Source organism: Myzus persicae, unplaced genomic scaffold (assembly GCF_001856785.1).
Source record: "Myzus persicae strain clone G006 unplaced genomic scaffold, MPER_G0061.0, whole genome shotgun sequence".
Lineage (NCBI taxonomy): Eukaryota > Metazoa > Arthropoda > Insecta > Hemiptera > Aphididae > Myzus > Myzus persicae.
The window spans coordinates 1-127,991 of record NW_019104152.1 but is presented as its reverse complement, the minus strand read 5'-3'; the positions used below and the strand labels follow the sequence as shown (position 1 = coordinate 127,991).

The window sequence follows — 127,991 nt, the reverse complement described above, 5'->3', positions numbered from 1 at the left end:
TGGGTGGGTGCCGATACTGCGCGGACGCGGGGCGGATGTCTCGCCCGTTATATTACCGTCGGCGGCGGCGGCGGCGACGGGTGGGTGGGTGGTACGTGCCCGCAACAATAAAACACGAAAATACTCGCCGCGTTCGGGTAAGTGTGTTATTCTTCGCCGTCCGTGTGGCATTGCGCGACTACGTATACATATTATTATTACATACCTCTTGGGCTAACCACCGCCATTATGATATGCCGGCGTACCGTGCCGTATCGTCTCGCCGTATCGCCCGCGCTCATTGTTCGCGCCGCCTCGCCGCCGTCCGATTGCTATCGCCGTCTTCATATTATTATTATTATTATTAATATTCTGCCTCGTCGAACGCGCCGCGGATGAGACCGAACGCTCGCCGTGTGCACACTCGGCGTGTCACCCCAATCCGTCGACGACGACGACGACGACGACGACGACGACATATTATATTATTATTGCCCGCACGGTTGTGTTGTACACCTACCCCTGAATCGTGAGAATTCCCAGGCGTACCGACCTGCGAGGTCGAAGTGGAAAAATCGGCCAGAGACCATTCCGTTTTCGGTTTTCCGGCACGCCGTGATGCGCGGTACGGCCTACGGATTGCGTTAAAACGTTTCCCGTTTCGACAGCACGTCGCGAAAGAGCCTTTTTTTTTTAAAAGAGTTTTTTAGCCTTTTAAAATGTCTAATACACACTGATCTCAGAATAGTAAGTTGAAAGTATCAAATGTTGCGAGCTTAGTGTTTTCAAATATAAACGGGCCACCTCTGAATCGATGGGATCCAAAAGCATATGTCAAGTCACGTCCAATTAGCCAACATAATGCTGTTGATGGTATTAGAACAAAGATTTTCAACACTGATGACCCCACTATTTAATACAAAACATTTTTGTGGAAAATACTATAGATTGTATAATATTAATATTATTATTTAACATAATATTCTTTTATTTTATATTTATCGTTATTTTTTTTTACATTCAAGTTGAATATTTTGTTGTATTTTGTATTGTTATATTATTAAAAAATGAATAAAACAATGCTAATCACTATATGTACTAATCTAATTGTATTGACCGAAATATTTATGGCATAAGTCATATGCAACATTTTTTTGAAATAAAATTCCTACTGAACCTATAAAATGATAATGTGATGAACCCATATAATTATACAATTAATTATAGTATTGAAGGTAGAATGATTGGTATGCAGTATGCTATTACTATGTGTGCAAATAATGTTATGTTCACTTTAACCTTTTATCAAATACTTTTTATAATATAGGTAAGTTTAATCAGAAAAAAATGTTCCAATGTTTTGCCTACTACAATTATTCAGTAAATAAGAAATAATTATAATGTTTTTCATTGAGAATTCGATGATAAGAAAATTTAAAATCCTAAGCTAGATTTTTCGGGCGTAGCGATAAAACAATTTTTTGCGGTTCATATATATTTTATTAGTACTTATACTCATAAATATATTTACCAATATACCAATGACTATAGGTAGGTATTATATTATTATTGTATAGGTACGCAACCCGCCATAACACACGGATCTCGTAGGTCGAGGTATGATAATATGTGTATAATAATGTATAGTCGACCGAGACCCAAAAGCAATGCCCCTGATTCAGGTTTTAACAAGATGGGGGGGGGGGATCACCCTGTATATTAATAGTTTTAGGCATAACTTTTTGCAGTGCCCACAAAAGACAGGAAACAATAATTAAATGGTTATCTTTTACGGCTCGCTTGCAGAAAAAAGTCAAACCCTGGTCGTCGTCTTGGCGCTTTCCAGAGAGAAAATATTATATTTTACTTCTTGTAGATTAAGTCTTATTTAAAAATAATTTTCATATCCTAGTTGATGATACATAATTCTTAAGAATAAAATATAAATACATAGAGATAGATAGCGAACCCATGTGTACATGCCTCGAATGTGCTTACCCAGCGAGATTTGCAACCTGCGGGTTATTAAGTCTTGAGTGGACAAGACACCTGAAATTATTATGAATGGTATATCCAGTAAGAAGCGCATAAAGAGGCATAAAGAGCCCCCAGGTTATGTTAAGTTAGGTTAGGTTAGGGGCGCCGTTTCAGTTTTTTTTCTGGGTGTGCAAACTTTTAGACAGGCCAATTTTGACATTTCACCAGGCCATCAAAAAAATATGTATAAATGTAGGTAACCTAAGCAAACCTATGTAAATATTCTTTCCTTCCCTTTTATAATTCCAATTGAAACTCATAACGACTGATGCAACTTTTAAATAGCCATCGATTCAACGAATTAAAAGCTTATAAGCAATTAAAGCTACCAGTTGAAACCATTTCACTTTTATTTGAAAAAAAGGCAAATAAGGTATAATCAATATACCTGATAAGCCAAAAATGTACAAAAACTTGAAAAAAAAAATATTTTATTTATATTAATTATATATGAAATCATAATGTATAAGTTAATTATGCCGGTATCATATTTTGTTACTTAATACGTTGTCAAGTTTTTGACTTAGAAACACATTTTATCAACATACTCAAATCGAAAAACTACTAAAAATGTCCATAAATACCTGTGGTTCATTATCTTTATTTGAAAAATATTGGGAATTTTTAATTTTGAACTGCCAATTCGTATCCACTAGATCAAATTTCCTACCGAACACCGCATTCAAATTTGAACATAAAGCATTTTTTTTTTTTTGCAAAACGTAATGATAAACAAAAATCATATCTTTGTAAAACCATTTTCGTATTAAATTTAATATTGTTGATTATCAATTATCATATTTTGATATTGTTTTTTTTTCAATTATAACAATCTATATGTAATTGTGTTACAATAAAATGTGTGTTTATAGATCATAATTATAATTATATAATATAATATTATATGATAATATGACTATTATTCCTACCTACATAATATATATCTATAGAAAATTTAGAATATTAGTGATGTGTCCCCAAGTCTAATAAAAATTATAGTCAGGAGACTATAGAAGGATTTATGGATTATAAATATATACGTTTTGGACTTTTGGTTTCAAAGGTCTGCAGACTTCTAGAGTCCATGGATGGCAAATTTTGCTGACTTAAAATGTCAAAAATTATCTGATTTTTCGGTTTTTTTCCTGCTTGCCATGAAGCTTTGAAATACACACATGAATAAGAAAAAAATATTGTCAATATAAAATATAACATAGAAAGTATTTTAATTTTTGACGTGCCATGTTGGGCAAGTGCGTGTCACGGACTTGCAACGTCTGGACTCCAGAAACATGATACATATAGATTAATATTTTTCATCAAGTTTTGAAATTCCAAAATTTCCAAAATTTCTTAGTGTGGTACATTTCACATAAGACTTGTCACCTCCCCATACGACGCTCCTAGCCCACCACAGCGATCCCCGTGTCGGTCAACCCATATTTATTATTGCACATTTCCGTGCACTGCGTGTAGTGTAATCTATATTGTTATTTGTATTTTTCCGGCCGTTATAGAACACGACAGTTTTAATGGTTTGAATTATTAAGATGCTACAATTTTGCCAAGTAATTTAAATTTAAATATTAGTGCAGTTATAAAGTTGTTTTGAAAATATATGTTTAGGTACCTCTACCTAAACATATTATATTTTATAACCTACCGCATAGGTATATGTAGTATTTAATCATATTGTGTTATACTTTGTTGTTACTACTTATACTCACGTCATATTCAAGTGTTTGGTTTTTGTGAAAATGTACGCAAATAATTTTTATTATTATTATATTATATAATTATACATTATATTTATAACTATTTTAATTATTCAAATAGTAAATATGTTCATTCTTCGTTTTTTTTTAAATTCACTCTCGTACTGTCTTCGTGGGTTATGTGATTCTATTAATTGGGCTCTACATTTTATTATAAACTAATAATAATATGAATTTAATATAAAGTTAAATTTGCATAACAAATTCATTCACAAGACCACAACCGACTTACTTTTAAATAAGAGATTCATAACAAACATCTATATACTATCCTAAAAATAATTGAAGTGCCTAAACTTAATTATAAAAATATAAAACCAATTGTGCCAGTTATAAACTGTATTCTAAATTTGAATGATTTCAAGTACGACTATATGAAGACGATGGTACATACTCGTACCACACGTGGCGTAGTTCATTCACTACACCACTTCGGACTAACAACGAGAGATTTTCTACAAAACTCGTGCAAGGAATGCCTATCTTATTACTTATCAATTTTCTGCCTCCAATATAAATTATTAATGATCACTTTTTTCAATAAAAACAAAAAACTACTGCCCTCGTGTAACTTATTATTTAGATTTCGATCTTGTTTATTAATATTTGTTTTTATCGCTTATTGATGTACCTACCTACCCATCATATGTATAATTTTGTTTGATAATTATATAGCATAGAGGTTATTTTTTTCAATTACGTATACATACTATAGCCATAAGCAGTTAGGTGAAAGGTACACACTATACACTATACATAATATATGATTATTTACATAGATACACCATATTAAACAATCTATATAATTAATTTATCCGCCACCAATGAATCATTATTACAAATATTACAACCACAAGTCCACAACCACGTATGAGTGTGTACATAAATATTTGATCAGTGAACAGAACGGACGGTTGATGCGCATGGTTTATTTAATATTCAAATAATTGATATAGGTACGAATAGAAATACCTAGGTACCTACTTCTATAAATAATTCGATAATGACAAAACTGCATAGGTGTAATTACATTTGTTATTCTTGTTTTTAATTAAAATTGTGTTAGGAAAAGTACTTAATGCAATAATACTTGAATTATGTTAGGGTGTCTAGAACATTTTGTGCAATAGTGAACTTCGTTATCAGACACAGACGAGTAGAGGACTTTTACTCTGAATAGAGTAGAACACCGTTTATCGTTTTTCTGAATTAATAAAATGATTCCTTCGCATCTACTACTTTAATTTAAATAACCATATCTGTTGAAAAATACAAAATTAGAAATGAAAAGAAAAAATAAATAAATTGATATAAGAATTTAAAACTTGTAAAATACTATAAAGCATTAGGTTTAATATTTTAACTAAAAATTACTCACACCACAGTCTAGTTAGTATTTTTTATATATTTTTAAAATATCACTATGACATTATTGTTGCATTATTGTTGCTTGTATTTTGAAATAATTTATTTTAATATCAAGAAGAAATAAGAAATGCGAATAATAACGATTCATCAGTACCTGCTGTGAACCGCATATTTTTGTAAGCAACAAAAAATAATCAATTTGTATTAAATTAACATTCAGCCGAGCCATCTAGCTCAGGAGTAACAATAATGCTATAATTATATTATTTATTCCATATTATAAGTAAATTTTCCATTATCGATATTTTTTAACTCATTTTTTTATTTTTATTGGAAAGACCTTGTGTCCAACATAAATAATGTACAAAATTGAAAATTAAAAGTTATAAAATAGGGAAACATTCCGATTTAAGAAGAAAAACAATTTCAGTTGTAAAAACGATTAGGTATTACCTGCTTTAAAATCTATAGTGACACAATATATATTATAATATTTGTCTTGTACAAGAGGTTCGTGAGAAAAATGTATTACATACAAGTTACACCTAAGTTATAGGTAACTAATATTTAAAAGTATTATCATCGACATTTATATAACATTATACATTATTTACAAAATGTAATAATTTGTATATTTAGTTATTGGTTAGACATTAGACTTATTAGAGCATATATTAAAATATAAATGAAGTACAAAAACATCAAAAACATCAAATTAAAAACTATAATATATTATTAAATGTATCATAATAGTATTATTATGTTGACATAAAATATGGATAGCACGCACTATACAATATTCACTTGGACAGTACACTATTTTGCTATTATTTACCAATATTACTAATCCTTTAAATTATAAAATAAAATAGTATATTTACCAATAATTATTATAAAACTGATATCTCCGTAAATTTGTAACATTATAGGTACTAATATGAAATGTGAAGAATGAACAATGAAGATAAAGATAAATGAGTAGATATTAGTTCAGTATGACTCATTGACACGTATAATAAAATAGTGATGTCCAAACTTTAGGTAATCAATAACTAATCAATTAAAATCAAAAAAATAGTTTTCATAACTATATTCATTGTAATCAAATATTTAAATATTTAAAAATTATAATAGAAATGTTATTGATATCGTCTTGAAATTATTACCTCTTTAAAAGTATGCACAGTTATATATATTATTTTAAATTACAATACCAATTGTAGCAAGCTACAAGTTACTTGACAATTAAAAGGTATAAATGTGCAATGCAAATTGTGCACTTGGTTACGTATCTTCGATGTATATAATATTGATTACTGGCAATGGAAAATCTTTTCTTCGGTCAGTTTTTAGTATTTTTTTTCAAATCTTAAATTATTTATTAGTCCATAATATTGGAGTGTGAAAAATCAAATGTATAAAAATTGTTTATCGATGTGTTGTTTAAGTTTTTATTTTTCTTACATTTTTTTAAACCAGTAAAAGAAAAAAATATGTTTGAATTTTTATATCACTGTAACTTTTCAATAAAATACTGCTTGGTTTAGTATTTAAATAATAATAATAATAGTGTCTGATCGATAATTAGTATGGTTGATAAATACTTCCTGTCTCCTGATTTAAAACTGATAGTTGAATGCTTGAGTCGAATTATAATAATAGTCTACTCTGAAGTTAAGGAACACAATTGATGTTCATGGCCTCTGGTCTCTAATTTGACAATAATTTTACCTAAGCGCCACGGGGTATACTCGCCGGTGAGAGCATATATTGTATACTCCCAAAAAAATTGAGTTTATACCGACTGATAATAAGATACGATAATAACTAACACGAAACTAATTTTATTTGTCCATAATGTGCTATTAAAGTTTATATATTCACCTCTAACGTATATTGCTAATTTGATTTATTTTTGTTTTATATACTTTAATACCTAATCCATAAACTCTAGTGTCACAATAGAAGATTAATATTCAATTTTTTTTTATCTCTTATACCTACAGTGCAATTAATAAAACTGAGTACCGATATCAAAGCTCAACTTTAAATTAGAAAATGGTTGAACTATGCTCATTATTGCCTGTAGGAATAACCTGGTGTGGCCCTCTATACATGATGCGTCTGGGAATAAAGAAAACTCTGATATATTTCTTGTGGCAGTCAACTTGATAAATAACATGCAAATATAATACTTATTAGGTAATTAAATATACTAAACTTACAAATCGCAATTTTCAGTAAACGTACCGAAATTTTAGGGTACCGTTAATCAGTTTGGATTACTCTGGCTTAGAAAAGATTGTTGTTATTTGAGCTCTTATCTATTTATGGATAGATTATATTTTTATTAATGCAGTGAAGCTCAGAAGTGACAACCTTAATATTTAATGTGCTTCTTAAAATACTGAAAAAGTTCAATTTGAAAATGTCCATTTTACAGTAAATAACGAAATAATCTGAACCGAAAATGTCATCACCAATATTTTTTGTTTCTAAATTAAATTTGACAATTTGTTACAAATTTATATTGCAGAAGGGTCGTGAATGCTTTTTCATTATTCAGGCGTCGGTCAATATCGGCTGAATCACTCGACGTTTATATTATGACCGTTACAACATTTTTACATTCTGCACGCGAATACTTAATCATTTTTTTCTGGTAGAGTTATTATTTTGTTTCACTAAATATAATAGATATACCTATGCTAAAATTGTTGTTATATGCTTAAAGTAAAAACAAAATTATCCGTACACCTACAACAGCTGATGTTTCTATATTAGATGCCTCATGTCTGCGATCTAAGACGGTTTTAACATTATCACTCATCACATGGACGTAGAAACAGTGATTCAGCCGATATCGATTAGTAGGTGTACCTAATTTAAGTTTTACCGAAGCTTAGAACGTTAATAATAAATGCTCGTCTATACTCTATGGTCACTGTCTACTTCAAGGTGAAATCTACGGCGAATACAATGAATTATTACAACTGTACCGTTTTTGTTGTCGTCACATCGATGGGGTAGTAATTAATTTATTTTATATCTAAAAAAAACCATAGACAGGCACAAAATATTATTCACCGATGTGTTAAATAAAAAAAGTATTTTAGATTACTTGTTTGAAACTGAGTTAATTTAACAGTTTTTTGCATGTTAACTTTAAACTTTGTGAGTTAAATATATTATTTGTTATGAATTAACTTCTAACTTGTCAATATTGTGTTCATTTAACTTAGCTTCAGTTTATTATTTGCACTAACTTGCCTAACTTTGACAATAACTCATAATATATAATATTAGTGTTTAAACTGCCTTCAGTAGTTAGTACTTCTAACTAGGTTAGGTTAGGAGGTACTACTCACTATTATGCAATAATAGTAGATAGGTACTTACAAATTGAGTATAGGCATTATTTTCTACAAGTTGCAACTACATACCTGGGAAGAACTGGGTTATTAAGTGTGAGTACAGAGCGGCGTATGTATAGATGGATTAATACGCCATGTTAATATTAAATTAAACGCAAAATATGCATTTACAAATTTTATAAATTTTGCCGCTCCCTACCAAGTACCGCTCGCGGCAATTTCCCTAAGTATGGTGCTGTACATAACATATTTTATATTACCGGTTATATTACTATTACATAGGTACCTACTATTAACAATACATTTTAACATATAATGTACCTAACTAATTTATGCAGGCACAGGCGGTATATCACATATCTAATATTATATTATTAAAATTAAATATTTACATTTTGACGTCTATGATAGAAATAAAACTTAAAAGTATTTAGTTAAAAGTTATAACCTTATAACTTATAGCACAATATATTATATTAATTAATTATATACAAATGTATATCGGTTCCATCATCCCGTAGCATCATTGATATTGCTGCTCGATTTTCTTTGATGTATACCGACAACAACTATATATAGATGAGAATCCGTGGCTTTGGACAGTCACTAAAGTTTTAAAGCTGATCAGCAGAACCAAACACAGCAAAGACACATTAAAGGATAGAATAGGAGTTCATGATATATTATTAACTTTTGTAATATATAGGCAAGGTTGAAGATATCCACTTTGTGTCTGGGTATTGAGATTTTTAATAATTTAAGGTTATAATTTTGTAATGCGCTAATGCACTATAATGAAATGAATAGTACTTTTAATAGAGTATAGACGTGTATAGTATAATATTAAATTATATAACCTCGGTACCTATATTTAAAAATTATCTCCACTAAAATTCTAAAATTCTAGTACAAATCTTGCATTAGTCGATATCTAGAGAAACATCATGTTTCGATATTCTCTGAATAATAATATCAACTTTTGGTTTATCATAATAATATAAAAAAAATCCAGCTCATATGAAAAAAAAAATAAAAAACAATCTAATGGACTAAAGATGTAAAGGACATTGTCATGCATTTATGATTTAGTACCTATGCAACCTATCCGACTATCTAAGACTAGTAGAAATTGAGATCAAGAAGGATTAACGGGAAGATATATTATTTCGATACAAGTGACATGGATAATCTTTCGTTAGCATGCATGTAATTAGATCTATCCATTTAAATTATTAACAGTTGTCATCTACGTATTTCGACTACCGGTTATCTTTTCTTTCTGTACATAATATATTAAAATTGAATACACGATTTTCTACTGCTAACAAAAAAAGTTTCATGGAAATTCAAATTAATTTGTTATGAACGTTGTTTGATGTTCAAATTTTCAAGACTTTGGATAATCACAAGTGAAATAACAACAACTATTCTCATTTACATGGTTCCTCAAAAGTTGTTATCATATCAATTTAAACATTTTACAGACACAATATAGGCACAATTTTTCTTTATAAGACTTTGAACTCAAATGTTGACAAAAATCGTCAAAATCAGGAACATTTTAAAATCATTTTGTTGCTAAAAAAATTAAAAATTGTAGGTAGGTAGTATAGGTAGTATAGGTAGTATATATACATCGATATACATATAAATATATTTATCATATATTACTGTCTAACTTGGGTCATCTAAGTGCTATTAGATATTATACTTTAATTTAGAGTAAATATAAACACTTAAGTACTATTAGATAATGCGAGGAGGGACGAAGCTTAGTTTTGAGATAATGCATAATGCTAATACCATAATGTGTTTTGTTTTCTCGCACAACTTTGTGCGATAATATTTATTTTTACTTTGATAACATTTAAAATGTTTAGATTTAGATAACACTAGATATTTTAATTTTAAATGTTTAGTGTTCATACTTTATAATATTATATTATGTAAGTCACAAAAATCTTTATTCACTCTAAATATATGTTTTTACACGTCTTGAAAGGTTCTAAAAATGAAATAAGCATTAAAGTCAACCTAGGCTTGTACATAATCACAGCCATTTTTTTTTATATATTTAACATGATAATAGGGACCCACGCCTATGGCGCACTAATAACAGTGACCTAGGTAACCTACCTGCTACCTAGGTACCCAACATGCAAAGGATGTCCGCTTTTTATAATTATTTTAATATACCTACTAATTATATTTAAAAAATCTTGTAACCATAAATTTAAATTTTATACGTAATTATATATTTGCGTAATTGCGTACATTTAATGAATATAGTCGGGCGAGCTGGCGAACAAAACAAATTTCTTTATTTCACAAACGTATAGTATTACGTGGAACAAAAAAATGTTTTTTATTTATTTGTTGTAGTGTTAAAGTACCGTTATGGTGTAATGCAAACGATGAATTTTATATGTTTTAATATGAAAAGTTTTTCTGCATCATCACCGCCACGGTATAGGTCATAGTAGGTAATGTAGAATTATACAAAGTACGAATTATTACATAACTGTACGTATAAACACGGCGACGGAACTGTTTGAAAAGCTAAAAAAATGTGCGAACCTTGAATGAAAAAGATTAAATCATAAATGTCCACCAAATTGTTATTGTTGATGTGCTATTAAATTTTTGTTGTTATAATAAGCTTTAAATATGATCAAACACTGAACATTCTAAAATAAAACTTGTAAAATATTATGATATAGAATTATAAAAAAATATGCCAAAACTTCATCTCCTTTATTTTTTGTTTTTCACTATTTTTAAGTTGACCTAACAAAGATAATTTTATTTTGAAAGTTTTCATGATTGCCACATAATTGTATTTATGAACGCTGTTTTTTTTCTTATAGAACAATTGTATTCAAAGACAAATTAAAAAAGGAAACTTTTGTTTAACACTGCACATTATTGTATATTTAAATGTAAATTTATGTAACTCTCATAAACAATTTAATTACCTCTTCAAATAATATCGAATTATAATTAATGATATTATGTCTTGATTAGGATATTAATTTGGTAGGTATTTGCCACATTTTTACAAGTCGAAAAATATATAATATTTTTAATATCTTGTCCTGTATTATATCTTGTACCTACCTACTATTATTGACTTTTATGATTTATTATGTGTAAGGTATAAACTAAAATCTAAATACTAAATAAGTTGTAGGTACCTAAACAGTAAGTTCATATACTTATTATTTAAAATATTTAGGTATTTTTTAATATTTAATAACTTGTAATAAATGCGTGCTCATAGACGATAAAAATTGACTGATAAGTTCTGTTTGCTTAGAAATAATATACCTATTTTAAATCTGCACGTACCCATTTAAAATATACTGTTCTAGCTAATTGTGATGTTTAATCTTTGGATATTTATATATTATTTAAGCTCGGATTTAAATGCCCTTATAACCGTACAAATATGGTCTAAAAAATAGCCATAAATGCCATTGAAAAATCCAATTCATCACAAAAATTAAATTAAAAATGCCATATATTTTTTTTTAAACACTTTGGTATTTTAATTAGGAATTTATGGTTAAGATATAATTATTATTTTGTTAAAAAAAAACTGAAATTTGAAAAATTGACTTAATGCTGCGATGATATTGATACGCAAGTTTTTTGGACTTTTGGGGCAATATTATTCATTCTGAACATACCTAAATATACATCAATATTTATGTAAAATTAAAATTCTAAATAACCCATTTTACTAATTAAATTTTGAGCGTTGCATGGCAATAAATAAATATAAGATTAAAATTGAATCGAAAAATAAAGATTGACTGTGTGTATGGAAAAACCCGATAAACCTATAAAACGAAAACAACTTAAATATCAAGAAAACAATTTATTTTTGGATAATATTTTGAATAGACTAAATATGTATAGTATACTGAAAAACTATGCATTAAAACCAACAAAATGATACAATAATTCTAAAAATGCTCTAAAAATGACAAAAACGTCAAAATATGCAAACAAAATGCAAAAAATTAAATTTTTAGCTTGGAAGCACTGGTTTCATGAAACGAATTATGTACTTGGAAAGCATTGTCTAAGGTCAACCAAAAAAATATGCACTTTGCATTGAAATCCGGGCCTAATATATATTATATTACCCTTTTTGCCTATCTTTTTAAATTTAAGCAACACATCATATCATAATAACCATCTTGGTACCTTCAACAAATATGTAAAAAGGTATTTTTAACATAATGTATTACATCGGTGTAGAGAATATTCGGATTTATTTTACTTTGTTCATTACTAAAGCTTATAACAATACTAAAAATGGCTCATTTGTACAATTTATGCCATATATATTTATTGTGGTTTCTTTAAATCATATACTTTACTACGTATTCATTTAAATGTAGAGAACATTTTCATTGTGTAGGCTTCTTGGCAAATGTGAATAATTCGATAAAAGTATATGTATTAATTTAAAAACCTGAATAAGATCAGCTTCGAAATGACTTAAAGCAGAGCCCATTCACCTTAAATTAATCATAACAATTGTCATTAACTATTTTAATTATCAATTTGTAACTTTGGATTTTGATCAATGGTTTAAATATTTTGTAATATGCATCTCAAAAACCACGAAATCAAACAAATTAATTTTAGTTATTTTAGAATAATCAGTAATTGGTAAAAATATAATGATGAGAAACACTGGTGTACTTCTACAACAAAGTTTTGAAACTCAATAAAATCTTTCATTATTTGACCAAACAAAAATGTACAAAACGTATTGTACAAGGGTTTTACTATTTTTAAAAGTTAAAAATTGTTTTAACTTTTTAAGTAAGATTTGTTTGTAAGTGTCGAAAATTATATTTGTATTTTAACAGCCTAAAAGAAAGAATATTATATGTAAACGAAATGTTTCATGTCTGTTTGTCTGCTTATATTTAAAATTAAAAATGTCTATTGGGAATAAAAGCCCACTATTTTTCAAAATAAACAAACATTATTTGAATTGTATTACAATTTTTCAGTTTTATGATAATATTTAGTATCATATTTCTCTACCATATTTTTTATGACACTGCTATACAACACAAAATTATACCTAATCGAATTGATGGAAAATTAATAAAAGTTAATACATTTTTGTGTGTCAAGTTTGATGCCTATATTATTTTAGGATTTTGAATTTGAAATTTTTCACTTGATATCAATTAAAAATCTCAGTATATTAAATATTTCACTGATATTATGAAAAGTTTAAATATTTTTTTTTATTCCTTTCATGATGTAGATAATTACTGATTATTGTTGATTGATGATTAGTTAAGTCTGGGTTTTGCAGGTTTTTTCATATTTTTACTGCTTAATTGTTACTTATAGTAATTAATGATTACGTTACATAGTAAATACTGATAATTGATGAATATTAATCTTCAATGTTAGTTGTTCAAGAATTACATCGTTATTGGTTATAACTTTATCAGTTATCAGTGATTGTACTTCTAATTGCAGATAGCTAGTAGAAGGTATTCAGTATTTGCATATTTTCTATTCGGTAGTTACTATACAAATTAATTTATTATAATAATTAATAACAAATAAGTAATAACACTGCTACAATATTATGAATTCATATCATATCAACATCAAATATTTTTTATTTTAGTTTAAAATGTGTTGTGGCGTTATCAATTATGCCTTATGCTTATGATTTTGTAACTTATGAGCTCGTACTTTCCTTATGAGCTAGTATTTCCCTTATGAGCTAGTACTTTCCTTAAGAGGTTAGGTTTGAGGTTAGTTATAGTTATGCTTAAGTATCTTTGTAGGTACAATGGTATCAAGCAAATTCTGCACTGTATGTTTAGGGTGTACCTTAGTTTCATACAATAAACATAATGTTATCCAGAAAAGTTGTCTATTAAATAAAAGATACATTTTTTTAAAAACAAATTACATGAAATTTGAATTGTCTGTGGCTGTATAGTTTACACGGGACTCATTCGACCACATAGCTCGTTTTGCTCGGTCGATCATCAATATTGACCAAGTAATGCCTAGTTTACTCGGATTAGTATCTACATGCATTCTATTCACTGTACCGAGTGGCTACCCTCACCTCCCTTCCCATTCCTAGGACCCACTGTACATGGTCGAGTACTCGACAGTTATATCCAATGTTTATTTTCTCAGAATCAATATTGAGCATAATTTGAGCATTCTTGCATTATTGTTATTGACTCGTGACTCGTCGTCAAAATATTTATTCACCTGTAAATACTACAGCATATTGTGTTTTCTGTATTCTAAAAATGCCTATCTATGAACATAAATTTCTCAGAGGTGCAAAATGATCACCAAGATACCAAAAGATACCATACGGTTTAGATGTGCTGAGTATAAAAGGTTATAGGTTAAGTTATATACCTGACCTACATCTTAGTGGGGGTAACCGCTCGGCCATGAGAATAGAAAAAGCTTCTATGCACTCTCTCGCTCATTTCACTAACCTAACCTCCGAGCACTCTGGTTAGCAGCTTTGGTTTAGATTGGTCGAGCCAATAGTTCACTCTATCGGCCGAGTGCTCGTCCTGTGCAAACTAGGCTTAAGTGTAAATTAAAATACATAGATCCAACAATAAAATTGTTGCTTGTGAAAGTGACTTTATTCTATGGTTTAGTAGACAAAGGTTCATAACTTAATTCAGTACAAATAGTTTTAGTCCACAATTCGATTTTTAAGACCGCGGTGACTTGCTATTTTGCTATACTTTTCGTATTGCAGACTGTACCTAAGAAGATCGATGATTGATGAACAGTTTTGTTTAAACAATACATTTTCCTCGGTAGTAAACGTACTTGATTTAAATGACAGCAGGATATTTTTAATTATTGTATCGCGTTCCAAATACAATTATTGAGATACCAATTTGTAAATGTAGGTATTTACCTACATACGATAAACTAACTCGTTAAGTCGAAATTCGGGGGGAACAGAAGAAGTTTAAGATATTGAGTTTCATTGTAATGGTAATTATTTCAAGTTGATTTCAATTGAGCTCGAGCTTACGAACAATTCGAGATATCGACATTCTACACGATAAGAATTTACTTTATACGTATATTATAAATTATATATATCACGCCCTCTTCCGGTTGAGAATTATTGAGAAAGTCAGCTTACTATGTTGTGTGAGCAGCAGAGAAATATATAGGCATGGACTATAACAATTCGTAATAAATTATGATTTTATTATTATTTGTGGGATACTTCTAATAAAAACTCTGATAAATCTTGTTTTACCTCGAACTTATACGTTTCTCCAAACTTCAACTGCTTTACACAAGTTTTGAAGATTTTCAAAATGTATAAAAACTAAAAAGTTATAGGTAGCACGTTATTAATATACCAACTTATAATAATTGTAATACCTCTATTTTTCATAATTTAGGAAAAAACTTTATACCTGCCAACTTGACTACACAGATACCAAAATTATCCTAGATTTTTCAAATAATTTATCAAAACTTGCAAAATTATAAATCAAATGTGTTTTATTCATCATTGTATTTTTTGTATACATTTTTCTACCTTACCAAATAGTATATATATATCGTACTTGACTTTGGCTTGATTTAAGAGTACCTAAGCCATAAGCTTATAACTATTTTAAGTATACAACATTTTTTACTTTTATATCGGATTAATGACTGATATTGGAGTTGGGTGGATGTGATTTGGTCCACTGAAATGGATGTGTTCTATTCGTGTTGTGATATTATCAATTTTAAAGCAAAGATTAATCCTAGTAATTTTGAGCTTAATTAAAACCACTTTTTCTTCAACACCAATCTATAGTTTTCTTTACGCTTAGAAAACGACTAAGAAAATAATCAAAACTAAACTCAATTTACATTGAACTGTTACAAGGATCTTGAAACTTTTTAAGTACTCTTTTTTATCAAAAATATTGTTTACAGAAAATAACAGCGAAAACCTGAAAAATCGTAGTAAAACCAATATACTCGTCTAGCATTATATAGCTCTGTTCAAAATGTAATAAAGAAAGAATAACATTTTAAATTACAATTATGAGCAGGATATTTGAGGTCGTTTAGAATCTAAACGCGTATATTCGAAATGTGTATGCTGTGTGTTGTACCACTAATGTAGAATAATATGGAATTTTATAAAATATGAGGATTTCTCGTGTTTTCTTATTCTTAAACTAGGTGAATGTTTTTTTAAGAGAATAAATAAAATAAAAACGAGAAGGAATTTCACGTGCAAGTGTTCCAAGTAGACATTGAATGTTATGGTAATGAGTGAGTATAATAAAATAGCCTCTGGTTCTTTGCCCCGACACCTAACCCATCAGAAAAAAAACAATATTACTCGGGATCCATTAAATGACGTCGCAGTTCCCGCCACCGCGACCGTCATAACTCATAAAATAACAACACCATACCCCTTATTTTAGTTCATCATCATATTATTAGTTGTATAACAATCTATATTATTATGATTATCGTTATTATACATGTATCCAATATGTATTATATATATATTATAATAAAAAAAATATATGTATCAGCGGGTTTTAATAACATAGTTACTACTAATCATTTTATATATAAGTATACATACACAGGCGTTGAAACGTATCGTAAAAAAAAAATTATATTAATGAATATCCTACGTGGTTAAAGATAAAACGATGTCTATTTATACGGATAATTATAGGGTTACACAACAATTCTTGTTGCACCGCCAATATGTCGTATATCCAGTTATCGTCAACAAAATATGATAATATTCACTAGGTAACGATTATGAAACACAGCACTACAGAAGCGTTTTAGAATTTGTTGGCAATAGCGAAGAACATAATATTATAATCGCAAAATATTGTTTACAGCACATGACAGTAAAAATAAACGACGCAAACGTGGTCAGCTCAACACAAACGGTATAGTGAGGTACTTACAGTCGTGTGATATCAGATATTAAATCTTTATTGTCAGGCAACGCTGCAATTTTTAATCCACAATCATATATTTTTCCCTATAAATGGGTTTGAAAACTATAATGAATTATAAAATAATAAAACGTAGGTATCTAATAATAAAAATTACTGTACCTCCCAGCTAAAAATGTACTTAATCTGCAGATCCTTAAAAAACAATTAAACAACAAAACAAAAATTTACCACAGGTATATAGGTATTCTATTTTATCGAGAAATGAAATGAAAAATTAAATGAATACGCACGTTATTAGTAGTACCTACTCAATTTAAACTTTTACCCCGAAACAAATAATATCGTCCACTAAATAAATCCCCTTCTATTTTTGAGTTTTGAACTTACCACAGAAAATAATATAATATTATATACTAATAGAGTAGGTACCGTTAAATATTAAAAATTGAACTTTTAATCTACTGTAGGAATCAAATTCGTCTGAAAGTTCATATAAAGTTAACTTAACCAATATTTGGTTTTCAACTGACGCTAAAATTATATATTCCATCCAGTCTTTAATTTGCACATCATGATAAATAGGGTTTGTTTGAATTTACTCTCAATCGAAAATAAAAGCACAGGTAGTGTATGAAATACTCAAATATCTATAATAGCACTTTATTCATTTTATAAACACTGCTGTTTAGATGATTTTGCAGCAGTTGGTTTTGTAAAGCGTATTATTTCTAAAGCTAACGTAACTGGTAGACACAAACATATTTTAAAAATATCATGTAGTATAGATCATTAAAATGAAATTATTTATTTGATTGTAACCGTCCTTATAAACATGATGTTTTTTGTTTGGAAAATGGAGATCATTTTATAAAAGAAATACCTAGAATTACAAGCAAAAAAAAAAAAAGTTGAAATAAAAGTGGCTGGGGGAGGGGGCAATTATAGTAAATGCTGACAGTTGCCGATGCCCGTAAACATTCACTAACTAAATTGTTAAATGTTGGAAATTCACATGAATATAATAATAATAACTTTGACTAATATAAACTTCAAGCCTTCAAACAAAATTAAATGTAATTTTACAAGTAAAAAATAAAAAATAAAAATAATGATTCGATGAACCTTTTATTTCATGTTGTGATACAATTTAATATGCTAATATAGTAATATACCTATACATTGTTACCGACTAATATTTGAACACAAAAACCTGTAAATAAAATACCTACAGTTATTAATGTATAAAAAATTAACCGACAAAGGTTCACTTTATAATACTTAAATGTAACCAAAAAAAAAAACTAATTGGTAGTTAATTTCCTACATCCTATATTAGTGTTTCATATTTTAGTAGGCTATTGACTATTTCTGAATCAATTATATGAACATGGCCGATATGTTTCGGGTTCAAGAAATAAATCGATTCTGGTGAACGTTTCATTTTTTGTTGGTATCGACTAAAAAGGTTATAATTGATGGTTATAATAATTATTAGCGAAATCCAATAAAATTTCTGAATTTGGACAAAAATAATAATTTTGATATGATTACCCATAGATGGTATAATATTATAGTATGCTGTATTAAAGTATGTACAGCTTTAATCAACTTATTCATTTTTTTCCCCACAATGATAGCATTTTTGAAATTATATCAACTCAATCGCTGGTATACAATATTTTTACTCAACAGTCGAACCTTTTTCCTAGGAATTAAATTTCTTAGAGTTTAATATCAGACTTACTAAAAGTCTTTAGAAATTTAAATTAATTTTATTCAAAAAGGATTTCTCATAAATATCTCAATTTTTTTTTTCTCTAATTTATCAGTAAATATTATATTATCAGTGGCTCACCGGCTGAAGCAATTAAGCTCACACTCAGCGTCCTCCCTAGCTCTATACAATAAAAGAGAAGTTTAGGAAAGTAAAATACAAATGTATATGAATTCATAATATATCAGCTACTTAATTTTAATATTTAATTACATTCGACATTACTTTTATACCTATAATTTTAAATGTTCTATAGTTTTTTTAGTTTTCGAAAATGGGAAGTCACTGTAATGTCCCAATTTGAACAATATGTGTTACATTGATATTTACCTTACAATTAGCATTGTCAACATTATGATTATATATTAAATTGATAATAATTTTTAGATTTTAGAACGATATTTTTTTTTACATCTGCCACACCCACTATTATTAGGTTCATGAACCACCATTGGGCATTGGACAGTTTATGTCACTCACTACCAAAAACACATTAATTGCACTAATATGCACGGAAGTGCTGAACTTTATAAGATACAATAAAACTTTGTTATAGTGAGTTTCCTGATACAACGTGGATTTAAATCAGTCCCTTGTACCCTATAGGCTACGGAATCTGCCAGCTTTCCGAAAATTTCAGAAATAAGGATTTTGTAGCTTCCTGAATTTAAAACTGCTATAAATTATAATTATAATAAAAGATCTAGAGCTAAGAAATAAAACCACATTTGAATTGATAACTGATAATATTACATTATTTTACATATAACACGTACCTTTATATTATAATATATGCACTCACACTATTACCTATTGTATGTATGGACATTTTCCATAAAGATAACCTATAAAAAGTTAATTATTTTTTCGAATTGATTAAAGTACAAATCACGATAAAAGGTATGATTTTATTTTATTTTATACGGTTAGGAAATATACTTATAGAAATCATGTCTTGCAATATAATTAAAAATATTAAATGTATCAAAATTAATTTAGAAATAAAATAAATATCAACGTATATCGGCAGTGAAATCAATGGAGTATAGGTATGCATTCCGTAACCCCAATTCAAGGTTTCATTGTTTTTTCAGTTTCTAATCAAGTTGAAATTTTAATTTAATGTTCTGAACTCTATCCTTAAAATGTGTACTTATATAAACTATAGGTAGACATTTTAACGATCTTATATAAAATATATATAACGCATCTTGCTATATTTTTACTATTTATTTTTAATACTATCAAGATTCAAGAAATTGTTTAAGTTCTAAAGTGTAATGTACTTACTGCAACCAATTTTTTACCTATAGGTAGGTACGTTGTACATGATGCAGAGGAATCTTATTTTACCATCCACCATTTTGTTGTTGAAAAAAAAGTTTCCCAATAAAAAACACACATTATTATGCCTAGATATAAAACCAATATAATAATATATCACGTAGAGTTCCGGTTATATAATATGCTGTAAAATATTTACAAAATTATATGATTAATAAATACGAAGGTTGGTTCATTTATTGGAATTAATAACGAAAAAAAAATGTATGTTGGTATTTAGTATATAACTGAAGTCTCAAGTCTATAAATTCCAGTCGAAAGGGTATTTTTGGTAGATATACATTTTAGCCAAAAGTAAAAAAAATGTACCTATTTCAATGTAGGTACTTATATCCATTGTTTTTAAACGTAAACGACCAGCAGATGCGATATTTAGAACATTAAAATTTTTATCTGTGGTTAAATAGATATCGATATAGATTCACCATAATATTTAATAGTAAATCAGTTTTTTTTTTTGCAATTTTAAAGCATTTATAGTAACTTAAAAAGATTTGGATAAGCAGGTAAACCTACCCATATCTGCCAACTGCTATTAAGGATACTGATTCATACATTTTTGCATGAAAAACTGTAATATTTCGGTTGAGTGGATTTTAAAACGGATTTGGACTCATTAGTCATTAACATATTTACACCATGTTGTAATCTAAATGATTTTAAATATTTTGTTTTTTCAATTAAAATATTAATGAACAAAAACATTAATTTGTTAATTATACATTTTTTTTTCGTTGAAATATTACATAATACCTTCAGTTAAAACATGGCCGGTTATTCTAGTAAATAAATCCGAGATCCAGGTTCAAAATCCGTTTAACCTGTCCAAAAGTTTTTGATGATATCATCTTTTGTGTCGTTTTGATTGGTTTGAAATCGTGACCATAATATTGATTGATATGTGCCCACGCTTACGGATGTACACCGATTAAAAATAAACCATTTATTCGTATGGGTGATAAAATGTCCAGATTAGACTGACACTGACACGTCACTAAAATATAACCATATAAATTTACCTATACGTTTGACCTTAAAACACTTTCGACTGCAGACGTAAACTAAATGCATTTTTATTTCAATTATTTCTCTGTCGATAATTACTAATTCGATGTCTTTATATTAATAGTTTCATGGACGAATACGTACATAGGTTTTTTTTCAATTGTCTATGACATAAAACTGGCAATTACCACCGCGGTCGCAAATCCTTGCCCGCCAACATTGTATAGGTATTTCTGTTTAATGTTAAGTCGACCAATTAGTTAATCAAATTTGCCAATATATCATTACTGTGCGGATGAAGTTATTTCGAATACCTATTATATTTGTTATTAATTACGTACAATGATTTAATACTATTATTAACTAAAAACTCTTGTTTAATATTTTAAATTTTAATGAATTCCTGGGTATTGCAAAAAGCATAAATGTTCAAAAGTATAACACGTTTATATGCTGATTGCTAACACACTGCGGCCAGAAAAGTCACACAGATAACATAATATTATTTAGAGCAGCCCGGTAATATTATAAAAATAATATGATCACATGTTTTTAAAATATTAAGAATCATTGAAGTTTATATAAACTCAGTTGTATTAATGCGTGTTTCCTTTGAGTATAATATAACACATAACTAGTAATAAGTACCAAAATTAATATTCTTGAAAATTCATGAAAGTGAATACCTACGATATTTATAACATAGTATTATCTGTAACCTGTAAGTAATAATGTGTTACTTTGGAATTTTGGAATTTTAATTTTAAACTTATTAAAATGTCAAGATAATAGTTAATTACCTATTTAATATATATTTTTATATCTTTATATCTTTATTATTCAGAAAAAAAATGCCAATTATTTGTTTTTACGTTTATTTGTATAGTCGTTTAATTTTTGACATACTATGGCACAATGTAGCTGCAATATTTACCATAAAAATATTTATCTTACGAATGACGACGATGTTCAGTGCGATTTAGATTAGAACATGATATAGGTATAATGTTTTATATTTAATGATGTGTATTTTGTCGTGGTTAACTATATTTGTACAAGAAAAAAATTAAAAAAGTATCACGTCACAATATTAGAGATTGTTGTTGTTGATATAAACTACACAGCGCAGTTAGTCTATAATATCGATTTAGCGCATTAGTTTTATTAAAATAAGCGATACGTTCTGTTTGGTTAATACTATCAGAATTTAAATTAGAAAAATGTAGTTTTTAATTTTAATTTTATGTTTATTAAAATTTGGGATTACGATCGATATTAATTTAGACATATTATTATACAGTATTCTTCACAAAGTGTGTACAAATTATCTTATAGGTATAACTTAAAAAATAACGGTGCTAAATGTATAGATAAGCAAACAAGTTATACCTAATACTAATATTACAAGTATAAAATACGAATTGGTCATTAAGTTTTAATTTTTTATTCATTATTCATCGTTAAGACTTAGGTACACCAAATAAATGCCATGAGGTTTATAATATTACAACGCATTATAATGCATTATAAATTATAATATTTTATATTTATATTATTAGGTCTATAACTTAGATGCACTTTATTGAGTGATAAATAATATAAAATATATTAATATATAGGTAGCTAAGCAATGGATACTAACGCAACTACAATGTGTTCGTACTATATTCATATCGAAAGCAAAGAGCTATTTAAATAATTACAACCCGTGGAAAAAACTACTTTAGGTATATTATTATTCATCTAGGTGAAAATTATAAAAACAGTTAATAGGTAACTCACTATTTGTTATTTTCAATTGAATTGTGATTTGTTAAAATCTTTGATTTTCAAGACCACAGTAAAAAGAACTTATTTGGATTTTTTAATTCAAGAGTTTTTAATGCCTCAGTAAAATCCACAAGTTATAATTATTTATCTGCACGAGAAGAAACGGAACACCTGACGTGATAAAACAGAATACAAAAATATAAACTTTTCCCAGCACAGCGTCATGTATTCCATTCAACGTTTACTTCTTTTAAAATAATTTTTAAACCTTGACCCGTGGAAGGAGATGATGTATAATAATAGTCTGAATTCGTGTCTACCCCATATTGCCCTGTGGTTAAAAATTCCTGACAGCGTACCTGTTAAATTACAGAGTAGCGTACTGAGCAATGAGCACGTGTCAGAGCGTACTTTATTGTTTTATAAATACAGGTTTGATTTATATTCATTTGTTTCATAATTCCAACATTTTTATATTTTCCAGTACCCATCGACCAAGTAGCAGTTCCGGTTGGCGGGAAAGCTTATTTGCCCTGTGACACACGAAACCAAGATCTGGGAAAGTCGACAGACTCTTCCGGATTTTTCATGGTTATGTGGTTCAAAGAACAAAAGGAAAATAACCCAGAAGATCAAAACTACGAACAAGCAGCACAGTCATCCTCCTCAATTTTATCCACTTCCGGTGAACCAATATTCACGTAAGTGTTTTTATGTTTATTATGGCGACGAGAGCAAAAAAAGCTATTCAAATGTTTTAAACTATTACTTTATAGTGTTTAAATAAAATTAAGGATGAACAATTTTGGACATTAAAATACTGAAATGTATAGACAAGTCCCATACTAATAGATACATAAATGTGTTCTAAAATATGTATATGGGGAATATAGTGAAAGAGTAGAGTCGGTTAATACTTTAGGTATACCGTTTCATTAAATAACACATGTTGGAGGCGTGTTGTCTATTTAAATTTGAAAGCAATGATTAATGACCGTATTCAAAAACGATTATAAGCAAAGATTATTTGCTGTTGAACATACTACATAACATATTAAAAATATTATAAATATTATAAATATAAATCAAATTGATTCACGATTTTTAGATTTTTGAAAAAACTTTTACAATGTTAAATGTAGCGCCAAGGTTTTAAAATTAAGTTTAAAATTGTTTAGTTTTTGTTTGAATCGTTGTTGAGACTTAATGTACAACAAAGTGAGATACAGATACCGGGCATTAAGTACCATATATATAAATACTTGACGAAGAATATTAAGTCAATTTTAAGAAGTTGAGTACCTATAACAATTTCAGAACTCTTAATATTTTTAATGTATACTACTCATACTTTGATTGTATTCATTTGAAGTATTTAGTTCAGAAAAGTTTTCAGAAAAGTATTTTATAAATTAAATAAGGAATTATTTTGGCTAATAACGTTTGTTGAGATAGAAATACAGAATTATGCAATTATATTAAATTTGAATAACTCTAATATCACATTAAAATAATTAAAGTATAAAAGACGTAAAAAAACATAATTTATGTTATTCATATTCAACATTCACGGTATTTTTTGCAATTCTTTTACGGAATTTTTATTTTAGAAAATTCATACGTCCAAAAACGAATAAGTTAAAATGTATAAAAGATTTACTTATTTTATTTTTAAATTGACATTGAATAGTCTTAAATACAGATGCCAATGAAACAAACGTTGTGTCCTAATATTATCTTTTAACTCATTACCCTTAACAGTAAATCCTATTTTATGTAGGACTTAGTTTTAAATGTGTGTGCTTGCTGATCAAACAAATTGATGAATTTGATGAATTATCATATTTAAATCTTAGGTAAACAGTGAATCGCGATACCTATCACATGGTTTTAAAATATTATGTGTACAGTTGGGTAATTTATTTTGATTATTAACACTTTCCATCTTTCCATTACTATTTAAATTCTTTAGTGGACACCCATTCATTAACAAGAAACTTAAGGAGCGCCATAACACCAATATTTTATATTGGATGTCTACTGGCATGCTCGTTCCACCTCAGAATGTCCTATATAATTTGTACAACATAAACTAATTTATTATAATATTGATTGTTTATACATTTTTTAATTAAGGATGTGTAAAATTATGAAATATTTCGAATATCTTAAAAACTCATTAACTATTATCTATATTAGATCTATAATATTGTAATAGTCCGAAACAGCATGTGGAATTGCTTAGATAATATTTTAAAGGTATTTAAAACTCCAAGTAAGTCAATACGTCCTATAAAAATATAAAATTAAAAATGTTGACGATATTGTCAACTACCTACAGAATTGTGAAGATAAATCGGTGTGACATGCTCATTGATTTTATAATATACTTTTATATATTTTGCATATTATAAAATCAATGCTATAACTGACACTAAATATACAACTAGTATTTATTTTTGTAAACAATACATTTAAATAATTGGGGTTAGAAAAATGTTTAATTGCATTTTGAAATTTGAAAATGAAACCATTAATTTTTACAAATTAGTTTTCTTTCAAACGAAAATTAGTAAGTTTATTACAAAAAAATGAACAATATTTGCATGTTGGAAAGATAATCTTTTGAACTAATTTAAAATGATTGTGTATATACATTTATATTTAGCAATTGTATTTGAATATATTTCTACACCATAACTGGGCAGGCATATTTCGTTAAGTACTCTAAATTAACAACTGTGGTTCTAAAATCAAAATTAACTGAATGCGAGCCATTTCAGATTTAATTATATATATGTATATATATTTTTTGATTTATTCAAGTTAAAATCAATGCATATTAATTTGTTTTTCATATTTTTAGATATTGTTAGTCTAAATATTATCATACTTAAATAGTATGAAGCTACAACAACTATTAATTATTAATGATACTATATTGATTATAATAATAACTCAATCTAGATATTATGTAACTATTGTTACGAACAGGGAACAGCCACGATTAACGTTGACATCTAAAAATATTATGATTAAATTTTAAATAATTTAGTTGATTTGGATTTAAGATCTATAGTTGAGTAATAAATGATTTAAAAAAATAAACTGTCCAACATAAATAAGGTACCAGAAATATGTGTTGCTATTAATAAAAATATAAGTTTTACTGTGCACGTTACTATAATATTACAATTACTATTACTATAGCATATTATGCTGATATAGGTACCAGGAAAATTCAAAAATTTAAAATTCGTTGTAAAGTAAGTACCTAACCCTCTCCAGAATGTCAATCCTTGATTTAATCCAACGTATTCCGTCCGAAAAATGTCCTGTTACCATGTTACCTGAAAAAATTATCTGTACATGACAGAATAGGTACAACTTTTTAACCATATCGTTATAATTTTACCTATACAACAAGTCTTCAACGCCCCGCCACACGTTATATTATAGGTTATGGATACATTGTTTAATAAAGTAACCAAACCACTATAACCACGAAAATGTTCGTATATAATGACCGATTTTAATCCCACAACTTATTGTTGGTTAGGACATAAATATGTTGGCATATTATTATTTTCATTCGAAGAGTTGTTTGCTACTTGCTATTAAATATAAACTTAAAATAAATAAATTATGTCCATAACTTTATTTTCAAATAAACCGAATTGATTTCATAATTCATAGTTCAGAATTTATTTATTTTTATATCAATTTGTTTAATAAACATTTTTGAACGAATATTTTCAAAAGTAAACAGTCGTACTATGGTAGTCACTAATAAATTATTTTTTAACTTCCTTTAAAGAGTGAGGTTGATAGATAGTAGATGTATTTAATATTATAAATATTATATAATGTTTAGCAAAAATGCAGTTGATTAAAATGCACTTTAAACTCTTATAAAATGTATTTAAAATTCATAAAATTCGGTTAGAAAATAAATTAACTAAAATATGCATTTTAACATATTTTTTGAAAATTGTCTAACAGTCAAAATTCTAAAAATATAAAAATGTAAATTTCTATTAAAAATAATTCATATTTAGGTGACAAAAATATAGTTAAATTTATTTAGGCCTCCTATAATAGTTCATCCGAATAACCTCTGAATGCCTTTGGTAAGTAATCAAATCAAAGTGCCACTAATGAGTGGCTTCTTCCATCAATATTCTTTTCCAGGCTATGTCATTTATCAAACATTCTTATAATGCATTTTTTGTATAGATGGTTTATCTCAATATATACGTTTAAAAAAATGTATTGATAGACGCTTATCAATTATAAAGTTATTAAAATTAAATTAAATATTTTTTAAATATTACATTTTGAACTTAGAAACAATTTGTAATCTTTGAACTTCAAATGGTTAAAAATTGAGTTATGACTATGTATATTCGATATTTTTAATTTCTGTAAGAAAAACTTTAGAGGAACGTTCTTCAAGTTATTTGACCTATGAATAAACAAAAATGTTATCATATATAAATTGAAAAACTAAATATAAAAAATTGATCATTTCATGTATACAAAATATCCAAAAAAACCAAAATCTTTTTAAAACTATACCATGTCTAGAAAAAGCTCATTTAAATTGTAGGTAAGAATATCAACTACCTACTTAAGGTTATTTGTTCTAAGATTTCTACAGAATAACAAAATGTAGAGTTTCTTAAATATTCCCATTTTTTATTAACTTTGGTTTGTGTTTTCCTTAATACTGTGCCTTTTTTTACCTCTAATGTCGTATCAAAAATCACAATCAAAGTTGAAGATACAAACATTTTATTGCTCTTAAGGATGAGTCAGAAACAAAAATACAAGAAAAAAAAGGTTAAAAGTGTTAAAAAATATTGTAAGTGCAATCAAATAAAGAAAAATTACCTAAAAATTCAAATAGCGATATTATACATCACCAAAAATGTCGAAATATGCAACAAAAAATTGCCTTCATTTATTTCTGCAAAAATTCCAACTTTTTGTAAAGAAAGTATAAATAGCTATTTCATACAAGCTACAATAACCGTAGACAGTGCAATTTTCTGATAATTCCTAATCCGCATTTTTATGTTCTTAATAATTAGACACTAGAAGAGTACCTACTATCGAAAATACTTAGCATTTTAAAATTATGACTGAATTTATTATGATCGAAATATCTAATGGAATCGGTACACAATTAATTATACCAAATTATATACGTTTATACCTGTGGTTATACATAATCATTGAAATTGTTGTAATTTTTACCATCTACATAACGTATACCACTATAATAAATACCTTCTTTATTTAAACTCAAAGTTTCCATTATTATTATTATTTCTATTGTTCTAAAATTAAATAAATGAATCAGAATACGGTTTGTTTAAATAATTTCATCATGTATGATTTCTGTTTCTGCACATTTTTCACAATGGCTAAGTACAGAAAACTCGCAAATATAAATTAAAATATGCCTACGATCTATATCCAATTTCCAGTAAATAGGTGTCTACCCTAAAGCCAAGGGATCATTGTAACTTTTAACTACCTTATATAAGAACATGAATCATTTTACCTCTGTAAGGGGTAAAACTACACACGGGTACATGGATTATTATACCTCTGTAAACGAGCAGATAAACATATAATACGGTACAAAGTGAACTTTTTGTATTCATAAAAATGATGTTGTTCTAAACTGAAATGTTGTATTTCATTCTTGAATAACATTGATTTTTGGACCAAATACACACGTGCTATTAAAAATTACACAATATTATATAATAAACTAATGAAAATCAATACTTAATGCAGGTACCCATAAAATGTTTGGAAAAATTGTTTTATACGATGTCTTCTTCGTGTGTGCTGCAAAAAAATAATTAGCAAAATGTTATATCTTTCAATTTTTCTTTATTCAGTACTTTATACTTACCCTGTTATTCCGTTACGTATTTTTTTTCTTACATGGACTTACTTAATAATTATCTTTTTTTGTAATTTCCACTAATTGATCGTAAAATATGCTCCCCTCCCCTATATTTACGTTTTTTCTATTCTTATCCGTTATTAAAGTCTCGCAGTTTTCCCTTTGTATACCTACCTGCAAACGTATTCGAATCGAACAATGTATAATTATTAATAATCAAGATAAATATTTACTTTTTTAATTAATTAATTCGAAATTGCATCGTAATGTCTCATATTACTTATATAGTTATATCATTATATAGTTTAGGATATATTATTATGTACCTACTAATTATTTGTGTTTAACATACAGACTGTCCGTCATGTAGGTTTTCTCTGTTGTCATAATACGGAAACGGTTTTTGTTATTTACAATCGACTGTAGTTATTAGTAGTTATTATAATGCAGCACGAATCTTTGTGTGCATAGTAATATTATTATGTACTTTGTTCGACGACACTTGGAATTATGGCGCATTCCACTTTAAAATCATCTTTTGAGCCTCGTGTAATCACTAAATAACGTTATAAACGCGTACACCACACATAATATAATTCTGTGTGAATATATATTGTGTGTGTATTTATGGTTTCGATTAAAATAACCACCAGCGGTACCTACGAGAAAGAGTTGTTTAGCGTGAGATCGCGTGCCGCTGCGGGGTGTTCACACAGCCGTTAAATTTTCCCCGTGGTCGCTACGGCCACGCAATATAATTACTGTCGGCGTGCACACCGAGGAGTATCACAGTTGGTGGCGTAATGCCACTACTGCCTTTGTTGCTATGGCGGTATGATGATAATCGCCGAATAGAGTTTACATGTACTGCCGCCACTGTTTGCCGTTCGACTACTTGGGGTGGTACTGCTATATGCAGGAAGAGGTTAACTTACAAAAAAAAAAAAAACAAAAATAAAAAACCAACAAAAACAAATGGGTTTAAAAAGCTGTGCCGGTGAATTAAAAAAAAATAGTCGCAGTATTGCAGATAGATTACAAAGCTCCGCTGTGGATGATTTCCTTTTTTTCCGAGCAATATAGGTTTTATAATTAAAATGGCCGTTGGCTAATTTGAATTCTTAAGAAAACACCGCAGCTGTGCGTTTTGCGAAACTCACGAGACAATTTAAAAAAAAAAAAATATGACATTATGTCATGCGTTTAAACATTAATTTTTTTCTGAATAACATCTAGGATAAACTAATAAAAATACTAAAAACATTTAATTTACTCATACTCTATTAAAATGTTTGAGCGGTCATGTCTAGGTGTATAATTGAAAATTATTTTGAATGTTATTGAACTGCACATTTCTTATTTCAGTTGATTTCTAGAGTAATGGAATCGTAAACCGCATAGGTGCAATTTGGAGGGGGAGGGGGCGCACGGAGATTTTGGTGGTGGATAAGCTGTGTTAAACAGCCTGTTTTGGAATCAGCACCCTCATAAGTCATAAGTAATGCCATTTACAATTAATCAGTCCTTATTTTACATTAATAAATTAATATGTAAGTATACATTACAAAGCCTTTATTATAACTACATAATTATTGGATGGGTGGTGTGTGGGATGGGGAGGAGCCGAAAATGCTAATTGTATCTATGATCATAAGAATAGACAACTGAAAAAATAGAGCGCTTCAACACCCCCAGATTTTTCATTGAAATTGCTCCCCTGTGTACACTTCTTAAAAAGTTAGTTAACTAGTTTCTTTATTCTAAGTAAAACTTAAAAGTCCAATTACCCAAAAATAATTGTTTTACAAGACCGACCAAAGGTAATTACTAATTACATTATTCGAACTTGATAACATTATTTAATTATACATAATATGTATTAGATTTAATATTATTAAATACAACAAATATTTTTTAAATATAATACCTATTGTTATCGTATTATGCGATAGGTATTGCACAGATACAGCGAGATACCTAAATTGTTTCATTTTAAACATTTATTTAATTTCCCAACTTTTACAATGAATTTTGTTTGATGTTTAAAACACGAGACTTTTACTTTTGTGCACATATTCAACTATATTTCAACTACGATCACATGTTCTGATTAGAATCATAGTAGATCATAACCTATCGTGGTTAGAACGAATACATTTTTTCTTGCTAAATCGAGTGCATGATAATGATAAAAATAAACCGTTGTTGTGGCACGTTTTCAAATCACTTGATTGAATTGGTTATAGATTGTACCGTAACTTAGTTTTAAAAATTGAAAATGTTTCATTATTTTTCGAAAACAGCTACTACATCATTACATCACACATAAAATATTATTATTACGAATTTATTATCTGTACTATACAATGTGTAGTAGGTATATGGTCATATATTTTTACCATATTATTCCAACTAAAATAATTTTACTACATGAAAATTCAATCTTATATTTATATTCTGAACTTTATAAACTTATCTTATAGCATTCAAGAAAAAAAATCAACGGGGGGCATACTCGTTTAATGTATAAAAGTATTTTTTTATGAAATCTAAAAGCTATTAAAATAAATTATCTTTAAATAGTTTTCTAAAGGTCATTCAAATCACTTCATAAAAAATTATTGTACGCCTATATTTAACAGATATTATTATGCATACAATTATAACCTATATACACATAATAGGTACAAGTTATTATGTAAAAATTTTGTACGTATAATATGAGTAAACTTATCGTTATCAATTTATCATATGCATTGTACGCATACTAAATGTATCAAAATTCAAAACACTTTTAGTACAACATTTCCTTATCGAAAGAGAGTATACAATCGCCAACTTATATAGTTTAAGCTAGATGGGTCAGAAGGGAAAAAAAATTTTAAATGTTAAATTTGTAAAGTAATATATCATTAATTGATATGATTCAATATGTGAAGATATATACTCGTATATTTTTTTTTAACGGCTTATTTAGAAATCAGAATACTACTAATAGTCTTATAGACTTAGTGTTTTCAACTCGAATGAATATCCCAGATACGAGATACTTACGCACAATAGTATAGTATACTCAAAGGTGTTAATATTAAATAAAATTACTTGAGTTAGCTAGTTATATTAAGTACATATACATTGCATTTAATTATAAGCTAACAGTTTGCAAATAATCTATTTAACTCTAAAAGTCTTAAGTTAAAATGGAGAGAAATATTAAAAAAACTAAGTTGAAAATAAGTTAACTATTTGTTTATAATTACCACTTGCTCTACACATAGTGAACTTTAAATTTTTTAAATAATAACTTAACTGAATGAACTAATAAATAATGTTACTATTCATTCCCTTTTTTGCTCACTAGATTTTATGGTTTAGAATTTTAGACAGTCACACGTCACGAGTCAACTAAATATTAAATAAAAGAATATTATTATTTGTTTATTTTTGTTTTTAAATTATTGTATACAGTGTAGTTGAACAAAAACAATTATTATTAATTACCTGATAGTTTTATCTCTTGTTATAGATTTGTAAATTTAAAATGAACGCATTATTTTTCAAATTAACTGGAAAAAGCTTAGTCATTACATACTACAATGATTACTAAATGGAGTACACCCCTACACCACCAGTATTAGATATTATCTCCTCAACCGTATTACCACAAGCCAACAACATTTAATAACTTATTATATTTTCTTTAATCCTTATTTCTTAAGTGTGCGATGGTGGTAGTCTGTAGACTTTTGCAGGTAATATTAAATATACTGGTATTTATTTAATAATTTATTAATTTTGTTGACGCTTATCAACACAGTTGTTAAAAATGTTTGTTAATCGATTATGATATTATGATTTCTGAATTACCGATTTGTGATCAATTACTCGCAGAGTTACAGATTTGTTTACAACCGTGGTTACTTATTACATAAATCTACAATCTTCACACATTTTGTAAGGAATTTTGTTTTTTTAAAACAAAAATGTTAATCTTTTAATTTAATAAAATATCTGAAAAATTGGTTTAGCTCCTCAGTTCCTCTGCACCTTCTCTGCCAAAGTGCCAAGCACTGGGATTAACTTAACCTTTAATTCTATATTCGTTTTTTAATTTTAATTTTAACTTATATTTTTGAATTTTTGAGACAGTTATAATAAGAGAGTCATTATATTTTTAAATGTTATTATTAAATTCTGAATGTCCAATATTATAAAGAACATAAAAAAATTTGAAATCAGCAATTTATTATTGATAAGTGACATACAAAATTGAAATAAAGGACAATCCCATAAGTTATTAGAATTTGTATTGGATCGTCACGTCTTTAATATTGCTATAAAAGTCTAATAATATTACACTATATTATTGACTATAATATGAACTGAACAGACCTTTTTAAACCTTTATCAAAAAAAAATTCCAACCTGCCATAAACTGGTATTGGCTTAAATTTTGAATTATTATCTGGTTATCTCATTTAGGTTCTAGAATTGTACTATAGTTTGCAGTGTTAGTACTTAAAATTTGATTGTAGCTAAATAAAAAAAATATTGGCAGTTCAAACAAAATAATTTTCTGATTGCAACAAGAATCTCAAATGTGTATAGGTAGGTACTTACTAGGTAGGTAGTCATTAAAAAAAAATGTTCTATTCGTATCATCAGTTTAAACTTTAAAGAAATATTTATTTATTGTGACTGGTATCTGCTATTGCTTTGCCGAAGGTTCAAACAAATAATTAAATTAAGTAATTCCAATAAAATTTGTCATGATTACGTAACACTCAGTGCCTAGAGTAGTGTTTATGGTATATTCGATGTATTCTGTACGTACGAGTAAATAGGAGTAAATAGAAACACTCAAATCATTTATTTCTATAGATACTTATACGAGAAAAAAGCATCAAGAACGCTCTAAAGTCTACGGTATTCAATAAAAATAAAAGCTGACAAGCCTATAAGGTCCCTCGCCTCAGCCACTACCATGGTTTCCATCAATCGCTTTATATATTTTTATATAATACATCAACTACCCATGTTATTACCCACTCGACGCCTCCCGGGATATATATATACAGGTACTTCTGTTCGGTTATTTGGTGTGTCTGGGGGAATAATGTGATAACATGTATTATTATATCTCATGTTCTATTATTATTATTATTATTATTATGTTTACGATTCGGCTGGATTATGCGATGACAAAAATGAGCCGCAACTAGTGGTGGGTATGTTCATAAAATTACAACCCTTTCGGTGTTTGAATAAAATGCCCCGTTGCGGTTAGACGGCTGAGTTGCCCGTTTCGTAAAAGCAACAGACGAATACCCACGCCGAGCTCAGTAGTTACAATGTTACATATTATTATTATTATTATTTATATAGGTGCTGGCAGGGCCAACACGAGTGAAAGAACTACCTAATACATAGGTATTAGGTACTGCTGCTATGGTTTTGTTATATATATATGCAACTATACGATTATAATAATCGCGTTTCGGGGTTATTATCGTAATAATAATAATAATATCGCCTTCACTGGTTCTGGCGGCACCCGCCGCCGCCGCCACTGTATTACCTACTATTATAAAGTGTTGTTCAAGAATTTAATGAGTGCGTGAAAACACGACACGGGTACAACAACACTATATATACTGCACTGGTATAATATAATAATACCGAAAAACAGAATTAGCAGCTATACCTAGTTAATATAATATAATAGTAATAATAATAATATCCTCCCCCCCCCCCCCGTCGGGGTCGGCGCAGAGATACTATGTACACACGCCTTGTCCGTCGCAACGGTGGTTTTCTCCTTTTTTTCCCCCATTTTTTTTTTACCGTGCGCGCCAACAGAGTTGTATTATATTATATTATTATTATAGCAACCGGGTGACAGCGAGAGTACAAAATAGGGGCACGCACGCACGCAAAACTCGTCACGCCAACACTGCCGCCGGCGGCAATCACCACCTCTCGCCCAGCGGCGATGAAGCCTTTTAATAGTAATTAATGTTACTACGTAAACTATTTTATTGTTTTAAACGTTAACGCTGGTTTTGTTCGGCACGCCGAGACACAATGGGCACTGACTGCGCTGACTTAATTCTTTTTCCGCAATCCAATTAATACGACGGAACGAACCAGTAGGTACATATAACTGCTGCAAGTATAATACCTACCTATACCGTTTTTGGGACGTAGATTGGTAATTTGTTATATTTTTTGTTCGGATGCCATTTGTAATATTCAAGTAAGTCGCAATAATGCATCTGAGGCCACCACAACGTATAGACATTATAAGAGATGAACCGTATTGTTCTCTTTGAAGTTATTACGAAAACAAACCACTCAGTATAGCTCCTAATATTTCCAACTTCGTACACGTGTAAGAATTTAAAACATTAATTTGATGGTCAGAACAGATTTTGATATAGATCGGGTATGTATATAGCACTAGTTTCGATCTGATCACATTATTTAGCACTGTCTAGCAATCTCTGTACGTTTGAAAATTGAAGACAATAAGAAACAATTGCGTTCGATAAATATTTTTTGTACAGCTCTGATTACTACAGGTACCCAACAATATTGTTTATAAGACGTTCTTAAAACTTTAAGTGCTCTTAAAATAATTTGAGAGTAAGTAGTAAGTACCTACCTATAACTGTAATATTAAGATACACACAATGAAACGAATAATATATAAGTAGGTCATCATATTATTTTAATATCTCAATCTTTAAAACTAAAAGGAATAAAAAGTTATCAACCGAAAATACCAAGTATAAAAATATACAGGATCAGATACACAAAGTTCTGGTGTTGGACACTCGTCTGTAGCTATAATTAGGTATCTTCACTCTACACTATTTATACTATTATAGTGGTGTATTACAATGCATTTGAAAGCAATAGTATAGAATTATTAATAGAGTCAATTATTATAATCGAAAACGATTTTGAACTTCTACTTAGAAAACCAACAATTTATCTCTATATTAAGCACCAATATTATGTACTTGACTTCCAGTCTACGAAGAAGTTATCTATACACGAACCTCTCGAGAAAAACACAATTTTAAAAACTATTACACATACATTTACTGAATATATTAGTGATAATAACACCGTAATTAATTCATGAATATGAAACATAAATTGCTTATAAAAATGAACCGTTACGGTTAAAGTGTCTGATTTAATAATAATACAGTTTCAGTGGTACAATAACCATGTCTAATACCTAGGTGGCTAGGTAGGTACTGGAGATCAGGCACTAAAGATAGGTACTAACTACTAGAAAGGCAGCTTCGTAAATTTACTTAAATTTTACCGATATTTTTTTAAGTTCATAAAATTAAATGATCGCTCATTTCAATTGTTTTCATGTACACGGTAATACTGTACTAATAATATTTGGTCCACTAGTTGACGTGAACGCGTAAAATAATATTATCGTAAAGGTAATCTAATAGATAATACTAGAATAATATGTGTGTTAAAATATTTAAATACATCCACTTCCATTTAACTGTTTCCAATTTTACGAAACTATTAACATGTATCAATTATATTAATATCGAGTTTGTAATGAATTAACTACCTAGACAAAAATTGTACACACTATTATTATTTGTTACCTATAAAAAAATGTTAACGAACAGTTTCTGAAAAATGGTTTGCGGTGAAACTATCATCACTGGCGGGTATAACTTACCTTAAAACTTCAATAGCTCAAAATGTGTAAACGAACTAAAATAAACACAGCATTGTTAGACAATAAGCAATACGCATCCTGAAACTTTCTGTAACCATTCGACTTCAATAAAGTTTATACCTACGTAATTAAAATCATGCATATAGCTTAACAGCTGTGAAAAATATAAAAATCCATTGTATAACAATGTATAGGTATTATATTATTATTTTTTCACTTTTCCTCTCTAGTATTTATTATAATTATACGATTTTAACTCCAATGATTTACCTCACATTGTAACATAATCTTTTAATACCCTATGGCTCATGATGTCGTCGAGTGGTATTTTTTTTAAATACGAGTATCAACAGTAATAATAAATTATTACTAATAATAATACGAAAAAAACTTTATTTGCTCACTCATCTGTTCGAAATCAACACAAGATAATCATTTTACTCTTTGATCCCACTCGTATTCATCTTTTGAATGGTAAAAAATAGTTACTTTGGAAATTGAAATATTAATGTATTAATGTACTATAACGTAACGAACCTAAAACGGTTGCAATGACGTACTTACATAATATTATAATGCAGCGTGTGAAAAAAATCAACTTTCCTATCTTTTATTATTTTAAATTACTTGTCGAAAATAATTAAGCTCCTCGCACCATTGAATTGGATTGGATTGGTTAAACGTGTTTGACTATATCCTTGTTATATTAAAGCTAATTAATTAAAAAAAGATTTCTAAAATCCAGGATATTGTTGTTCTCCTTATTCTATCCTTTCTATGTAGTTCATTTTTTTCGTCGGAGTATAAGTTATTACCCACATCCTCAGTCCTCACTAGGTAATCACTATCACATTCAAGACGTATTAGTAACTAGTAACTATAACTATCATATATTTAATTCTACATTTAATTTCAACCTTCAAAAAGTGTATGATAGACGTAAAAATGAAAAAGGGCAGAAGACAGAGACCGAATGTCGGCACACTCGTATCTCTTTGATCACCTTGAAAGAAGACAGTGTTACATTATTATTATAATAATTTGATAGCAATAGAAAATCATCACATTCGAAAACTACTTCTGAGTGAAGCTCAAATTACTTCAGTATTTATGTAGATATTTAAATTATAATAATTTTAGTTGATAGTAAAATTACTGCAGTACCTAGTTTACCTATATTAACTTTGTAATAAAATTTAAAACAACTACAACAACTATAAACTATACTTATTATAGGTAACAAATATCAATGTAAACCGTAAAGGTGAAAAGTTACTGATAAACTCTAAAAACGTTGTTGTAACAATTGTTCAGTTAAAATGGTCAGGATAAGTTTTTGGTTTTCTGAAGTAAAATATTGTAACCAAATACATCTTATTCCAAACAAAGTTGATATCAATTGCAATCTATAAAATGTTGTGCAATAACATGTCTAAATTACTTTCAATATACACTTATAATATTATTGGCCTATAATTTATTGTATAACTATAAATTCATTACAACACTTTTTCTCAATTTAAAATTGTATAGTATAAATACTGTCAAAAATAAGTAGGTGAAACTTAATTATAAAATTGATAAATTCTTACTTGAACCAATAACCATAATATAAATTCAAAAATAATAACAAATAATCTGTTAAATAATTTTACTTGATTTCAATGAGAGCAGTTGTTCACAAAATAAGTATTCTTATAACAAATCAAAATGGTTATAGCCTTATAGGTACATTTTTATTCTTCTGATCTACTAACGAGAAAAAAAACTAGTGCATCGTTGTGTTTAGATATATATTTTCGCCATACAATTTTTACAACAAAGAGGTAGAAAAAAACGAAAAAAATAGACGTCTATGAGATAGGTAAGGTACATTTGAAAGAATGATATATACTTACCGCAACTCATGGGAGTTGGGGATCAACCCGCCATCACCGCCACCACTAGCACCACTCGTTCGCAAAAACCGTCTAATACTTTGTCTACCTCTTCTACCCACCCTGACTCATTCCGGTTCCACCCTAAACTAATATAACAACAAATCTATACATTTAATACAGTGGTACTACACTCGTGTATATTTGTCTACACGTATTTTATGCGGCCTCCGACACCGACAGGCGTACACCAAGTTTGTACATTTAATATTTTCTCTCACCATAGACATATACCTACACGCGAGTCTTTTCCGCTTTATTTATTACCTCGGTTTCTTTTACCCATAACTTTACTCCGACAACCCCTCAGGTTTTCACATATCCTCTTATTCCACCCCCGCAGAACTGTCTTCCGTGCGCACAAAATATAATACAAATGTAAAATGCACGCTTATACCCACACACTGGAGCGATGTTGTTATTACTGTTATCATAATGGCCTGTATGCGATGGTGACGGTTTTCTTCTCCCAAAGCGACATCTGAGTGATAATACAATCCACCTGTAGAAACCTGACATGGCAGTTGGCACGATCGTCGAGCACGATGTCTACTACGCTTTACACGTCTATACCGTTATAGCATAGGTATAATTAGAGTGGCAAAAAGCATTGATACCGACCACTGTCTAGAACAACAAAATAAAAACCACCCTTAAATTGTATAGGGGACAAACGACTCACAAATTAAAAGGATGAACGATTTTATTTTTGTTCTTACTGAATCTTGGATTTTAATGTATTTGCATCTCTCTTTGATTTTCTAACATGATGATTTCCAAGCTAATAATGTATTTCAAATGCCTACTATTTCAATACCAGGCAAAACATGTGTACTATTAACAAAGCATGTTTAAGGTGTTTACGGCATTTTTTCTTTGTTTAGGTCACGTTTGACCTATTTCTAGGAATATGGAAAAAAACACCTTAGATCCAAGTATAAAAATATATATTTTTATACTGTTTGTACTAGACCATTTTGAAATCTGGTTTTAAAACAACAAGAGACTCATATTTATCTTTAATCACCAAATCATCTCTCAACCAATGATTTATTACACAGGTACAATCTAAATCTAATTAATTTAACGAGGGTAAGCTAATTGTCTTTAAATATTTTATAATGTATTAAATAAATAGAAAAGAACTGTCAAAACTAAAAATAAATTATTAAATTAAGTGTTACTATTTTGGAGTTTTTAGATCATAAATAAATGTTTTAATTAGATGTGGCATTTAAATTCTATCCTTAAGTGTTACATTAAATCAATGAGCGAGTAAAAATCACTAGAGACTTTCAATTTAACGCCTTTCATCTTTCAATGTCGATTCCTGCCCATCCTTGTAACCCGTTGAATAAATCTCTGCAAAAAGCTCTTATTGTTTTTGATGACTCTGTGAGACTCAACATTTAGAAAAAATTCTACCGAGAAAAAAATAAAATCGAACAAAAGCAAGAATACAAAATAGCACAACAAAGCATAACTATAAACACTTCATCATACTTAATCATTAACCTTAAGTCATTCCATTTAATTTATTCTACAAAAACAATACGTTGTATTTTTTGTATTTTATTGTTTTTTGTTATTTTTAAAGATTATTTACTAGGATGGAAAACCAATATAAAATTATTTTATGATTACATTGAAAAACGTTTATTCTATTGTTATTTTCATAATATCATTAATTGAAGAAATTATTTTTCTCCCGATTAAATCTACACAATATCATAATTTAATAATCTAAAACTGAAATATCAATTGATGATTATGCTCGGAGTCAGGGCCGCGGGGTTGGGGGTTAGTTGCCAGGACCACCAAAAAAAAAAACAAAAAAAAGTTCATGATTATTGTACAAATAATGTATTATTATATTAATATATTAGGACGTAGGAGAGCAAAACAATATCAAATTGGTTGGAAATACTCAATGATTAATTCCCAAACTTTACAAACACCAATATAATCTTGGTTTGACTTTTATTTTGATTATTGACTACTTATATTATTTTTTATTAATGTAAATCGGACTTTTACCCAAATTGGTAAATTCTAATATCAATCAATTAGGTACTAGGTACACATGATATGTTTTTGATTCATTAACTATCGTATTAGGTATACAAATATTATTCACCTGGAATATAAATAAATGATTAATTAATTATCTAATAAATAGTGGAAATAGGATTTTATTTTATAAAATTAACAAAAAATTAAAAATAAGCGATCACCATTTTGTTTTATTTTTGTATTGAAACTTTAGTTATAGGTATACAATATAATGTGGATATTTATTATTAAGACTAGATAAGAGTATTTATATGATCAATTAATTAAACATTATAGTCTTGTTTATTTAAGATTTAATTATCTATTAAAAATAAAATCGAAATATATTGACACAAAACTCTTCCATAGAGCTCTGTAAAATATTTCTCACTCAACATCAGTATTAATGGCATTGAACAGAAAACCATGGATAGAAATATAGAATTTTGCAAAAGATCTCAATGACCCGTTTTAATATAGGAGAAGAAGGATATAAGGAGAAGAAGAAAAAAAAGAATGTACATTATAGTTGTACAGTTAACGAATTGCATATTTTTTAACCAAAATTATTTAGAGTCAGCTTAGAACATACAAACAATAAACACGTACATTAATAATTTAAATATCAATGTTGTGATTTTATTTTTTGTTAGTCGGTGGTGATGATCCATTGTTTTGAATCAGCTGATGGAAAAAAATTAAAACAATTGATGTTTAATTTATATTTTAAGTTAATATAGAGATAAATATTATTTGGTTACAATAGTTGTAGAAATGAAACTTTGTACTTAAGACTGCACTTCGTTAATTATAGCGATGTATTAGCAGCTTTTTTTTTTCTTGAAGAACCTTTATGCTATAGTTGTTTGATAAATACACACAATAGACGAGTAATAACTTACAGGCTACAGCGACTTAGACCGTTATACTATTATGCGAGCTATTGTCAATAAAAATCAACAATATACCAGGAGTGTTTGTTTTAATGAAATTTTAATTAAAACGTCGTTGACAATTGTGTATTTTTATTCTTATTATATATCAGTGAGGGAGTAGTTAAAACACAATTTTTTTAATAGTTTATTAAAATAATATTTTTATAATAATTTACCTTGAAGTTGGGTCAGTGCGCGTATACTCTTCTACATTAAAATGCGTATATATTTTTTCCCTTTTTTCGCTAGTCCCCACCGTGCTATAATAATCTAACCTTCCTGACCCGCCGATGGTTGTAATATTTTCTACTAAAGTATTCCACTTAGTATCATTTATATGACGATCTCTCGGCAGCCACTACCGTTCCAGAGTTTATATTTCTTTTTTCTTTTTTTATCGTTTTAGTTGTTATTGTTTTGTATATCATTAAATTATCGTCCGCTATATCAACAAGTATTTTTTCTAACCAAGGCAATGATAATAAACTTTTATCGGTAGGTACTGCGCCGTCAAAATTACTGTCCACCATCATTTTGCTGGTCGCTTTAATGACATTCAGTTGATTTAATAGTAGGTACTCGGTCTGTGTATCCACGTTCAGTCAAATATTAGCACAGTGCTTGCCGACTCGTTATATTAATCATCATCATCTTCCGATGACGTATACTTCTCGCCGTTACTATAAAATGAGATATTTGCTAGCTTTAAATAAGAAAATGTACTAAGGACATGCAATATTTAATTATAAGTATGGATATGTATTTACGACCACCGGTATGTATAATATATTAAATAAATATATAAAAATAAATTAAATTATGAATATCAAGCCCCTACCTATAGACTATATAGGTATTCAATTATTAATCAATATTATGAAAATAAATGTTCAACTAATTAATAGATATCTTAAGACACAAAATAAAAATGCTGGTATATTATCTCCAAAGTTGGATACTACTTGCGCTTTAAAGTACAACACTCGCTTGTCCTTGTAGCACATACCTATACAAATGTTACTTTCCTCCCGAAAGGTATAGTTTTTTAGCAGGTAGTATAATTCATACTTACGCTGGAATCTATGGAAATAAATTTAAAATATTTAAATATGTCCTGAGAATAGTACTTTCTAAGCGTTCTGAAGAAAGTCACTAAAAATAGTATTATTATTTGTATATAGATTTGATTTCTACAATCTATAATGGAGCTGATGGCTTGTATACGGACTGAATATATTGTATATAATACATATATATATATATATGCACAATATTGCACATAATACATTATAACTAAGAGTCAGTAATGGTGTGTTGAGTGTTGACTATAAATTATTTTAGTACAGAATCTAAAGGTATAGAGTTGGTAGGTATATATATTAGTTGGTACATAATTTATCCCTTGTAATCACGATTTTCCTCTTAGGAAGAGTGGATAGACTACAGACAATTTAATTTTGAATTATAGAGTACGACCAATGGGGATGTCTATGGATTTATGTTTTGGAAGTTTTTTGGGGAACTACAGTCAATCGGTATTATTTATATGACCAGAAACAAAAATGTTTTCTTCATACTTAAAACTATTATTACTACTAGTAACTGATAAAACGATCGTATTCTAATTCTACACTTACACGTATTTACATTGTTTTTAATTCATATTAAATTCGGATAATTCTATTGCATATTTTAATTGTTCCACTTACATATTTTGTATTTATTAATGCTTAATACTTTCAAAAGACTTTAGAACTTTTTGATCTAATCGTTTGAATTTTATTTTGAATGCTTGGATGTACCATGGTGGAAAATTGGAATTCGCTTTATTTTTAATTTAATTATTTTTCTTAAACTTGGCAAAAATAAAATAAAGTGCCTAACCTAAATTGTTTTTTTTTCATATTCTTTATTCGCTTCAACTACAAAGCTATTATTTAGTTACGTATTGTTCATTTGTACTTAAATTTTGTTTTTAAAAATGAAGTAAATAGTTTTCTGGATTTTAGTAGGTAGGTACGGTGTTTTATTACAAAATATTCATTAAACTAAGGTAGATTTCATTGTACAATTAAATATTTTTGTAGATAGTTATTAAAAAAGTTTGTTTTATGCGAAAGTTAGAAAATTATGTAAGTCATCATTCTGAAACAAATGTTTAAATTCTCAATTATCATTGGCGAACGTGAACAAATATATATTATTTCGTTATTATAATTTTAATCATTATTATACAGATTTGTTAATTTACTTTGGTTTGACTTTAATCACCGTCAAGTTTTGAAAATAGTATTAAATAATGGACATTCGCCACATTAAAAAAATGAATTATGCAAATCATTATTTTACAGTGACTGTTGATAATCTGTTTTCGGTTTTTCTCTGTAATAGTATGCAAATAATATTATTGATTGACACACAAAAAAAAAATTATATAGCTCATAATTTAATTGTACGTAATTTAATGTTTCGATACTCATTTTATATTTTATCTTTTTCTTTATGTACGCATGAAATGTTTTTATCGCCTAATTGCATCTTTTTTTTTATATTTTTGAGCTAACATTTTTTTGCTAAACGGTTAATTTCTAAATAACTATTAAATAGTTTAGACTCGTGAGTACTATAAGCAACTTGCATCAGATCGTTTTTCACTATCATTTCGTTTATTTAGTTGCGATCAATGATTGCTATCTGTTGACACGCTTTTAATACATTCATATCAGTTTATTTATGTACTAATGATAAATGCGAGAAATGAAAAGTTTAAATCTAAAGCTAATAACACTTAGTCACGAAACTATGAGATATCTATGAGTTATAAATTAAAATATTTCCATGGGTTTTATTTAATATAATCATGAAATTTCTACCGCTGATTTTTACCGGAATATTTTTGAATCAACTTTGTTAATAATACGCTTCGTGATTTTATCTTTGGTGGTAATATTATTATGTTTAGATTTTAAGATACCTACCGTAATACGAATTTAATTATAACCAACAGCAATAATAACTACCACCTGACCAATTCGTTATAAATATTATAATCATTTGTTATTTATGAGTTATGACACAATACATATTACAATTATTGCTATATTTGTTTGAATAACTCGGTTTTCATATTTACTCGTGTTTGATGAATTGGTATTGTATATTTTTTGTCATTGATAATGTGGTAGAACGTTGGAACGGTTAAGTTCATTTATTGAATTTAAGCCAGGAATGCAATATTTTTATTCTCTGAACATAATCGAGTTAAAAACATACAAAACAATAACGTGATAGGGACAAAATAATCGTATGTGTACAGGGTTTTTTTTTTTATTGTTATTCTTTTGACCGACCGCCTTGCTACATTTTCCTGTCCCCTGGTTGCAAGATTTTTGACCGCTTGTAAAATTCGAATTTTTCATTACTATTATCATTTCAAAAGTAGTGTATTGTGAAAAATAAAATAAAAACCCTGAGTTTTTTATTTATATATAAATATAAAAAGGGTGAGTAATGGTGGCGATAGTTAATGAATAAAATACAATAGTGTTGAGTAGCTTATTTTTCATCTAAAATGCGGTTATATAACCATATGTCCAACACCATAACTAACATTAAGTAAAAATAAAACCATGACTATAATTGTTATACTTTTTTCTTTCGTCTCTCATTGTTTTAAACGAAATTTGTTTAGTTAAAACAAAAAATCTTATTTCATTTGAACAATTAAATGCTAATTATAGGTATGTTAATTGTGCTCTAATATAATATGTTGTCCACCGTCTTTTTTTCTCAAAGATCAAGATAAGCAAGTACTAAATAATTTTCATTCGCTGTTTTTTTTCCGTCAAAATATGAAAGGAACTTTTCAAACATATCCAATTATTATTTTATTTTTTATTTGAATTTGTACAATCCGGCACTGGTGGTACTTTACATATAAACTACCAATATTATGAAACCACAAGCAAATCTACACTTTATTGAAAATAGTATTCTTGGGAACAATCAAGTACCTACAACCAAACCCAAAACCTTCAAAATGTTTAAATTACATCGTCAACATATAGTCAACATATATACTTCGACTGTGTTGAGCTATTGTTTGGATAGATATGCGTGTTATATATATAGTGAGAGCTAATATATCTAAGAAAACAATATAATAATATCTAAAAATATCGTTTAAATAATATTTGCTTAGATTATCTGTTTATAATTATATTTCACTGATGGTGAGGCTGACAAATTACTCAAAACATTTTTCAATTCAGACAAATCATTTTTAATGATTCAGAAAAGTCAATCGTAAATACGTAGTAGGTACCTACTTATACCTATTCAAGAGAAGTTTCAATCTGTTTTTAAAATATATACTACATCACTGGATAAATAGTAGTTTATTGTAAATAGTAAACCGTTATTAGGATTTAAAACGAATGGAGAATCTTAAAATTATTTTATTTTATGGCAATTTTAATACAATTTGAAATGTAGATATAAAGTGTACACATTTAGATTATTTGTTTAATGTAAATATCTAGCTTAATTTAATTTTAATTTATAAGTTACCTGGATATCAAGATAAATAAAATATGATATAAACTTTTACAAACATACAAGTCTGGACTGTTTTTTATATTTAGACAATGGTAATCATAATGTTTGTACATATACTTCTGTAGACTGTACTATAAATAGTACTTAATACTTATCTGCTGAATATTTAAGTATACCTTTAAGAAACAAAGATCTACATTTTTATATGAAGAAACCCATATTATATATTTGTATTATGTTCTGAGATATGTAAATATACCTAATGATTAACCCAAAATTATTGTACGTATAATACACAAATATCGGGCTTAAATGTAAACTGTAAATAATCTTAATATTAGTACCGTCGAATCATAATATTATAGTTGGTGCTTTAAGTATAGGAAATTAACATTACTTTTATGTTGTTGAATTCTTAAAATAAAAATAGTTAGAAAATAAAAACCAAATAAGTATCAATATTTTGTCTCATAATTAAGCCCCCTAGACATTTTTATTTTCATAGACGCCTAAAAATACCTTTTATTGTGTTTTTAATCAAAACTATAGAAAGTTAGTTATTGAAGTCTTAAGGCTAGTAAATATTTAGATCACATCAATGGAAGGTATTATGCAAAATAGTTTTTTTTCTCATTTCTCTGATAAAAATATAAAAAATTAAATAATAAAAGACAAATAATTAAATATGCTCTTAGGAGGATGCGTTGTCTCAACCTTACGAACGTAGGTGTACAATATACATAGACAACAATTTTTTTTTTTTATTGATCAAAACGCTTCAACGGCAGCAGCTATTAGCCTACAGTTATTTAATTGCATTTTTTTCTTTTAAACGGTATTTTTTTGATGTTTTGCTAAATTAAATTAAGTTATATAATTCTGAAATTTTCAAAAAATTTAAAACTTTGGTGTTCGCTTTTTCACCGGGTCCCAGGATTTCGAATAATTGCTCAACCACCAATTTTGTTTTGTTAGATTATGCACAAAAGTAAAATAACCAATTATAAAACTTAAAGGTAAGAGCTATAGAACAGCAATGTACAAGTGTTTGTTCATTGGTTTCTTCTTTACGATAATTCAATTTTTTAGCTAGTTATAAGCATTTTTATATTGTAATGTCTTACATAGTTACTCATAACTCAATCAAAAATTTAAATATCGTATAAACACAGATTATTGTTTTACCTTTAATTTTGATAATAGGTCAATTCACTTTAATATTAATGCTGGCGTGGCTTGGTTCTGCTAAACGAAAAAGTATTATGTTAAAATATACGTTTGTAAGACAACTAATTCGGGCAGGTGTGGCGTCCTCTTAATAGGCGTAAATACCTAAACCAAACGTTTTATTATGCAAATGAAATTATAAATTGTGTAAAAATACACGATCCATTGACTAAATTGTTTTTTAACATATTTTTTAACCTATCAATTGAAGCATTATATCGTTAGTATTTCGTAATTTAAAGTTGCATTATAAGTTATAACTATTATTACAGTTTAGATAACGACATAACGTCTACAACCTATAACTTGTTGAAGTATCCGTTAAATAGTTATTTTCTAGGTATGTATTATAACGAAAATCTGATTTTTATATTTAAGGATTTATGTCTTACTTATTAACTATCGTTCTACTCATTATTTATTAATCATATTATTGTAGTAATATTATAATAACTGATTGAAATATTTATTGATTTATTTGCGATAGGAAAAAAACAATTGAATTGGTTTATTATACGTATTCTTTTTACAGTACACAGTGTTATTAAGCTTGTATATTAATGTTATAATTATTTGGTTAAAATGTTTTTAAAATGTTTATTATTTTTATTGTTCCATACAGGTTTGATACAAGACAAACATCTACAAAAATTCCGAATCCGCCGAGGTGGTGGTCTTCACCAATGGGTTTTGGTGATCGTGCATACTTTCACACTGTCAACAGTGAGCAACTACAGCGCGACCAAGATATATTAGATCATCTGACAGTAGACAGAGCTATGGCCACCGATACTGGAATATATAGATGCAGAATTGACTTCCTAAAAGCTCCCACCAAGAACAGACTAGTTAACCTGACAGTCATAGGTAATTTTAAAGGACTAAATCGACGGAACATATTATAATTTCGTTTTTTTATTTACTTTAATTAATATTATAATTCAGCTGTGACTGTCTTCAAATGTCCTGAAATAAAATAAAAAATTCTCCAATAATAATGTAAGCTTTTGCACACATACGGAGAAAAATAAAAGTACAATTTGGATGTAATTTCTAAAACTCGCTTAAGCTCTTTCGCTTACTCGTTTACGGGGAACAATATAATAAGAAATGTATATCTACACATGAGAAAATATGACTGGCCAGTTACACCGACCTACACAGAATATTATATATCGCTTAAAGTTTGGATTACATTTTAATTTAAATCTAAGATTAATAGTTACATGTACTAAAAAAAGGTTACGGGATTTTATAAGAATAATTTCTAACTTTATGAAATAAAATAAAATTGATCTATTTGTTTCTAAAATTAATAAATGGTTTTTTAAAGGTTTTATTGTCAGTTGAATTATTAGAAAATAACCAAAACGGGTACCTATAAATAAGGCATTGTTATAAGTTATATTATATTTTTTTTCCTGTTACTTGGTAGTTGTTTAACAATTTTCTCTTTAAAACTACTAAAGAAGTCCCAAAATACCTTTTTAAGTACAATCTGTGGCCAATTTTCAATCGATAGAGTCATTATAGAATGAAACTTTTAGAAGACTTCTACCCAATAAACTGTTTGCAAACAAAAACAAATCATCATTCTATAACCGATACCTACATAGTCTCTTATCTAAACTTAGAATCTAAAATATGAAGTAAAATTATAAACGTCAATATTTTTTTATTTATTTTTTTCTGTAGTATTCTCTAATTTAAAAATTGGTAAGGATATGAGAAAGTAATAATCTGTTTTATGTAAGTTTATGTCTGATGAAAATAATTATTTTTAAGGCTCAACGCTCTTCATGTTGTATCGTTTGTTGCTAAAGTTTTAAGGGAACATCTGTCATTGGCATACTTGGGCTTAGGAGGGGAAGTCGAAGTCCCGGCCAGATACTTTACAAGCTTACAAGTCATTAAACGCGCTAATTACTGCATTTTTAAATACAAATCATTCATAAATCATAGTTTTAAACAAAACATGAAAGTTAGTGCTTTATACAATACCTATAGATAATAATATTAAGTTTGTACTTAACAGAATGTACATTATTACACTAGGTACCTGGCTGGTTCACTAATAAGTTATAATTAATCAAAATCAAACAGATATTGACAGACTTTGGTTGATTACATGTGAATAGGAGAGGCTCATTTGTTATTACTTTAGCCCAATAAGTTTCCGTTGAATGATTGTGTTACTTCATATCTACTATTACTAATGGTTTTTAAGCTTAAGAAAGATTATATCGGAAATTAATCACTCATCATAGTAAATAATATTACAAGACCTATTTATAAAACAAATTTAAAAACAACATCTCATATACATTTATACGAATCTCGTTTAAGGGGTACGCAGATGGACCTCTCTTTTTCCTACAAAAATGTCTATTGAGTATCATTTCTACTAAAAATGCAAGTTTAATTAAATTATTTAAATTTTTTATTTTAAATTCCAAGTAGATACAGTTAGAACTTTATTTAAGTAATTTAATATGAGTATTTTCTTTTAAAACCCATACAACCCATAGAGTTTTTAAAATTTTGCCAAATGATGTGTACTCATCGAAATAGTTTATAAAATATAATTTTTATATTAGTTTTAGTAAAAACAAATAGTTATTATTAACATATTTTACATATTTAATTATGTATTATGACTTTGTGTTACAGTCGCTCCCGATCGACCAACCATTTATTTCGAGTATGGAAATTCTATTGGAGGAGATCGTCCAGAAAATTACCAACACAATTCCGGAAATGTGATTGTTGTCGACGAGGGCAGTCCAACCGTTACATTGGTGTGCCGTGTGGTTGGAGGTAAATGGTCTTATATTGTCAAAAACTATTTACATAAAACTTAGTGTTTAAAAACTGTCAATTATTTACTTATTTTTTCGATGTACAGAACAATTTCGTGGATTATCTATCACTATGTGAAATTACAAAGAAACTATAAATTAATTTATGACTATACCGTATAATATAATACATATGAGGTTTTCGAAATTGACTACTTGACAGTTGATATTATGTATAAGTAATTAAATATTTAAATGAGAAAAAGCGTGAAAACGTTTTGGAATCATATTTAAGTATGTTCTGGACAATTGTATTTGTATTATTTTTTAATTTTTAGTTTATAATTTTGAACCAACATTAAGATTAAACATACATAATATATTATAATATTATATAACAGTGAGAGCATCATGTGGAAGTTATAAACACGCCAGAAGCATGTGCCTCCAAACACTATAAACTTGACAGTATTTTTAATGCAATAATAATTACCCTCGACTTTCAGACGAACACAATATAGTTATAATGTCAGGTACAAACAAAAGTACCTATATAGGCATTACGGTTCTTGTCACCATCACTCGCCGCACTGACAGCGTCGGTGACATTTTTCGACAAATCCGCGATAATCGGTGGCCCCTTCATCCACAGGTGCCTCGTCAGATCGCCGCTTTGAGCGAACGTCTATTATACAACTAACGTCACACGAATAAAACTTTCTGACGTAGGTAGGTATACTACCCTCGGCCACACGAGCCCTTTGGCTAGCCGCGAGACCGGTCATTTTAGTGCCGTTCATACCGTCGCAGAGACGTCGTCACGAGCATTTTCCCGGCCTTCCGCTAAATAATATACCAATCAAAGGTTAACCGTATTTTATGTACCTACGTGTTCGGATTCGTGCTGCAACGTGGTTACTAGATAATTTATCACGGATTTGTACTTTTGTACTCGGTAGATTGGAATTTATATTGACACTGCTCAGAGGTGTATTCATTCCAGTATTTGTTGTATCCCCGTTTAAAGTAATTACAAATTCAAAACGAAATTAAGAATCAGATGAATAAATTAAGATTTATATTATGAATGAGGTTCTGTCGAGTGTTGACTGTGGTGCCGACGTCGCGGTCGCAGGGGTTAATTTTGAGGCTGTTGAATATAAATACATGTAAATATATATGTATACTAGGTAAAGGGGTAAGAAGACTGGTCGAAGGCCAGGCCCAATTTATATATTATATTATAACATTGATTATTCATAAGTCGTGACTATCACACAATATAATCAATCATTACAATACCTACCTAATTAAAACAGTGAACAATTATCATAATATTTCAATTCATTATTGTTAATAAAATATTTGAGATAAAAATAAAATAAACAATCATATTTTACTCGAAGATTAAAATAAATACTCATCCAATGTATAGCATACATACTCAGGCCAGATTAAAAACAATATTAATAACATATGAAAATGCAATAGCTGGTATTTAAAATATAGATTACATTCTATTGAGTTAATTTTTCATGGATTTATAAAAGTGGAATGACATTGTGTTTAAATTCTGAAACTAACTATATAACACCACAAAATGTACGAATTCAATTTCAATTCACATTGTCTTTTAAATATGGCTTCCACCTTAATTTAATGCAATATTATAGCATATGAACTACCTTACTTACATTCGTATTTTAAGTACTAAATACTAAAAACGTATGCTTATAAATTTAAATAATTGTATTTCGTAATATGCATGTTATAAACATTATACCTACGTAGAATGTGTACGCTAAATATTTTTCGTTTAATAAAAAGTTATTTAACTTGTCGTACCTATTCATTATTCATGATGACATATTTAAAAGTATATTTTTATTAAATCTTTTGGAACAAAAGTAAATATATTTATATTTATGTAGTTACACACACAATAACTATGACGACTTGCAAGACCGGCTCGGTTTAAAATAGCACATAAAAAATGAAATGTTTTGAGGCAAGTTCTAATATAGGTAGGTATTTTAAAATAATTAATCCTAATAATCACCAACCACCTAAAAAATATATATTATAATAATACAGGCATAGATGGTCAATGAGAAACTATATTTATTTTAATGTATTAAGATGTAAGCGACTATAATTAAAATAATATGCTATAAAAAATAATTCCTGCTGGAAAATTGTTGTATAAAATATGCGGCTTGTTATTAAATTGCTTGTTAAATCAATGTTTTGCTAGGAATCTCGAATTTTACATTAATTGAAATACCGAATTAGTATGAAAAAAAAATAAGCTTCGGGGTTTTTGATGTTCATTAAAGAATATTGCAAAATGTAGATCAAACTGCAGGACCTAAGGACATTGTAAGTTTGATTAATTTTAATTTTTAAAACAGATTTCGGTTCAAAAACAATAGTCCACTATATTTAAATTGAATTGGTTTTTAATACCCTAAAATATTATTAGCTTTCATTTATATTTTTGTAGAAAACAGTTAGTATATTAAAATCTATATAGAAACATAGTAAATAAATGTATTTTTTGTTAGTTTCACAGTAATGACTGGATTTCAGATCACGTGAACAAATACGCAATAACTAAGCATTGATATTTAGCAAAAAAAAAATTTCGAAAAGTTGATTTTTAACTAAGTAGGTAAATAGTTGGTATGTGGCTGTAAAAATACCCAAAACTACAATTTACCATTTTTTCAAAGTTGATTTGCTAAGTGTTGGTTAGGCATAGATCAGAGAAAGTGGGGAATTCGTTGAAAGTTGACCATTCAAACGTAGAATTGAATTTGATGCTCTGCAAATAATTTGCTAATTCTAGAAAGCAATTTGCAAATTCGTTTTAAAAAAAAATTTTCACTAATTTGGATCGATTCAATTGCAGACCGACTTCATAGTTACCTTTCTCGATATTATATTATAACTTAAAAGCACACTTTGGATGTCTGCCAATGTCCATGACACGTGGAGTAAGTATAATGTTGCCGCCATTACACGATAACGCGATCCGACAATTTCGCTTATTTACCATATGAATTTTTTTACGATTCGCGGAAGTGACAACTATTTTACATTATTAGTTAGCTAGTCAACGTTCGCGTTTTGCCCGCCACAATTATGACGTACACATTACAAGCGCGTGTCGGCTGCGGTTGCCAACTATATAATAATATTAGGTGGGTATTATTAATTCTACATATTGTCAATAACAACAATATTTCACTACCCACACATTAAAGGTACCCATTGAGATACCTACATTTTACGGTCCCGTCCAATGTGCAGGTGTTTACGTGTGGACGTTTTGTTTGTATAATCTGTTTTTTAATTGATGTGCTGCACTGTTTTAAATGTATTATGTAAATAGATTTATATTTAATTTTTACCCAGAAACGTACATTTACTTGTTTAATTATTTATGATTACGGAAATAGTTGGAAATCAGTTATTAGGTACACGGTGCCGACGTCGCGTTTCGTGAAAATCATCACGTTTTGTAAAATAAAATATGCGTTCGTGATTTTTTTTTTTAATATACATAAATAGAACTAATTCGGTACACCAAAGTTCATTTGATTTCCACACATTTTAATGAGTATCGCATAATATAACGAATTCCTACAAAACTCTCTTTAGAAAACAACCGGATGGAAGCACTTACACCCAGGGCTATGCATTTGTATTTAAAAATGCATTTTGTTTTAAGCTCATTGTAAAAAGTTGATTCTTTAACAGAGAGTTTTCATACAATTTTCGAAACTTTTACCTGACGTTTTTTTTTATTGTCTAGGCCATTGTTGCATTTGTTTTAAACCATTTACTAATTTACATCAATGAATTTACATTCTCAATATGTAAACGGTGTCTAAAGGTAATAGTTTAGCTTATTTTAATATGTAACTTCCTTGTCATATTTTTACTGCATTTTTTAGGGATTTTTATTTTATTTGCCAAGGTTTTATAGTGCCTTCAATAATCAGCCTTGCTGTTAATTATAAATATTATATAACAACTAAAAAAAAAACGGCTAGAAATTCTACTAATTTCAACGGTTTCTGGTACGTGTTTAAAATATTATGTAAGTACCTACATATATTATAATGTATTCATTGATAAGTGGTTGTTGTGCTCCTTAATCCTAAAAGCAGTTAACTAATAGTATGCATAAAATAATAATATAATATTGATGATATTGAGTGTTTTAATCAGATGGTTTTCAATCATCCAATAATTTATGCTTCATTATGACATAATTATAGTACGTTTCTATATTATAATCGTATACTTAGTTTGATTTTGATGTCGTTGGATAATCGCAGTTGATATCGATAGCTTAATCCGTCGAAAGAATTGATATTTTTGTGAAAACCAACACAATATTTTTTTTCTCAAACAAAGAAATGTCAACTAAGATGGCATCAAAGGTGGACATCTTATTATACGAAACTAAACCATACAAAACTTAACACCGACGGTTGGACATTTCCCTAAGAAATTCACAGAAAATTCGAAGTTATAATAACCAGACTAAGAATTGGACACACAAAAATTCCCCACAATTTCCTAATGTCCAAAGAAGAACCACTAATGTGCACAACATGCGGTGTTCAAGTCACCTTTAAAAACATACTAACCGAATGCCGAACCTATGACAGTACCCGAACAAGCCACAACCTACCCGAATCACTATCAGAAACTCTATGCAATCGCCCTCAATCCATTACCAACATCATGCAATTCATCACAGCCGCCAATCTTATTTCCAAAATGTAATGTAACAGTTATATATACAATTCATGTAATTTCTGTAATTTATAATTTTTGCACTGTAAGCCCAGTGGCCCATATTGCCGAGGGTATTAAAACAAAAAAAAATGTTTTCTCAGTTTTTCTTACGATGCCTGTGATAATAATAATACATTCTATCTAGATTATATGTGTACGCGCGGTATTAACCTTCTACTATCCGACTGTCTTCCCTACCATTTTTTTTTTTGTTGCACTCTGGTCTCGGAGCAATAACACTACATATACATTAATATTATCCATGTAATGTGGGTACGTGATGAGCCAACGTTCCCCGGGGCCTCACCTCACCTGTGAGAACTACTGGCTAATGGCTATAGCCTATAGTCGATAATTATATTAATAATTAATTCTTAATTAATATTCAACAAGTTTCATCCTATCGGAATAGCAGATGGTCATCAGGTATTGAAAATACTACTTGCGAAGTTTTCACAACGCCTTTTCATGGTTGTAAAAGGTCTGTGGTTCTATAAAGTTATAGGTACATCTATTGACCAAAGATAACGCTGTAGATGACTCTAAGTTTGGGATTTCATCCTGATGAAATGCGTAGTTTACACATGTGCCGGTATTCATCTCATATTATATTCGACAAGGCAGTGTTCAAACAATATTGAATGGGGTTGAACATTACTACAAAAAGAAATTGTATACAATTAATAAAATTATTTTTTGGAACATAAAGTCATAAATGACAGTATTTTGGTATTTTAAAAGTTAAAATATTTAAAATCATTAAACTTAGTCGTAAATTCAAATAATCACGTGTTGTAATATCAATAAATTATTTAGATTTACAATATTCATATGCACATCGTGCATACATAATAATTAATTTTATTTTGAGTGTTTGTATGCTTTTACCTATTATTATTTCATTTTCTGTGTTTTTGATAAAAATAATTTTCACACGTCAGCAGTGGCTTTTACAGCTGCAACTGATATGTGTTATAACGTATAACTTATAATGTACGAGTATAACCGCGCATTATGTTAGCAGTGAAATAATAAATATGTTGCGTAAAATGACGGGGAAAGATTAAAGTATCATAACGTTAATAATATTGTAACTACGTTTAGTTCAAATTGAGTTAACATTTTACATAATATGTAATAAACTATTTGTGTGTAATATGGTAAAACTTTTCGAGACTTTATTTCAAAGTCACAGAAATGAAATGTACGAACTAGGTATATTTACCTACATAGTCATTATTTTATTATTTATCTTAAAAACTACTTTATATCTGTGCTAATTTAATATTTTAGTCTAAAATATACTAATATTATTTATTATCTTATTTTATACACCTATTATATTTAAATGATTTACTAAAAAAAATAAACCTTTGATTAAAATTGTTTACCCCTTGTTTCGTGTCATATGTAATTAATTTTGTTTCAGTTATTAGACGTTGTAGTTTATTTATAAAGTTACTACCTACTTTGCTTTAAAGTTAAACCGAAATTGTTAATTTTGAATTATGATACATTTTCAAATTACTTGTTAATTGTTGTACAATAAATTGCATACTAATTTTTAATGTTAGATCGTGTGAACTTTTTTTAAGTTTTCCGAATTATCTGGTTTGTTTTGTCGCTTTATATCAACCTACAACATCACTTTGTAGGCACCTACATAATATAATACGATAACCATTTGTGACACCACTTCATAAGCTCGATCTCAACGTTTAAGATAAAAATATTGTGTCATGCCATATTCTATTACGATCAAAAACATTTATTATAATTTATTATATATTTTTGTACCTATGTTTAGGAAAAATATTTATTATTTTTAGATATTTAAAAATAAATGCACATAAACTAAAATGTCTAGATTAATAACTAAACAACATGTCATTAAATTTAAAGAATAAGAAAATAATATATATTTGTATCATAAGTTTGCTCCCTAAATTGATAAAATTACTTAATTTTTAAACACTTAAAAACAATTATTATTTCCTAAACAATTCCCTGTATTGTAGTGGTTTCTAAAATAAAAAATATGTGCGTAGTCTATTTGAATGAAATAATCAATACAATTGTATGCCATTAAAAAAGCTTCATTCAAGACCGAGGGATTTTTTTTTTTTTGGAAAGGCCGTAATAATATACCCTTCAAGTCCCACCTAGTTGCACCAATGAGCATCATTCAAATTGATTACAATAAGATATTCTTGTTATTCCTTAGGTACCTACCTATGTATGTATAAACTTGTTTGTATTTTTAAAAAAAGGTATATTAGGCAAAGTGTCTACCACTATGTAAACTTTTAATGTATAGATTTAATATAATATAAACTGAATACAATTATTTACTTTTTTGAAAGTTTTTTCTATTCTTTTATAACACAATATTATACCTGCCAAAGTTTTCAATTCTAATAGAACTTTTGTTCTCGAGCATATAAATACAATATGTAAGCTAGAAAATATTCGTTTTTAACATTTTCAATAATCATGGGTACCTATATAAAGGTATAATTCAGATTCATAAACGTAGGTAGAATGAAGTCTTATAACATTTGATAATTTATACAGTGTATGTTGTGTACCCATTTCATGATATTTATGGTTTAAAAACTATCATAATATTATGTCTGTTGCTATTTCAGAGTACAATGCAAGAGAATTACATATTTTTAGTTTCTTATTTTTTTTTTTTTTTTTACAACTGAAGATAATTATTACAACCAAGTGTAGTTTTAGTTAATTAAAAATAATCTTTCGAAATAATTTAGCGCATGGAAAACAATAACGTGTTAATAAATCTCACGAATTTATGTTGCAGGTTGGCCGCGACCTCGACTGACGTGGTACCACGAAAATGCAGTATTGCACTCTCCATATCAACTGGTAGTTGACGATAACCACGGCCGCGGTTACCGGAAAAAGCCGAACAACAGTTTCGCCGCGGCCGCCACCGGTGTGACCGTTAACCGTTTAGTGTTGACTAACCTAACCAGGTGGCATCCGATAATGAGCCAGCGGCAACAAACATTGGGCACGGCCCGTTTGACGTGTCAGGCAAGCAACAGCATTCTGCATTCCACGTCCCGTCCTTCGACAAATGCTGCAAATGTAAATTTGCCACCGCCAGCCACCACCGAGCACACGTTTATCCGTCTGAACCGTGAGTAAATCAATAGCGATAATATTGTTGTATTTACATTGCATTTTCCCGGGCCGGTTATGACTTGTGCATTTAGCGACTGCTTTTGATCCAATACGATTGGATGTGTGTAGCCGCCGTTTAAGTGCCCATACCTACCCGTGTTGTCGCACACTAAAGTTTTCTGGAAACTGTTTGCTAAAAGTATATGCGGGCGCAGTATGGGTGTTGCGTAGCCCACACTAAGGTGTATTATACGTCCTATACGTTGCGCTGATAGGTAATAAAACCCTTGGAAAACGTATTTTTAAGTCCACTGTAGGTATATATTATTATGTAATGCTTTCTCGCGGTCTTTATTTGTTGTGTATTGTAATGTTTCAATAAAGAAAAATCATTCACCTTGTGTCGTAAGATATTTAAACCGTAACCGTAGTTTATATCTTCAGAATATGTGTCTACAGGTACTGCATAGACATTATACATTTGCAGACAAAATGTGTACACTTTTCACGTATTATTAATGTGACGAATATGCGATAAATGAACATAATAACAATATCAGATATGATTCTGAACATTGACACTATCAATACAACTGAAAAATTATAATAAGCCAGGACTGTAATACCTCTATATATTTAGCTGTTATACATTATAAGGGTGAAATTCACGATTAACATTTAACAATTACAACAGGAATCATGATTACCTACCTATATATTTTCTTGACAGTTAATAGTTTTGGGGGATAGTGATCTGCACTATCACACAGAACTGGTAATTTTTTCACTTTCAATCGCTGGCATAGATTAAAAAAAGTTAGTTGTTACCTACCGAAAGTTAGCAGTCCTCAGCATATATAGCTCCAGAATAAAATAATCTTGTGAGGTAGATTTGGCGTCAATGGACTTTTTCCGACTCATTTTTGACTTTTCATTTTTTCGTGGTCCGTCCAGTTCCGTAACCATAGGGCGGTATTAAGTGAAAGAGGACATGGGCCCACAAGTATAAGGAAGGTCCATCGCATTGAATATATTATAGTAAAAACAATTTGAATAGTAATATTGACAAATAAATTGTATTTCAATACGATTTTCTTCTCGTTGTAATTTAATGCATTCAAGGTGTTCCCTTTTCTAATCGTTCTGTACAACAAAATCAGAGTCTTTTTTTTCTGACACAAGCCATAAATGTAAATACGAGTTACGCCTCTCATTCTTCGGTATGATTGGTTCTTCTATATTTGAAGAGTTTGGTTGGTCGACGGTCGAGTCCAACATTAGTGTGACATTATAGCCGATGGGTTTACAAAAACCGTTTTCTCTGTCAAAGGAGTGACGGATTGGCAGAACAATCCTTATGCAGATATAATCTACTCATATGCAGATATCCAAGTTTTGTGAGTAATTACGTATACCTAGGGAAATACACAGCAGGAATCAAAGACATTCTTCGCAGATACCCATGACAGAAATACCATTATAAGCGTGCGAAATGGTCGCATTAAATATATGTATATATATTTAATATATATCCACATATATATATTATTTTATAAAAATGGAAATATCAATATATGAAAAGTTGTTTCGAGACAAAAATAGACAACACGTATAAAAACATAAGTAGAACGAATAACCTTATTAATGACTTCTAAGTAGGTATATTACACACACCTTTAAACATTTTATGACATTTAAATTTAATTGCATAATTGTGTTTAAAGCATTGTGTTATACAAAATTATATATGCATAAAAAACGCCATGTACCTAAGTGTAGCGAAACCAAATAGTTATGATAAGTTCCAAAATATCAGACACAAAACTTGCAAGGCATGTTGCAATAAAATAAAAAAGTTGGTAATTATTCTATCAAATTATACATAATAATGTTTGTACAATTATTGTGTACAATTTACTTTAGAATGAAAAGTAATAAGAATAACACAATAAACATTTGACTTATTTTCTGTATTAGTAATATTATATTTGCAAAAGGAACATTTCGAGTTTTTAATTACATCAATATATATTAATAACATAATATAAATACTTTTCGAAACAAATGTTATAATTTATTAAACAATGCAAGGTATATATGATTATGATGTACCATGAAATACGATTTCGCCCAAATGGTGTTATCCCACAGGCCCCAGTGTACAGATGGCTTCAGATTAAAGGCAATCTAAAGAAAAGTACTAACAATATTTCATCAAATTACGTAGGTAGTTAAATAATTTGTAGATACTATCTTTTAAGTAAATTAAAACAGTTTGAATTCATATTAAATAAATGTACGTAGGACGTGGGTATGCATTTCTTAACTTCAAAACATCAAAAACAATTAGTGATAATTTCAGCAATTTGTGTTAGTATATGTATATTTGAGTGGAAATGTATTACGAACAAGGTTAATGGATATCGATAACAATTATTGACATAATATCATGATCATAGAAAAAAAAACATCAATTATACATACCTATTTACTTTTACCTTCACTACATGTTCAGAATACCTTATCACGTGGTTTTGAGTGTTTTTCGGAATTACTCATCAGCTTCCCCCAACTTAATTTAATAGGTAGGTAGACAATCATTAAATTATCAGATTATCTACATATATATATATCTGCACATGTTATATTATTATGATTAAATTTAATTGAAAAGTGCATATTTTGTGAACAATACATTATCATCTCCCTAGACCCCACTGGTAAATCGGTTATAATACTAAATATTAAATTATACCAGATGGCAATTGATAACCATCACATATATCGGTAAAATGTAGTTAGGTATGAGAAAAGTGGATTAGTTAATTTAGTTAACAGTTAGGTTTATAATGTGGCCAAAAATATTCTACAACTAGCACGGAAGAAAGTTTTAAAATTTGTTGAGCAAAAGAGGATCCTACATTAAGTTATCATATGATTAAAGAACAAATTAATTTAAATAAGTTCACGAAACAATTGTTTGGTGATTAAAAAATGCTAATTTACATAGCCGTACTGCACGTCAAGAAAAAGCCTGTCCATTACAACTTAGCTAAAAAGTCTTGGATTTTATAAAAACAAATATGTAGACATTCTCTGTTATACTTCTAAAACAATATATTTTGGAATTGTACTAGTAAATTTGAATATCTTTTGTCACAAAGAAAAAACAAAAATTGTATGGAATAAATCAAGTAAAACCTATATTTAACCAGTATTATTGATTATAATATTGTTCTCAGTCGGTTATCATCTGAGATTCTGAGTATTTTTTGCTGTACAGTGTATAATAATTACTAATTGAAGATAACTATTAATTAGGTGTATTCAAATTATGACTTTTAAAACTATTCAATATGAATACATATTGAAGACTCGAAGTCTCAATTATGTTGTAGTTGTATTTTGAAAATATTTTTAAAACTCTAGTTTTATCCGATCCGAAATTTAGTTTTTTTTTCATTGATGTTTATAAACCCAAAATAATATTTATCCATCAATAAAATAAATAAAGTTCAGTAAAATAGTAATAAATCATTAATTTCAATATTTGATTACTTTAAAATTGTAAATGTTATTGCGCCCAGCTAAAGTATAAACTTTCATTAAGTACCATTAAAAACAGTATTTACACACAGTTTTAGTACATATTCTAAATATATATCTGAACATTCTGAACTTCAGAAATTAATCCTATTAAAGAGTAATTGTCAAAAGTAGTGTAGCTACGTAGGTGGGCTATTATCGAAAGTGTTTTGAAGAGTTTGTCCTACTCAACGGTGTCATTATTAGCATTCATTTTTAATTTATTTATATTTTGAGCTTTCAGAGTTTATATTTTTGCAGAATACCATCACTTAGTTCTGCATAATTTAAATATTGTTTTTAATTCATTCACTGATTCAATTTAGTTCAACTTAAACAATTGTTATTCATGTAAATGACCTGTTATTCCATAATATCATAATATCAAACAATACACGAAAAACTTAGGTTTTTGTATATTATCTTTGTCTATGCTCAAAAGTTAACGAACAAGTTAAATTATACTAAGCTAAACTTACTATTGCTTCTACTCTCTATTTACTTTTACTTCACTTGTTTGTTAAATTTGAAAAATGTTTATTATACCTACTTGAAAAATGTATACAAGGTAATTCCATAACAACCAGTGTGAAGGTTTTTTCGAGTCCTACCAGTACTATTTAATTTTTAAACATTTTCTATTCATGCATTTTGTTTATGGTGGACAATTTAGGTATAGTAAAATACGAAAAAAAACCTGTTAAAATACGTATTGTTCAAATGATTTGACCATTTTTAGCCGCTCATAAATTTTTGAAAATGTGGTAGTTGTTTACTGTTATTTGGTTAATAATAGGTACATTATTATTTATAGAATAATGAGTATTAACCTTAAATATCCATCGTACCTGACCTTTGTTGCTTACGCAGATACGCTAAAATGTATATTTTCTCTATTACATACACTCATATTACCATACATATATAGATGTATATCGTTGTTTTATTTATTATTTATGATCGTATTGTCTGATTCTCATTAAATTTATTGAATATTCTAATACTATAAACTTGATTTTATAGATTTAATAAGTTTCGTATTGAACATTTGAACCAAATATTTATTACATATTATTCAAATGTGTTTACAGTTTTAGTAATGTAAATTTGAATATTTTAGCACATTCAATTTGATTAGGCAATATATAACATTAATAATTATTGATTATATGCCAATATTATACATTCACCAATAAATCATATAAACAAGGAACATTATAGTAGAGTGTGTATTTCAATGACTGATAATTTTTATTACATATTAAAATAATATAATATTGACCTTTAGTTATTTGAAAATGATAACATTTGATTGTCAGGCATGCAGAATCATTGTTTTTTTATTTTTTATAACAATAAAATTTTATTTTCTTGTTGTTAGTGAAAGTTTATTTGTTTAAATGTCGATTTGTTATATTTTGTCCACAGTTATAATAAAACACTGGTATTTTATGATTATAAATAAACGGTACCTAAAATAACGTAAAAACAAAAAAAAAAGGTCAATGAGGGATCAACCTCATCATCCTCTCCATCATAAATGGAGATAAATCTGTGCTTTTCAGAATCTAAAATTTGTGAATTATTATGTAGGTATTGGAAATTATGAAGTCCCGAAATAAATACATTTGAATTTCAAGTAATAGAACAGCATGCGTATTTAGTTTTTTCATAGTACATAATACATTAAATATTATCTTATGTATTATATTGATATATTGAATAGTCAATGAGATGAATACAAATAAACTAAATTATGCATTTGATATTAAGGAACGAAATATTGAACCCGTGTAGGTGTACAAGACTTTCATATTTGCAGATGCACCTCACATTTTCACCAGCCCGAATGTCTATTTCAAATATAAATATAGATTTTTGGATGTAACAATGAATTATATAAAAGATATAAATAAATATCGTATATTTCCATTTTTAAGTTACAATGTGAAATACTTTTTTAAATATTGTATACATCGTATTTATCTATATTTTTATATTTTATAGTTTTAAATTTTTATTATTTCGCCGATGTAAACTCTAATAGGTCCTATCTATGTATTCTATGTACCTATTTTTATTAAGTGGTAAAATTAATTTATAATTAAGGAAACGCTGTAATGTTATTTTAATTAACACTCGTACAATATTTTTTCTCTTAATCTGAAACTACCGACCAGTAAACTGCTTGAAGATTTATGTTAGTTATGTATCATGTTCTATATTCCACATAATTTTTTAATCAGTTCTTATGTATTAATTTTGACTTGTGGCTTTTTTTTTTAAATTCTTATATAGGGATAGGTTTTAAAATTAGGTACACATTTTAATAATATACATTTATGTACCTATGGCCTATGATATATTAAACTAAAAATATCACTGTGGTTTGATGTGTTTGAACCTAGAAAGAGATTCTTTGGAATTAAGCCATGTTGCACTTCCAACGTCTTACACGCTGAGTTTATGTAAGTGTCATATAAGATTCAAAATGTAAACATATTCTAGAAAATTTCTTAATCTCGTCGTAAAAGATGAAAATGTGTAATAATATTGTCCATTTAAGTTTTACAAAATGTTTCATATTATTAATTTTTCCCTTGGTATAGTTTGCATTGCTTGTAAAACACTTAATAAGTTCCTAGTTTTAGTAATCGTAATAGTTGGGAATTGAATAACGCCTTATACGTCATAATAATTTTTCATAAAAGTTATTAAAAATGGTTTAATTAGGCATTATGTTTATTTAACTAAATTAATATTAACAAATAAAACATAAAATATATAGCCCCCGTTTTAGTGTGCGATACGATACACAATATACGGTAAGAAAAGTGTGTATACTGCGTGTAGTTGTAACATGAACCATGTAGCGATAAACGAGTTAAACTGTTTTGTTAAAACATAAAAGTAGGTATAAGTATATAGTTGGTAATTATTAATTTTAAATTTTGAGTTCTGGACATTATATAGTGACTATATAATATAAAGGTCAATGTCAAGTGACAAATAATAAAAAAAAATATGAATTAAAAATGTACTAGTTGTGTTAAATATACAATATGCATTAGTTGTGTTTTTAAATCAAAATAATCATATTACATTTACACCTATTGATTTATATCATTTTAAACTACTACAGTATTTTAAGTTCTAAAAGTTGCAACAGAAATCTGTTAGAAGCATATATTTTATTAACATTATATGCATCAGCAAGCTATAATAATGTACATTAACAGAAAAATACTTCATTTTTTTTTTCAAATATCATAGATTTGACTCAACTCACATATTACCATACATCATAATAATATTCAAGAAGTATAAGACTTAGATTGAAATTCTTATAATTAATAATAAGTAATAACACACATTTTGAGATAATAATATTTATAATGGTCTATGGGAGTGTTTGTAGAACTAAGTGTTTTATATATATACAAAAGAAATATGACTGTGCAGAACGAAATATTGTGCACTAAAATCATGGCTGCTTAAATAGGTGCATCAAGCCATTATGATTAAGCCCGGTTATGATTTTGATATAAGATATATAATATTGACTTTCCTTCCTATTCACTTGTATATTTACTGAACCTATATACATATTTTATTGCATTTATAGAAAACAGATTATCACTATAAAACTTTTTATTTTCCATTTTATTGAAATACCTGTAGATATGAATAATGTGCTATACAAATTAAAAACTATGATAGGTATACATAAAATAATTTCAATGTCTGTTTTTTCGACAATATTATCAATTTTTGTTTGGTAGACTATCACCAGTACTTGCTGGGGTTTTACTCAGCCGTTGTTTGGTAAACTGTGATTCATAACGCGTAGAGCGTCGGCCAATGCTGATAACATTCATCGTAATAATATTCTGCTTATAAATCTATCCTTTACGGTTATACTTATATCTCAGAAATAATATATCCTTCGTAAATAAAAAACTGATTGAAATTTAATTTTTGCATTTTATTGAGGCTTATAAATAGGGCTCGGAACTTAATGCACTAAAAAAGTACTAAATATGCATGCACTTATGCACTTAAAAAAGTGCAAATATGCTCTAAAAATATGCACTTATATTTAATTATTTTACACAAAATTTTAATTTGCACAAATATTTTTTTAAATTTGTAAATAAAAAAAAACAAAGTTATATAAACAATATTTATTTAAATTTTTTTAATCATATAATTTTAACACAAAAAATAAAAATAAAAATAATAATTAAAAAAATCGCTTTTAAAATGAAAAATGCTCCTTGAATAAAAAAATGCACATCTGTCGAGCTATATTTATATACCTGAAACAAATAAATACAAATTAGAAAAACCACCAGGTACCTGCCTATAATTAAAAAGCATTTTAATTAAAAATTTAAATGCATTAGATATAATTTTGTTCCTACCTTCAAAAGTGTTACATTGGACCACTAAACTTTTTTTGATGTTTTCAAAATTGAATGATCGCCGATTATCCACAAGCAAAGTTTTGTACCTTGAAAAACTACGTTCAACATCAGTTGACGTAATCGGCGCATATTTGAAATATGTAATATCGTCACCAGTCAAATCATCAGGAAGACCTTCCATTGAACTTTCTTGTCCACTTAATATTTTTGAAATATTAAGTATCGTTTTAAAGCCAGAATTTTTCTCCAATACATTATTTAATTTTTGAAATATCGCAACACCGATTTCACCTTCACAGTCGTTTAATTTATTTTGAACATATTTAACCGCAGATAATGCTTCGGATAGTGAAATATATTGTGTTTCAAGTTTCGTTATATATTCCGGTATAAATCCAAAATTTGAATGTATGTATACCAAATTAGCTTCCATATCGGGTTCTTGAATTAACTGTTGAGCTTCTTTAACAGAAATGGCATCTTCAGCATTTAAACTTAGTAATACTCTACGTATAACTTTGTAGTATTTGCAGTAATAGGAAGCTGCCATTATCCATGTACCCCATCTAGTTAATATAGGCTCTGGTGGAAGTGGTATGGCTGGTGCTTCACTTTTAAACACTAAAACACGTGAAGGAGCCTTTAAGAATACCTGTTTAACCCGGGAAATAAGTTTATCAACTTTTTTAAACTTTTCCCGTATATTTTCGGCTACTCTATGGATACCATGTGCGAGACATGTTAAATGTATCATTTTAGAGTACAGTGATTGAAGTGTTTGCCCAGCTTTCACCATGTATGGTGCGGCATCGGTCACAAACAGTAGGACGTCATCATGACGAATTCCGTTTGGCCAGAGGACGAACATTGAATGATCAAAAAGTTTTACTATAGTCGAATTATTCGCTTTTTCCAGAACTTCGGTTGTTAGCAAATAAGTTTTTCCCGGTGCGTCAGTATTTAAAGTTCCTATAATAACGTTAGCTACATATCTTCCTTCAGAATCAGTAGTTTCGTCAATCGACACCCATATTTTATTTCCTTTAATTTGTTCTCTTATATTTGTCATAGTTTCTTCGTATATGTCGTTGACATAAGTTTTGCGTAGTGTCGAGTCACTAGGAATTTCTCTTGACGTATACTTTTCTAAAAATGATTTTAATTGAGGATTACTTATTTTGTAAAGTGGTATGTTTGCCGACAATAATGCTTTACACAAATCGTGTGAAAAAAGACACTTTTTCGGAGTATTAGTTACTAGCTGTTGGATTTCAGAATTTTTGTTTTTTTCGTTTTTTCTAATAACCGCTCGTTTATGTTTCTCAGTGTTAACGTGTTGAGTCACTACAAATTTTCGATCACTGTTGACCTTCACTTCACATAACTTACAGAATAAAATACTTCCGTCGGTTTTGAATATATCCGTACCATATTCCAAAACAAAACTATTCAAACGATTTGTCGCAGATTGTTTGGTTTTCGGCATAATGAAATAAAAATAATATAAGTAGGTAATTGAAACAAGAACGACGCGTACAACTACAACAGAACAGATAAGACGGACGTATAAGCTGGAACTGACAAAAATATCTAAACGGTTTAGCAGTAGGTCTATTAATGCCATTAACAATAATCATTGAGTTATTTTTCTAGAAAAGTATTTATAGAAAATTGTCGTATTTCGATAGCTGTTGTTTCTATTTTTAAATTTGTATAATATTCTATTTTAGATAAAGCTAGCTGTAGTTGTAATTTATAAATATAATATATACACTATATTTTTTATATATTAATATTATATTATATTAACCAATAGGGGAAAAACATTATTTTTAATATCAAATAGAAATTTGAAAAATACGATACAAGAATATCTAGTAAGGTCTCTCAATATGAATGTATTTATTTTTTTTATTTACAAATTTTCATATGGAATCTCCATAAATTATAAAATATGCTCTAAAAAATTGTAAAATTAAGAAATATGCTCTAAAATCTAAAAATCACAAAATATGCAAAAATATGCACTAAAAAATTTTGATATGTTTTTCGTAGTGTCTTGGAATGAATTTCTAGCTCACTTAGTAATAAATCTAATGGTTCAAAAAAATCATGCAAATGCAACAACTTCCGAGCCCTACTTATAAAACTGGTATTCTTTAAAATAACACCCCTTCCCTACCACTAAAAAATTGTGTATTAAATACGCCACATTGCATTTTTTAGTTTAAAGAATTACCTATTCCTAATAATCACTTTAAATTCATATTACCTACCAGTGTGGCTGTATGATAATTATTTCATATTATTCACTGCGGCCAAATTTGCAGTACTTACTACTTTATGACACTTGTGAATTCTTTTAATCGTAATAAATTGATGTTTTCATTATTCATATGTTGTAAATATTTATATTATTTCTTCGATTCTAGGTACCTTTTTGGTGTATATATATTTTTATTATCGGTGTCGCGACTTAACTAGCTAAACTGGTATTATATCGTCGAATGTTACTGCTGAGGAGCTACTCTCCTCAAGCATTCATTGCTAATATTATATCTTTAAGCACATATACTTATTGTAATATTGCTATTATTCGCTTTCAGATTGTATATTATATTCTAATAAATGTTAAAAGATAATGTTATCATCGATGATAAGTATAACTATGTTGTCTCGTATAAAATATGCAATACATGGATATAGATACAAAATAATGCAACTCATATTTTTACCGTTGGTGGATAAATATTAACTAAAAATCGTTTTACAGTGAAACCCACCGAAGTACAAATCATATCAATAAAAGGATACGCAAACCATTTGAAAAGTAATGAAAGCCACGCGATCGAGAAAAATGATGTGTCCGCGTCAGAAGATACAGTCGGTCACAAGAAATATACAATAAGAGCCGACCGGGTGTATCAAGCCGAGTGTCGTTCGAAAGGATCTCGACCAATGGCTACAATCGAATGGTATCTATTAAAAAAAAATCAACGATTCAACGTAGGACAATCGACAAATTCCACTCATACGATGGATGCATCGTCCCTGATGGTCTTATTGGGAGCACAGCGAGGCGGTACGTCGGCGAATTTGGAAGGTACAATCTCTGGCGTGGTTCAAACACAACAAGTAAGTAACACGACTTATTATTTTAACGATTATTATCTAATTTAACGAATTATACACGAAACAAAATTTACATTGGGCTTAATCAATAGTGTTTGATACGACCCGTGTGTAGGATTCGTCGTGTAGGAGGTTACGAATAAAAAACGTATTCAATAGGTACATAAATTAAAATTGAAATATATAACATAATATTTATATACAGTTTTAAGTACATTTTTAAGTACAGGTAAATGGTATACATCATAGGTTGAACCACACATTGAGGAGTTTCGGAGAAGCTCCTCCTCCCATTGCGCCTATACATGATTACATAATAGGTACATACACTGTACTGAAATAGAGCCATCACCAATACTTTTTTTTTATAATCATAACTATGTCAGTAAGAATTACTTACACCTAATTGTCTAAAATTGAAATGTGTCACTTGTGCGAATGGAATATTGTTAAAGAATGTGGAAAATACCTTTAATAATAAGTATACGTTTCGTTTCTACAATAACAATGATTGAAACTAAGACATGTCTTACAACCACCTGACATTATATTTTCCACACTAAACACGTAATTACTATTTGCTATTGTAGCCGTCTCAATGAAAAAATAAAGAATAAATAAATAAAGTATTTCAATTTAATGCGGCAAAGGTGCCTAAATTCTACATGTTTTTAAAACAAAATTAATTGTGCAGTGGACATTAATATAATTCAATAGTGCCTACCTATCATTAATATTTCGGAATACTTAATGACAAGGTGTAGTGCAGAACATTTTCAATGAAAATAAAATTTTCAAAACAACAGTGGCTTAAAGTTCATACTAAGCCCATATTTTTATTTTTTTTTCATCCAAATATTATATATATTATTATACCAATTTCAAAGAATTATTTTTACTAAAAAAGTCGCACAAATATTTTTCCTTAGTTATGGACTTTATTAATGTAATATATAAAAAATAATAAAGTGTCAAGTATACATTTTAATTATGTTAATACTATCTATGTACATTATAGTTAAGTAACTACTATTAAACACTTGCCTAATATATTTACTCACATATTAAGAAAAATATGTTTAAATAAATTAAAAAAGACATACATTTATCAGTTATAGTTAGTGCGTGGATTTTAATATTATAAAAAAACATGAAAATGTCTTTTGACAATACGACTTAATGCACTAATAATAATACAAAACTTTAAAAAACGCCTTTAATAATTGTTTTTAATGTAATGTTAAATAAAGATAATTTAACAAAAATGTATTTATATTATTTAAATGAACGTAATTTGGCATTATCGCCATTATTCATAGCTTATGGTATTTAAGAAAATTTACCATTTACTTTTATTTTTACAAAATAATATATTATATTATTTAATTTAATCTATATTTTCATTTTATGCAATAAATGTTTATTATCATTTAATTATACCGAATTGTCGACAAAACGATTTGGAAGGGATAATAATATACCTACACCTTGACACACTGCCATTTTGTTGATTTTTGGCTTTTGGTATAGGTTATACATTTATTTATTAAATAGTGAAATAATAATCATCACATGATAAAATCAATTATCAGTTGAAATGATACAGACACGGTTATGAGTTGCATGAACTTATAGGAAATTGCAAGTATGTAAATCAATTTTTTAATTATAAATTTCACTCAGGGTTGGGTAATAATTTTAAACAATATATTATATATAAATGTAGATATAATACATAGAAGATACTACATTTTTGATAGAAATTGTTTTTATAATAGAATGCTTTTGCATCAATCCCTATGGCAATTCAAAACCAATGAAAAAAATGGAGTATAAAAAGGATTGAAACATATCATATTTTCTAAAATAATTATAGAAGTTCAAGGAAAAATAATATTTAAAATTTTTTTTCTGTATTTTAATCCCAAAGTAATTTATCCTTTATGATTTTCCATAGAAAAGCACATAAAGATAGACGTGTATGTACTATTTACAAATTAATATTATATGACATATTTTATTTTATTGATTGTTACAAAATACAGAATGTTTACCCATTACAACCACTTCCATATCTAGAATTACTATTATTATTATTATTATTATTATTATCATTATTGTTCTATTATAAACACACAGTTCTAGCTAATGAATAATGATCAAAAACAATAGCGGACCACTATAACTCAGTTAATTCATCAATTAATGTATTTCAGCATCATCGCCGATATTTGTATTTGTTCTAAAAATTAAGTTTTCCTCTCTGACACAATACTATGCAGTTTGACAACAATGACTATCATTTCGATTTTATTTGTAAATGACAAAATACAACTACCAGTTTCCTAAAACATATTTAAAAAAATCATTTGTCATGCAAAAAAAAAAAATACAAAGCTGTATAATATATATTGAGTAGGTGCTGATATAAATAATTATTTAATAACAATTGTAACAAGTGAAACGTATTACGTAATTAGGTAATTGACTCTTAGCATAAATAACGCTATTATTGATTAGACTAGTTAAGCGTATATACATTATTTTAGAAAAATCTAATACTATATCTAAAATTATTGTAGGCACTAAGCAGTAGGTATTCAACATTGTTATTTAACCAACATACAATAATTAATATTATCTGCAGCTGAGCCTCTGACTGATAAAATAGAATATTATGTATAAACTGCTGATGAGTAAACTGAACTCATCAAGTTAACACATCAACAGTTTTATGGCTTACCTTGACAAGTCACTGTGTGGTAATTTTGTGTACTTGATAAAATATTTTAAATGTAATTTCTAGGTAAAATACTACGAAAATATAAGAAACGAGATAGGTGTTTAGTGGTTTGAGAGTAGTATTTAAAACAATGGCATGCCCGGATATGTTGTTGAATGGGGGGGGGGGGATCTCGTTCCCGTGGTCCAAGTATGTAAATGAGTAAATGACCCATTGGATTTTCAGCTTAAACAATTATTAAGTGTTAATTTATTCTTTTTGTGGTGTAAAAAATTGAATTATTACATTTTAAGACAACCTAAATAGTATAAACTGAAAATTCGAGCGAAAATAAAATGTATAGGTAGGTTATAGTTACCTATAACTATACAACCTACCATGCCATTACCAGACCATGTTCTTGACTCTTATTTGTTTTTAGAGTATTTATACATTAAAAGACTTAAAGTTTTGAAGCTATAATGTTATATTTTGTAAGAAATACAAAATGTGATTATTATATGTACAAGCCTTATAGAATATAGGTATTTAAATTCAACATTCTATGAATGCTTAAGTAAAAATTAATTTGTACGCTAACCAGATGGTAGGTTAGGAAAAACTAAACCAGTTTTAGATTTTTCTAAATTGTTAACAACCACAGTAATTTTGCCAGATATCCGCTTTGAGAAGGAGGTATATTAGGGAAATTGTATTTGAATGAGTAAAAAAAAAATGTTTAGCACTATAATGGCTCATTGTAAATAATTCACTACATCACGGGACTTAGAACTGTAGAGAACAAAACATTTTGAAAATGTTTAAATGTTACTAAACAACATAGTTACTCATGAAATGATTCATTTTTAAACTTATACTGTTCATTTATTCATAAGAAAACACATGTGTGACACTTTAACAGATCCGATTAATAAATACTTAGCTTGACATTTATAGTTTAAGTAATATAATTTACTTGGGTATATCGTATATTATACGTTAATCAAATGACGACTCACATAATCGTGTAAATATGCCACCAGTGCAGCCATATTTTGAATAAACATTACTGTTTGTGCAGACAGATGGTATTATGCATTGGATTTGTAAATATTAATGAGTTTTCTGTATACACTTTACACATAGTGTAAAATTCATTATTTTAAGTAATACAAATATGTGAATGTATTTTATTGTAGACAGAGAATTCAAGAAGTGTTTGGTTTCATAACAATGGGGTTTTATTTTATCTATGATCATTTGTTTAAGAAGTGGGATGAAAAAAAGCATATAGTCGAATAGTCGATATCCATTAAACATTTCAAATTGTAGAATGTATTCAATGTATTAAAATCTATAACATTGGAGTAAACTAAGAAATTTTTGATCGCAATGTAATTATTCAATCATAAATTATAATTTTAAAAAAATACTTTTTTCTTGGACATTAATTACTATAGTGATTCTGACTGATTCATAAACGTAACAATATAATATTTTACGTTGAATCCTAGGTGAGTACGTAACGTAATAAATCATAATTTAGTGATCTATGAGTATTTATGATTTAAATTGTTAAGGTGAGCATATCTGTTAACAAAGGTCTCAGCCTGCAACACATAAGGATTAAAACCACTTATTTCTTCGTTGAGATCTTTTTTTATGTATAACATGTTTGCTCGGCTTGAATTTTCACAATGTGGGGCAACGCAGATATTTTGTTTGTGCAATTGAATTGTTTAATAAGGTATAGTTTTTTGCACTTATACGTTGTGCACATTTGCACATTTAAGGTGAGTTTGTATATTTTGGGCTTATAGTTAACACTAGTAACTCCTTAGATTTTTATAAATTATAAATTAAAAGTGTAATTTAATTAATGATTGACACGTGTTATGTTTTTCCAAGTGCATGGCCATTTAAAGTAGGTGTACACTACCTCAATTAGGTAATAAACTACTGTAATTAAAAACTTAAATTAAAGATAATATTTAAAAATATTGGTTACATAAAATACTGATTTTCGCTTAATATAATTTAAATTTTGAAACAATTGCATTTGTGTATTGGCTATTTGAATGGAGCGCTTAAACTGACAAATTAGCTTTGAGTAATTATATGTACAATATAATTTTAGATTTTGAACCAAATTTAGCTACAACTTAAAATTAATAGTAAGGTTTATAAATTCTGTGTATTTTATAATATATATTCGATAATTTATTATCAATCATTGTTGTAGCTGTTAAGTTGGAATTGAGAACCGTAGTAGGGTAGTCATTTCAATACACAAATATGTTATTGTTGCTGTCACCGTAAACGTTCACCGTTACTGTTGTTATCAACGCTAACAAACTATGATCAATGATTTCAAAATATTGATATTTTGTATTTTTGTGTTATTCTTGTGGCCAAGATCGTCCGATCGGGGGCGCGGTGAGAGTCGAAGAAATGTTAAGAAATAATTTTTTTAAGATAGACTTAAATACTTACACAATACGTGTTAATTAAATTCAGAATAAAAAATTAGTTATCTGACTTATCCATTTATCTCATTATAATTCACATAGTTCAGATATCTTAATGTACCTATACATATAGTGTCATTATTTGAATTTGAAATATCAAAACTGCACCATATATAGCAGGGGTGGCGAACCTATGACACTCGTGTCAGGAGTGGCACATTGGCCCAGTTAAAATCTCGAAAAATCAACAGTGAAAATAAAAACTGCAAAATGTCTTAACAGTAATAAAACAATATTCAAATAAGTAGGAAATTCTTCTCGAAGATATTTTTTAATAATAATATAATTTGGGCCTTGTGGTGGTTGGTCGCAGTCACTAATGTGTGCTACGGCCAAGCATCACCCGGCTTCGATAGTTGTAGGATGGGTGACCACCAGGGTTTTTAGCGACGAATCCTCGCTCCACATACACACATGCTACTCAAACCCAATCGTCTCCTACTAATAAAAAGCTAATGGCCATAGTTGCCAATCCTTTAGACTAATAAAAATTAAAAATTAAATAATAATATAATTATCATAAGAAAATTACGTGTTTGTACTGTTACTTACACGGCTACACCTAAATAGAATAATTATAATTTGATGTAGTTTTGTACTGAATGTGCGTTGGGTCTCGATTCGCGTAGTAAAGATAATTGCGCGGTTGAGCGGTTGAGCCATTACCGAATCCGTAGTCGTCCATTGTCTGAGTCAGACAATCAGTGTTGTTCCTGTCATATCCAAATTGTTATAATACGTATTTTATGTTTGTTACATAAAGTGTGTTTAACGATAAAAGTAACACAAAACACCCTACCCTGAATTTTATTCGGAGTTTTTTTACAGCATATTGGACTTAATATTTGGTAACTACTCTTATTTTTTCTATTTTAAAAATTGAATATTATTTTTTTAGGGCATTATAAATACATCGGTTATGTTATTTCCCATTTACCTCTATCTCCCTTCCACTACAAAAATTATATTGTATAGTGTGTATATTCCACTGACCAAGATGTAATAACGATATGAGTTATAATACAATTGGTTATTGATAAAGAAAAATAAGATAATCTATATATATATATATATATATAACAATAATATAACGACTGTATGATTACAACGTTTATTAGATGCATACGGTTATAATAAACGGCGCAGGGAATAGGGATTATGAGCCAGAAGAAAATATTATATAACACGTGTTCAACGAAGTACGTGCAGGATTGCAGAACTTTATACTATAGGCATCATAACCACACACTTTCAAGAAAAAGAAGTCGTCGTATAAATCCGTTCACTTCTAAAATACATCGACACTCACAGTTCTTCATAAAATCACACCGTTAAATACCGCTTATATGAGTACACTGATATACCTATTCTTTTATAGATATATATAAATAAAGCACACTTTCATCTAAAGTTACATTATTGTTTAGAGCAGCCGCACGCAGGTTAATCGTTTAATCAAAATTTGTAAATATAAATCTTTCAAGGCCATCCATTGTCTGAAATACACTTGTGGCTTTGATTTTAAGAAATTAAATGTCTACTGTGACGGGAAACATTCGTAACCACATTTAGTGTGGTATTCGCGTCTCTCCTCGACTTCACTGGTGGATAACTTGATACAAGTTTTCACAGTTGATAAAGGTGAGCGATCAATAATAATCAAATTCAAGTATGCATGTAGGTATTGAATTTTAAATAAAAATTCAAAAGAATCAAACTCGCCGTTATACAATATTAATACGCAAGCAGTGCTATAATAGAAGCAACACATTCCGATATGATGACGTATAGCGTATTATGTTCATCAACGTGATTAGATGTAAACACGAATTTAACCACGAATAAAAATGAGTTGAAACAGCCCCAGAAGAAATTCGTTCTGTAGCCGCCGTTAAGCGCTACAAACCACGATCTGAAAATGTATACGCAAAACCTTTGAAAATTACAAAAATGCAATAATTAAACACCCGCCCGGCGAGTACACATAAATATTGGTGCTGCGGGACGGCTGCGAGATGTTTGTGCAAAGATGTTTCTGATTTAAAAAAAAAAAATACGCCATAACATTTCACCCGCACTGCTATACTACCGATGAAGACGTCATACGATGAATACGTATGAAGTGCAAACCAAAAGTAACATTGTTGCGGTTCGTGGGCCACTGTTCGAGTGGGAACAATTATATAGTGCGGACGAAAAAAAAAAAAATAATATGATGTTTGCAGAGTGTGCTGGTCCACGAGCGACCGAAAAATCCGAATAAACACACGAGATAAAGGCGCACCGCGACCGAGTGTTCGTCCGCGGACGATCATCGCCGCTCAAAACAAACATCTTTTTCGCTGGCGTGGCACGCCGAACGGGTAATGCAAAGTTGTCTGTTGCCTGAGCAAAAAGTAAGCATTCGAGAAAATATAAAGTATTGCGCACAAGTAAGTATATAAGTAAAGCGTACTCGCGAGCAAACATCCGGCGAGTGTGGACGTGTGTATGTATGCGTGTACGATGTGCACCTATATAATAATATATCGCATATATATGCGCACGAGCGCGTGTGTGTGTGTGCGTGTGTGTGTGTGTGTGCGTGCATTACAGTAAGCTTTCAAACTTTGTATAATATTAAGACAAATACGAACATTTTTAACGAACGAATCAACAGCGGCAGTGGAAATACTGTAGTTTTTGGCGAGTTTTACGGGTTGGTGTAAACAAATAATAATAGTAATAACAATAATACTTCTACGGGAAAACTCGGAGGCGGTAGCGAAAAACGTATACAACAAAAGACGAGGGGGCCTGAACAAATAAACCTACTATGCAGCAGCAGAGAAAAACATATATGTATATTCATTGCCCACCCGCCAGCCACCTCGTCGGGCCCTACACTGCCACCGTCGCCGTAGCAGTAGCAGAGTGAGTGTATATATAACTTTGTTGTGTATTATGTTTGTCGACGGACTGTGAATAAATAAAGAACAAGTTTTTAGAGTTTCTGCGGTGATGGCGACGGGAAAACCGAGTTCGTATTATATACGTGTTTTTATTGTATTTTCATAATATAGTACCAGCGCGCGCGGCCACGGCGAAGTATACTTTACTAGCGGTAAAGATAAATACAACTGTATTGTGGTTTAAATTATAAAATAATAATATTTCTATATCACATACGAAATTGAACTTTTCCGTTTATGCATAAAATCTCCAAACAAGACTAAAATTATCAATGATTTGACTTTTATTTTTCTTCGGGACAAAGCCCATGGGTCACATTTTAATTTTAAAAGTGGGTCACCGTCATCAGATAAAAAAAAAGTAAAAACAAATATTACTTTATTAATAACTTTACTTTTATTCAATTTGAATTCCTTACTTTAACTTTCCTCCTCAAAATGTTACTCTCGTAAGGAAATCAAGTTATGCTGCATCAAAGGACGGGCTACCTACTTTATTTTTTTACAAAAAATATTTTTCTATTTTATATAGAAATATCAATGTAATATAGAACAAATAAATTAATAACTTTAACCATAAACCATACATATTATTTGAATATTTTACATAGTTGTATTTTTATTAATACAATAAAAATATTTTCATTGATATATAAAATCCAAATCCAAATTAATGGGATAAACATCGAAAAAAAGAGAAAACCTAAAGTCAAGTGAAATTACACGAACAATCCACAAATAGCCAATCAACTATAACTATAGAAAATACAAAATATTATTACACAGATTAAGAATTGGACATAGTTAACTAACCCTCACATGTCCAACACTCGGAATCCAAAAAACAGTTAAACATATTAGGTATTATACAGTATATTTGAACAATCGTAGTACGTCATGTCTCCATTACGAACAGTAAAAAAAAAACAACAAAATACCTAACCAATTATATGAAATTATTGGGCCATAAAATATTGACTCGACAAATGGAATTTTAATAATATAACTTACTTACATATTAAGATAAAAATATAAAGTAAATAATTATAAATATAGCTGATAACCATTGTTTTTGAAGCTTGTAAGATCAAATAAAATAAAATATGTTTAAAAACCATTTTTAAAAGAAATTATTTAAATTTTTAAATTCAATCGTTTGAAATCATATTAAATATTGCCACTTTACCCAGACATTACACACTTCACAATTATACAAATTTTAGAAACTCTTTTTAAAAAAAATATCGCTTTATAATATAACTTTACTGTTAATTCATAGGTAATGCAAAAATAAATAGAGACATTATGTCGAGACAATATAAATATGTATTAAAAATCATACTACGTATATAATTTACAAGCATTACAAAAACATTAAGGTAAAGTTTGTATAATATGATGTTGTATCTTGTACCTATCATATAAGTCGTATTTATTTTGGTACGTTCACAATATGGTTGACACCTGTATATTACGAAATTGCCTTCATACTTAAAGTATTTTTGATGGTTTATTATTTCCTAAGTTCAAGAACATAAGTTTTAATAGCAAAGGAAAAGTTTAAGTCGATGAACTTCTTTTGTATGTCATTCAATTTATTCTCTTTCTATACACTTGAACTTTTAATATGATATTAATTTTGTTCTTCGATGCTGTTTCAAAAATATTAAATAATAATTACATTACATAAGCATCAATGGTTAAGAGTATATTGTGTATGCATAAGTAGCTTTATATAATTTTAAGTAAAAAAAATGTTTCACCACATCGTTTGCCTTAATATTTTACGAAAAAAAGTGAATAAATATAAAAATTACTTTCAGCATTAAGTCACAATATTTGTTGGGCAATTATTATTTCATAAATCAAACGTGACACATTCCATATTTTAATATTAATTTACGAACAGTTAACATAATTTATAGGTATCAATATTCGTAATGAATTATTTCGAATTTCGAATTGAATTTTTGCTATTATCATTTTTAAGGATGACACAATATTAAACAAAAGATCAAGGTCTTTCATTTTATTATTGTTTAGAATTATCCATGTGTGTAGAATGTACTTATATAAGTGCAATATTGCACTTATAACGGAAATTCAAAAAATGTATGCCTCATTGATATTAAGTAGGTAGGTGCAACAGAATAATACTTTATATTTGTTTTCCATGTAGACACCAGAAATAGTGACGGACAAAGATGAATTGGTGGTGACCACAAGTATTCTAAGTTTTATACTTTGGGGTCCCAAATCTGCAGTTATTAATGAAAATGACGACAACGAATCAACTTTAGTTTGTCATGCCTACAATCCCGTCATCAAAACATTTGACCGCCATTACATCGAAACCAAAATAACATTGGATGTTCAATGTAAGTTATTAATAACATATTATATAGAAATAGAACACACATATTTAATGTATGCATAATTATTATTAACATAGTACCTACAAGAATATAAAATAATTATTAATTACTAATTATTAGTTTCAATAAAATGGAATATAGATAATAAACTAATAATGTACCTATATCACTGTAGGTACCTACTCACAATGTGTAACTTTATTTTTTAAAAACCTTTTTTTAAACTTCCTCCATAATTTTCAAAAATCAATGCTTATACATTTTTATTTTATAGCTATTAGCCTATCTAATTTGTATGTTTCTTGTTTCTGTATATATATAGAGTGATTCACCTAGCATGCTCATCCCCATTTTTTCATTTAATAACGAATGCGTCATTCACAATTTTTGAATTTTTAAATAAACTTAAGGAATATATTTTCAATTTTTTGAGTTTTTGGACTACTTAAGAAGTATTCTACAGAAATACAAACTTTGGTTTTTCAAATTTAGTATCCACCTTTCTTACTGTAAGCTATTTGGCGCCTTAGAGGACAATTTTTCTGCAAATGCTGAGGTATTAAAATTAAGATTCAAAAGAGTAGTTTTTTAGACTGTAGTTAAAGTTTATGCCTATTAAGAATAATTGTCATTAAAAATGGTTTTACAATATCAGATTAAGTATTTGTTATTCTTGGACAAAATTATAAATATTGATAGATTAATATAAATTACTAAAAATTTGTAATTACCATTGCTACCATAGGTATATTTTCCAACCATATTGTTAGTGTACAAAGTTAAGTAGCTCAAAAACTATTTGATTTTGATTTTGATTTTAACGTCAACATTTTGATGACGTCGGAAAAAATAATCCATTAAATTATTTGCAGTAAACAAGGGCAGATCTCATTTAAAAAACAGAAGTTTAATTGCAAAAATTTAAAAATATTATCATGGGTTTTAAAGTATATTACAGAATTTCAATTATCAGATTTTTAGTAAATTCATTATTAAAAAAAAAAATGGGGTGAGCATGTTTGCCTAATCACCTCGTATAACTAATTATTATAAACTTGTTTTATTTCTTTTATCTGCCAAGCAAATTAATTATTGACATGGTCCCCAGGATTTCATTTAAAATATCCATGTAATTTTTAAAAACAATAGGATACAAATAAAGATTACTCTTAAACATAATACAATTTACATATGCACTAAACACAATATGAGTTATGAGGTTACTATCTAAGTCACTTATAATAATGTGTAGTTAATATTTTTAAATAAACATCACCTTACACTTAAAGATTTGTATGCGTCACTGATATCCTCATAACTACTAGGTAATCCACTGATTTTGCTAAGAACACTTTATTGAAATCATCTGGTGTCAGTTAAGAAACGAAATTTATTCGCGAGCCATAGTCTCGGGATTATTATTTATTGCACCAAAATAATATGAGTATACCGCAGACAATATTCCTAGCTTTATACTTTAGAAACTGTAAATTAGTATATAGTAAATAATAAATATGGCATAGATATAACGTGTGCGTATCGTAGTAGCACCTAAAATAATATGGAAATATGCTTTTATAATATTATTTAGTATAGGAAATATTATGTTAATGTGCAAAAGAACAAGTGTATACAATTATTATAGCCTTTTGCTTTCATAACCTCAATCAGTAACATACAACTAATGTAGCATTTTTATGTGCATAACATTATTATTATAGCAGCGAAACGTACCTATGTATTTTATAATAGTATAAATAATTATTATTAAATACTAATAATAATTGTAGATAGATAATTATTCTAAAATCAAATAATGAATTAAATATGCATTACAATAATAATATGGTCAATATGTCATTCGAGCATTTATATTAAATCATTATTGTTTTGTATTTTTGTGTTATTTTTTCAAGACCCTCCGATAGTAGAGTTACGATTTGGAAATCGTATGCTGGACACCGGGGGTATTGGTCCTGGAGATGACGTGTATTTCGAATGTGCTGCTCGAGCCAATCCGTCAACTACCATCCGTTACAGTTGGTACCATAACGTGAGTAATCGATCTAACTGGTGTTTATTTGAATTGTACCTATCGATGTCGTTTGTATTTTGGCAATAAAGTAAAAACGTGTTGATAACAATACGTATAATGCCTACAGATTAAAACGGTATTTTGCAGTAAAATATTTCTGTTTTATGCACCAGCCTGTAAACTTTTTAAATTTAATTTACAATTAAATATATAGGTACTAATGTGTTTGTATGTTTTAACTTCATTTTGATGTAATTGAATAACTTTTTTTCTGAAAATTGAGACTTAATACATCATTAGTACTTCTCGCGTAGGTACCTGCGTATGGTTAATAGGGACAATAATAATTATGACTAACATTTTGAATATTATTACGTTCGGAAGAAAAAATCAAACATTTACAACCCTTTCAAGTTTAAAAATAGTAAAATACAGTTAAAAATAAATTTAAATTTACAAATTCTAATTTTAATTTAGATAATTATTTCTAATTTCAAAGTTTGAATCGTTATATGCAAAAACGATTCACACTGCATTGCAAAGTTTAAGTTGTCTTTCAAAGTTTGAGTAAGTACTTATTAAATAACCACGAATGTGGATTTCCTAAATGTATTCACCATTGTTAGAATATGAAACAGCATTAATCATGGATTACAATTTTAAGTACACACACTGAGTTATAAATGGTACCAAGGTAAAGATAAAAATAAATAATAACAACGTCGATGAGAAATTAATAAATTTCTTTACAATTTAAAAACAAAAACGGTCTGTGCATATTACTTAATATGAAAAAGTATTTCGGTAGGTACCTATTTAATTTGTATATTGTGGTAGCTTAAAACTTCAAGTAGGCACACCAAAAAAATGCTTGATAAATAAATTAAAAGTTTAAAAAAATTAAAACACGCCCCCACACATTCACCATAAAAAATACACAAATATTTTATTCTTAAATCAAAACATAATAATCAGAAAAAACAATCATAATATTATGCATTCGAAATTGTATAACATACTATATTAGTCAATAGGGTATCTGTAAAAAATAATGATAATGGATGTATTGTTTTTTTTTTAAAAGTACTATGGCTATTATTAACACGTGAACGCTAAAAATATAGGGTTGAAATATGATTTAAAGGGTAGGGAAAAATGGATGTCCTCAAACACAAGTATTATTATTTTTCCATGCTGGCACCGCGCCGCCCTGTCTAGGTCCTATCGTTGTCGGAAGATTTATTATTTATACCGTAAGAGTAATTTTGTAGTTGTCATCTTTACTATATACTAACAATAATTCTCGGGTGGTGGATATGAAAAGGATCATTTACAAATGAAAAGCATATTATAGAACCATCATCCCATATTATATTATACGTATTATTGTGAATACACTTGTCTCCCTATCTTTTTTATTTATTTTTTTTCTCAAGTTCTCATACGTGGTTTCTATTATGGGCCAAAACGGTAGAGAGAAATGACAAATCACATACTTCGCATTGATAAATAATATCAAAGTATACACTTAAACAATCACAGTAGGTATAAGAATTGACACACGCTATTCATACTACCTACCTATAGGTGTACTCGTATACTATATTATGTCTATATACTTATGGGAGACCTACACGGTAGATACAAAAAAGACAACAACGTGATCACCACGGATGAAAAAATAAAATAATACAAAACCCTCGATGGTGAAAAAACCACAACAACACTATATACACCTAATAAACTGAGCTCCTGATGATTTATCGTCTCTTCGAAATGTAAACAAATAAAATAACACTTTATCGCATGACTGAAAATAAATGAGTTTGGTACAAGATGCTTACACAGACACCCAAAAGTATCTATTATACATTTATACCATTGAACAACACTAACTTTTAAATTGACAAGTTACTTTTTCCCCTAATGACTGTTAAATTTGACTCGTTACTGCATACAAGTATTGAGAATTATAGAAACGTATTTAGTTCCTGTTAAGTGATTTTCAAGCGTAGCTTATTTGAAAAATTATAATTTAACCAAATTTACATTATCCGAGATCTTACTAAGAAATAATACTAAATTCTCAAACTAAAAATGCCTCTACACGTAATGTAACTGTAATATAATATTCCCCTTCTTGCTATTGATCATTCAAATTCAAATTATTACTCTTATTTTAACAATCATTTGAAGTTTACAAGTTTATTAAATACGACCTACACTTCAGCCTGCAATCGACGTACTTACTAATTATGGTAGATCAAAATACTAAGATACCTAGTTGGATTAAATAGTTTAATAATCATATTTATAGTTATAAATTAAAATTTTAAATTATGTAGGAAAATATTATTTCATTGATTTGTAGTAATATATTTATTGCTGTAAATAGTAACTTAGATAAATAAATATATCTAAAAGGCATTTTTTTTTTAAGAAATAGACCAAAAAGTTAATATTTCCCCCACGGAAATAAATACTCAACAAATTCCTTTTTTTATAACTTTTAAATTATTTTAGTTACATCTACAGTCAAGTGTAAGGTAATTGACTACTCGGTTAAACAAATTGAGTAGGTAGGTAACTAATTTGCTTTACTTTATTGGTTTTCGCTATGGTGAGGCACAGTGGCGTACCAAGGAGATTATTCATTGTGTGTGTTGGGGGGAGGGGGAGTGGTCTAAACTCTAAATATAGCAAATAATGAAAATTAGTTACCGAAATAATTTTAAATTCCGAGCGGAGCATTGAATTTATTGATTTTACCAAAATAAGAGTTTTTATAATTTGTTGCGCCTGTCATCGCCTGTTGAGGCAGTAAAAATAGTTTGACATTTTATTTCAGAATCTTTTCTGGTAAGAAAATGAATGTAAATAAAACAAAAACAAAAATTATGACAAAATTAACTTGTTTTTTGGTGTAAAAACTTTTAGCTGTAGATAGTTAAAATTTTCACCAAACGTGTATTAGACCATTTTGTATATGACAATTTTCTTATTTTGTTGTAATTCAAATATGAATAACTTGAAGGCAAATGATAATTTGATCATATTCTATACATGTTAAAATTTTCAAAATATTTTGTCTATCTTTGAGGTCTTTATAGAAATTTCCAGTTTTTTTTAGTTTTTTTTTCTACAAATGTCGACAGCAAATTTTTGCGGAGACAAACCGCTTTAAAATCGATACAAGCTTCGTCATAAATTGTAATAATAGTGTTATATATTAAAGATACTTAAGATTTTTCATTTAAACTTCAAATTTTGACAAAATTCATAAAAATTACGAAAATCTGGAAACAGTTCTGTAGTTAAAAGTATATTAAAATATTAAATGTACAAGGTGTATAGCTAAAGATTGACAATTTAAAACTAGGGTATCATTGACCATAGTGTAACCAGAATATCTAAGAAAACTACAAACTTATTTTTTTTTAAAGATAAATTTCATATTTGGACGAAATTAAATATTTGAACGAAGAATAATACTTTTAGTTGTTTTTTTGTGATTTAAAAATATCATTTGTGTGTACTTTTAAAGTTTATTTTTATATTTTATGCACTCAATTTCTCAAATGCAGTTTTTATGGCAAAAAGTAATTCAACCTATACTGTATAGTGTATAATGTTAAATAGTAAACTAATTACTTTAATAGATAGCAATAATATCATAAAATAAACTGACAAACCGTCTTCGCTCAGAATCGTTTTTCGTGACTATGATTTATATCATTGAATTTGAATTTTAGTATTTTACACATCCATTACAGTGACCTATATGACACTTAATACACAGCAGACCGATACCCACTTGCCCACCTTTTTTAATTAAATTAGTGTTATCCTAATAAGGTAAATTATTTATGTACCGTGTTTTTGAATTGAATATATCATTTAAAACTAATTAACATTTTGTTACTAGTCATAATAATTAACAACAATATAACTAACATCTAAATCAAATATATATATAGTTTTCATGTTTTCATAAATGTAAAAATTATATATTTTTTTTAATGTCAATCATTGCTAATAACTACATAATTGCATGTACAGGACATCAGTGATTTGTATAAGTTACTAAAACTTCTATATTTTTAATACCTATCAGTAGTTCAAGTCCTAATAATTTCTACATGATTTTTGTACTATGAATATGTAATATTAAAATATTCGTTCTTCATCAATCATCATACTAATATTGTTATTAAATATTCGACTAAAATTCTACCTAAGTTGTTACATCGCCTAATAGAAAGTAGTGTTAGTGAAACATGTTTTAAAAAATATTTGTATAGAAATTAAATTATTCACTGATGATATTATATGCGTAATATCCACTTAAATAAAAAAAAATGTAATATATTTACTTTGAACTACACCGACACATAATTATCAGACACTAATATTCGAATACTGACTAATAATTTAGCATTTATGCCTTATTAAGTATGTAATAATGGAATGTAGGACAAAATATCCAGGGACAAAATAACCAATAGATAGGATAAAATATCCAAGTACAAAAAATAATACTTTTTAATTTTATTTTTTTAATATTTTTTATTAGTACATAGTAAGATAATAAAAATAATATCTTGGGTACCAATTCAGTTTTTATAGTCTGTTAAAATTAATTATGAAAATAATAATTTAATGAAACGACGGAATAAACAGTATCGTATAATATTTGCTATTGCAATTAAAAAAATATCCAATTCTTTTTGGCCATTGCTGTATTTAAGACAAAGTAGCTTAAGTTTCTTTTTGCATCCTTATATATTACGATTTTTTGCATGGTGGATCCAACCATCTTAACTCTCTTTGTGCATTTTTCGTACGTCGGTGGCGATCTCAGTACACATTTTTTTTTTTTTGGGGGGGGGGTCTAATGCTTGAATGATTATGTGTTACCTAGAAATTGACATTTTAAATATAGGTTAGACATTAGTACATTTTAATATGTTGTACGAGTATGGTTGAACTATAATAATAACCTTACATACTAAGTACTCACTAAATTTGAAAATCTATGATTCCATCCTTCACATTGATTATTTGTCCGATTACCATCGAGCAAAGTTGTTTCCATAACATTCAATACTGAAGGCAAAAATGTAGGAGTGATTTTTCGTTGTTTACGTCCCATTTGCATAGTACTTCCAATATATATATATTAAAAATGTGTAACCAACTCTTTGGCTTTGTCTGGCATGATATTGTCCAAATAAAGTAATCATTAATAAAAATAAGAATATATAAGAACAAATAATAAAAAAAGATTTTATTGAACCTAAGCTTTGACAACTATGGCCATTATCATTTAGTATGGGGGTAAACATGTTAATTTCTATTTTATAATATGTATATTAATTACCTTTTTCAATATGGTTGACAGAGAGTAACGCAATCCCGTTAATCATTGCACAAAAATACAAAATTTGCCGAACGTCTCATCTTCTCTGTAGTATGTTTCCAATCCTAGTTTTTGCACTTGTTGTTGTGTACTTTGACACAAATGATGAAAACAACTCTGTATTTAAATAAAGTCTCCAAATGTCATTTTGATCTCATTTATAACAGCTTTCTCAAAACTACAATTTATAGTTTTTGAATCAGGATACATTTCTAGTTCTTCACATTTTTTAATAATAATAATTAGCATCTTTTCATACGCTGTGTGTGTTTTTCTTTCGAGTAAGATATAATATATAGCTGTGATTGAAATATTACTTATTTCTACTCTTATCACATAAAGTTGTTTTAATAACACGCAAACGATTTAGTTAAATATCGCAGACTGTTATCAGTAGTAAATATGACTATTCGTTCTTCTGCCATCACAGCATTGTCGTAGAACAAAATCCTTGTTAAATTTTTATCACCAAGAGTACACCACTCTGAATCAACTTTGAATACTAAATCAGCTAAACTACGTAATTGAACTCACAGAGTAATTTTTTGATTCTTGTCGACGCAATCTTTGTTTTACAATTTATATTCGTGCTTGAACTTCTTGTGATAAATTGACAACTTCTCTGGAAAATACTTAGGTTGGTTTTATTTCATTAGTTTAATGGTTTTTAGCATAATATCCAAACATTTTGTGACGTCTACTTCATTCTGGTTACTTTTACATACCATCAAATATTATTTTACCATACGTGGGTAACTATATTCTAATGTAGTTTGATAAATAGCTGGACATTTTAAACTATTTGACTTCACAGATCGCTATGAAATTATTTCTTTACTAACTAATTCCATAATGAAAAACAAATTAAACGAATGATTTACTATAATTATTAAGACTTTACAAGTATTATTAGTAACATGTACTACAAAAGTCACACTAACAGACTGCCACTGCACATAATAATTCTACAATAGTCACCGGTAAACTAATGATTACAATCAATACTACGATTCTACACTGATGATAGGCGATAGCAGACAATATTGTAGACTCATTATGTCTACTGCGATATAGATTACAGATACGAAACTCGTAACTGCAGTGTAACACCGATAACTAAAACCATATTATACAGGTATTATATTATAAGCGCAACGTATTATTTTAGTATAATATTATTATTAATTTAAAAATGATCAAAGTATATAACTAAACAATTCTTTAATTTTTTTAATTTTTTCAATATTATTCTATTTTTAAACACACTTTAAATTTTGTTTTTATTTGAATATTTTATCCTATATGTTGGTTATTTTTTTTTTTTTTTTTTATTGAACTTAAGCTTCGGCAACTGAGGCCATTAGCTGTAGTAGGATTTGTATTGTAGTTTGTATTGTATATTTTTTGGAACGGTAGGGGGGAACACGTGTGTGTTTGTTTTTGGCAGAATTTCGAATGGGGCACCCGTAGGTTTCTGCCATGCCCCGGGGGTGGGGGATGGCAGCACTTGTTCTCCGGTTACCGCGACTTGTCCGGAGAAAAATGCCGCCCGGTAGCCGAGGATCGAACCGCGACCGGCTGCGTCGCAGCGGACGCGTCAGACCACTCGGTCACCTCATCCCCCATGTTGGTTATTCTATCCCTGGATAAAATTGTCTGTTCGATATTTGTCCCAGTATCAATAATTGAATTTTGGTACATAATATAATTTATAGTGAGTGGTCTACAGTGTGGATAGATCTAATAATTATAAACATATAAATAAATATAATTAGATATTTTGAAACGAATGTTTATTAACTATAGTTATTCATTATACATATTTTAAATTAAACACTGGTTGTGCCTACATAACCAAAAATATTTAAGTAGTATTTGACCAAACATCTCTGTGCTTTGTGCACATCTAGATTTTAATGTTGATATAAATGATTAGAGACCTATTCTCACCACAACCAAAACAATGAGCAATTAACTATTTCACACCCAATTAATAATATAAACACGTAGCCTATTTTATATTATAACTTTATAAGTTATAAACTTAAACAACAATCAATTTTTTGACATGGACAATATTAAATATCTGGCGTATTGACTATAGTTAGTAGTTACCTAACTACAAACTTATTCAATAGTTATTATAGGTACTGACGATTATTTATTCATCTAAGTAATTAATGTGATTGGTTGAATTAATTTGACATTTTGACGGGTACTTATTGTATCTATACCTACTGAATAATTAAAATCAAATCAACTCATGAATATAGTGTAATAATTAAATCCATGAAATCTTCTGCAATTATCCATGTAAATACATAACTAGGTAACAAACAATTCAAATGAAATAAATAAAACGATTAGTAATAATATTATGGTTTAAAAAACAGCGAAAAAATTCATACTCTTTCATACATTATCATCCGCCAAATTTTAATAACTGTATCAATATTCTTCACGATTTCGTCTTAACGTCATCCAATTAGCTTATCAATTTGTTCATTCACACTTTTATACGAATAACTTATTCATGTCAATGGCGGTTACTTGTAGCCGATGATCAATACATATTATTAGTTTATGTTACCCCCAACACTATGTATTATATGGGCACGACTTAATGGTGGATTTGCATAGAGTTGAGATTATTAGCAATCAATAAATTATTGCGTCCGCCATAGTATATACACATACGTACATCGAAATTCGAGAAAACGCTCGAGCCTGCAGCTTGACGCAATCAAATTTGTGGTGCCTACCTATAAACCATTAACGTGGTCGCGTATTATTCGGCTCACGAATGCTGCTTGTGTTATCGATGGCCATGTGTGCATATAATGAGAACCTATATAATATATCATCAGTACCTATACGTACCGCAGAGTACACGAAGTATGTCAAACCACTCTTGAAGCGAATCGCTTTAAAACGTACCGTAACACAGCGATAATAATAATTCAGATCTAATTTGTCTTCGCCGCCCGTCACCGAGTGTCTCCGGTGCGTCGCCAATCGTTGCCTTTGTGCACTAGTTGGAGCTAATTACGCACATTGTTTATGTGTACAAACATATGTATGCAAGTACACGATGCACCCCTTTTAATTGCAACTCGCAGGGCGTTCGACTGACGCAAGAGACGGAGAAGAGGCGGACGGACGACGGCGACAAAAGGGGCGAAAAGAGAAACAGCAGACTGGCCGGCCGGGTCATACAGTACAGCCAGCTGGGCAGTTTGGTTTTGCAGTCCGTGAACACCGCTGCAGCGGGAAGATATTCGTGCCAGGCGACAAACGGCATCGACGGCGATAGCAACACCACCAGCAATACTGTTCGGTTGTACGTGAAACGTGAGTACCTACTGTATTATTATTATTAATATTATTTCACATATTTTGATATTTAAGACGTCATCTTTAAGACGCCATCTCTCAATTGACTGTATGAAACCAAAACGAACAGTTCGCAATATAGGTAGTAGTGTTATTATTACGCAGGTAGCACACCTACCTATGTAATGTTTCATAATATGTTTACCTATGCAAATCGACAATAATAATTGTAGTAAATTGTCACGAAATGTGTAAAAACAAAAAAAAGTATATAAAATATTCTTTTGGAAGTCAAAAGTAATACAGTGTTCAATATTACGATTACATTATAAAAATATAATATTATTTTGCCATTTAGGTATTTGAAATATTATATAATTTAAGATATTAAACGATTATACGATTATACGATGACAAATATAATTGTATCAACTTCATTGTTTATAATAGGTATTTTATTGCATCTCAAATATAATGTATAATTAATAATGATTGTAAAATTGCATATATTTCCTATTTTTAATAAATGTTTGCTGAATAAGTTCAAGTTAAAAATACGCTTTGCGGGTTTATGTAGTTATAGACCATCGAAGTACTAAACAAATATTCATATTTCTCATTATTAAATCAACAACAAGAAATATCATTCATTTTGGACATATTAAAAATAGAAAATAATTTACTTAAATACATTTTATGGATTACCTACATATAAACAGTCAGTGCTTGAATTGGGAGTGGGTGAAGTGCTAGAGTCCCCCTTACTTTTTAAAAATATCTATGAGTACTGATTATAATAATATCCTAACCAGTAAGACATTTTAATGGCGGTTTTACGGGGAGGGGTGTCCTGGAGGTTTACCACCCCACAATTTTTTTTAAGTTTTATTAATTAATAAAGTATAACAAAATATTGTTGACGAACGACAAAATATTTCAGAACTGCTTTGAAATTTGAATAATTTATATTAATTCATCTAATACCGGGTATTAGATATTAGACATTGGCAAAATGTTATTTGAAATTCCAAATGGAGAATGGTGAACTACGTAATTCTTAGAATTTTATCATTGTTTTGTGATGTTGTATTTTTGGCCATCCCTCTATTGCTTTTATTATCTTTCTTTGAATACAGTTATAATTATCTACTGTAGCAAAGATATAAAGTGTACAGTACACTCGAAGTAAGTACAGCAATTTAATTTTCTGTTGGACTGTTGGCGTTGTAAAAACTATAATATGTTAAAAGAATAGTTTAATTTATTAATTTATTTATTCTAAATTAAAGAGTATTTAGTTAAGTCGTTGTGCTTTTAAGACAGAGAAAATGTCACAAAAAAACAAACTTCTATTCCGTCTGAAAATATCTAACTGTCGAAGTCAACCCGATTCAAACCTAAAAATGTTCTCATGTATTTCGTCTGAAATGAAAAATACGTCGCGTTTATTATCATCACCCTCCAAGGTTCTAAAAAACTACCATAATTTCCACAGTAAAAAATATTAGAATCATCTGTACCTATTTTTTTATTCAACCACTACCTATATCTCTAGTTTAAAAAACTATATTTGATTCTACTAATGTTATGACTGTACATCATATAGGATTTCATATAAACAGTACATTATAAAAAATTGAAACATCTGATATTATGAATAATTGATGGATGCCAGACATCAATTACAATTTTCAATAAAATGTACATGGAAAATAAAACAAGCCGGTAAATGTAAAGTTTCAATATTGGTAGTCTCTGAAGTATCAATGGCTATGTTATTTCGAAAAAAATTTCGGTGTGTTTCGTACATTTTGTGAAGCATTCGTAAAGTCTGTTATTGGATGCAACTCAAGAACTCAATTTATTTTTAGTGAATAAATTCGATAATTTTAGATCTTAAATTTAAGTGTTATTTTTCTTTTTATATAGGTATCTATAACAATATCCGAGTATACAAAACTAATTAAACTGATATGAAAAATTATTCAGTAAATTTAAGTCTTAAGTTAGTTTTAATTTATTAAGCAAAATTGTGTATACTTTGTTCCTGTCATAATTGTATTATATTCAAAAATTGAAGTCGCAATCCTAAGATTTTTTACAAAATAATTACCACTTATAAGGTATTAGATGTTTTATAATCAGGTACGAATTCGTGATGAAAATATTTTTGGAGAAAAAGTATTTCCAGGAGTCAGGACCCCCCCCCCCCCAAAAAAAAAAAGTCCAAATTATACCACTAAGACATTTAAATACTCGGGTACACACATTTTTTTCTACACTTTTTAATGCCCCTTGTAACTTTTCCCCAATTCGAGCACTGTAAATATTATAGTGGTTAAGTTGAACTTTTTTTTTAATATTTGTATGTTTGTTTCAACCGTGAAGATGTCCCGGTGTGTCAGCATCGTGAGGATATTTATATCATTACGAAAAAGTCGGACGCAGCCACTGGGCCAGTGATTCGATGTCGGGCAGGACATGGACATCCGCCGACCATCGAATACCATTGGAAATTTTACCCCGAACAAGCAGAACTGGAACACCACAATAGAGGTCCCATTGAATCCAATGAAATGACTTTAACTGGGCGATCAATAAGAGAACTAGACTCATTACTTACGGAATCAGCTGTCCAAGGCAGTGATGGCGGAATATCATATACATTTACCACAAGCACGCCGGTATTAAAAACGTATTTATCAGCCGTATCGGCCGCAGCTTCTGCAGCCTCTTCAAGCGCAGTTCGTCCAAACTTTCTTCACGGTCGACTAGAATGCCGAGCCGTCAACACAATGGGCATACAGAATAAACCCTGCGTTTATCGTATTACAGGTAAAATTAGTTGACATTCAACACTCAACATTCGTTATTTATTCTCACTGCAGGAAAACTCGTTTCACTAAATTATTTGCTAACCCTGATATTTAAATACTGCAATCTGCAGTATTTTAGTACATCGACATTTTGGTTAAAAAGTTGGTATTTAAACATTTTTCAATTTATAGTCAAAATGTAAATCTTATAACCTCGTAAAAAAACCATTAGCGTTGGTCTCACTTGAGAGTTTTTAGATTTATTAATATAAATACCAGTAAGTACTTAACAGTCAGTTAACCCAAACAGGTATATGTTTTATCAATGAAAAAAAAACCATACTTTTCTATATGGTTAAAAACCCTTTAACATTTAACATAATCTTATTCATGTATATTGTATATGTATACACCGTATGGCTCATATTATGAAATATTGACTATGAAATATTTTAGATTGTAACCAATGAGTGGCCGCAATATTTTAGTATTGGTACATTTACACACATACTTTTCTATATGAAAAAATTAGCATACATGCATCTTCTTTAAGTCATTATTAAATGGAAAAAATATGTTCAGGTGTGTGGTTAGTTTTTTAAGTTAGGTATTGAATAATTAAATTGACCTTTTGAAGGTTTTTAGTTTAATATTTTTCGACCTTATATATTTTATAGAAGTATATCGTAAATTTATAAATAATAAAGTTATTGATTCTAGGAAAAATGTAATGGCAAATAATTAAAAAAATGTTCTTAACCATTACTCAAGTTAATATTGAAACATGTCTTATTGGCTATGGCTAGATAAAAAAATTTTCTTAGATACTAAAAATATATAAACACATAATTAATTACAATCTGTATTTAATTTAGAATATGCTAACCTTAAAAATGGAAGCGTAATTATTATAATTTTATTATAATTAATATAAATATACAATAGATCTAATAACATAACTCTAAACAAGTACCTATACTCATTAACTTGTATTTATTCGTTTTGTGTATCCAATGTTTATTAAAACACCATATTTCTTTTATTTCGTGAATGTATAAAAATGAGTACAAATATTATAATATACTTCGTTATTAGATTCGAATAACAAATAACCCATATTTATTTTACGTTACTTTTTTTATTACTGACATTTCTATTATTACTTTAATTATACTACAATTTACGTAACCTATTATATTTTGGATTTTGTTATATTTATAGATAAAACAATGATCAATCAGGGTATTAAAGATCTTCAAGAAATCACTGATTGTCGGTCAATATCAAAGAAAGAACTGTCAAACGAAGACTCCAATTCAACTGTGACATATCCTTGTGGTACCAAAGTGGAAGGCATCGTCACCAGCACTAACAGAAGAACACGATTTTGCATTACTTGTTCATTGAACACGTCGTCGTTGCAGTATCATCAGCAACGGCCCAATTATGTTTTACAGCTCTTTAAGTCTACACCTGGAGAAGCTCTCGCAACAGTTGTTGTTGCATTTAATGTGACCGGTGTTACCATGACTGAGAATAATAATGGAAATAGCAGGACTATTATCAACGTACAAGACGACGGTGATTACTACTTTGATCCCGACGAAGAAGACGTTGTGGATAGCAATAAAGGTGATTATAATCTGGACACTAAGAATGCGATTCAGAGAGTGGTGTTCGTAATCGACGACAGCGTAGAACCAGGAATATATCGAGGAAGGATTTACAACAGTTATGGGGGCACCATATCTGCGATTATCAAAGGAATGATCAATGTTGCAGCAGTGCCATTTAACGATATCAATGACAATGACAGTTCCAACTACATTATTGACGACATTGGAGATAAGACAGGTAGGTTTACCTAGCTTTTTTGACATGTTTTTGACAATCACATTAACGTATAAAACAATTAATATAATATAATGTGATGTTGGGTATTTTAATTTAACCTTAAAATATTACCATCGCATTATATATTTTTTAGTAGATATTGTTTCTCTAAAAAACTTAAACTTAATTCTAGTCAAGTAGTATCTTGTTGATATGTATATCAAATATGTCAATATACAAAAAGGTTTAGATTTTATAGTTTAATGGCGATATATCATATTTATTTCAGCAAATTTAATAACATATCGGTAACTATTTTATTCAATCTGTTTACTTAAAATATATATTTATATTGTAAAAAGTATCAGCTACATGAATAATAGATATGAATAATGTAATACATTGTTTTCGAACATCTTTGATGAGCAGATTTGAATTAAATGAAGACAGAGTTTAGTTTATGTACAGACTGGTGACACCAAAAACTTTTTTTTCGAATAACATGCCGGATGTGCAATAACTGTTTGGGGGGAATTAATATAAATAAAATCACATTTCATAACGATAATATTTGTTACAAACCTCCATAAAATTGACATGAATAGGAAATACCAACCTACTTTCTAGAATTATATTAATAACAGCAAATACCTATCATAAATATAATATTAGGAGAATTTATTTTTACGGTATACACTATAAACATATAAAGTATAATATAACATAGATACCCTATATATATAAATGTGTGTGTATGTATATATGATATGAAATATAGGCCTATGTATACGAATATACAGTATACCGTTTCAACCAAAAATTAAAAAGATTCAATATTCTTGTATCCACCAAAAAAAGGTTAGGAAACCAATGACTTAAATTTTTAGGCGATGTATTGTGGACCAAAAAGTATTACATTTAAGAAGGAAAAATGCTTTCACCAGAAAAGAAAAAAAGTTAAAATTGAGCCGTCGCCTAGCAGATGTGAAACATACAAATTATTTTGTAGGTATAGAAAATATGCTCGGAAATTTTAAGGATGGTTTTTTTAAGAAAATAAACATGGCATAATCAAAAACAAAATATTCCGATTTTTTTAATGAAAATTATTATTTTTATTAAAGGCGCATTAGATGTTTCGCCTGTGTTTGCCATCACTCCAACAGACGACCTCACCCACCGAATTTCATATCAAAACTTGTAACATTCTATTGTTACCTAAATTATAATTTTATAAACTCTTGTATTTAGAGTCAATTTAATGGACCTCGCTACTGTTATCATTTAAGGAGCAACATTTATGCAATTTCTAATTTAGTCTTAGCCGACCGGGATCTATGTGTTGGTTGTAAATGATTATTAGTGTCATTGATATTTAATGCGAGTAAACTCTCGTACGCGCATGTGCATCTAGCATAACTCGACAACAGTATACAATTCACTATCTAAATGTTCAGACAACTTACATTTTGTTTTGACAAAATTAAAGTTAGATTAAGTTGTCTGATATTTATTCTGAAGAAAAACTTGAATTTGGCAGAAAAATGTATGTAAATCGTAAGGAACACTTTTCGTTTTTAATATTAATTTTAATTATGATTTTAAAAAGTTCATATTTTCATATTTTTAATTACAGTTCACAATAATATAAGATTTAATTTTTTCAAAGTGTTCCGTACGATCTATAGACAATTTTCCGTCAAGTTCAAGTTTTTTTCAGAATAAAAATTGGACAACGCAAGCGAACTTTATTTTTTCAAAACTAAAGGTCTTTTGAGCTAAAATTGACGGCAGTAGCGGGCAACTTAAGCTATTTATATAATTAAATAAATTTGATATTTTCGAATCGTTTGAGTTTTTTTTTAAGTGTCTATACATAATATACTAAGGTTCAGTCAAAAACCTTGAAAATTTAATTCAAGATCCCACAAAAGTTTTCCTTTTAATAATACAAAAATATTTAAAATACCTACATATTACACACGAATTTATTTTTATAAGCGTTTGAAGTTTTGAAACCTAACTTTTAAATTTGGGGTTATTTTGTAGTTAAAAATGTTAAAAATGTTAAATTTATTTAACAAGGTTTGAAAATTTGATAAAAGATTCTCTATAAATAAATCATAATACAGAAAAAAAAATATCGAAAAAAAGTTAAAACCCAATTCTTTTTATAGACATTTAAAGTTCAAATTTTGATGAAATTAAATATTTAAACAAAGGATAACTAAATTACCATATGTTATTTTAAAATATTATTCGTAGAAACTTTAAACTTTCACTTACTTTTTGATATTAATATATTTTTGATATGACATTTTCAAAACATTTAGATTAATTTTTAACCATAACCTATTTACCAAGAATTTGGTCACACTGCTGTACAATAAGTGCATTGAATCAAAAGTTAATACTAAAAAATAAAAATTACCATAATCCAATATTAATATTAAAATTGTAATATTATTAATGCAAATGCTCTCATCAAAAATGTATTCAATCTATCGTATTACTGGGTAATAGTAAAATAAAATATAAATTACTATAATAGCAATAGTATATTATCTTAAAATATACTTGGTAATAGAGAATTGGTAATATATGCTAACAGACTGTCTTCAGTCATCACTCAGAATCGGTTTTTGTTCCTAAGAAATGATTAATCAATAAACACTGAATTCAAATTCAAACCAATAAACATTACTGACTTACTCAACAATAAACAGAGCGGTTACCAACTTGTTTACCCCGTCTTATGAAATGTGGCTATAATATAATATAGGAACCTAATACAATAATTCGTGTTTGTACTGTTAACTATAATAAGTACTTTAATCTAATATTTCATTATGGTATAATAAATGCATCATTATTTAACTACATTTGAAATTATAAATACAATTAATTTCTGATAATTACATGACATTGTGCAATTATAGAATTATTTGAAATTTTTTATTGTTCTGTACACACCATAATATGATATTGACATATTTTTAGTTATTACATTTTTGCACATTTAGCGTACAAACAAATAATAATATTTAGCGGAAACTTCTTCTTCAAAAAAATATATATATTTTAGCGGAAACGACGGTTGAACCTTTTTTCGTTTTTGGCGGAAACGGCAATGCGTAAATCTAAGAACTAGTGTTTTGGCGAAATAAGACCATGCTCAATGCTCAAATATATAATCCTCAACTCACACGCATAGGTATAACTCACGAATAATAATATTTGCCTTATAAATATAAACATCAATTATTATTATAGGATCCATAATATCCATATTTTAAAAGTAATAACAAAACAAATAAATATTACAAATATTTTTTTACTTTGATTCTTGTACCTACATAATATAAAGTATAAATAATTTTTAAAGACAACTTATGTAATGCCATTGTCTATTGATAATACTATAGTATATTTTTAAATCGATGCTAGGTAATGCTGAACTGTAGAAACATTGTAATAATTAATTAATTAATTTTCATTTATAGTTAAAATTTATTATCATGTTCTGGGTAATATTATTATGTTTAGTATTATTATTCGTACAAAATCGTGAACTATAAAATGTTGACTGTTAAAATAATTATAAAACGTACGAAGCGTCGAAGCTAAAACATTTTAACAATGTGAAAAATTAAACGAAAACATATTTTTTACTTGGTCTACTACTACTGTTTTTAGTAAAAAAAAATTACCGTTATAAATTTACCGCATACGCGGGTGCACGCTATACGACCGAATAGTTTCCGCATTCTCAAAAATTCCGCTACTGTGTTGAAAGTCTATTATAATATATTATTATATACGCTGAATATTTAGATGAAACAGTGAAGCTAAAATCAGTTGTTGGAAAATCGAGCAACGCAAATTAAACGATTGTATAGATAACAGCTATACCTACTATCTGTTGTTAACGCTATATTATGAACGCGTGCTTGCATACTACATAGGCACACAACAACAATCATAATAATAATAATATATGTGTCTTAATATATATGCAGTGTGCATGAAAAATAAATAAAATATATTTATAAGAATTATAACTTTTGTCAGCTCTCGCAGGTTGAAAGGGGAAATATGAGGAGCTTTGGTGTAATGGCGTGCACACCCGACGGACCGGAAACAGCCGAGATAATCCTTGTTCCTCTCTCCTAACTTCCGGTACCACGTGTATCGCTTCCTTCGTTTTCGCAGTCTTTGTGACTGTGCGAATCTTTGTATAAAACGCGACGGAGGCGTTGTTGGCATAACAATATTCTGTATATTATGGCGTGGCGTTTGTACCCGCACACGCACACACACATAATAATAATAGCTACTGTGTGCAATCGGAAGCTGTGTTTATCGATGTGTGATTTTTGATTGTAACAACAAGTGTGTGTATTATACAAAATATGTGTGTACACGTTGGTTCAAAAGAAAAGAGCATCATTTTCGTAGGTATACCGTCGACGACAACTGGAGATAGTAATCTGTTGTGGGTGGTGACGGTGGTGTAGAGTGTACCTAAGTAGTGTGATATATATATATATATGTATGTATGTATATGTATATGCGCTATATACATTATACACCTTAACACCTTTAACACCACTATTGCCGCCGCGACTGTCGACAACGAACGAACAGCAGTAAAATGATTATACGTGCGTTTCCGGTACGATAGACTCTTGTACAAGAGACAAGAATAAATGTTTAATACGTGAGAGATATGACTGTGTATCTGCAGGTGCACGCGAGACAGAAGACGACCAGAGGCACGAGGTTATATTATTATTATTATTATTATTATTATTATTATTATTATTCCACATAATAATATTGTAGATGGATAGCGATAGCGTATAGGGCATAGACTGCAGGGGTTATAGGTATACTACGTGAGCAGACATTTACGTATGTACAACGAATTTATAAATATTTTTTTTTTCAGGTAGATATTTTACCTACAGAGGTATTATAACTTTTTATATACTCGTTGGTTCACTTGTTAAAAATCCCGTGAAAAACTTACAACCGGGATACCAAAAGCAATTTATAAGATTGATACCAGCTGTACAGTTTTGTCTGTAGTTGGTCAAACACTCTTTACGTCTGCCGACTCGCACGACATTATGTTGTTTACCCATGATAATAATAATTTTATTCCGCTGGTGTGTTACACATGTCACACACCGTAATATGATGGCACGATGACACAGGAAATAAAATGTGTAAAGTTTTGTTTTATGTCTACGCATTTTTACCTGCCTACGATGTATAATAATATGCACTTTATATGCAATATTATTGGTATATAATACATTACTTAAGTGAACTGCGAACAACGGCCACCAGGTTAACGAGTCCTGAGGTGTTTTATATACTTTTGTATAGTGTTTAAGAGTAAACATACCGTACACTCATTTTTAAAAAATATATGGCTACCATAAAGGAATAATAAATTATCAACATTTCATATAGCCTGTATTTAGCCTCATAATTAAGACTCGATCGACCATTTTCAAAACATGCACGTTTCACATGATCGGCATTTATTTGGATATTTTGTACTTATTTTTTATAAAGTGAGTGAGATTATTTCTCAAGTTATCATATTAAATCCTAAAAAAAAACAATCATATCATAAATTCTGAGAAACACGTGGATTTGAGTAGCCCGAAAGAGGTTCTCTCTTGATATTGATGATATCCATCCATGTTAATTTTTAAAAATTCTCAACGGGTAATTAATTTTTTGATTTCTTTTTTGAATATAATATTATAAATAATAATTACTTTGTAACTTGTTTTATTTTTTAGTTGATTTCATTGTTCATCGTTCATCTTATTTATACTTCGATGATTTTCAAACTAAATTTACAAAGTAGAAATAAGCGATGTGCATACAAATAATAACCGTATATATACCTATACGGTTATTCTACATATTTTTTTGTTATTTTATGTAAAACAAAACTTTAAATAGCTTAAATTATAATATTATTAGTTGTCGTCAGATGGCCATTTATTCGTTTGGTTATTTAATACCTTAAATCTGACTGTCTAATATTACACACAAATAAATCCTCACATTAATATGGAGTTGTAAAAAGGCAATTTTAACGACATTAATAGAAAAACTTATTTCAATTAAAATTATATATTTATATGCATCATCTATAATGTATGTTTAATGTGGTTACATACTTACATCCACTACTTCAGAAACAATTTAATTTAAAGAAAACCATGAAATTTTATAGAAATACTTTTCCGTGTGGTTTAAATCTCTTAAGTCAGTAGTCATCATTAGGAAATCATAATTTTACGAAATGTACAAGACAACTGTTTGTAACTATCATATTATCATGTTTTTATTTCAGTAACATACGATTATTTGTAATAACAAAAACAATATTTTCTTGGAAAAGAGATTTTTAAAAAAAGACACCAATATAGTATAACTTGTAAGGTAGTTAACAATTATCCACCAAAAAAAGTATTATAGGAACTAACTACCTATAGGCTATAAGAGGTTTCCTTTTACATTTTTTTTTAATATAAATATTTCATTTGGTTTTATTATTTAATAAATCCATTACTTTAAAAACTAAAAAAAATATTCAATATAACTTACAACTCTTTAAGAAAGATCCTACATAAGTTTTCAATCAAATCCTATAACTAAAGAAAACTTTTAAATAAAACTTTTGTTTAGTAATTAATTTGTCATTTTTAAGAGACTATTATCGAACACACAATGTTCAATTATAATGTATTTTTTTGCTATGCTGGAAACAATTATATACATGGTTTTGAATTACTTGTTTGTTTGTTTTTAAAGTTTAAGATGAAATATATATCGTTTAGTTATTTATTTATTATAGGTAAGAATGTATTGTTTTCACATTTACAAACTATTTATTGGATTCGATAATATATGGTATATTTGAGAAAGTAGATTAACTAAAAATAAAGTTTGAATCATTATTTATATCGAAGGTACTTGCTAAAAATATCATAAATTATTATTATTCGTAGTTCACAGTTACGTTGACACGTTGTATGTATGTAGATACCGTCATATTTGAGTGTATGAGTATGTATTCAAAGCAAAACTTATCTTAATACATAAATGTACCTAGGTAACCTATACAATCCAGGAGTATACATGTATTAAAGTTAACATACAATTTCTACAGACATGACTTATCTTAAATAACAATATTTAATGAAAATAATGTTGTATGCCAATTAAAAACATTCGTTATTTGATAGAAGAGAAAAAGCAACATTATTTTTTTAATAACAGTCATTTATAAAAATATTATTCAAACCATATAATGAACATTTTTTTCCTTTTTGTGTAAAATGAAAAGACGTTATGTTCATTACACTGTTGTACGTTTATCTAGTTATTCACAGTACGTATGTCGTATATATTAACGAGATACGAGAAAATTTCATTTTAATAATTTTATTTTTTATTTATTTACATGAATTTACCACCTATTATCTCATGCCCTCAAAATACTTTCCTCTGAACCTGATACACTTTACCCTAGATGTTACTCCCATTTCTGGCAGCGCCTCTTAAAGTAAGAGTAGAATTTTGGGCGAAACGCGTTGCTCATTTGTACGAGATTGGAGCAGTCCCTCATTATTTTTTGAAAGATTTTTGCTGGATTTTGCCCAAATTTTACAAAAAGCTTAATGACGACTCATTTCTCTTTTTCCGTGTCACTCGTTTTTAGATGTGGCGACACTACACCATTAACTTTGAGAATTCGTATGGCAAAAAATAAATCTCCGATCACTATCAAACTTGGTAAACTAGTGTAAAAACTCATGTACCTACCTACTTAGGTAGTTAGGTACTTAGGATAAGCTTATTTTTATAGCATCAGTGTGACCACACGAGGCGCTTGAAACAAATACTGGTTATTTATTTGCCTCACTTCGTAAGATGTCATGCTTTATCAAAGTTGAATACAATAATTAAATAACAAACTCTAATAAATTGTCTGGAATAATAGTAATTGGTTGGAATTTATTCTTCTTTAAGTGATCGTAATATAATATGGTTATTATTAGTTGTGTTTGTTGAATTCAAAAATAATTGTTAAAAAATGTTCATAGATAACAAAAAGATTCTGTTAAACTTCATTAGATACTAGTAGTTTACATAACATTACGGATGTTATATAGAAATTATGGAACGATAATAAACGATCTTTAAATGAAAAAATGAAAATAATACATTTTTTAAGATTAAAAAGTATGCTTAAATATTGATTGCTTAATATAATAAATTTGACATTTTATGATAATTATAGAAAACCACACACACACATTTTCAAATGAGATTTTCTTGTCAAGTAACGAATAAAACCTAATAATTAATTTACAGTAGCAGTGTATATATTTATTAACGTAAAAATAATTAGTGTTAAGACTGTTAATAGTTATTAACTAACTTTGCTTTAATGGTAGTGTAATGGAATGCTATTGGTGTCACATTGACTAGAAAAGTTCAGACCTCGTCTGCTTTCTCCTTAATAAGTTAACTAGTGTATAATTTAATAATTTTAGTCTTCAAATTACGCGCCAAAAAATGTCGATTACCTACAAATTACAATACACTTCGTGGCCATCATAATGATCTATATTTTCCCATATCACTAAACGCACCACAAGACAAAATTATTTATAGACAACATATTATAACAATATATTAATATCGTGCCTTAGGTTTTATGATAGGCAATTTATTGCGCAGTACCTATACTGCATCCGCCAATAATTTAAAGTAAACAGTGATTTTTGTGTTGCTATATACTAACTGACTACGTACCTAGGTAACCTACTTAACCCAACCTATGTTGAATTACTACCCACGTGTAGGTATTACGGCAAAGAGCAGTGATGGCTACGACGGAAATATACTTGCGGCGATAGATCCCTTTATTCTGTCCCACAACACTTTAATATACCTACCGTTCATAATATTATATATTATACACGCACAACTATCGCTTATACACAGGTACACATTCGTTAATGTAATGTTTAAACACCTGGGGGTAACTGTTTTTGAAGCGTAATTTCACTCCATATACATCTCATTAAACACATACAACACGTAACATATTATGCGAAGAAAAATCGTTTACCGTTATGCTATTATTATTATTATTTTTACTATTTTTTTGTTATTTAAGTTTTAGCATGTTATACGACACACACGCACACACACATACATATATATATATATGTAATATGTATACATAACAAGTGGCTTTATTTTAATTTGTTTCCTTAAAAAAATATTATTGCATTTTCTTCTCGGTAAATAAAAGTTGGCTACAAGTCGGTTTTCGTTGATAAATGAGAAAAACGTTCAATCTGTTAACTGAGCTAAAACATTACCTCCTTTCTCGGCCGAAACGATATTCTAAATTTAACTTTTAAATCGTTGTATGATATTAGCGTGGAAATTAAAAGCATACTAGGTTAACTTTGATGTGTGTCTACATATTTTTTTTTATCAATATTAATGATTTTTTTACTGAAGGTTTTTTACTAAACCCAAAAAAGAGAAAGGTTTAAGTTAAACTTTAGGGGCTTGGAGTATTCAATCATTAACAGTACCTAGTAATATTATGTTTTAATAGTGTAATAGTCGATAATAGATGTTGATGGTTGGGAAATGACGGAAGATAAATATTTGGAGTATATAGGTAAACTCCAAATAATGATTAATGACTAGCATCTCATTGAAAAGTAAAACGTTACCTGTATATGGTTTTCAATAAAACTTTTACTTTTCTGTGATTTGTGTAACTAGAGATAAAAACTTTAATGGAAAAAGTATTATGTTGAAATTTTGAAAACAAAAAAACCAAAATATACCAATCCAATAAAATGTTAACCTTTATTTCTATATACTTTTATAATCTAATTTTTTTATAGTCTACAAGAAAAAAGAAAAGTAAATTGTGAGATTTAATTTGTATATCAATTTTTACGGTACTCTCCTTAAATTTAAAAACCCTTTTAGATTCAATAGTTGCATTTACTTATTGTTATTTTTATTAAATTTAAATTTAAATTCCATACCAAATTCGAAGCCTTAATTTCATAATTAGTGATTGAAGTCCGAACAATTCTCTGCTCGAGAAATGGAAATAGTATAGTAACTGAATTACCAAACAATGAAACCACTCCGTTCTAACTCAAACATTTTTATTCTGTATTTTTTTATAAAAAGTGAAAATTCACGAAAATGTCCTAATGTTCCTAAATCGTTTTTAGCTAACGAATCAACGTGACAAGCATCTGGGGTTAAATAAACGTCGGGCTATACTTAAATAACTTTAGAGAGCAATTTAATGTCGACCAAATCCATATAAGTTGTCAGTCGTGGTGTCCAAACGGGTAACCAAGTGAATACTGATGCAACTGCATGAGCTCTCATGCGGTAGGTGTAAATTACTGGTGTCACAGAGAAGCTTATGTAAATTATACTAAATAATTTCCTTGGATTATAGTGATTTACAGATTTGTTTAAATATTTCATCACTACAAAGTAAGACATGGAAGGTGCAACCTTTTAATATTTTTGTCAGGTATAAACTTGTAAGACTTGCAGATTAGGGCACATATGGGATAGAACGATAGGTAATAGATACGTGAGTTTTGAATCAAAAACAGAGTAACTTCTGGTGATTATGAAAAAGTTAAAAACGTACCTGAAAGTCGAAACAGGAGAAGTCCATACTCTTTCCGATCCTCCCACAGGAAACATATACCTTCTATATACTATCCTATATGCAAGAACACAAGGTGTTCAAAAAATTTGGTAACTTCTTAATTACTATTCGCAAATTTGTATATAGGTACAACAATAACAGATAATACTGCTTTACATTTATTTGGTAAATTATTTAATCACCTCATTAATTATTATTATCATCATATTATTTTTTATCATTCCTAATAATTAGTCTAATGACCGTTTCAAACATTTTGAACACTGTGAACCAGAAAAAAACTGTTTATTATATTATAAGAACCGGTCTGCAATAGCTGATTGTCTGTACAGGGGCTGATTAATAAATATTTTACAAGATTTCATTTTAAATGTTAAAAATAAATATGCGAATAAAATTATCTAGCACATCGTTAACATTTTTTTAAATATCAAAATAAAAGGATGAGTGTAGTCGTGGGCTTTGGTTGTACCAATTGATTTGCATATCTGCGTGTGCTCTCACAATTTTATTCATACATTGCATACATGCATTTCGTCTAGAAAATTTCAATATTTTTAATACTATACAATATTGCATATATATTATCACAGATAACGACCATTTAGTACATTTATTTCCTATATTTTTTCATTTTGTATGCCTATAGGTACATATTATATTCAAGACAATTAAAATAATGACTTATGTTTGCTACATTAGAATAACATAAATATTAAAAATATTCAATTAGGAAGGTAGGTTTAACTCAAGAAATAATAAAATGAGACATCCAATATCTACATATTTAGATATTGATATTTTTAATTAAAATAGTATATTTTATTGTTGTTATAACGTCAAATGCTTGTACCTATATTAAGTTGGTTTAATATCATTATAACAATAATTCAATCATTTTGAAAACTGTTTGTTGGGATTATTTTCTTGACGTTTTGATATTAAGCAGGTTTTAAATGTTTACATAGCTCGAAGTAGTTACATTGTACATTTAGTGTATTTCGGGCTATTTACCTGTTATTATCTATTATTTATTTTGATAGTAATTTGTAATTTAGTATTGTAATTTCATTACGTAACTTGAAAACCATTAAATTAACTAACCATCATAATAATATAATGTATTATCATATTGTATGGGTAGGTATATCTATCTAACCTACAGATGCATACCACTTACCAGTTGTACCTACTAGGTATTTATGTATACGCTTAATATCGTATTATATTATTTTCTAATATTTATACAAAACTCTGTTAATTATTGTTTTAATTTAATATTACCTACGTAGTTTATAGAAAATATAAGGAGTCAATTATTTCTTGCCGTGCAGTCATACCTACGTATATGTATACAAATACTTAGTACTATTTATTCATTATATGCATTACGGATAATATTTATATATAATAGATATAATTTATATAGTTAATTTAATTGAATTGACTCCAGTCACGTACTATGATAAATTGATTACATTTTCGATTTATATGTATATATACCTATTTTTATCACTATTAATCTAATAATAGTAAAACGACAATGCAATGTTTGATTTTAAAATAATCGATAGATATCCAACACTATTAAATTTGTTTAGGTTTTTTGTAACAAATAATCAAATATCAATAATTTATATATTCTATAATCTCCTAAAGTAACTTTTTTTTCTTGCATTATAGGTCATTTACATCTTCAGTGTTCGCCCCTTCCCTTAATCTTTTTATATCATGCGTCACTTCACACTTGTCCGTAATTGTTTTTTTATTTGACTTGTTAGTAAGTACCTACCTACCCGTTCAATTAACTTCTCCTCTGCACACAATGTCGTTTTTAACCTTTTTGATTTCAGAAAATATTGTAATCTTTAATTTTTATCTTTGAAACATTATTTACTGTTAGTAGATAAGTGATGGGTACTTGCTTCTTAAAAAATATATTTATATCTACATATTAATTTCCGTATTTGTATCAAAATATATAATAATATTACGTATGTGGTGTATTATCGTTTATTTTATTATAGTTTTTCTATGCAAATACAGACAATTTATTATGTTAGGATTTATGTTTTATCCCCAGGGTAGACTAACAACTTTCTCCTACCTAGTAGTATTTTTAGACTTTATTATTTTATGATTTATTTCTTTGAGGTGTGTTGTAATGTTTTGTACTTCTTACTACCTGCCCCACAATTTATTTAATACCCATATTAAGTGTAGTCGATGGTAAACGGTCTTGTTCCTAAGCATTTGAATATTTATGGTATTTTTTGTATTGGTAGGTATTTGAAAAATTACCATAGTTGTTATTATAATAGCGTAATTATAATATAATTTTGGAAAAAAATTATTCGTTCTAGAAATAAATTACAATACTGTGTCTGCGTCTACCTATTGTACAGACCGGTATCTATTTGGCACTCATTTCGTTTCTTTCATTTTAGTGATAGATGTGGAAATAAACCAATGATATAATACGAAATTATTGAGAAATATTTAAATGCCTAATAAATATTTCAACTCGGTCGATAATCTTTATTTATAGGAAATTATAGCCTAAGCCTATGTGTATAGTTACACATAGTTACTTTGTTATAATTTAATACAATAATCAAATTGATTAGTAAAGAAAATATGAATAATGTATAGGTAACTAAATCATATTAAATAATTTATTATTAGCAACTGTTTTAACACGTCAACTGCCCAATTATAAAAGCCAACTTTACGATCACTTTATACGATAATAAATTTTGATTTACAAAAACGCATATATTATCTATATCAAAACGGTATAAACGTAACGACTTAACGTAATATTGTGTTAATATTCGAAAACATTTGACCTTTTGCAGTATTGTACCTAATTATTCATATGCTGGTATTTATTTTATTAAATTTTTAATTTTAGTTTCTAAGTGTTAAATTTCAATACAAGAATTATTATAATATTATTTTAACGATTAAATCTCAAAAATATAGGTGTATCTCGTAGCGGTATCTAAATATTATATTGATATTCATGTTTTAAATAGCATTGATATTTTTTTTTTCGCATCACAATAATATATTTATGTATTTTCCAACTACTAGCTGTAATTACTATATTTATGTGTGTATTAATTGCTATACCGGTATTCCGGTAACATTTTATAAAGACGATATGCCTTCTTACTATCGGATTACCACCCAGTCGTGAGTCACCGCAATAACCATTAATAATTGTTTGTGTTTTGTTTCGCAGACGAATCGGCGTTGGGATACGCCTGGCGCCGCGTCACCGTCGCGCTGGCAGACGCGTTTTCCTTGGTGTTGCCGCCGTCTGACGCCGGCCCGGAACCGGATTGGGACGAGGACCGCGCCCGGCCACCGCACAAACGCTGGCGTGCCACATCCGCCGCCCTAACGGCCGTTCTAGTGGCCGTGGTCGCGGCGCTGTCTTGCGGCATTTGCGGCGTGGTCGCGATACTGTACCGCCGCCAAAATTACGGCGACCGTCGCGGCGACCGAGGCCACGTCGCGTACGGACTCGGATGCGACGGAAGAAGCGGCGACAGCGCTGATGGAGATGACGGCCAAGAAGGTGCCGGGAAAACCCCGATCGTCGGGCGACTGAAGGCCGCGGACGCCGCACCGCCGGCCACCGACGTCGACGGCGCGCGACAACAGCACCACAACCTGCAGCAGCAGCAACAGCAGCGACTACTGCTACAGCGACAGCAACAGCAACAGCAACAGCAGCAACAGCGACAGCGACAACTACAACAGCAACAGCAGCGACAGCGACGACTGCAACAAACGCCTACCGCCGCCCCCGGTGACGACAGTTCCGGGGCTTGCACGCCTCTGCTGCACTCGCAACCGCCGTCTCGCAGGGTGCAGTACGCGTCTGGGCCGGAAGTGGCGGGTCGACCGCTGTCCTCCTCGTTTCCGGTGGCTTGCGCCCCCGACGACGACTACGAAGCCACCTCACTACGTGCCATCGACCCTGCCGTGTCCACCGTCAACTGCAATGCCGCGACCGCCGACCGCCGAGACGATGGTAGAGGGCCGGACATCGTCATGTCGACGGCCACGACACTGCATCTGGCCGATACCGGTATATACCTATTCATCGTACTCTTATCATTGTTCATTGTCCGCAGGGGAGGCATTATGTTTAAAAAAAATCGATCAATCGATTAGTTTTAAACAAAATTAAATTAAAATTGTTTCCAAAGATTATTCACATAGTTACGTATTGTTACTAAATACCGATTTGAAGTGATGCCAAAAAATAACGTCATCTAAGTAAATATGGTTGCAAGCACTCCTCTAAAGTATAGTTGAAAATTTGTCCATCCACTTGAATTATTTCCTAGATTATTTCTCTATTCTAGTCTCAAAAGGGTGAACATTTTCAATAAAAACTTTCGCTTCTTACGAGATGTGACATAAAATGTACCTGAAAGCTGCAGAGAGCTGTATTCCCTGATACCTTCAATTGTGATTATTTACATCCGGATAACAATATATCATATCGAAATTATATTTTCTTTCTCGCGGAGATCAACCATAGGCGTAACTAGGATGTAATAGTTACAGGGGCTAGAGTCCTAGAAAACTAATGTTCAAAATAACTTTGGGGGCCTCACATACCCACCACAGTAAGCGTAACTGTTCTCTAAAAATCAAAATTAAAAATAAGCAATAAAATGAAAGTATAAACTCATCATTAAAAACAAAATGTAAATAATAAAATACCTAAGTACAATATATATTATAGGGAGCTAAATACACATATAGGGGGCTATGCCCCCCCCTATTTACGCCGATGAGATCAACCCTCGTTGGATAGTCACTCCTCCCGGCAAACTTCTGATCCAGTTACACACGTAAGAATAATAACATTATTATGTTTATCGGTCCAGCACCAAAAAAATGTTTGCTGAATAAATGACGACGGCGTTGATCGTCTTCCATCGCGCTTCTCTTACTACTTTGACTCTATTCCTTCTATTATATTATCATTATGTTTGTTGAAATTATTCGTCATAATATGTTATGTAATGTGCGCCCAACCATGGCCTACCACCTCTCTTGCAGCCGTTTACACGTAGTTCCATTCAGCTTTACAAGTACCTATAATATATGTTAGGTACAATAAATACTAATTAAGAAGAAAATATTACGTAATATGACTGGTCGTTAACATTATTCACCAATTGCCTACGTTGATAATTATCGTTAGAAACAAATATATGTTCATGTCAATCGCCAGCTAAGGTAACGATTAACTTAAATTTTTTTCCTGATTAAACTCTAAATTACATTCACGTTGTTATCCACAGAAAATGAACGTTGATAACTGTTATGTGATGTCAATTTTCGTTTAAAAAACGTTACTTCATACTCTTAACAGTCGTAACTAAATTCAATATTTGAGTAACTATATATAATTGATTACAATATTACAACTTTTGAATACCTTTAGATTATACATTCATAATTCATATACTTTCATATTATATTATTTTTATAAGAGGACATCGTAGGTAGGTAATAACGAGATTTTAGTGAACAACATACCCATCAAAACTGTAAACTATTATTACTCATCTATGATGATTGATGGTGGTTTTTGAGAAGAAACACAAGTTAAAGCAGTTTGAAAAAAAATGATTTTTTGTACTTACCTCAAATAGTTAAATATTTAACTTATAATCAAATAGAACCTATATTTCTTAATTTCTAAATATTATCCACTTTTTTTCTATTGTATTGTTTACAGTAATAATTATTAATGATTAATGAATATCTAAGGAGACAAAAATTATTTGTTGAAAACTGTCTGAATTCAGGCCGATTCGTAGTTTTGTTAGTATATTATGGATATCATACCTATAACTACTCATTTATTATTATAATTTATCAATTTATGATTAAACTAGATTACACTAGATTTTTCTACAGTCACAAATATTTTTACTGACCACTGAATGCACAAATTCTAGCCATTTAAAACTAAAGCAACTAAATTTATTTACGTATTTATTTATTTATTTATTCATAAATATAATGCATATATTATTATAGATCGGTCAGGCGGTAACTGGCCACAGAAAGATCAATCACCACAAACAAAATTCAGTACCACGAACAGCAACCACAAATGGTCGTTAAACCGACTTCCGTGTCAAAAACCAACTACAACTACTATTTCAAGGGCCAAATTTACAACGACTTTAACACCAACAGCTGCTGCAATCTTAACAAATAAACATACAATATCTAAAACAATCAAGCCGGTAATAGATGAACCTATATCGGTATCATCTCGAGTGTTATTAAATGCGCTTCATCGAGAGTCATCCATCTAAAACTATGATTAATTTTATATATATAAAATATATAAGGTTTTATTAAATAATCGTTGTCTTAAAGACTTTATTCTCTTTTTGCTCTAACTTTATTTTTTCGATCTATTTGTAATCATTACTAGATACATAAATTGTGTGTGTTTACCGTACCTATAAAAGTTGAATATTATATTTATTTTGTCAGTGATTATTGCCAAGTTGTATATTAATATTGTGATTCCACATTTTTTTCATGGAATTGTTACTGTTTTTGTTAAAATATTAAGTCTTGATACGTTTTCATTCCTACGGACGTGTTACCAATTTAAGTTTTAAGATAGGTTAACCCTTTGATTTCATGTACCTACTACTTGTTAGAATATTATTTAGGAAAATCAAAAACGTTAGTTAAACTTTTGCATTGTTTATTTTAAGCAAAACTATTTATTTACATTAAATTTTATTATGGTAGGTACTATATTTGATTTACCGTTGTCATTATAATATTATGTGTACATATCAATATATTATTATGTGTTATTACTTATTAATGTAATTTAATGGTTTTCTTTGTGTGATAATGATTTTGTAACCAGTTCCTTATAAGTCATACAGTTATAATGTCATAGGTCCCTAGTAGATTTTTTATATAGTTATTTAGGTAGGTACTTCTACCTATATTAAGTAACTAAATAGGTAACATAACCTAAAATAATCCATAACTCTGCTTAATAGTAATAAGTAGGGTTCGAATTTTGAGGTAATATAATTTTAAAAAAACACTTACAATTTAAAAAGAAAGCATTTTATAATTTTTTTTTGTTATAATATTTCCACCAATCAATTCTAGTGTTGAAAAAAAACTAGCAACTGAATATACCTACCTAAATGTTGACAAACGGTCTTCGAAAAAAACCTTATAAAATATAAAATACTCTTATACATTGATAAAATATTTTCTTTCAACATCCACCAAAGTTATCGGTGAGCATTTCATACATATCCTATACATAATTATTTATAATGATTCAATATATACCTCATAGCTATCTAGATACTAATTTCCTAATAAGTTGTTATTTTTATATTTCTTGTGTCATCACGTTTTCAAGCAGGAAAAATTCTTCAATCTTCAACCTTAAGGGAAATAAAAGTAGAAAATCCATAGACCTTTTTTAAATAATCAGAAAAAACAAAGCAGAAAATCGCTCTGCTGTATAATAGTTGGCAGTTGGTGTCGAGTTCGACTAGTTCGAGTACTTACTCGAGCGTACATTGAGGCTCGTAAGTCTCTCATTCAGAGCGGAGATAGTCTGTAAACTGTTATTGTTTGAAGATTTTCTTATTTTACATATTAATGTTCACAATTTATTTTTCTATCATTAATATAGTACTAATGTACTGTAGCCTATATAAACCTGTAACCTATAACTATAAATGTAATTAATTTTTTTTCTAAAAACAAATCATTAAATTGCATATTATAATGTTTTATTCGATATCCATACCCAATAATAATAAATTATAATATTATTTCATATACCTATACCTAATACTACACTGGTTAAGCACTATTTATAGCTGTTATGACTTTATGAGTCGATACCAAAGTATAGTAAAACGGTGTGGATATCAAAGATCTGTGATATAAATAGTTTCAAGTTGATCAAAATATTTAATAATTTTTTTATTGCTATTGAAAATAATAATATATTAGTATAAAGTCAAAAGTGAAGATATCTACCTCAATTCGTTCGTAGGTACAGTGCATAAGCGGAAATCTGTTAAAATGTCGGGGGGGGGGGGGAATATTTAATAATATCAATGATGTGATTCATGGGGGCTACGTCTTCCAAGCTCCCCCCATTTCCATCAACTAAATATCCGCAGGAATCAAAAGTTTAAAGTCCTGTTGCTAATGATATTTTTTAAATAACAGCAAAAGAACTTCAAAAGTAATTTTTCATTTAAATACGATTTCGTCAAAATTATAATTTAAGTGTATATAAAAATGTATAAGACTTGTGAATATGATTTTTAAACATTTTTAGTATGTTGTAAGAAAAAAAATTATGAGTAGGACCGGACTGTTTATTTAAATATCCAAAAACATCAAAATAATTCTTTTAAAAAATACGATTTCAATAAAGCATCAATATTATAATATTAGGTGCACAAATTAAATTAAAATAGGTATCCTTAAAATGGTTTTTAAATTTTAAAGTCATGTTTGTTGAAAACAATTGGGTAAATCAATTTCTATTTGTATTATTTGAATTTACGCAATTTTAAATACCTACCTATATAAAACGATGCATTTATACATAGGTACTATTGAGGACTGACCTGAGAATCTAATATCTATGTAGGTTAATTTTCAACTTAATTACTCAAAAACAAATATTTCATTATAAATACATAAATAAAAAAAAAAAAGAAAACTAAAAAATGTCTACAATTTTAAACAATTATAACTAACATAAAATGAGTTCTTTCAAAATATGATACTGTTGTTTAAGTTATCATCTTCTTTAGACTATTACATTTTCAAATTTTTTTACCCATTTTACGGTATTATTACTCCATGAAATCAATAGGGTATGTACACCACTGCATGAATGGTTTGATTTGATATGTTTATCAGAAATTAAAATTAAAAACTTACATTGATGACCCAACTCAGGAGAAAATATTTCACACAATCATTAAAATAATTTGAATTTTTTCCTGTAGTCAAACATTGTACAGCCGTATACGTACTAAATATATTACCTACTATTAATGAACATTATGATTAGATTAATAGTAACAATTTGCCCTGTAGAAAGGTTGTTTGTGCAGAGTTCAGACATGCTAATATCAACAATGAGTGTTGAGAGGTTTCACATTCATGACAAATTTATTAACAACTAAATTTATTGATAGTTATTAATGAAGTTGGTTTAAAAAAAAGAAATATGGTATTTTTATTTCAGAATACTAAAAGGCCAGCAACTCATTCAAATCCTTTAGTCAAAACACTCTCATCAAAATCAAATGTTATTCCGGGAAATCCTCCTAGGCGCTTAAAGCACAACTGGTGCAGAGATATGCTGACTTAATGTCATAATATTAAAAAAAAACAAAACAAAACAAAAAAAAACATATCAATAAATAAAGATTTATCTATGAGAAAACTTAATGTATAACCTCAATTTAAGTATCATCACTGGGTGGCTGCTTTTATCAAGCGTTCATGTATTATTTTGTATCTTAGCTAATACTCTTATTGTACCCACAAGGTATAGATTGTGTATATAATAATAAAGGAAAAAAAAGTATACTAAATACCTAGCAGGTTTTATTATTGTAATCCAATTATATAATTTATCTTTGTCAAAATATCAAATTTGTTAATAAAACAATTATAATTTATTGAATTATTGATATTAAAGACTTGTAAAGTGTTAATATACCTAATATATTCATAGGTATATACATGTAAATATAATCACTTAAATTATTCGTTTACTCAAATGTATAATGTAGCATAATACATGAGGTACCTATAGTTATACAGTATAGAGTACCTAAGTACATAATATTAAATATACTTATATTAAATACCCAACATATATTACATTATTAGTATAGTAAGTACCTACCATTAATATTGTAATAACTAAGTTATTACATCTTATTATCATTGGAAAAAAAGAAGTTGGGACCCCCTGGTTATCACCACACTACTCATGTGATATAAAATCTAAATAGGTACCTACCTACTTGAAAATAAGGTCATTCAGTACCTACCTATACTTAAAAATTCAAAAAATTTAATTTTAATTCATTATTAAAATAAAAATGGGGATGAGCATGCTTGGCAAATCGTCAAGAAGGTATAATATATTATTCATTATAATTATACTTATTATATTTATTAACAGTACCTAGTATGATTTAATTAGATGTTTGAGCATTGCCAAGGTGATTTTGAGGCCCTAAATATTATTTGAATCATAAAATGTAGGTACCACAACCATTTATTATTGAATTTTGAATTCAAATTATAAAATATATTGTAACATATCTATTCGCTGTAGAAGTATCTACTATCTAGTATAATAAAATAGCATATAGTACCTAACTACAATGAAAAGGTTAACTCAAAACCCACTGTACAGCAGAGGAACTACTCAATTCTTTTTTTAATTTAAACTAATTAAAAAAAAATATAGAGGAATCAGTATATTTAGTAGGTAGTAAATATTTAAAGTTGCAAACAAATTAGTAATAACTAATAACCATGTAAAATAATCTTATCTTTATAGATATATAAATTGTAAAAATAATAAAAAGTATATTATACAGATTTTCAATGTAGGCACATAAGTATTTTAAGTATCTACATATTAATATGATCTATAGAGTTACAAATTAATTTATTAAATGTAGCTATAACCATTAGCACCAGTCAGTGGCGTAACTAAAACTTCGATTGCCTGTGGCGAAAAAATCCAGCGGGCCCTTAGGCCTTAGATTTCAAATGTGTAATATGAAGAGCATGCACTTACTCACACAATTTATATCTAGACCCACCCCTGCTATAAAAGGTAATAAATAATTAAAAGCATATTTATTATACTTTTATGAATAATATGGTCATTTTTTGTTACACATTATAATAAGAATTTTATTTTTTTAAATATTATAAATAACCACTTATTTTAGGCAGTTTTGATACTTTTTCTTGTTCTTCCATTTTTTTTACGCTTTTCATAGCCACTAGGTACTTTTTTTGACATGATCACAATATCAATTATTTGGTTCAACGAGTGACGACAACTCACAACTGATGACAGAATAACTAATGACAAAATAATATAGAAAAACGACGGCTATTCAATTTTCAGTTGGGCAGTACAATAGACTGTATAGCGTATAATATGACAAATGATAATTGATAACGAATCGAGAAATCGACAGACTTCTGAGACTTCAATACGGTATCCTAGACTTGTAAGCGTGTTGCGTGTATCAGTTATTTTTCTAGTTATTACATTTATTTTACTTTAAAATGATTTAATTTTACTAGAACTTATTAATAACTAAAATTCTGTAATAACGGTAATCTGTTTTACTTAAATTGCTACATTTTTTGAAGGGCCCTCCCCGGCGTTCTGGGGCCCTGGGCCCGTGGCACTTGCCCGTCATGCCACCCTATTGGTACGCCACTGGCACCAGTCTTTGTCTAGTCAGGATTGTTATGGTTTTAGTTGTTGGGTGTGTACCTATGCATAGCTTCCCAGCGGACTATAAAATATAATACAATTTTATAAGTTATCTATTCTGTGTGCACTTTATTTATTTAGGTACTAAATACTAATATATAAAATATATGTTTTAGTTGAAGAATTGAATAAACTACTGGACTACTTTGAAAATGAAGATGTATCTTATGTGCGATACTGAAGTCAGAAAAGAGCCTCTACATAACTATAGTAAATAAAACTATACATTGAAGTCACAACTGAATCTTTGTCATTCACATGACTAAAAATAAACTTTATTTCCCCTTGAACTAGCTCAACAGCCATAGCCAATAATCAATATAGGACAGCTGTAGAAGATACAAATATTCAGTGATCCTCAATATCAATATGATATCACTTATTCGCTTGGTAATACGATGGAACACAATTGACAAAAACCAATAACTCTGATAAATTCAATATTTAGTTAAAGTTTTAATTACCACAGTAAACATGGTAGATACTAGATTTATACACAAAAATGTATTATAGATTATTCTAGACTATAGTAAACAAATTATATGAGTACAGTTATTTGTGAATATTCATATTAAACCCAATTCAAGGATGTATTATAGGGATTGAATAAATAATGTGATGAGTATTACCTAATAGTATAATAATCTATACTTTTATTATTTTGTACATATTGTAATAATATGTAAATATTAAATGTTATTAAAAAAATAATGTTGTTATTAATACTTATTATAATGTATTGTATATTGGCCTACTTTTTTGCTGAATAAAATAAAATGAATGCAATATTAAACATGGCTTACCACGAAGAGTATCAAAATAAAACCAGTATTTCGGTACCAATTCTTAAAATTATTATGCCAATTAAACCATAAGTTTATTAGCTCATTTCTCATTACATCTTGCATACAATTAAAGATAGCTACTATTAAAAACATGTAAAAATAAAAACATCATAAGAATAAGAATATTTAAGTATTCCAGTGGCATAATTTTATTTTTTTTTTTTGGCGGGGGGAAAGTGGCTATGTGGACTTTTGCCCCTGTCTGATTTTAAAAGCAGTCGATAGGCCATGTCAACTCGGTTGTTTTCGTTTAACCATTGTTATATTTTATTAACTCGAGAAACATGCATATTATTTTTATATTTTCAGAAAATATTGTATTGTATATTAAGAAATTATTGTCTTTAAATTTTAAAATTTAATTTTTAATTTTTTAAAAAAAAAGAACAGGCGGTTTGTCTAAAAACAGAAGTCCCAAAAAAATTAAGTTAGTTTAAATCGCTCAAGAATCTCAAACAATTTCTGATATATTTAAACAATAGACAAAATTTGAACTAGTTAATATGCAATAAAAAAAACCATATTAAACTTAAAATAATATTAGTTTCCAGAGTTTTAATTTGTATGTACAATTACTATCATTATAAGATATCAACAATGATGTTGTTACTTAGTTAATAAAACTACTTAATAAATAATAATACTTAAATTAAAAAATATAATATGAGTTGAGAATGGTAATTTGGTAAAAATGTAAGTGGATATTATGGCATTGTGATTGAGAGCATTTTTTTCTTAAGTTCCTCACCCATTAAGGCTGGTCAAAACTTGTGCCCCCTCTAATGAAAACTCAAATGATGCCACTGTTTGAATCATTATTGCCTAAAATTGAAAATGTATTTGGTTACAAACATACTAAAACAATATATAATGTAAGCAAATACACTAATATATACATTAAAAAAAAAATAAATATAAGAACTGGTTATCACTATTAAGAACAATTAAATAAATAACTAACTACTAAATTAGTGAATGGGTCACTATAATATTTTTTAGTAAAAGCAAAAAACAAAAAAATTAAAATAAATTTGTTGCGAATCAAGCTAAACAAGCTGCAAAGAAAAACTTATAGATACATTTAAGGGTAATTAATTTAAATGTAAAGTAGTGTGTATGTTTTGTTTTAAGGAATAGATAGAATAAGGTAGTAGCCAGCTTTAGAATTGGTACAAGAAAACAGCTGATGAACAATTATGAACTTAAATGTTTCGTGTGCACGGAAATAAATGAAATTTGTACCGTCTACTGGGGTTTAATTGACACATTTTTCTTACTTTTTACACTATGTGGCCAACATTAGGCAATTTTTATAATTTTCTTTTTTGTTAGCCAATTAAGTTAACAAAAAATAAATATTGCATAAAGAATTAAAATAAGTGATAAGTATAATATTATAAAGAATTTTTGGATATGAAACATATTTAAAAAAAATATTAGATTTTTTATATCTTACAAATTTATAATTATAATGTTAATAAACAAAAATGTTATTCTGGATACTATGAAAATTCAAAATTAAGCTATTTGGGAACAATAAAAAAAATTTTAAATGAGCCAAACAAAGCATCAAAATAGTAAGTTAATTTTAACTCAACATTTAACTTATTAACTCGTATAAATCCAACCTTGGTTATATTATTTATTAATTCAATATTAACGATTTTCCTTTTTAAGTCTTAATATAGACTTTTTACAGCTTTCATCACTCATAATATGTTCCATCGTTTTATACTCGATGCTCAAATATTAAGTGTACCGACAGAGAAGTTTAATAATAACAAAAAAGTGTCTTACTAAATACTAACATAAAATGGCAGTTCACACATTGACATTTAGTGTAATTCTGGATTGAAACACATCAATATACTTTTTAAACTTAAAAACAAAACAAATAACATTGACTGCTTGCAGTAAAGATGCGACAATTAAATACATTCATTTTATCATTTATAAAAATGCACTATATTTTCTTTTTAAAAGCAGAAATTAATAAAATAAAATATAACACAAGATTATTATGAAAAATATATTTAAATATATTTATGTTATTATTTGTTAAAATACAACCATGAGTACATTTTATAAATAGAAAAAATATAATATTTCAAACAATGTAAAAATTTTCAAATTCCTGCATTTTATTTTAATAATGTTAAAGCAAACAAAATCTATATTCCCGTTAGTTATGTTGAATAATAACTTAATCTCAAATCTCATGTGTTCAAGAAAATTTTTCACATAATATAAATGTTCTTAATTTGTGGCACCTTTGATTTATGTAACAACAAGGTCAGTCGTTTTTATGAGCACACATCAAGCAATCTAAATGCCCCATCCTCGGCACACATACTTTTATAAAAGCATACGTGCCAAGACTGTGGCTATTGACATTTAGACTGCCTGACGTATGCTCATAAAATTGCATGTCCTTGTGTTAAATATTACATTGAGTTGAGTAATAAATCCTGGTTTGACAATAGTAGGTTTAAGTTATAACAATACATTTGAAAAAGTTGATACATGTAGAAGAATTAACACAGCATCACTGTGTCATGAACATTCTTTGAAATATCTTCATGAAAATAGATGTGTTAAGATTAAACCATACTAGTCGTAGGTGAGAAAATGATGCGAGTGCACGAATAAGATGTAATCTTGATTTATAAGCTAGTGTTGATGGACTTTTTGAACAGCACATTGACAGCCATTTTGAGTCGGACCATATGGTTATCGCGGCCTGTTACGTTGGCCGGCGTACACATCAACTCTGTTTACAAATAATGAATACATTATTTGGGATAGAGTACTAGATAAGTATATTGAATATTGATATTATATTAAGTAGTCATAGAATAAAACCAAACAATAATATTATTAGGACAAAGCAGTAAAAGATAATGTTTGTATTGTCGAGATTGGCAAATACATGTATTACGACAGTTGACAGGACTTACTTACGATTGATTATCAACAGCGTTTCGACTTCACTAATGAACAGAATGTATTGGCATTCAGACCAAAGTAGTCGAAATACAATGAGTTGGTCGGCTGGACAGGACGTTGTGCTCGGATAGTCGGACACTCGATTGAGCGAGTCGTCGCAAGACTGCGAGAGCATGGATAATATATTACATTATAAAAATGGTATAGTGAACAATGTGGTGGCGATTCAAGTCACGGACTAAGATATTATAATATCTAGAATATTATAACACCTTAGTCCGCGAATGAAGTACTGAGGTACAGGATGTTTCCACAACTTTACTGTGGATAAACATTCAACACTAAACAGCACGATTTGAGATTGAGATAGATAAGATTTCTAAGCTATCTTAAATCGTGATAAACTGTAAATATTGTTATCTATCACAATACTCTACGTAATATTATACAACGCTCGACGTCCGTGCGATGTTATGTGATAAGCATTATTACTATTACTATAATATCACAGATGAAATAATTTTATTTAATCTGTGATAGGTAATAGTAAGTAAATAACTGATGAAATTAATAATAACTATGTAGGTATCTACTACAGATGTGTTATGTTTTCTATTTTTCTATTTGAAATTTAATTTAAAAATATAATTAGAATAGTTATAAACTAGCTGCATGAATTGACAATAGTACAATATAATATTATGAAAATTATTCTTTGAAAAACGAATAATACCTAACACTTGATGTATTTATCACCCACAACAAATGCTAACTCTTGGTGTGCGCTGTGCATTTCAAGAACTAAGATTCATGTTGCACTACGATTACGAATGTCGAATGGTCTACGATTTACTACACACCTCACATAGTGTACTCTAGGAATTGGACGTTTTATTCGTGTGTAGGTACTAACAATAACAATAATTATATTACATTGTTATGCCAAAAACATTTTCTTATATGTTTGTATTATTTGTTTGAAAATCTCATTAGTGATCATACACCCAAAAACAACAGCACTTAATGTCAGACAAAGAGATTATGGGAGAAGCCTACTGTAAAAGTGTTAAGTTGTTCCAGACATTTAAAACTAAAAATACTTGTTTGTTGATGAGTTCTTATCTTGGTGGAGAGTTGTCGAATATACTGAGGTAAATAACAAGTATTATTGCTGGATCAAAATTTTTATTAGCTGGATAGATTGTTAGATTGTATAATAGTCTCACAAATTTAATCACTTATTCTTGAGAACTTAAACATGTTTTACAAACTACAATTAGAATAACACCAACGAGTTCAAAAACGACTGTATTAAAAATGGAGATTAAAATGGGATAAATCAACGATTATTATTTATTGGGAAACAGTTTATTTTAATTTATTATAATGATTGGATGTAACAGGGATTATAATATAATTGTCGAATATTAGAACTTTAAATATTTTAAGTAATAATATAATTTGTTTAATAATTTAGTTGCATAATACTATATTACTATACATACTTTTCTGTTTTATAATGTATTACATAACTAATTACAGATATAAAGGATATTTTAATGTCTACCATATGTTCCTACACTAGATATGCCATTGAAGCATTCAGTTACTTACATTCTCGCAATATAATTTACAGAAATCTGAAACCTGAAAATTGAACATCAGTACATCACTAGTTGTGTGAAATTTGACGATGTTGGCTTTGCCAAAAAAACTGCGTGTAATTATAAAATACCTAAGCTTCATAATATTTGTATAGTCAATACTAAAAATGTATTTTAATATATTTTCAGAAACCTGGATATTCTATAGAAAACCAGAATACATTTCCCTAAGCTAGCCTCAACAGAGGGTTTGATTCCAAATGATTCTTTTGGAATACTTATTTAAAATTTTGTCTGTAGGTTTTGGAAACAATAAATCAACTGCCCCAGTAAACAGATTACAAATCTAAACTTCTCCCAGCAGCTGTGATTATCGTAAGCAACCGTAGGAATTACCTATTCCGTTGATTTTCTTATGGAACTGTGTTATAATTATTTCTAGGGACAAAATGTATCAAGGAAGAAATTACAAAAACATTGGATAAACAGAGTAGTTACTACCTACTATGTTGTGTTGCACCAACTAGTCATATGAACTATGATATAATATGAAGACTACCTACATGCTTCAACTAGCACATTCAAACTTTCAAGCAAATAATGTAAGTTCTGATGTGTTGCATTAACTATAATGTATTTGGAATGATACATCTGAACTGACATAACAGATTTACAAAAATCATACAATTTCTTTATCTCACAAAGTTACAGTTAATTTGGGTTAGCTGTACATAAAAAGTAAATATTGTAGTGGTCTGGACACTACAGGTGTTGTTGACAGGAATATGATGAGGTGTAATTGATTGAATTTTGCAACACTGTTGTATGATGTAGTATAGTTTATTATTATTTAATAAAAACAAATGTAATTTTAACTGTAAATTGAATAATCTGTGCTAGAATATTCGCCACAGAGAACTATTCAGAGTGTTCAGAAAATATTGATTTGAACCGAATATTTTCTAAGTCCAAATAATTAACTGTTTGAAAATTATTCTAAGTCCAAAATAATACAGTCAAAAGACTCTCTTGGTGAAAGTGAGAAGGTGCTCTGGCTCGTCTGGTCAAATCACATCTGAATATGGGCTGTTCAGGGGTCTCCTATATAAGCCTACCCTCTACTTCTCCTAGTCCTCTTGATACGAGTATCATTTCCACGGATTCTGTGTTCGCCAGCTATCGTTCCGGTAAATACTAACGGCCCACGCTCCGATAGGACTTTCCTGAGTGCGCATTCTAAGCGTCGCAATGTGTATAGCCGAATATCTATTATGTGGTATTCGAGATTACTATGCACCAACAAATTATTAATTATATTCGTGGTTTTGTATTATTAAGTATTATTATAGTATTTCCAAGAAATAACAGACCCGGTTAAAATATACTAACCCTTTTGTTTACTTAGCATCATGCTTATTATCCCTCATATATTGTGTATAACCTGTAGCTGGTCTATACGCCGTTGTTACCCCGTAATTACTCGTAGTGCAATATGTAACTATTAAATAACTATTTTGGTTGATATGCTTTATAGAACAGTGTCATTTTTTCTAGGATTTAAATGTATCAAGGAAGAAGGAAAATGATTGAATAAACAAAGTTACTATTTCCTAAAGGTTACAACTGTCACATTTAAACCTTCATATATATCATGCAAGTTCTGATGTGTTGCAATAACTATAATGTATTTGGAATGATAAATCTGAACTAACATAACAGATTAACAAAGTTGCAGTCCGTTTTTGTAAGCCATTCATAGACAGTAAATATGTACCTATTAAATAAATCTTTTGTTGATATATTGTATAGAACAGTGTAATTATTTTTAGGTACTAAATGTATCAAGGAAGAAAGGAAAGCATTGAATGAACTAAGTTACTTTCACCTTCAGGCTACAATTACCACATTTAAACTTTCATACAAGCCATGTAAGTTTCTGATTTCTGTTGCAATAACTATAGTGTATTGGTATTTAATGATAAATCTGAAATAACATAAAAAACATGCTATTTCTGTATTCAACGTAGTTACAGTTAGGTGTGACTTGATTTCTGGAAATTCATTAATTATTGACAACCATTTAATTGTATGATATAAGATAATATGTATAATACCCAACTAGTTAGAATAAGTTTGTAAGTTTATACTTGTGCTCTAAGGTGGTGTAGTAGATTCCATATAATAATGAATTATTGCATTGTGACTAGTGTGTCAGTTTATTGTTTTAAAAGTTATTTCATCAAAGCTATCATTTAGTCTACACGTGTTGTTATGCACTTTTGCATATTTTGTATGATTTTTTATCTAAACATTTTAGTAATAATCATTAATCAGCATAACATATTCAATCTTAAATGCGATCTAATTACTTAGACCTTTTGAACAAACCTAGTATTTTTAAAGCTGATTAAACATATTTGTGTACTTCGTTTTGTTTATACTAGATCGTGGAAACATCAAATTTAAACTGGAAATAAACAAAAATAATGATCCTGATCCCAACCCAAAGAATTATTGATTCTGGACTTTGATAATGGAACGAGGATGATCTAGTCAGATCAGGGGAATAATTTCACTCAGCGATGACCATAGAGTGGCTGGACCATGGGTTATAAATCTAAATTATATTCTACCGATCTCAGGAATCACTTTGTCATATATTTTAGATTTGAATTTTTTTTATTTTTAATCTTTAGTTCTATTTTATCAACATCAGTAATACTATACTAAATATATACTGTTAATGTTTTATGTTAAAACAACTTATATTTGTATAATCTATTATAAATATTATTTATTTTTCATTGTTCTAATCACATAGTTGAATCATTTGTTTTATGTGTTCTGGTTTTTCACTGATTTCATATCACTGTTTACTCCTAAATTATAATGCTGCTGAAATCATATAAATCTATGGTAAATTTATATTTTTAGTACAATATAATATTTAATATGCATGTTAATTTAGAACTTTTACACTTGAACATGACATATTGACATATTGTATTGAACAAATTTAAAAATGAATTTTATTTGTATTTTTTTTCACAATGTAGTTTGACTTACTTTTAATGTTATCACATTTTTTATATTTAATTTAAAAAAAAAAAATGTCTAAAAATATTTGGTGAATATTTTTGTTAAAATATTTAACTGGCTAATAGTCAAAAGTATGTCCGTTTAATTTGTGATAAATTTTATGGGGAAAAAGATGTATACATTATAAATTAGTGATAAATCTATGGCTCAAAGAATGTATCAAGAAGTCTTGAAAAGTCGGTACAATTGACAGACATTAATTGTTAATATACATGCAACATGTAGCATTTATTCAACAAACAATATTTTTTTACTATTTAAGGCATTAAAGTTTTTATGTATGTTTTGTACTTAGCTTCAGTATTATCTACTATCAAAGCGAATGCATAACTATTTTTGAAGTGAAAACTTTTTAGGCTCGTTTAGCACTTTTTGTGGGTACTGAATTAAACTGAGCCGTCACGCTCGGTTATGTAACACTCATTTCGGGCGAAGTCGGCTCGAGTCGATTAAGCATGAGAGGAACAGTTAGCAGAACAAGAGAGAAATGTAGTCGAAGCTTCACTGCTGTACTCGCCCAGCAGAATTGGTTAGGGTTAGGTTGTGTTGGTTAGGATGTTAGGATGTGTGTGTGTGTGTATTTATACACAATCATAATTAAGTGCATTGTAATAGTTATTAATTTATCAATATAGAACCCAAAAAAACTTGTATTTCGTATTATTAATTTCGCCTTGTTGAAGTTTTCACTTCTGTCTTGAAAATGACAATTTTTTTTATTGGTAACAGTCCATCTTTCCAAAAGCAGTAATTTTTGTTTATAGTAATTAGCTTTCAATTTTGTCCTTTTTGAACCAATTGAAACTTCGGAATGCAATGGTTCCACTGTATGGGAAAGATTTTTTTTCATTTTCCCAAAATTCATTCTTGAATTGCTCCTAATAAAAGTTATATTTAAGATCATATACAATATGTAGTAGGTGAAATGTAAATTACATTAAAAAAAATTAATTGAATGCCACATTGTCGCCACAAATGTTGTTAGGCTTAATATTGTAGTGAGTTTACCTATAGCTACTGTTATAATTATTGTTATAATATAACTAACATGACTAGAAAAGTTAAAATATTGTAAACAAGTCACCATACAATCATTACTGGTGTCCAATAATATTCTTGACTTTAAGATAGTTTATACATTCATTCACTTTAATATAAATACACAATTTGTTCGGCAGAAAGCAAATTTGCCATGCTTCATGCTTGTAAACACTATCTTATTATACTGTAACGTGGTCGGGGAAGACCAGTTAAATATAAGATATTCAGGGAGGAGTTGTGTATCCTTTGAATATATTTATCCGTAGCTCGGGAGCAGGAATGTTGGGATCTTATAGTTACAAATGAATACAGATTGATTTAAATTGTTATTAAAATATAATTTAATTACATATAATTTACTTACAACTAATTTATTGGCAGCCCGGAGTTC

The 127,991-nt window shown here is 28.7% G+C and overlaps 2 protein-coding genes and 1 long non-coding RNA gene across 6 annotated transcripts; 2 read left to right on the top strand and 1 right to left on the bottom strand.

Annotated features, from left to right (window-relative positions):
• Positions 1-23,899: 23,899 nt before the first annotated feature.
• LOC111039313 lies at positions 23,900-113,577 on the top strand. Its single transcript, XM_022322777.1, has 12 exons — positions 23,900-24,114; positions 48,390-48,634; positions 50,438-50,584; positions 58,202-58,543; positions 69,313-69,674; positions 80,052-80,250; positions 82,164-82,300; positions 90,821-91,052; positions 93,423-93,869; positions 95,072-95,704; positions 109,702-110,556; positions 112,533-113,577. Exons 1-12 carry the CDS (start codon positions 24,002-24,004, stop codon positions 112,814-112,816), a joined length of 3,996 nt encoding a protein of 1,331 aa, XP_022178469.1. The 5' UTR covers positions 23,900-24,001; the 3' UTR covers positions 112,817-113,577.
• LOC111039314 lies at positions 66,392-68,269 on the bottom strand. Its single transcript, XM_022322778.1, has 2 exons — positions 66,537-68,269; positions 66,392-66,431 (listed from the first exon to the last, which is right to left on the bottom strand). Exons 1-2 carry the CDS (start codon positions 68,161-68,163, stop codon positions 66,424-66,426), a joined length of 1,635 nt encoding a protein of 544 aa, XP_022178470.1. The 5' UTR covers positions 68,164-68,269; the 3' UTR covers positions 66,392-66,423.
• Positions 113,578-122,420: 8,843 nt separating the features above from the next.
• On the top strand, positions 122,421-127,785 carry LOC111039316. 4 transcript variants are annotated; one of them, XR_002605083.1, is made up of 8 exons: positions 122,421-122,761; positions 122,850-123,007; positions 123,399-123,576; positions 123,650-123,835; positions 123,903-124,062; positions 125,015-125,222; positions 125,290-125,388; positions 125,905-127,785. It is a non-coding gene; the product is annotated as an uncharacterized LOC111039316 (long non-coding RNA). The 4 variants fall into 4 exon arrangements; XR_002605084.1 differs by having other exon boundaries at positions 125,015-125,230; XR_002605082.1 differs by having other exon boundaries at positions 122,422-122,757; positions 125,015-125,204.
• The last annotated feature ends 206 nt before the right edge of the window (positions 127,786-127,991 follow it).

Coding starts and splice junctions, on each gene's coding strand:
- LOC111039313 (XM_022322777.1), top strand. CDS start 24,002: ATGGTTATGTGGTTCAAAGAACAAAAGGAAAATAACCCAGAAGATCAA. Junction 69,675..80,051: donor GCGTGGTTCAAACACAACAA/GTAAGTAACACG, acceptor TTTTCCATGTAG/ACACCAGAAATAGTGACGGA. Junction 91,053..93,422: donor TGTTCGGTTGTACGTGAAAC/GTGAGTACCTAC, acceptor TCAACCGTGAAG/ATGTCCCGGTGTGTCAGCAT.
- LOC111039314 (XM_022322778.1), bottom strand. CDS start 68,163: ATGGCATTAATAGACCTACTGCTAAACCGTTTAGATATTTTTGTCAGT.